The sequence below is a fragment of the Anomaloglossus baeobatrachus genome (assembly GCF_048569485.1).
Source record: "Anomaloglossus baeobatrachus isolate aAnoBae1 chromosome 5 unlocalized genomic scaffold, aAnoBae1.hap1 SUPER_5_unloc_20, whole genome shotgun sequence".
NCBI lineage: Eukaryota > Metazoa > Chordata > Amphibia > Anura > Aromobatidae > Anomaloglossus > Anomaloglossus baeobatrachus.
Genome location: NW_027441796.1, coordinates 233,514 through 366,153, shown reverse-complemented (window position 1 = coordinate 366,153; position 132,640 = coordinate 233,514). Strand labels below are relative to the sequence as shown.

At 47.1% G+C, this 132,640-nt stretch overlaps 2 protein-coding genes across 2 annotated transcripts; both read left to right on the top strand.

Annotated features, from left to right (window-relative positions):
* The first annotated feature begins 26,810 nt into the window (after positions 1-26,810).
* LOC142258983 (uncharacterized) lies at positions 26,811-55,904 on the top strand. Its single transcript, XM_075331524.1, is given in 8 exon segments — positions 26,811-26,956; positions 27,086-27,265; positions 27,348-27,471; positions 41,932-41,999; positions 46,187-46,310; positions 46,394-46,507; positions 50,672-51,744; positions 51,746-55,904. Coding segments are annotated over 8 exon segments (1,902 nt in total). The 5' UTR covers positions 26,811-26,884; the 3' UTR covers positions 51,893-55,904.
* LOC142258974 (gastrula zinc finger protein XlCGF66.1-like) lies at positions 50,704-106,939 on the top strand. The gene is made up of 6 exons (XM_075331516.1): positions 50,704-50,779; positions 95,400-95,511; positions 104,227-104,367; positions 104,497-104,676; positions 104,758-104,881; positions 104,965-106,939. Exons 3-6 carry the CDS (start codon positions 104,290-104,292, stop codon positions 105,111-105,113), a joined length of 531 nt encoding a protein of 176 aa, XP_075187631.1. The 5' UTR covers positions 50,704-50,779; positions 95,400-95,511; positions 104,227-104,289; the 3' UTR covers positions 105,114-106,939.
* Positions 106,940-132,640: the final 25,701 nt, after the last annotated feature.

The following is a 132,640-nucleotide window of genomic DNA, read 5'->3' as shown; positions in this document are numbered from 1 at the left end:
ACAGGCTTAGAGTGCTCGGTTATACGCGCTCTTTTGACAAATCCAGCATTTAGACCATCCAAGGCCCGATCATTATGATGCCCCGCACTGTCTTTATAGAACAATCCAGAGGTAAACTGAGTCGATAGTGTTTGCGAGCTGTAATTTAAGAGTTTCAATGTACGCTCTATAGCTGTAGAGGTTATCTGACTGCGAGATGAGGCGGTCCCCCAGAGTGCTATCAACCTGATTAAACAATGTTGTCAGGGGGTAATTTATAAATGCAACACGCACACCATCACCGATAGCCGTATTATCTTGTTTCACGATACGGCAATTTATATATAGTAGGGTATTGTTCAGATCATAATAATATTCACCACTTCCCGATATGAAAAATTCCAGGGGGGCATTGTCTGACAGAGCCGCAACAGGTTACATAGTTACATAGTTACTTAGGTTGAAAAAAGACCTAGGTCCATCTAGTTCAACCTTCCTCCACCAGTTCTACTTTTAGTCACTAAGTCATTTATAACCAACAATGTTTTGTGTACTGAGGAAATCATCCAGCCCTTTTTTAAAAGCTGTTATAGTATCTGCCATTACTACCTCTTGTGGTAGAGCATTCCACAGTCTGACTGCTCTAACTGTAAAGAACCCTTTCCTATTTAGCTGTCGGAATCGCTTTTCTTCCACTCGCAGTGAGTGCCCCCTGGTCCTTAGTACTGTCTTTGGAAGAAATAAGTCATGTGCCAGTCCTTTATATTGACCACACATGTATTTATACATATAAATGAGATCTCCTCTGAGAAGTCTTTTTTCTAAGCTAAACATATCTAACTTTTTCAACCTGTCATCATATGGGAGGCCTTCCATTCCTTGTAATAGTCTAGTTGCCCGCCTTTGAACTGACTCTAACTTCTGAATGTCCTTTTTAAAATGTGGAGCCCAAAACTGGATCCCGTATACCAGATGTGGCCTTACAAGTGATTTATAGAGGGGTAACAATATGTTGGGATCACGGGATCTAATCTCTCTTTTTATACACCCTAAAATCTTGTTTGCTTTAGCAGCTGCTGCTGGTTGTACTTCTACAAAAAGCGATTTGTCGATACTTGTTTGCGTAGGGGGAATGACAAAAATATCCAGTTCAGATTTTGTGCACTCTACAGAAGCATCATGTACGAAAGCCATTATAGTTGATTAGAAGATGTTGTCCACAGAGCGTCTTAAGCGGGCTTTACACGCTACGATATTTCTAGCAATTGCTAGCGATATCGTATGCAAAAGCACCCGCCGCCGTCGTGCATGCGATATTGTGTGATCGCTGCCGCAGCGAACATTCTCGCTACGGCAGCGTCACACGCACTTACCTGGTCGGCGGCGTCACTAAGCGGCCGGCCAATCAAAGCGGAGGGGCGGAGATGAGCGGGACGAACATCCCGCCCACCTCTTTCCTTCCTCATTGTGGGCGGGACGCAGGTAAGGTAAGGTTCCTCGCTCCTGCGGTGTCACACACAGCGATGTGTGCTGCCGCAGGAACGAGGAACAACATCTATAAACAACCATTAACAATTTTTGGTTTTAGGACGACCTCTCCATGGTGAACGATTTTCACCACTTTGGAGGATGTTTAAGGTCGCTGGTAAGTGTTACACGCTGCAATACCGGTAATGACGCCAGATGTGCGTCACTAACGACGTGACCCCGACGATAAAACATTAACGATATCGTAGCGTGTAAAGCCCCCTTTTATTCTTTTCTGACAGTTTTGTCTCTTGCTGGGTTTTTTATTCATTAGCATTGGGGGCTGTGAATAGCGCACACATCTTTTTCTTTTTTGTTGTTTTTTAGCAACATAAACTATGCTGGAGCCCTCCTGTGGGTGTGTGTTTATTCGATTCAGTACAGCTGATGAGAGGGATGTGACCACATCTTTAGCAATGATTTTGACAGCCGTCTTCACATGAGGCTTTACTATTTCCAGTCCTCTCCTGAATAATGGTACGGCTCTTCTAAAAAGGCCTCTTAAAATTCTGTCAAGACTGGCACCATACATGTACTCATCACCTCGAAAAACCTGTAATCCATGACCCGATTGCACTATGTAATATCTGGCATAGATGGTGGGGTCACCATATACCCTCTGAGACACCATTTTTCTGTGTCAACACCTCCGCGGTCTGAGATGCAATCGAACAATACTTTTTCCGTACTTGAATTTAACAGGGGTGCCCTGATCTGATAATATAGAGATTGTCACAGAATCAAAATGTTGTTTTCAAAGGGGTACATAATCGGGTCTTGTGTACTGAATGGTAACAATTTCACTGCTCTTACCAGCTACCGGAACAGTTCTCAGAAGTTGCACGTAGCTGTCACCTACAAGCTGATGTTGAATTATATCTGTGTACACATATAATGTATAAAATCCGTCTTTTATATCTGCATACGACTTCTTCTGTTCCAGACGTGTGTAATCTACAGAGTCCTCAATAAAGGGTTGTAGGCCTAAAATACGTGATAGTTTCGTGCCTGGAGCAAATTGTATCGTTGCTGAGTCTGACATGGCAACACATCTCTTTACCTCATCGTATCAAAGTTTAAAACCATCGGGTGCCACCTTCAAAACATCAATACACTCATTAATGGCTCTTATGAGATCAGTAATGTTTGAATAAAATCCTGATTTCAAATAAAATTCTTTAGATATATCACCGCGGCATGCTATAAAGAAATTTCCGTCATTCTGCTCAAACGTATACCATGTATGCGGATATTGAATCTCGGTGAGCGCAACTTCAAAGGGACCAGAAAGCTGTACAGGTTTTGCCAATTTGATGGTATAATTTGATATCGTGTTTTCTGGGTACATTTTAGAAGAAGCATTACACGGTAGTGTTTATATAAAATGAGCCCTCCTCCATGATTTATACGTCCGTCAGCTGGTCTTCTGTAATCCAACTGTTAAATGTTGTTGTTAGGCCAGCCATTTCACTAGAAAATACGTTGACCTGCTAATATGTTTTTTTCTTAAAATCTTTTCAATTTTGTAGATGCGATGCTCATCCAAAAGTATTTTTTTATTTCTTCTTTATAAAATGAACCACTGATTTCTTCTCCGTTTAAATCAGCAATTTTATAGAGGGTTTTTTTAAATTTGGTGTTGATGGCCGTAATAACAAATATTTCATCCGTGTACGTTTGTTCATACCCCTTAATGAAGATACCTTTATATCATGACACTTTCACATGACCACCGATTTTTAAAGACGGTTTAATAGGCTTAGCACTGACACTAGAAGCGTAAATATTTTTCCAGATTTGTAGTGAGTTACGCTTTGTCACATCAACAGGTCTACATCGAATTGTAGTATGATAGCTATGATTATAGCTATACACCAGATCAGGTAAAATTTCAATATACCGAAGGCCCGATTCACACGTCAGTGAAAAACACTGATGTGCTTCACTGACGTGTAAAACACGCACATGTTCCTCCATGTTCCGTGATTCACGGCACACGTGGGTTGTCCATGTGCAATCCGTGATTGCATATGGACATTACTCAACTGCCTTCGCTCCTGCTGTCCATGGTGCTGAACTCATCGGCTCTCCAGCGTCCGCCCACCGCTCTCATTAGCTACTTCCTGGTCAGCTATTCCTGCTCATGAATATTCATGAGCCAGGCAGGAGCTGCCGAGAGCGGAGGCTGCACAGCGAATCACAGGCAAGGTAAGTTGAAAATATTTAATATTTAATATGTCCATGATTTTCTGGTACGTGTTTCATGGATCACACACGGATCACACCATAGTGTGGTTCATGGGTCATCAGTGATGCCAGAAAAAAACGGACTTGTCTCCGTGCAGAATCACGGCTACGGGTGTACACTGCACGGAGACACATTCAGTGAAAAATCACTGATGTGTGAGCAGACCCATTGATTATAATGGGTCTGCGTATGTCAGTGATTCTGGTACGTATAAAAAAAAGCACATACGTACCAGAATCACTGACGTGTGAAGGGGGCCTAAAGGTGTTATGTTTCGTGAGATAGTGCCACATTTGTGTTTTTAATGTACGATTAAATCGCTCTACCAAGGCTGCTTTTACAATATTGCTTGTAAAAAATTAATGAATTCTATATAATTTACATACACGTTTCAGGGCGTTATTCATAAATTCTTTGCCACGGTCCATCTGTAATTTCTTTGGTATGCGTTGATCATTTTCAACTATTATTTCGAGTGATCTTGCAACAGTTGTTCCGTTCTTGTTTAGTAAGGCCACGCAAATTTTGATAAGATATCTATAACTGTAAGAATATATCTTATACCATCATTTTCACGGGAATAATCAATCATGCTGACAAAGTCAGCCTGCCACTGTGTATCAATATCTCACACAATAACCTTATTTGTTAAAAATCTTTTTCTCACTGGTTTGTGTAAAGTATATGCATCTTGATTATTCAGCCAATTAAGCACCTCTGTCTTTTTAATACGTTGATTGTTTGCTACACGGAATAGATTTTCAGCACCGCCACAGGAACCAACATTTTTAGGGTCGAAATACTGTTTTTGTACTATTTTTTCACAACGCCGAGACCCCATGACTGAATAAATAAAAGTTATGTGATGCGAATCAAGACCCGAATGTCTCTATCAGAAATTCAGCAGTATAAATGATATTAAAAGTGTGTTCTAATATAAATATTCCTTGAAAAATATATTTTCTTTTATTGACTTTAATATTTTATTAACTTTGATATCTCATTATTGCTCTTTGTTAGCATTTCATTACCATTTTATATCTTTTTATAGACTAGCAATATCTTTTTATTAAGTTTGGATAGTGTGAGCTAGCGTAATTGGGCGTTACAGAGGTGGCATGGGCTGTTCGTATGGGCTTATACAGAGGTGTGTGCTCTGTATAACATAAGGAACCACAGATGAAAGTTATAGGCAACAACTCAATGGATAACTACATTCAAGGGTGGAGGAGTCTTTACATTTACCAAAGTATGAAAAATACCCAGATAACACCATAGTACAAATGTATAAACATTTTTATTTTAATCAATGCATAGGGTATACATAACAATGATTTAAGAAAAAACCGGAGTGAGTAAGTGAAGGAGGGGGGAAAGAACCCCACGTGACCCAGGCAAGGATCTCAGATCTCACATAGAATCTGCAAAAAGGTTTGAAATATGCCCACAGGTAACCTCATGCAAGTGCAAAAATAGGTGCTGACACAATAGAAACCAAGGTCTCCTGTATAGCCAGTCAAATGAGGGGCTTACCTAGCAAGCAGATCAGCAGTTAGTCCTGGTGTACACGTGGGGACCGACGTCCCAACACGTGTTTCGTCTAGTGCTTCGTCGGGGGACAATGATTAAAAGTGCTTGGTATGGGGTTTAAAAAGGAACCTAATTGTCGTAGTCACGCCTCCACACCCGCGCGTCATGGTGTGACTCACCACTACGGGCCGCGCTGTGGCTCAGTATCGGCAGCGAAGAACCGGCGGAAGACAAACTTCCGGTGACGTCACCAGTACTTCCGGTTCTTCGCCGCAACGAGCGTCGCCACAGACGCGGACAGAGGGGCGGATATCGCACCAGCAACATGTCAAACTGCCCCTCCCATCAAAGAGATGGTAGGTCCAGCTCCGTAATTCAAGTCAGACACAATATGGCTATTAAAATATGAATGTACCATCGGCACTTGTATATAATTTAGAACATTGGATGTCCGCTTTTGCCAATTGTTATGAATAAGGATAGGAAGGAATAAGATTGAAGAAGACATTTAGAGGAAAGAGGAGCAGACGTCTGCAAGAGTATATAAAAGACATGTAGATGTAAATAAGGGGGGGGGAGCGGTGTTTTTCTGACAAAAAGAGGATCCCCTTTAGACTAAACAAAGTAAAAAGACACACTGTTAAAAGAGTCATACTAGGATAACCAAAAACATGTACAGCATGAACATAGATGCTATTGTATAAAAAAGGCAGCACAATATCTTTCATTTTAGATTTTCATAGTGGATCAACTACTATCAAGACCAACAGATCATGGATGGATTAAAATCCATTCAGAAAGAATTCCCAAGTGGAATTCCCCAAAAAACACAACATGTTAAAAAAGGGTTAAAAAATGGGAATTAGAGAATCACAGGAACGGGGCAAAGGAGAGCCATTCATTAAGCCCATATGGAGCCTGAGTGCCTAAGACAAAAATCCAGCGACACTCCACCTGTGTCAAACGTTTTTAAGGTCACCCCCACGAATTCCAAGATGTACCCTATCGATACCCCGAACCTGCAAGGATATAGGGTCACAGTTGTGAACCTCCCTGAAGTGTCGGGGTATCGTTTTTAGGGATTCGGGGTTGGTGACCTCTTTGGCTGCCATAATATCCCGCACGTGCTCCCTCGTGCGGATTCGGAGCTCACGGAGGTCAGCCCAACATATATCTTGTTACAGCCACACGTGGCGTAATAAATTACGCCAGATGTGCTGCAGGAGATATATTCACGGATGGAAAACTCCCTCTTTCCATCCGCAGAGCAAAAAGTCGTGGCCCGAAAAATATTCTGGCAACCACGACAGCTACCACAAGGGTAGCAACCAACACGTTGGGGACCACATCCAAAGAGGGGGGTTCTCTTAACGACATAATGGCTGTGTACCAATGCATCTCTGAGACTCCTACCCCTCCTTGCTGTCATCAGAGGACGTTCCGGCAAATATCCACGAAGGGAGGGCTCAGTTTGGAGGATGGCCCAATGTTTGCTCAATACGCCTCTAATTTGCTCCCACTGGCGACAATAGGTGGAAATAAACCTAGCCACAGGGCTAGATGTCGACTTCAACGTAACATTCCCAGACAGGAGCTGATCCCGCTGGGAATGTTTGGCACGCTGGTATCCCTTTTTGATGGACCTCCTACTGTAACCCCTATTAAAGAACCTCTCCCTCATATCTCCCGATTCGGATTCAAAAGTGCTGTCCGAAGAGCACAGTCTGCGTAGTCGCAAAAACTGGCCAGTCGGGATGGCGTTCACAGTCGACCTGGGATGTCCTGAAGTGGCGTGGAGGAGGGAATTAACCGCAGTAGTTTTCCGAAAGATGGTGGTGGATACTGCCCCGTTAGGTTCCATAGAGATTCGAATATCTAAAAAATCGATGGTCCTTGGTCCAATCTGATGGGTCAAATAGATGTTATAGCTGTTGGAGTTGAGTCGACGCACAAAGTCTTCTAGCTCAGAACCGGTTCCACCCCAGACGACCAGGATGTCGTCAATGTAGCGGAGCCAGCACTGCGCAAGGGAGCTCGCCGGCACGCCGTCCCCGAAAACCTCCCTCTCCCAAAAACCGAGAAAGAGGTTTGCGTAAGACGGCGCGCAGGCCGCCCCCATCGCAGTGCCGCGCCGCTGGAGGAAGAACCGGTCCCGAAACACAAAGAAGTTGTGCGTCAACACAAACTCCAACAACTCCATAATAAGACCGGCCAAGGACCCATCGAGATTACTCGAATCTAAATAGAATTGTGCGGCGGCAAGACCATCTCGGTGACAAATACTGGAATACAAGGCCTCAACATCCATCGTTACCAAAATAACCTCCTCCTCCAAGATTAAACCCTCCAATCTCCTCAAGACGTCAGAGGTGTCTCTGACATGGGAGGGCAACGTCTCCACTAAGGGGTGCAAGTAATGTTCAATGAATTTACATGTGACGTCACATAGCCCTCCCATGCCAGAGACAATGGGACGCCCGGGAGGTATCTTAGGGTTTTTGTGAATCTTGGGGAGGAGGTAAAAAGTTGGAACTACTGGTGTTTTTACTAAGAGGCCTTCATAGATTTTTTTGGGAATAATCCCCTCCTCAAATGCCCTCAATAGTATCATCTCCAGGTCATTAGTGAAACTGCGTACTGGGTTATGGTGGAGAGGTTCATAGGCCTCACGATCCCTCAGTTGGCGCCATGCCTCCCTCTCATATAACTCCACTGGCCATATCACCACGTTTCCACCTTTATCGGCGGGTTTGATCACTACCCCATCAAGAGATTCAATTTCCCGCAGTGCCACCTGTTGTTGTCTGGTAAGATTATTTTTACCCCCCCTCTGTGGGAGTTGCTGAATATCTCTCGACACCAATTCACCAAAAATCTGAATCGGGGGGCATAATGATAAAGGTGGAAACGTGGTAGATTTTGGCATGGTATGGCGTGGAAAATTACCTGATGGGTGGTGGGTAGACTCCTCCTCCAGCTCTTCGAGCGCAGCAATAGCCTCCTGTTCACGGATGGAAGTACTAGGTTCTCCTGTAGTTTTTTTAGAGAGTAATTTATGTAGTACCAGCTTCCGCAAAAACAAATGGAGGTCTTTGATCACTGAAAAGAGATTGAAGTTAGTTTGGGGCACAAAGGACAACCCCAACTTCAACACCTCAGTCTGCATAGGGGTGAGGACATGTTTGGATAAATTAATTACCTCCATAAGTCCTTCGCCCCCTTTCCTCTGGGCTGGAGGAGGAGCCGCCCGTGCACCACCCGCCACCGAGATCTGTTTATTTCGAGCGTTATTTGCTCTTGTGTTGGGTCTTACATTCCTGGTGTTATCAGATGTAATCTCTTCATCTAGTGAAGACATGGATGAGGCGGAAATTGACATAGATGAGGCCTGATGTTTCTTCTTATAGGTAGGGGTACCCCGCCAACGGAAAACCTGGCCATTTTTGTAGTCTGTGACGTCTCGCTGGTATTTTTTAGTCTTAGTGTTCAAAATCTCTTTTTCCCATTTAGAGAACTCCTTGTCAAGTGAGTCATTATATTTAGACAATTCATCAGGGGTAAGTTCCGAGTTAAGATGGACCTGAGCGTCCGCAATTTCAATCTCCAGATCACTAATGGATTTTTCATTCAGCTCAATCAAGAGCTGCATGAAAATCCTGGAGCAATTAGACGCGGCCTCCTCCCACTTTGTTTTAACCGTCTCACCCGAGACAACAAAGGAGGGAAAAACCCTGACCCTTAATCCCCTGGGGATCAATCCCCTGTCTAAGTATCTTTTCATGAAAGCTACGTTCCACCATAATCTTGTCTTTCTATTAAGCATGGTTTTTAGGCTGTTCATGCGGTCTAAGGTAGACCTAGAACTCAATGTAGGTAACTCATCCCCTCCTACTTCAAAAACTCGGTCCAGTTGGGTTTCCCACGTTTTTTCGCAGGCTTTGTGATCCATGGGATCCTGAAAAAGACCTGTGATAAACCACAGAAAAACTGTAATGTATAACATAAGGAACCACAGATGAAAGTTATAGGCAACAACTCAATGGATAACTACATTCAAGGGTGGAGGAGTCTTTACATTTACCAAAGTATGAAAAATACCCAGATAACACCATAGTACAAATGTATAAACATTTTTATTTTAATCAATGCATAGGGTATACATAACAATGATTTAAGAAAAAACTGGAGTGAGTAAGTGAAGGAGGGGGGAAAGAAGGGGGGAGTGTCGCTGGATTTTTGTCTTAGGCACTCAGGCTCCATATGGGCTTAATGAACGGCTCTCCTTTGCCCCGTTCCTGTGATTCTCTAATTCCCATTTTTTAACCCTTTTTTAACATGTTGTGTTTTTTGGGGAATTCCACTTGGGAATTCTTTCTGAATGGATTTTAATCCATCCATGATCTGTTGGTCTTGATAGTGGTTGATCCACTATGAAAATCTAAAATGAAAGATATTACGCTGCCTTTTTTTATACAATAGTATCTATGTTCATGCTGTACATGTTTTTGGTTATCCTAGTATGACTCTTTTAACAGTGTGTCTTTTTACTTTGTTTAGTCTAAAGGGGATCCTCTTTTTGTCAGAAAAACACCGCTCCCCCCCGCCCCCCCCCCCCATGATACCCCTGGTTCAGCTGGATCTGGAAGGAATGGAGGCTTATTAATGAGTTCTAAAGGCTCTGGATTTATGGAGGAAACAGACGTCGATTGTCTACAGTTATACTTATGTCAATATTGTTATATGCTTTATTTACATCTACATGTCTTTTATATACTCTTGCAGACGTCTGCTCCTCTTTCCTCTAAATGTCTTCTTCAATCTTATTCCTTCCTATCCTTATTCATAACAATTGGCAAAAGCGGACATCCAATGTTCTAAATTATATACAAGTGCCGATGGTACATTCATATTTTAATAGCCATATTGTGTCTGACTTGAATTACGGAGCTGGACCTACCATCTCTTTGATGTGAGGGGCATTTTGACATGTTGCTGGTGCGATATTCGCCCCTCTGTCCGCGTCTGTGGCGACGCTCGTTGCGGCGAACAACCGGAAGTACTGGTGACGTCACCGGAAGTTTGTCTTCCGCCGGTTCTTCGCTGCCGATACTGAGCCACAGCGCAGCCCGTAGTGGTGAGTCACACCATGACGCGCGGGTGTGGAGGCGTGACTACGACAATTAGGTTCCTTTTTAAACCCCATACCAAGCACTTTTAATCATTGTCCCCCGACGAAGCACTAGACGAAACACGTGTTGGGACGTCGGTCCCCACGTGTACACCAGGACTAACTGCTGATCTGCTTGCTAGGTAAGCCCCTCATTTGACTGGCTATACAGGAGACCTTGGTTTCTATTGTGTCAGCACCTATTTTTGCACTTGCATGAGGTTACCTGTGGGCATATTTCAAACCTTTTTGCAGATTCTATGTGAGATCTGAGATCCTTGCCTGGGTCACGTGGGGTTCTTTCCCCCCTCCTTCACTTACTCACTCCGGTTTTTTCTTAAATCATTGTTATGTATACCCTATGCATTGATTAAAATAAAAATGTTTATACATTTGTACTATGGTGTTATCTGGGTATTTTTCATACTTTGGTAAATGTAAAGACTCCTCCACCCTTGAATGTAGAGGTGTGTGCTCTGCTGGAAGGTGTATATACAATATATATACAGCCTTAGGCTATGTGCCCACGAGGGAAAGTGTCCTGTGGTTATATCCGCAGGAGATTCCGCAGGAGCTCCCAGAAAACCGCAGCACAACTTTGTCTGTTTCAATGCAGCGGTTTATTTGCGGAATGTCCTGCGGATATCCTGCGGGCATTCTGCATTGAGGATACAGTACCATGACTTCAGCACTGCATCCTCAATGCAGAACAAGTGCTGCAGTGATCGGGGGAGTTCATACTTACCTCCATCACACAGCACTTCTCTCCGGCATCTGTCAGCGTCTCTACACTGTGCAGGAGAAGGTGGGTGGGCCTGAACTAGCTCTGGCTGTCACATGACCGGAGCTCGTGCAGGCCCCGCCCACCTCCTCCTTCCTGCTCATGGATCCACCGCGCTCCAGCCTCCTGTGCACCGAGGGAAAGCCGGGTGTCTGCTATCAAGGCATGTAAGTATGGGACCATCTGCAGGTAAATCCGCAGGAATAATTGACATGCTGTTATGTGCGGCTGCGGGATATCCGCGACATATTCCGCAGTCGCACATTCCGCAACGTGGACACAGACACTCCCCATGTCCCACAGGATAACATGGAGAGTGTCTGTACATGCTAAAACCTGCGGATTTATCTGGAAAATCCAGATAAAGCCGCAGGTTTTCCGCGGCAAAATCTGCAGAAGCAAGCTCCCGTGGGCACATGGCCTTAAAGTAGCACTAGCCAAACTACCTTGCAGAAGAACACTAGCTGACAAGACAAAGGTGAAACCATCAGGCCTAAAACGTGAGTATTAACTTATTTAACTTTTAGCACCTAATATTGTAACCATTTGTCCTTATTAAGTCTATATAGTTGCGACATTAATTCCAGCGATGTTTAATGTAACAGTATTTATATTTACAACAGTAGTAGTTGTAATTCGTAGCACGTAAAATGTAGTTTATTTATAATTTAGTCATATATTCAATATATTAGTTAATAATTGTTCTCATTTAATTTGCACAATTGTTTATACTGTCTGAGGGTGTTTGTGTTCTCCTACATTATTTAATTATCATCCCATAGTATGGTTTCTAGTGATTTGATGTTTGGTGTGTTTAACATTACACTAGTTATGTAATTGGTAATAATTTAGATGATGTAGAACAACATTTGGATCTATTTAATCTATCCAACTGTCTAATATATTGTATAGGTACAACGTCAACATTATAGATATATGAATGTTTATTATATAGCATATCAAGTCTATTTGTCCTTTGGTATAGATTTGCATCAAATACTATGGAAAATTCACACAGGCTTAATATTTTAGATGGAAGTTCAATATTTTATGGATCAATTTGATGATAGCCTTCCCAATGCCCAACAATTTGGTATGTATTATTCTGAATATAACTGTAAATGTTACATCATCCTGGTTGAAAAATTGCAGAGTATACTACTTTTATATGTATCTTTCTTGTTTAAGATGACACTTTATGGCAGGGGTGGGGAACCTTTTTACTGCCGGGGGCCATTTGGAATTTCCTACTAACCTTTGGGGGCCGCACAACATTATCAACCTGAAAAATAACCCTGCTATATTTGGTCAAACGATTAATTAACTCACCCCTATTGTGGTGGCCGGAGCTGCTTCTCTTTGGTGCGATTGTAATGTTCGGTTTGATCATCTTGTTTCTCACAGCTGCTTTTCCAGGTTTGTCTCTGTCTGGAGATGCTGGGGGCATACACATCACAGGAGGGGCCAGGGCGCATAAATTACAGGAGACACTGGGAGTACACATCACAGGAGGGGCTGGGGCATATACATCACAGGAGGGGCTGGGGCATATACATCACAGGAGGGGCTGGGGCATATACATCACAGGAGGGGCTGGGGCATATACATCACAGGAGGGGCTGAGGCATATACATCACAGAAGGGGCTGGGGCATATACATCACAGGAGGGGCTGGGGCATATACATCACAGGAGGGGCTGGGGCATATACATCACAGGAGGGGCTGGGGCATATACATCACAGGAGGGGCTGGGGCATATACATCAGTAGGGGGCATGGACAGCCCTGGCGGTGGCACAGACATGACTGGGGACACGCACAGCACTGGGTTGCAGCACGCACTGCACTGGGTGGCAGCACGGACTGCACTGGGTGGCAGCACGCACTGCACTGGGTGGCAGCACGGACTGCACTGGGTGGCAGCACGGACTGCACTGGGTGGCAGCATTAGGGAGACAGACAGGTCTGGGGGAACATAGACATCAATAGGAGAGCACGGATTGGGGAGCATAGAAAGCAGTGGGAGGGTACAGACAGCAGTAGCGAGTTAAGAGCACTGAGGGGTGGCACACAGCACTGGGGAGCATGGACAGCATAAGGGGGGCAGAGGCAGCACTCACCGTGGCATGGACAGCACTGGTGGCAGCATGGACAGCATTAGGTGGTGCGGACAGCACTGGTGGGGGGGCATAGACATCACCCAGGGGGTACAGACAGCACTAGGGGGGGCACGGACAGCAGTGAGGGGTTACACCGCGCTGAGGGGGTACACAGCACTGGGGTGTACACAGCATTAGGGGGGACACACAGCACTAGGGAGTACACACAGCACCTGGGGGTACACAGCACTGGGGGGTACACACTGTACTAGGAGGTACACAGCATGAGGGGGTACACACAGCACGAGGGGGTACACACAGCACGAGGGGGTACACACAGCACGAGGGGGTACACAGCACTAGGGGGTACACAGCACGAGGGGGTACACACAGCATTAAGGGGTACACACAGCATTAGGGGGTACACACAGCATTAGGGGGTACTCACTGCACTAGGGGGTACACAGCACAAGGGGGTACACACAGCATTAAGGGGTACACACAGCATTAGGGGGTACACACAGCATTAGGGGGTACTCACTGCACTAGGGGGTACACAGCACGAGGGGGTACACACAGCATTAAGGGGTACACACAGCATTAGGGGGTACACACAGCATTAGGGGGTACACACAGCATTAGGGGGTACTCGCTGTACTAGGGGGTACTCGCTGCACTAGGGGGTACACACTGCACTAGGGGGTACATAGCACGAGGGGGTACACACAGCATTGGGGGGTACATACAGCACTGGGGGGTACACACTGTACTAGGAGGTACACAGCATGAGGGGGTACACACAGCATGAGGGGGTACACACAGCACGAGGGGGTACACACAGCACGAGGGGGTACACAGCACGAGGGGGTACACAGCACGAGGGGGTACACAGCACGAGGGGGTACACACAGCATTAAGGGGTACACACAGCATTAAGGGGTACACACAGCATTAGGGGGTACTCACTGTACTAGGGGGTACTCACTGTACTAGGGGGTACACACTGCAATAGGGGGTACATACAGCACAAGGGGGTACACACAGCATTGGGGGGTACATACAGCACGAGGGGGTACACAGCACGAGGGGGTACACACAGCATTGGGGGGTACACACAGTACGAGGGGGTACACAGCACTGAGCGGGGGGGGCAGCGATGGGTTGAGTACTCGCAGTGAGGGGGAGGGAGAGTCACACACACACAGCACAGTTTCGGGAGGCTGGTAAACCTGCTGCAGCTCTTCTGTGTGACTTTATCGCAGCGTGCTGCTTACCCGCCCACCAGAGCACACAGGCCGGGGATAAGCCTAGAATGTATGGGCTGCAGTCAGGTCCTGGAAGTCAGAATCTGGAGAGAGCCCGTACATTCTAGCATCTACCCACAGGGCATCAGGCAGTGGGATTTAAAGGGCCGGCAGCCGGGAAAAGCGCGGCTGCCACCAAAGCACAATGGTCCCCGGGAATGTGCCCGGGGGCCGCATAAAAAGTCGTCACGGGCCGTATAGGGCCAGCGGGCCGGAGGTTCCCCACCCCTGCTTTATGGACTGCAGTGTTTCCGATGTATTTTTACGTGCTATGAGTGATGATGTTGGTGCTGATGTGGGTGCAGCGGTGGTAACTGATGCTAATACTAGTCTGTGAGCAAGCGGGACTAATTTACAGCAGACTATGTGCGGTAAGCTGCATATATAGCTATATATTTATATATGTGTGGTGGAGTAAATACTAATTCATTATGAATCTGTCGGGTTTGCTTTGAATATTATTTTTATATTATTTCTTCCTTTCTTAAGATGACTTTATGGATTTTGATCTTGACCCTCTGTTATTAAGCGCTATGGAGTGTGATGCTAGCAACATGACTGTGGCAGGGGCACGGACTGGTGCTAATTCTAGTGCTGCTACAAGCAATATTAATTTACTACAGGCTATCGCCGGTCAGTTGTGTATGTATATGTGTGTATATATGTATGTGTATATATGTATGTGTATATATATACATACATACATACATACATACATACATACTAAATTTTATACAGATGTTTTGCATCTGGACTACGGGACTGGCACCCATCAGACTCCTACACCAGCTAAAAAACGTGGCACGCCATTACACCTGATCCCGGCGAATAGAAAATGTAATGAGTACTCAGTAATGGTCGTGGGCAAAAGAAATGAATTTTTGCCACAGACTAATGGTTATACATTTTATACATAGACCATAAACTGATGTGGAAGAAAAGCTTATTTTCAAAAGAAAATGCACCCACCTCCCCTAGGAAAGCAAGTATTCCCACAACAGCAGCCGCTGCTGCAGCAACTAATATGGTGACAACTATCACTTCACCGCCTCACAGCTGTAAGTATGTATTTAGATATTTGTATACAGTCTTTATACATGCAATCTTCACATTGTTTCACGTTTCTGACACAACTATAACTCTTTTCTTTTAGCTACACACGCTGTCCAGATAAAAACAGCTAGTGCGGTTCTACAACCACTAGCGGAGCATGATGCTAACAGTACTACAGTGCGAGTCGAAGTACACGCGACTAACAGGAGTGTATGAACACATCCTCTATCACCGCTTTGTGTGGAAGGACAAGAAGGAAGCGCTGTGCCAGCCAAACATCGTGAAAAGACATGTCCAATACCGATGCCCCGTAAATTCGAGCAACGCTTAATCAAGACCACAACAACACCATTACCCAAAATAACACAGAGCACATCCACGATTGACCTGATACAAGCAGAATGTGTTGCGCCAACAACACAGAGCATACCAACAACTCACAAGACTCAAGCGGATCGGGAAGCACTCGATAGAGAAATCGACCAGTTAGCTGATGGTAAGACTGTGCGTCATGATTTTAATATTGTGAAGCCCTTGAAGAGGCGACGTTCAGGACATAGTAAAAGTAAAAAACAAAAACTTAACGCAGCGGAAACATGCATAGGTTCCCGTTGGTTGGTACGGAGAAGAAATTAAAATGTTTCACAAAATGGCGGTAAAGTACGTTGAATACAGAAACGTACGTTGCCAGATTTTTTTCTGTGATACCTATGATAGGTTATTATCAGCACCCCCAACACGTGAAAATGTTGCCGAGCTACATGCTTTCACAAAGCAGTATGGAGATGTACCATCTGATGAATCAAATAAATCGATGTGACTAAAAATTGTTGGATATGGAATGCATAAATTGCCTAAAATTACGGTTACATAGGTCTAATAGGTCTAGAGTTATGAAACGAGCTGTAAAGCTATTAATGAATGCTAGACACTCACTAGCGGTGAGAAGGTGCAAAGAGGCCACAATAGCTACACAAGATCCACAGGCCCCGATAAACCACCCGAACAAGTCTTTACCATCCCAAAATATAGCTGTAGATGACAGCAACATTGCGTTTCCAAGTTCACAAAGCGACTCACATATTGAAACACATGCTGAAAGTGTACATGACCATGTTGGCGCTGGTGATGTTGCTGATAATGCTGAAGGTAATAATGTACAGGGCGTTAATGCTAGTAGCTACAATGTATGGGTCACTGGTAATCCTGTCGTTTTACACTATTTTTATCACCATGAAAGACAGCTCCGCAATTTCAACACACACATGCATAGCGGTCATTTTAAATTTGTAAATTTAGAGCGAAATACATTCATTTGTAGAGGCCCTGAATGTTGTCCATGATTCCATTCAATCATTACTGGACAGAATCATCAGAGACATTGAGCCTGGTGACTTTGTTCAGTTAAGACTTGAAGGACACCTTAGACCATGGGTCCCCAATTCCAGTCCTCAAGGGCCGCCAACAGTGCATGTTTTCAGGATTTCCTTAGTATTGCACAGGTGATCATTTAATCACCTGCACAGTTGATGATTCCAACACCCATGCAATGCTAAGGAAATCCTGAAAACATGCACTGTTGGCGGCCCTCGAGGACTGGAGTTGGGGAACCCTGCCTTAGACTCTATTTTCACTACAAAACAAACACGGGAGGATTTTAGTTCTGAATCATTTTTAAATTCTGTTGCTCGTGCTCTGCAAAGTAATGCAGAATGCATAGCATCCAATTCCCTGAAATTACTCGTGACAATTATTAAAAACAGACGCGGGGGTGTGAAAAGATGGTTGAAATCTATTGCGAGCAGCTAGATCATTAAACAAAAGAGACGCTGGCTGTACGACTTTAACAACTACAGCACAAATCTGTGTGTTGCTGTTAGCGTGTGTGCACTGATGGCTGACACACTCAGTGACGTCGTTTTATTGAGCCGCGCTAAAAGCATACACACAGCCCTGAGCATCCCCGAGAGTCAGCTAGTAAGCTTTAGCGATATTGCAGTTTTTGAGAATCATCTGGACGTCACAATTAAAGTGCTGTACTACAGTAAGGGTGATTGGCGTTACTTTCAAACAGGTAATATGTGACGCCCTGGCAAAACCAGGTAGCCACAGATGACTGTACCCCCCCACCAAGGGGTACAGGAATCTCCTCCTCCTTGGGAATTAACACCACACATCACACACACAGGGGAACATCAGCCACAAATCCTAGTCGCCCCCCCATGACACACTGGACTAACCAGTGGGCGGGACCAGGCGGATGGGAACGCCCACCTAGGGGTCTTGAGGTGACAGGGGGTGGGAACAGTCAGTCAGTGGAGTCTGGAAGCTCAGTCGGTGAAGTGTGGAGGTTGGAGTTGAGTGGAAGTCGGAGTGCAGTGGGGTCAGGGTTGGAGCCCTGGGATCACGGTAGGACCGACTAGGTGGCAGACGGCTCTGTAGGGCCATAGAAGACCGCGACTTGGTCGCAAAAAAACCCGAAGTGGACCGGGGCAGGGTCGTAGCTCGCCAGTACCGACGGAGGGAATCCGGTCCAGAGACCGTGCACGGGCGGGGTACCTGGACCCTAGGACAAGGCAAGCTTCAAGTCCCTTTTTAATTGACCAGCAGGACAAGGTACCAGGCCTTGTTCCCGAGGAGAAAAGCCCAGATGGGCTGCCGGTCTGCTCTAACACGGGAGACAGGGTGTCCGCCAAGAACCCACTGAAGTCCCACGGGTCAGCGTCTGCGGGCAACGGCTCCCTCTGAGTCCAAAGATGCAGGGGAGCGGATTTTTCCCGTTCCAAGTGGGGTTAATCCACACACCAAAAGACACAAGTGCAGGAGGAAGGGCCCCTACATTGTCAACCCCTGTTTTCGGGACCAGCACACCCCTCCAGAGGCAACCGGCATCCGGCCTTGGTTTACAGTACGTACTCTGTGTGGATCATTCATAATTGTGAGTACACCGGTGTCACCCGGTCCAACCTGCCGACAAACTCCCCAGCCCTGCTTCTTACCCACACCTGGCCCCGGGACTACAGACAACCTCTACCCGTGGAGGGGGAACCACCTTGCTGCCCCCCTACATGACCGGCCCCGGACGGCGGCCCTGAGAGACAGCGGCGGTGCCACCATCCCATCACCGCAACCCTCGGGTGGTGTCACCGACAATCTCCCCTGTAAATACCCCCTCTTTCACTATGTGTGTGGATGGGCGGTTGCGCGAGCCCCGGGTCCGGTCACCACTCGAGCCCCAGACACGATCCCGGACCCAAGCGCCACTCGAGCAGCCCCGGTTGCCGCAGCAGAGGCGGCACCTGTCCGCGACAACACAAAACCTGGCGTCACGAACAGGGTTCTTACCCGATCAGTAGATGCCGTGTGCCTTGCTTTGAAATCCGTGAAACGTTCCAAAATTTTGGACTGCCACCATCTTGCCCGCCATCTTTGGCGCCAAAACAACAATAGCATCATCTTCCCCAAAAAAGGCGCGAAGCTGATGCTCCGCCCCCTTAGAACGCGGGCGGAAGCTGGTGACTCCCAAGACAGGAAGCGCAAAAGACAGTGGGTCCCGCGAGACTGCTGTTGAAAACCAAGGGGGAAAGAACGGAAAGATGTCGGCGCCCAATAGTGATGGTGGAGCCGCGGCTCCCGCTGCCGTACAGGATGACGGAGACGCAGCAGGACCCGCTCCGGTCGCAAGAGCGGCGGACCCCGCAATCCCGGCAGTCACGCAAGTCATGCCGATTACTTTTGCCTTATGTGCCCGGTGCCGACTGGATGCCCCAGTATGATGGCCGACCTGACGCCCTGCAGGTCTTCCAAAAAAAAATATGTACTGTCCTCGACATGTATGCAATGACCGGCAGGCAGCATGCGTCCGTGGTGCTCGGACAGCTGACAGGCGCAGCCGAGCAGGAGGTTGAGAAATGGACTGATGAGGATTGGGCCTCTGTACCCACCATATTTGATAAGCTACAAGTTGCCTTCGAAACCCGTACGGAGGCGGAGCTACGAATGAACTTTTTTAACTGCAAGCAGTGTCGCCAGGACAGCATCTGAGACTACGCTCTGAGACTAAAAACCGCTCTGCGTACCCTAAGACTCGTTGATTCGATCAACGAGCCGGAGAGCAACAAAATGCTGGTAGAACAGTTCTTGCAGGGGCTAGGGTCGGTAGAGGACTGCAAACAGCTGCGGCTGTGGGCCCTGGAACATCCAGACATAGACTTTGCAGTTGTAAAGGAAAGAGCCATAAAGGCTCTGCAGGCCCCTGAAACCAGTGACCCTACATCATCATCCTGGCCGGCAGGCACCTCCCACTTGCTGGTGAAGCCCCCTCTCCTGGCTTTACCAGCGCCTGCAGTCCCCACAGACCCACCAGGAATTCCCAGTGATCTGACTTCCCAAGTTCAGCAGCTGAGCCAAGGACGTCGCCAGGATCCTCGAGGCCATGCAGCTAAAGCCAAAGCCCAAGCCACCGGAGAAGATCCAGCTCACCGACAGCCCTGAAGACGTCCCCTGAATGCAAAGACGAAACAACAACCGGTATGGACAAACCGTTGGTTACAGGTGCAACCAGACTGGCCATTATCCCTTCGGTGCCCTTTGAACGGGCCACCCCTGAGACCAAGGGCTAATCCTTAGGAATGGACCAACAAGGCCCAGCTGATTGGTGGGAGCGGTATGTCAGAGGCTGCCCCATCATCTCCCTTACCGTGGATGGGATCCCGACGTTCCCGCTCCTGGACACCGGCTCACAGGTAACGACTACCTCAAGTACTGTACAAGTGCTACTGGTCTGATGCTGACCTTACCCCACCAGATTCTGGCCTGACTATCATTGCAGCCAATGGACTCCTTATGACCCAAGTGGGGTTCAAGGAAGTGACTCTTAAGGTGGGAAGGTTGGAGTTAGAACACCAAGGACTCATAGTGGTGCAGAAGGACCCAAGTGACCGTAACCCGAAAATGGTCGTAGGGACCAATGTAATTGAGAATTGCATGGGGGAAGCAGCTTCAGCAGCTGTCTGCAACCGCAGGAGTGGGCCGGCAGAGGGCTTTGCAACGTGAGATCTGGGCCCCTTCTGCAGTGGCAACAGGTGAACCTGTCTGGTGGAGAGACAGTGTGCGAGTGATGGATGCATCACCTCTTGTTGTGCCTCTGCGGAGTGAGATGATGATTTGGTGTAGGGCAGCTGTAGGTACCCAAGGACAGGATTATCAGGCAGTGGTGGAGCCCCTGCCTTCAGAACACTGGCCCACAGTTTTGGCAGCCAGAGGGGTGACTGATGTCCGGAAGGGGAGAATGCCCGTGAGAGTGATGAATTGCGGAGAGGAGGAGGTTAGGCTACCTAGATATGCCACTATTTCCAAGCTGTTCACAGTAGACACACATGCCATCCAAGCAGCAGCCCCCACTAAGCCTACACCCCTACCACAGTCAGTGAAGACTCACCAAGCCAGTCAGAGGAGTGGTGTGAGGAATTACATGTAGGCACTGACTCCATACCTCCACACCACAAGCAGGGGATCTACAGGGTAGTGCAAGAGTACGAACAGGTCTTCAGAAAACACCCATTCGATTTTGGGAGGATCAAAGGGGTCCAGCATCACATTCCCACAGGTGCACATCCACCCATCGAGGAGAGGTATAGGCCAATACCACCTGCAAATTACCAGTGCGCCAAAGACATGTTGAGGAACATGAAGGAGGCAGGGGTAATCCGAGATAGCTGTAGCCCTGTAGCTGTAACTATAAATTGTATATGATTGATGCTAATGGTTCATGTTTCTAATTGAGGGAAGGGGTGCGTGATTATGGGGTCCTGTGTGTGGTTATGCCGGCATTGTCCTTCGTACTAGTCATGCGGGAGGGCTTCTCGTTTGAAGCTTGTGAAATTTCCGTAATCTGCACAGACGCAGTAAGGTAATTACCACAGTCTGGACTATTTTAACCCCCACGCATGCGCGGTGTGGTTCTCTCCCACGGACCTGAACTCCTGTTACCCCTCACGCATGCGCACTCCTGCTTTGCTCTGGCACTCGCTTTCTGAACCTTCACAGCTAGAATCACTATACTAAGGAATACAAATATATGGTGCACATCAACACTCCCCACCAATAACTAATATTATTTAATTCAATTAAAATTCATTATTTCAACATTCCTTTTTGTTTTTAAAACTGAAGAAATGTTCATTAATTACTTTCCTCCATGGATTTTTCTTCATTGCTTCCTGAGCAGCTTCATCTGTATTTGCACAAAATGAAAACCCGCAGGCGGACCGCCACCTCCATGGCTTCTAACTGGGTCTGTTTAAGGCCCTTATACAAAAAGAAATTTTTTAAATTTTCACACATATTGCTTTTTTTGCTTACATGAACTCCTTCTAGTACGTTACCCTCATATGTACGATTGCCGCACGAGGTCTCTGCACACACACTGTATATTATGTCTGCACTACTATATGAAACCTCTCAACACTTCTTAACCATAAGGGCTTTCCTGCTCGTGGTCTCTGAACATTCGCACTGCATATCAATTTTTGCACAACCTGTCACTATACACACGCAATTTTTTATTTTTCTTCAGTTTTCGCCTTTTCCCTTTTGAGAAATAATACACGATTGTGAGATTCAAAATTTTTAATTATTTTTCTTCTTTTTTTTTTCTATCTCTGTAATATCATCATCAATTTAGTTTTTCAACACAAACTCTCCCATTTTTTAACACAATAAATACCATAACCTTTCTTCTCTTCCCATTGTTTATCATGATCCCCTATAAAGGGCTGTGGATAGTGCCTCCAGCCAGTGTATTACTACGATCCCCAGTAAATTCCACAGTTCTAGACTCTCAGCATTCTGTTATATTTCCAAGAAATATTTTTGTATTATTCTTTTTCTCTTTTTTCTTTTTGCTTTTTGTTTTGTAATTTCTATATTGTTGCGATATTTGTTACGTCCAGGACTTTTAAGTTGTCTTTTAATACATTATGTTTTAAATCTTGTTGCCGTTATATGATAAGTCGATTGTTGTAAAATAATGAGTTATGATTATTTATTCCATAATATCTCTACATACATTCTTATAATGTATGTATAGTAATCATAGGCCTTAGCTTGTATGAAGTGTGTTTGTGAGGTTGGAGAACTTCTAGCTAGCATCTGACATGATTAAATCAAACCTGGCTGACAACTCAGTGCTATTTTTCTATGTGGTTTCTTAGCGATGGACTGGAATTAGCATTGAAGCCCTTCTAAGCATTACTTTAGGTCAAAGGTCAACTAGCCTCAAAGCCTTCTATACATTCTTTAGGTGAAAGGTCAACTAGCTGGTTTTGGAAAACCTGTTCTGCGCAGGACACTACGTGTGCAGATTTAGGACCACGTGACAATGACTTAATGCATGGGCTAAAACTGAGAATGAGTTATATTAGGTTTTTGAAGACATGTTTAAAGCCATGTAAAGACACAAGTGAGGAAAGGAGGGTGTGTTGAAATGTATTTTAGCTTGACCACATTTCATAGAGTTTGGAATGCGGACCATTCTCAACCAGATGGAAGACTGCCTGCATAACATCACAGCTATGTAAGATAATGGACTCTTTCTCTATCTTTTTCTCTCTTAACTCAATTCTAACTAAAGCCAAGCATTATTTTCCTGTAATGATTTTTTAACCTTTATTGAATAAACCCACATATGGTTTGCACCTATATTTCTCTTCAATCATTATATACTGGCTAAGCATAATATACGTCAAATCCTATTTTTAACAATTGTCCCGCCAGTATTTGACATACAGCGGCCGATCCTCTGACGTATCTGTATGTATATATGTATATATATATATATATATATATATAAAATATATATATATATATATATATATATATATATGTGTATATATATATATATATATATATGTATATAGGTTCTTTCCTCTGTAGTAGACTGTTGATTTTACCTTGATGTCCTGATGAAGGAGACTGAGTTCTCTGAAACGTGTCGACCTGAATAACAGCATAAGAAGATGAAATAATCAACATCTGATTTTCTGGTGATAGCGCGGCATACACCCGATCTTTCCCCCGTTACGTCTGAATTCGCTTTCGCTGCCACCATCCTTTATGTGCATTTAGGAGTTGTGACTGGCACAACCCTTATAGGTTAATGAAATTACCAGGTAAGGTAACAGATAAGCCAAGGTAAGACCCTGTCCTGCGCTTCTATCCACAGTATTTCCTACGTACACTGTGATGTTTAGGCAGAGACTGAGTGAGTTGCGTGATGAGCGGTGAAGTCTGAAGTCACCTGAGGTCAAATTACCTGCTGTCACAAGTGGGGGACCGTGGGAACCTCCAGCTGTGGCCACGGCTAACCTGAGTGACGTCACCACTGATCGCTGCTCAGTTTCTGCCTGAACCTCACAGCGGGTGGTCATGTACTGTGACTACATGTAGCAGAGCTTGAATCGTTGTGTAACCTCGTGTGGATTATGTTGGACTTGCACAGGTGTTTTGGGGATTAATAAAGTGGTAAAAGCGGGTATCCGCTACATACACTGTGTACACATGGCTCCGCTACATATACATTGTGCACCCCCGGCTCCGCTACATACACAGCTCCACTACTACACATAGTATATGATAAGTCGATTGTTGTAAAATAATGAGTTATGAATATTTATTCCATAATATCTCTACATACATTCTTATAATGTATGTATAGTAATCACAGGCCTTAGCTTGTATGAAGTGTGTTTGTGAGGTTGGAGAACTTCTAGCTAGCATCTGACATGATTAAATCAAACCTGGCTGACAACTCAGTGCTATTTTTCTATGTTGTTTCTTAGCGATGGACTGGAATTAGCATTGAAGCCCTTCTAAGCATTACTTTAGGTCAAAGGTCAACTAGCCTCAAAGCCTTCTATACATTCTTTAGGTGAAAGGTCAACTAGCTGGTTTTGGAAAATCTGTTCTGCGCAGGACACTACGTGTGCAGATTTAGGACCATGTGACAATGACTTAACGCATGGGCTAAAACTGAAAATGAGTTATATTAGGTTTTTGAAGACATGTTTAAAGCCATGTAAAGACACAAGTGAGGAAAGGAGGGTGTGTTGAAATGTATTTTAGCTTGACCACATTTCATAGAGTTTGGAATGCGGACCATTCTCAACCAGATGGAAGACTGCCTGCATAACATCACAGCTATGTAAGATAATGGACTCTCTCTCTATCTTTTTCTCTCTTAACTCAATTCTAACTAAAGCCAAGCATTATTTTCCTGTAATGATTTTTTAACCTTTATTGAATAAACCCACATATGGTTTGCACCTATATTTCTCTTCAATCATCATATACTGGCTAAGCATAATATACGTCAAATCCTATTTTTAACAATTGTCCCGCCAGTATTTGACATACAGCGGCCGATCCTCTGATGTATCTGTATATATATATATATATATAATATATATATATAGGTTGTTTCCTCTGTAGTAGACTGTTGATTTTACCTTGATGTCCTGATGAAGGAGACTGAGTTCTCTGAAACGTGTCGACCTGAATAACAGCATAAGAAGATGAAATAATCAACATCTGATTTTCTGGTGATAGCGCGGCATACACCCGATCTTTCCCCCGTTACGTCTGAATTCGCTTTCGCTGCCACCATCCTTTATGTGCATTTAGGAGTTGTGACTGGCACAGCCCTTATAGGTTAATGAAATTACCAGGTAAGGTAACAGATAAGCCAAGGTAAGACCCTGTCCTGCGCTTCTATCCACAGTATTTCCTACGTACACTGTGATGTTTAGGCAGAGACTGAGTGAGTTGCGTGATGAGCGGTGAAGTCTGAAGTCACCTGAGGTCAAGTTACCTGCTGTCACAAGTGGGGGACCGTGGGAACCTCCAGCTGTGGCCACGGCTAACCTGAGTGACGTCACCACTGATCGCTGCTCAGTTTCTGCCTGAACCTCACAGCGGGTGGTCATGTGCCATGATCACGTGCTGTGACTACATGTAGCAGAGCTTGAATCGTTGTGTAACCTCGTGTGGATTATGTTGGACCTGCACAGGTGTTTTGGGGATTAATAAAGTGGTAAAAGCGGGTATCCGCTACATACACTGTGTACACATGGCTCCGCTACATATACATTGTGCACCCCCGGCTCCGCTACATACACAGCTCCACTACTACACATAGCACTGTTCAATACACATCGTACACATGCGGCTCTGCTCCATATACGTCGTACACACATTTTCAGCGAATTGTGATCAAGACCGATCAGGTCCAAATGTTTTTCTTCTAAAGTCGCTCAATAAATCTTCTCCTCACCTGAACTCATCAATAAAGAATTCAATTTAGCAAAGATTGAAATGAATTTGAAGGGGTCACAAACATACGCAACAGGGGTCACATACATACGCAACAGTGGTTTTCTATAACCGTCCACTGACACCGCACCTCATCCAGTGTGTGCATGCCAATATAGGAGTATACTGAGGAGCTGATCATGTGACCCCTGACTCCTCCCCTCCATGTGACATCATCACAGGTCCTGGAAGCACAGAGCAGCCATATATCTAGTGTGCGGCTCTGCAGGTGGAGGTGTGTGGAGATTCCCCATTACTGGGGCAGGCGGCATTAACCCCTTCAGCTCTGAGACTTTCTTGTAGTTTTTCTCTCTCTGATTTCTATGAATCGTGAGGTTTTTATTCTTTTTCCTCTGATAGATACAAACGCCCCAACTATGAGAGGCCGGAAGTGAGGAAACCTGTCTGCCCTCAGTCCTCGCCCCTTTCTGCCCTCGGACCCTTTCCGCCCTCAGTCCTCGGCCCCTTTCCACCCTCGGTCCTCGGCCCCTTTCTGCCTTCAGTCCTCGGCCCCTTCCCGCCTTCAGTCCTCGGCCCCTTTCTGCCCTCAGTCCCTTTCTGTCCTCGGCCCCTTTCTGTCCCCGGTCTTCGGCCCCTTTCTGCCCTCGGTCCTCGGCTCCTTTCTGCCCTCACACAGTATAATGTTCCCCCAGAATGTTCTCATTATATGTTTCCTCTTATTCTCTCCAGTAATTGTATTATTACAGCGGATTCTTTATGATGTTACATCGTCATCTTCTCCCCATTCAGGTCCCTACAATATCGGATCCTCTCAGTGGAGATCTTCTATAGAAGAGAATTCTCCTGATTGCCCCGTGAAGGAGGGATATGGACAGGGACAAGATGGCGGAGAGGATATTACACCTCACCCTAGAGATCCTCTTCCGGCTTACTGGAGAGGTGAGAGATTCTGATGACGTCACATTACATCATTCTTATCTATGGGAATAACAGATGGACAGAACTGGAGAGGTGAGGACTCTGGAAATGTCTGGAGTGAGATTTATTACTGTGTGTCTCCATAACCAGGATTACACAGTAGTGAAGAAGACCTCTAGTGAGCGCTGTCAGGCCCCTGTGTCTGAGGGATGGGGAAGACCCCTGAGCCCAATCACGGGGCCTCCACCTCACCTCCCGATACATGAGGACATCAATGACCAGAAGATCCTAGAACTCACCTACAAGATGATTGAGCTGCTGACTGGAGAGGTGACACTGCTGGGAATGCTGGGACATTATACAGTAACGCTATGAAGGGATCGGGGGGTGACGGTATCATTGTATGTGTCAGGTTCCTATAAGGTGTCAGGACGTTACCGTCTATTTCTCCATGGAGGAGTGGGAGTATTTAGAAGGACACAAAGATCTGTACAAGGACGTCATGATGGAGGTTCCCCAGCCCCTCACATCACCAGGTAATAGACAGGACTAAATACACACGGCCTATAATTATCTGTATGTAAGGAATGAATTCAGTCCCTGTATGTGTCTCCTCCAGCTCTATCCAGTAAGAGGACAACACCAGAGAGATGTCCCCGTCCTCTTCTCCCACAGGACTGTAAACAAGAAGACCCCGATGCTCCTCAGGATCATCAGGTAGATGGAGAGAAGGTGCCATGAAATCTCCTATGATGTGTAGACGGCTGTGAAGGTCTTGTGCTCAGTCTTATTTTATCCTCCAGTATTATATGGTTTATACTTGTGTAATGAGAGCCAGGGTTGGTCTGGCCCACCAGGGTAGCGGGGAATCGCTGTACAGGGCCGCGGGGCCGCCTGTGTCTCAGAGCCGGCGTTTATTGGTGGGCAGACTCAGCAGCTCATCCAGGGCCCCCACGCTCTAAGGGGCCCCCAGCCTTTCAATCATTAACTTCAGTGATCGTACATATTCTGTACGATCACTAATGTTTCTGCAGTTGCATGACTTTTAGTGACATCACATGTGTCATGTGACTCACCAAAGGTCCTAGCGGTGCACTGCGGGAGTCCCCAGGCCTGCACCGATGAGGTGTGCAGGCCTGGAGACTGCGCCGGTATTCAAATGTATGCGCGTCTTTCAGGCGCGCGTACATTTGTACAGTGCGGCAAGTGACAGGAGGCAGAGCAGCGCTGCACAGCCCGCACCGCATCCGGACGTCATCACCAGAGGAGGAGGATGCGACAGGACTGAGGCAAAGGAGCGCGCCTCAGTCCTGCACTGACATCATCATCACCGGGCCGCAGCTGCAGGGATGAAGAGGAGGACGTGCAGGCACAGGTGAGCGCTCCAGAGGAGCCGAAGATGTACAATAATTTTACATGAGGGGCTGCGGGTGGGGGAGGGACGGTGTTATTTTACAAGGGGCATAAAGAAGCGGTTGGGGACTTTATGGATCATATTATGGGTCAGTGGGGGACATTATAGGGCAGTGGGGGACATTATAGGGCAGTGGGGGACATTATAGGGCAGTGGGATACAGTATAAGGCAGTGTGGAACATTATAGGGCAGTGAGGGACAGTATAGGGTAATGGAGGACATTATGAAGCAAATTGGCGCATTATAGGTCAGTGGGGGATGTTATGAAAGAAATTGGGACATTATAGGGCAATGGGGGACATAATAGGGCAGTGGGGGACATAGTAGGGCAGTGGGGGACATAATAGGGCAGTGGGGGACATAATAGGGCAGTGGGGGACATAATAGGGCAGTGGGGGACATAATAGGGCAGTGGGGGACATAATAGGGCAGTGGGGGACATAATAGGGCAGTGGGGGACATAATAGGGCAGTGGGGGACATAATAGGGCAGTGGGGGACATAATAGGGCAGTGGGGGACATTATAGAGCAGTGTGGAACATTATAGGGCAGTGGGGGACATTATAGGGTAATGGAGGACATTATGAAGCAAATTGGGACATTATAGGGCAATGGGGGACATTATGAGGCATCAAGGATTGTGGAAGGCAGCGTAGTATAATGAGGAGTGGGGGGGATTTATACAGGGATGTAGTTGGGGGGAGATATTATAGAAAGAGCAAATTTTTGGGGGACATTTTGGAAAGGGGCTCTTTGTGGGGCTATTTTGGAGAGGAGCAGTGTGGGGGGATATCTTGTGCAGGAAGCAATTAACATCCCCTTCTGATTCCACTTGTTTCCCCAGACATTAAATAAAAGGGGCCAGAATGAGAAACATACATTATTAGTTTATGGTGGCACGTGGGGCATCATTACTGTAGGGGCAAATAAGGGGACATTATTACTGGTGATGTGAAGCCCCACAAGTGCAGTGTCGGTGCATTACCTTCAGGGACTCCACGCAGCTGGATCCTGTCACAGGTAGGAGATCTTCTTTTAGGATTGTCGTGACGCCACTCTCAGAATTGCGGTCAGTGGGACCGCCACTGCAGGTTAAGGGATGCCTGGGGCTGATGGTGGGTGCAGCCAGTTGTAATAGCCTCCTGAGAGTGAGGCAAGCCCCAGGGCCCTGTGTAGGTGTGTAGAACCACAAGGCGCAGAATAACTCCACACAAGCAGAATGTCTTTCAGGGGTTTTACTCACAGTTGATGGCAGGGTGAGTAACCCGGGCGTAGCTGGGATGAACCAGGCTGGAACCAGGTATCCTTCAGGCTGACTGATGAGGGTGGCTACCGACTCGCCTTCCTTAGCCCTTCTGTGGTTTGTGGTAACCCCGACTTTTAGTCCCTATGGGGGTCACCCAGGGAAGTAGCTGCTCCCCTCTTTTGTTTGCCGTTTGCTTGTCGCCTGGACCAGATCACTCCAGCTGCTTGCCTCCTGTGAACTATGGGCCCTAACTGTGGCTACGTGGCTGCGGCTTTTGTGGTGTTGTGGCGTGGGCTTTAAGGGCCCCACACCGGCAGGTTTAGCAAGGAAAGGTGGATCTATCCCCGCTTCGGGATCTGCCGCCCGTTTGGACCTGGTACTCCCTAGCAGTCTCCTTACTTCCCACTCTGTGCTCTCTCTTTAGCTGGAGATGGGTTTCGGGTAGCACTCCTAGGTGACCGTTCTCCCCCGTCGGTAGCCACTGCGCGGACGCTGTCAGACTACAGCAGCCCAGGGGAAGGGGTCAGCTCTCCTCGGAGCTCCCTGGACTCTGCTCTGAACCGGCTCACATCTGGGACCTTCACTGCTGCTCCTCCTGTCAGAGCTTCACTTTCCTGCTCCTCACTCCTCCACACTCTGCTGCAGACTCTAGACTGTTTACTCCTCCTTCTCTTTTCCCTTTTGTGCCTGCCTACGCCACCTAGCAACCAGGCTCTCTACCACACCCCTTGAGTGGAGATGGAGGCTTCGCCCCCTCCACTCCTCAAGTGGAGGTGAAGGCTTTGCCCCCTCCTGGGATCCCCAGGGGTCCTCTCAAAGGTACATGTGTGAGACCTGATCACTATGCGCCTGTGTAGTCACACCTCGGTCAGCCTTCTGGATTACCTGTATTGTACTGTCCCCAGCATGGGTGCAGTACTCAGTGGTGCCTGACCAGGTCAGGGGCGCCACATTCCCCCTTAGTTATCACCAGCACGTCCTCGGGCTGCAAGACAACATTTTAAAATGCATAAAACATTAAAACATGGTAAAACTTTTAAAACCACCAGGTACCATACATCACCACCCTCCACCCACAAGTCCATTATCCCACCCTAAACCCTCTCACGTTGGCCGCGCCTTCAGCCACTTCTGGCAGGATGTAGAGGCGGCTTTCATGGGCTGGTGGTTTTCAGGGCATACCTGGCCTGGTGGATCCGCGCCTTCAGCCTCTTCTGGCAGGATGTAGAGGCGGCCTCCACAGTTGGTGCTGACCAGGTACCCTCTTTGTGGTGGAGAGCCAGGCCCCATAAACAGGCGTGCTCCCTGGTTGCAGGCGAGCCAAGGCCCCATAAACGGACGTGCTCCCTGGTTGCAGGCGAGCCAAGCCCCTAAACAGGCTGGCTCTGGTGGTGGTACCTCTGGGGTAACTATGTACACTGCGAGAGTTTGTGGCTATAGCCAGTTCATAGCCTTAAGGTTTATGGGTTTCTCACATTAGTTCATGTGGGCACATTCTTGAACTTTAAAACGTTGCAAAACAAACTTTCCAAACTGGTCAAAACTTGCTGTACTTTACTTAAACTTAGGCGGATTCCTCTTCACCAGGGCTTGGGCCTGTAGGGCTGCGGCACCTGTTGCTTTCTTGACCTTTTTCTTCATCTGTAGTTGTCTCTTCAGTAGGTTCTTTGTCTTTTCTTTCCTTATGGCTGTCTTTCCTTTCTTCTTTGGGACATGGCACTACATCTAGCGCGTACCACCCTCTTTCTCCTTGGTGCATGGTAAACTGTACGGAGTCTCCCATTTTTAAGTTTCTGCCAGGGTGTCCTCTGGGCAGATGAGCTCTCACATCTCTTCTATTGACGAAGATACCTTCTTTGATACCAGGTGCAACAATGAACCCGTATCCTGACTTTAGGCTGAAGTCCTCCACTACTCCTTTACAAAGGGGTCCTCTGACCTGGGCTTTGGCTCTTCTCAGGAACCGTTTTTCTTGTAGGTCTCTGGCCGTGACTTCTCTCTGCTCTGGGGATGGCGGTGCAGGGAAAGACTGGGTTCTACTGCGGCGCTGTATCTTGCGGGTTGGATTCTGCGAGGTGCAGCTTACCAGCTCCCAGGTGAGGCTTTGGGGCAGATCTTCCTCAGCAGAAGGTGTCAGGTCTTCCTCGTCCCAGCGGGAATATGGCAGCATCTCCGGCTCTGGGACTAGCACTGCTGCTGGCTCCGGGGGCAACTCCTCAGCTTCTTGCCCTCCTCTCCCCCTTAGTTCTTCGCTGCACTCTGGTCGTGGCAGCGCTGGGGATGAGTGTTCCTCAGCTGGCCCAGGCGGTGGACTCTTCGGCGTGGTTGCCGCAGGGGTTGCCTTAGGGGTGTGCGGAGAGAGCATGTACTGGTCCACCATCTCCTGTGGGAACTTGGCCTCCAGGTCAGCCTTCAGCTGCCAGTATGCGGAGTCTTCACCTATCAGGGATTTCCTAGTAGGGACTTCCTTAGGCTGGGGAGCGGTGTCTGCTCTGGCCTTGCAGGCCGGGGTAAATGGTGATGCAATCTCTTGGCGGGCCGCGCCCTGTATGGCGGCGGCCTGGTCTTGGCGGGCCGCGCTCGGCATGGCGGCGGCCTGGTCTTGGCGGGCCGCGCCCTGTATGGCGGCGGCCTGGTCTTGGCGGGCCGCGCCCTGTATGGCGGCGGCCTGGATCGGCGTCGTAGCTGCGATGGGATCTGTGCAGGCTGGGCTGGGCGTCGCTGCAGGGACCGGGTCTTGGTGGGCCGAGCAGGGCATCGCTGCGGCGGCCGGGGCTTGGCGGGCCGAGCAGGGCATCGCTGCGGCGGCCGGGGCTTGGCGGGCCGAGCAGGGCATCGCTGCGGCGGCCGGGGCTTGGCGGGCCGCACCTGGCATGGCTGCGGCCTGGCTCAGCGTCGCCGCGCCGGGCGCCTCTTCTGGGACCGCGGTCGTAGCAGCAGGGGTTGGAGCACTTGCGCTGGCCGGGGCAACTCTGGACTCACCCATCAGTGGCACCATCGGGATCTGAGTCGTCGCCGCTCGATCTGGCAGGCGTCGCGCGGCTCCCTCCTCGTAGGTCCGAACCGCCGCAGCCATCTCCAGAAGCTCCGTGCGTCCCTCACTGAGCTGTCGCATAATCCTGGCCTCCAGCTGATCGCAGAAGATAGCGAGCTCCCGGCACCACCAGGCAGCAGAGCCTGGTTCTGGGTATCCACGTCCGGACTCCATCTCTTCTCTCTGCAGCAGCAGGCTTGTGGCTCTCTTTCCTTCCCGCCGTCTCTGGACGCTTCCGCTCTCTTCACAAGCGAGGTCAGAACTCTGCAGGGGATCTCTGGGTAGCCACACCTCTTCGTGGGCGGTAACTTCTCCCAGCGCGGGCTGCTGTTGTTTTTCAGCGCGCTTTTCATGGTGGCAATATGGCGGCGCTTCCAATTTTCCAAGCGGACCGCCCAGGCACATGGTCACCTGTCTGAACAGGTCTAGTCCTTATCCTGTTCGTGACGCCAGATGTGAAGCCCCACAAGTGCAGTGTCGGTGCATTACCTTCAGGGACTCCACGCAGCTGGATCCTGTCACAGGTAGGAGATCTTCTTTTAGGATTGTCGTGACGCCACTCTCAGAATTGCGGTCAGTGGGACCGCCACTGCAGGTTAAGGGATGCCTGGGGCTGATGGTGGGTGCAGCCAGTTGTAATAGCCTCCTGAGAGTGAGGCAAGCCCCAGGGCCCTGTGTAGGTGTGTAGAACCACAAGGCGCAGAATAACTCCACACAAGCAGAATGTCTTTCAGGGGTTTTACTCACAGTTGATGGCAGGGTGAGTAACCCGGGCGTAGCTGGGATGAACCAGGCTGGAACCAGGTATCCTTCAGGCTGACTGATGAGGGTGGCTACCGACTCGCCTTCCTTAGCCCTTCTGTGGTTTGTGGTAACCCCGACTTTTAGTCCCTATGGGGGTCACCCAGGGAAGTAGCTGCTCCCCTCTTTTGTTTGCCGTTTGCTTGTCGCCTGGACCAGATCACTCCAGCTGCTTGCCTCCTGTGAACTATGGGCCCTAACTGTGGCTACGTGGCTGCGGCTTTTGTGGTGTTGTGGCGTGGGCTTTAAGGGCCCCACACCGGCAGGTTTAGCAAGGAAAGGTGGATCTATCCCCGCTTCGGGATCTGCCGCCCGTTTGGACCTGGTACTCCCTAGCAGTCTCCTTACTTCCCACTCTGTGCTCTCTCTTTAGCTGGAGATGGGTTTCGGGTAGCACTCCTAGGTGACCGTTCTCCCCCGTCGGTAGCCACTGCGCGGACGCTGTCAGACTACAGCAGCCCAGGGGAAGGGGTCAGCTCTCCTCGGAGCTCCCTGGACTCTGCTCTGAACCGGCTCACATCTGGGACCTTCACTGCTGCTCCTCCTGTCAGAGCTTCACTTTCCTGCTCCTCACTCCTCCACACTCTGCTGCAGACTCTAGACTGTTTACTCCTCCTTCTCTTTTCCCTTTTGTGCCTGCCTACGCCACCTAGCAACCAGGCTCTCTACCACACCCCTTGAGTGGAGATGGAGGCTTCGCCCCCTCCACTCCTCAAGTGGAGGTGAAGGCTTTGCCCCCTCCTGGGATCCCCAGGGGTCCTCTCAAAGGTACATGTGTGAGACCTGATCACTATGCGCCTGTGTAGTCACACCTCGGTCAGCCTTCTGGATTACCTGTATTGTACTGTCCCCAGCATGGGTGCAGTACTCAGTGGTGCCTGACCAGGTCAGGGGCGCCACAGTGACATATAGGTTAATTTTGAGGATACTGTCTTCCATGGGGGGAACAAGAGTCTGACGTGGTGTAGAAATTGGGGAAATAGTGAGGCATGTGCTCTGGGAGTGATCGGCTATAGGTGACTGTTATTTTCTGCAGAGTCGCGTCATGGCAGGAAGAAGTGATGACGGTCAGCTCCGGATGAAGAGAAAATGTGAAGATGAATAAAGTCAGCTGGAGACGTCAGTGGTAAGTCAGTGTGTTACATGAACACACACACACACACACACACACACACACACTATAATTAACACTATTTACAGAGCTCCTGTGTATAATGTCACTGGTGAGCACTGTATTACCTATACACAATATACAGAGCTCCTGTGTATAATGTCACTGGTGAGCACTGTATTACCTATTCACTATATACAGAATTCCTGTGCATTATGGCACTGATGATAATATTAGTGTTATTAGCATTGTAGTTTTTATTCCTGATCATTATTGTAGTATTATATGTCCTTGTGTGGTAGTAATATGTTCTGTGGTCATGTTGTACTGATATTTGTCTCATGTGCGGTATTATTTGGTCAATATGTGGTGTGGTTAAAGTGTTGTGGTATTTCTCCCTTGTATGTGGTAATATTCGGTTACTATGTAGTCTAATTATGGTGTAGTAGTATTACTCTCTGGTATGTGGTTGCTTTTGATCACTATGTGTTGGTAGTATGTTATCTGGTCATAGTGTCGCGGTATTTCTCCCTTGTATGTGGTATTAGTCAGTCACTTTGCGGTCTGGTCACAGTGTGGTGGTATTTCTCCCTTGTATGTGACTGTATTTGGTCACTGTTTGGTGGTAATATACGGTCTGGTCACGGTGTGGCGGTATTTCTCCCTTGTATGTGGAATTATTGGTTGTGTTGTGTATGGAGGTCACTTTTTCTCTCTATAAGGGGGAGATTATTTCCAATAGAAATTAAATACTTAAACATTTAACCCCTCCCTGTCCTGTGACTATTACACTGCAGCACATATGCAGAGGTACTCCAGTGAAAGCAAGTAATCACCTTTACTAAGGCCATGTGCACACACTGAGTATTCAGTGCGTTTTTTACCCCAGTTTTTTAAGCCAAAACCAGGAGCGGTAAAATCAGAGGAAAAGTGTAATAGAAATACAGGCACCACTTCTGTATTTATTACCCACTGCTGGTTTTGGCTACAAATACTGATGTAAGATACTGACCAAACACTGAACGTGGCCTAAGGATAAGTGATAACTTATTCATCAGTGGGGTCTGATTGCTGGGACCTGCTCCGATCGTGCAACTTTTATCCCCCATTACACTGGAGCTCGTGTCCGACTCGACCCCTGATCCGTTCATTCCCTCAGTGGCTGCGAGCGCTGGGCTTGTTATTATCTGGCTGCTCCACAGAGGATGAATGGAGCTGCGGTCACACACCCCACCCCACAGAGGATGAATGGAGCTGCGGTCACACATCCCACCCCACAGAGGATGAATGGAGCTGCGGTCACACACCCCACCTGCCGCTGCAAAAAGTTCCCCAATCTTCCGATCGGTGCGGTTTCCACTGGTCTGGTTCCACCGATCAATAAGTTATCACCAACCGAACCTGTAGATCAGTGATAACTTATTTTCACCAAAGACCCCATTACTGCAAACTACTGTAATTGTACATCCCAGTTATGGTGCACAATAGAGATGTGCAGAATCCGCCTGTGTATGTGCCGCCCCCACGCCTGTAGCAGCCTGGCTGCTCAGATCCGGACCCGCTACGTCGCTCGAGGAATCCTCCGGACCCAGGGGTCACGCGGACACGCCAAATAAAAGAGGGACGTAGTTGTACAGGCTTGGCCGTACTCGGTTCATGACACCACCCATGGTGTGTGGTGAAGTGGGACACCACTGCTGCTGTTGTGGGGCACCTGGGGGAGATGTAGTGGCAGCTGGATGTTAACCCCTCCGTGGGTAGGGATGGTTGCCCCGGGGCCCAGTGTCTCTGTGCAGGGTATGGCGATGACAGGGGGCTGCGCGCCCGAACGTATCAGGGGACAGTTTGTTACTCACAGTCACTGAACCACATGAGTATTTTAGTAAACCAAGGGTGCCGGTGGCCGCGGCCGGTTGTACTCTGGTCCCCCACCCGGGCTGGTGGTCGCCGTCTTTCGCCTCTGCACTGTGTTTCCGTAGATTTGGACTTCCCGGTCTGGAACACGGGAGTTCGCTCCCGGTTGGCTGTGTAGCTGAGGAGCCGTGCCCGCTGACGCTGACCCGTGGGATTCAATGGCCCTGGCGGTGGCCCTTTCCCTTTTTGTGGGTGGTTGTCTGATTTTGGGACTTTGGCTGGGACAGTACCTGTAATTCTGCCCTCAATCAGTTAATTATTTATGCCATCAGTTCCGGTCCTGGCTTCAGGGTACGAGTACCACCTCTGTGCACGGTTTCGGGGTCGGGTCTCTCTGGTGTCTACACCGGCGGGCTTCAACCCTTCTCCGGTCCACTTCGGATCTCCGGCTGCCGTCTTCACGTCTCCTGCGGACGGAGACCGTCTGCCACCTAGCCAACGTACCAGGGCTCCAACCCTAGCTCCTGTCAACTTAAACTGCTCACTTGACTCCTCACTGACTGACACCTTCTGTGTCCCGGCTTAAAACTAACTGTTTTTCCCACCCCGAGCTGTCTAGACCCCTTGGTGGGCGTGCCCTAACCGCCTGGTCCCGCCCACTGGTGTGTCTGTCTGGCCCTAAGGGGGGGTGACTAGGAGTTTAATTGACTTCGTTGTAACCCTGTGAGGGATGGTGTTATGTGGGGGCCTAATCTGTGACTCCTGGTTTTGCCAGGGCATCACATGTATACAGTCAGCGCTCCACTATAGCAGGGATAACACTAATGGGTGTTTATATTTAGCTGTAGGGTGAGCCCCTAGAGTCAATTCCCCTGTTAGGCCCCAGACACCACAATCCGACTCTGATGAGAGCGGTGGAGATGGCAGGATTAGGAGAGATAAGAGCTTTGTTTCCTTTTAGTCCTCGTTCACACTACTGTACTTTCAGTGCTGTCCATAAAATAACACAACGTCTCGTCCTCAGACCATTGTTATTGGATGTGGCGGTGCAGATGGGGATTTTCTTTCTCACTGACTGAATCTGTGTGTAAGAATAATCCCAGCATCCTCTACTGTCTTCTGTAAATCGGAGGAGACTCGTCCATTCAGGTCTGTGTCTGCACAAACCATCAGATTCCCACCAGCTCCACCATACAGCAGACATTGTGTTACGGGTATGTGGCGCCCCTGAGGCTTCCGTCGCCACAGGTCATTGCACCCCATCAGCGGTGTGATGCCCCATTCTGGGAGAGGAAGAGAGTGAACTCCGGTCCCCTGGTAAATCCACACTACACCCATTGCTAGGGACACACAGGACCAGGGAAAGTGGCAGGCAACCCTCCCATGCTGCATGCTGAGAGGGGCTGTAAGACCCATCCCTGCTCCCATAGGGTGGTAGCTTAGCAACTGGGGAGGTGGGAGGAGCCACCAGAGAGCAGATAGAGAAAGGAAGGTCAAGTTAGTTTCAGTTTACCTCAGGGAGTGAGAGAAGCAGCATGTAGTTGGAGAAGGAGAACGAGAGAAAGGAGGGAGGAGGAGGCCTGCTGAGGCAGGCAAGGAGGAGAAAGAAGAGAAGGAAAGAAAGGGTCGCAGGGCCGCGGGTAGTCCTGTAGGTACCACGAGCTGTCCTTGTTGGGTACCGAAGCCGAGGGCCCAGAGGCGCTACGAGTAGCTGCAGGCTGCGGTGGCCTGGTCCACAGTGACATCGGTGGAGTGATTAGCTGCGACAGGGGACGGTCCCTAGAAACTGGAGGAGTGAAAAGACAATCTCCAGACAGTAAAAACCGAGGCCCAGGGAATTGCAAGCTCCCAGGGCCAGAACCCAGAACAGACCTTCAGAAAAGGGGTAATCAGCCGACAGGTGACCCCCCAGCCTGGAGGCTGTAATGGAGGCCAAGCCAAGTCCATCTAACTAAGGCAAGGCTAGTGAAGACAGCAGAGAAAGAGACACTAAGAGAGAAGGGTACCGGATTTCACACTCTGAATCAACCAGAAGACGGAGGTCCCTGACAGCGGTCCCAGCAGTCCAAGGGCTCTGCCTGCCCTGACAAGAACTGTGAGTAAAAGAACTTGAACTGCACCTCTGAAGTCGCCTCAGTTATTTCCTCTGCATAGACATTCACAAGCACCAACTGTGCCCGGGCATTGCTCCACCTGTGGGGAGCAGTACCACCATAGCTGCCATCACACCATCCCGGTGGCCTCACACAGCAGCGGCGGCTTATTAGCCGCATACCACAGGTGGCGTCACGAACACAAACTTTAACTTAAGCCACATATTCTACTGACACCCACCAGGGCCACGGAGCCGGGCCCAGCCACCACTGACTACCACCGGACTAGTCCGGCCCGGCACCGGGTGTCCCATAGCCCTGGGGTGGGCGACTCAACTTTTGGCGTCACGAACAGGATTTTGTGCCCGGTCTAACCGGGTACTGTGCGCCTGAAGAACCGTGTGACAGACTGTGTACTTTACTGAGAAACCGCCGCCATTAGCGCAGCTGAGAGCGGGAAGAAGGGGGGCGTGCAAGAAGAAAGGGCGCGAAGAGAAGCCCCGCCCCCTTGTCCAAGAAAAGCGCGCGAAGCGGTGCCCGCCATAGAAAGCGGAAGAAGAAGCTAAAAGGATGGACGCCGAGCAACGAGCGGCCAGAGGAGGAGTGGCCGAGCCGGGACACGCACCTCAGAACCGGGTTGTGTCCTGCGTCCTGGAGAGCGGAGAAGATCCAGCCGCCGCTGCAGAACCGGGTAAAGAGAGTGACACCCCCAGCCGGCGGAGCCCGGATTGCCCGGTGGGGTTCCTGCCCGGTCCTCCTGCAGGCGCGCGTGCCACGACTGCAGCTCCGATACCAGCACCCTGCAGCAAGACAGCGACCACCAGAACACCGGAGATGCAACTGAGGGGTGAGTCATTTAATGCCCCTGCCGGCGCGAGAGCCCCAACCCCCGCTGCCATGCCCGCGGTCCCTGGAGAGATGCCCGACACGGCGACGCCGATCCGGGCCGCAGCTACGCCAGGTGCGGCCCGCCAAGATCTCACCGCAGCAGCGACTCCAACCCAGGCCGCCGCCATGCCAGGCGCGGCCCGCCAAGACAAGAAGGCAGCCTCAGAAGAACCGGAGTGGCGCCGCACCATGCCAGTGTGCAGCGTCTCTCCTGTCAGCAGCAGCCGCAGCACTACCTCAAGGCAGACCCAGGTCACAGAACTGAGCAGAGGTCCTGCGACAGCCACGCAAGAAACGCAGACCAGGATCTCCATGGCCTACATGCTGCCCAGGGCCCTGCCAAAGAAGGACCCCTGCAATGAAGAGTAAAGATGAAGAGCTGCTGAACTGTAAATAGCCCCTGTTAGCCCCTTATTCTTTTCGAAGATGACACCCTTTCCTACTGTACTGCCCCTGATTCTTTTTGAAGACGTCACCCCCCCCATGTTATGTGCTACCGGGCCACTGAACTGGAATGTGGGCCCCGGTGGAAGTGTATGTGGCATGTCATACCAGGCCACTGGACTTAGTGGCTGGTATGTTGTTTATGTGTCCTATGTAACCAGGCCATTGGACTTAATGGCTGGTTGATTATGTCATTTTGTTTGATTGAAAGAAACGAACTGCCGGGCTACTGGACTTGTAGTAGCCAAAAAGGTAATTAGTTGCACCCGTTGTGCCCCCTACCAGAATTATGGGGGATTTGCCAAACCGTGCAATGGACTGGAAGTGCACACTTAGAGTTTTCTTTATAAGAAGTTCGCAACGTTCACTGATATGTGCCTCCCATAAAGGGAAGAAATGTTTTATTGTTTTATGTTTTGCATAACAAAAATTTTGCAGTTTCTCCACATGTTTTTGTTGTTTTTCAGCCCGAGGACGTGCTGGGATTTGCTGTGGGGGAGTGTGGCGCCCCTGAGGCTTCCGTCGCCACAGGTCATTGCACCCCATCAGCGGTGTGATGCCCCATTCTGGGAGAGGAAGAGAGTGAACTCCGGTCCCCTGGTAAATCCACACTACACCCATTGCTAGGGACACACAGGACCAGGGAAAGTGGCAGGCAACCCTCCCATGCTGCATGCTGAGAGGGGCTGTAAGACCCATCCCTGCTCCCATAGGGTGGTAGCTTAGCAACTGGGGAGGTGGGAGGAGCCACCAGAGAGCAGATAGAGAAAGGAAGGTCAAGTTAGTTTCAGTTTACCTCAGGGAGTGAGAGAAGCAGCATGTAGTTGGAGAAGGAGAACGAGAGAAAGGAGGGAGGAGGAGGCCTGCTGAGGCAGGCAAGGAGGAGAAAGAAGAGAAGGAAAGAAAGGGTCGCAGGGCCGCGGGTAGTCCTGTAGGTACCACGAGCTGTCCTTGTTGGGTACCGAAGCCGAGGGCCCAGAGGCGCTACGAGTAGCTGCAGGCTGCGGTGGCCTGGTCCACAGTGACATCGGTGGAGTGATTAGCTGCGACAGGGGACGGTCCCTAGAAACTGGAGGAGTGAAAAGACAATCTCCAGACAGTAAAAACCGAGGCCCAGGGAATTGCAAGCTCCCAGGGCCAGAACCCAGAACAGACCTTCAGAAAAGGGGTAATCAGCCGACAGGTGACCCCCCAGCCTGGAGGCTGTAATGGAGGCCAAGCCAAGTCCATCTAACTAAGGCAAGGCTAGTGAAGACAGCAGAGAAAGAGACACTAAGAGAGAAGGGTACCGGATTTCACACTCTGAATCAACCAGAAGACGGAGGTCCCTGACAGCGGTCCCAGCAGTCCAAGGGCTCTGCCTGCCCTGACAAGAACTGTGAGTAAAAGAACTTGAACTGCACCTCTGAAGTCGCCTCAGTTATTTCCTCTGCATAGACATTCACAAGCACCAACTGTGCCCGGGCATTGCTCCACCTGTGGGGAGCAGTACCACCATAGCTGCCATCACACCATCCCGGTGGCCTCACACAGCAGCGGCGGCTTATTAGCCGCATACCACAGGTGGCGTCACGAACACAAACTTTAACTTAAGCCACATATTCTACTGACACCCACCAGGGCCACGGAGCCGGGCCCAGCCACCACTGACTACCACCGGACTAGTCCGGCCCGGCACCGGGTGTCCCATAGCCCTGGGGTGGGCGACTCAGGTACATTGCAGTTCTGTAATGGAGGAAGCTGTAAATGGTCTTGTAAATTATTAATAGCGGCTGTAAATACCGGATTGTATATGGACGACAAATAAGAAAAGACTTGTCCTAGTTTTCTGGATGAAGCTGTGATGATTCTTTATCCGGCCGTGTGATCCCGGCATTAGAGGCCGTTACATCCCGGGAAGAGAGGATTTATCTACAAAGTGTAAAATCTTTCCCTTCCCTGAATATTTCTGCCTCCGGTCACATCCCGTCTGCCGGTATAACGGGCTCCGCACCACAAAACCTACGTCCAACTCATCAATTGTTGTGTTTTGTTTTTTTTTTTGTTTTTTTTCTATGCTGCTTTTTTTGTCTTCTCGTATCATTTTATGTTTTTTTTCCAAATTGTTCAGAATGTTGCAAGTGGATCATGAATTTTGCGCACAATAGAAACGCTTTGTATTTTTTTCCTATGACCTTTGTTTGTGACTTTTTAGTCCAAAAAGTCTTGTCTTCCTAAATGGCGGCAAGTTTGCACCAAAATATTTCTGACAAAATGTCATAATTTTTTAGGTTGAAGGTAAACATACCTTTCCTTGAAAAACTATTCACACTCGGTGAACTTTTCCATGTTTTTTTTACATTACAGCCACAAACAAGTGGATTTTATTGGAGTTTTATGTGATAACAACACAAAGTAGCAAACATTTGTTAAGTATAAAGGAAATTATAAACGGATTTTTAAACATTTTAAGAAATATAACTCTGAAAATTGTGATGTGCATTAGTATTCAGCCCCCTGAGGGAATATGTCGCGGGCGGAGGAGGGGACGCTGCACTCTCCCACTGCTCGGGTCCGGCCACTGCTGCTGCTGCGGCTGCTGCTGCTCGGTGGTGGCTCGAGCGATGGGCCGGATCCCGGGGTCTCGAGCGGCGCTCCTCGCCCGTGAGTGAAAAGGGTAGGGATTGGATTGTGGGGATTTGGTTATTGTCCGTGACGCCACCCACGGTTGTGGTGATATTGGTGACACCACCGCTGCTCTAGACGGGGATCCCGGGAGCGGTGACAGGGAGCAGCTTGGTTGTTAGTTCTCCCCTCCGTGGGTAGGGGGTTGGTTGTCCCGGGGCCCGGTGAGGGGGTAGGGATGGATGGCAGGCGGGTTACGTGGCCTGGCGAGGTGCAGGGTCGCGGGGGCAGCGCTGTGCCGCACGGCACGGTGGTACTCACTCGGCCAATGATGAGGGCACAGTTCTCGGTAAAACACACGGCTGGATTGACGGGTCCCACAGACGGCTGTGGTGTTGTTTCTCCCGGCAGGTTGATGGTGACTGCCTTTCCCTGCACCTGTGTACTGTAAACGGTTCCAATGGGTTCCCACCGGTAACCCGCTCCCCAGCTTGGATATGGGCTGGAGGAGCCCCTTTTGCCCGCAGACTCCGGCCCTGGGAACTTTAGCCTTGGCGGTGACTGTGTTTCCCTCTCTCGGTTGGACTGTTGCCTTCTGTTGGGACTTGGCTGCTGGGAAACCCAGGAGGTTCCCTTCGCTAACGGATTTGGCGAATTCGCGGCGATTCCTAGCCTTGCCGGGGTCCGCAAGCCCCTGCCAGATGGTGCTGGCTTCTCTTTGCGTACCGGTCCGGTACCGCCGGGCCACCGCCCGTCCACGGTCTTTACGGTAAGCTCCAATAGGCCACTCCTGCTCCTGCAGACGGTCACCACCGTCTGCCAACCTTGCTGATCCGTCCGGGCCACACACCTGGACCAACTTCAGGCTGCTTAACTGACACTTTCCTCCTTCCACTTTCTCCTCCAAAAACTAATCTGCTTGCTTTTCCCGCCTCCAGGACTGTGAACTCCTCGGTGGGCAGGGCCAACCGCCTGGCCCACCCCCTGGTGTGGACATCAGCCCCTGGAGGAAGGCAACAAAGGTTTTCGTCTGACTTTGGTGTGCCTGACCGGGAGTGTGGGGTGTGTAGGTGTTGTTCTCTGTGGCCCCTGGCTTGTCCAGGGTGCCACAAATACTTTGCAGGACAAACCTTTCACTGCAAGTACTGCTGCCAGTCTCTTGGGGGATGCGCAAAGCTGGTAAACACATCTACAGGTCACATTTTTGCCCCTGCTACTTTATAAAACAGCTCTATCTCAGGTAAATTGGATGAAGGCGTCTGTGAAGAAATTTTCAATTCTTATTCTTTTGCTTTTAAAAATATCCATTATTCTATAAAGACCAAATTTGTAAAGTTTATGACTTATAGTTGTCCTGTGGACAGATTCTCCCCCTGAGCTCTGGATCTCTCCTGCTTTTCCTCTGACCATAGGCCTCTTGGCTGCTTCTCTATAATTAGTGCTCAGGACCAGACCAGGACTTGTCTTCTCCTTCATGTCATACATGATAGCGTTATTTCAGCGGCCAGTGATCGGATATAAAGTCTCCAGTAATTATGCTACTATACAGGATTCTTTCTGATGTCACATTGTCATCTTCTCCCCATTCAGGTCCCTACAATATCGGATCCACTCAGTGGAGATCTTCTATATAAGAGAATTCTCCTGATTGACCTATCAAGGATGGATATGGACAGGGACAAGATGGCGGAGAGGATATTACACCTCACCCTAGAGATCCTCTTCCGGCTTACTGGAGAGGTGAGAGATTCTGATGACGTCACATTACATCATTCTTATCTATGGGAATAACAGATGGACAGAACTGGAGAGGTGAGAACTCTGGAAATGTCTGGAGTGAGATTTATTACTGTGTCTCTCCATAACCAGGATTACACAGTAGTGAAGAAGACCTCTAGTGAGCGCTGTCAGGCCCCTGTGTCTGAGGGATGGGGAAGACCCCTGAGCCCAATCATGGGGCCTCCACCTCACCCCCCGATACATGAGGACATCAATGAGCAGAAGATCCTAGAACTCACCTACAAGATGATTGAGCAGCTGACTGGAGAGGTGAATAAGAGAATAGGACCTAGCATCACCAATTGTAACAGGTGCTCTGGGAAAAACCGTAGACAAGAAAAATATGAACCCCGGCACACTGTATGGTTTCCCACGAGAAAAACGGACACAAGTTCAATGTTCTTGATCTATTTTTTCTTTTATTGTGAGCAAAAATTCACATAGTAGAAAGTCCACCTCAAGACAACGTTTCGGCTTCAAGCCTTCATCTGGTCGGACAATCTGACCATCTACGCCTGCATCCAGTTAGACAAAGATGGTGAAACTTTGAAAAAGGGTGTTGGCCTGCAAAGAACAGAATCTAATGTGAATAACCCGCTGGGAAGGTTATGAAATATATAAGGTGATCCTGCAGACAGGGTTGTGACTAGAGACCTAATAACGGGTATGAGGACCCAGTGGTCACTGTGTCTGACTTTGACTGTAGTGGACTCAGGCGGAGTAGTATGTTGATGTAAATGCAGGTAGTATAATATAATAGTGCTTCGGGTATTATCACTGTGGATCAAATGTTTGCTACAAACGTAGTAACGGGTATAGGAACCCCCTGGTGAGATATGTCAAACTTAAGTAATTTTAGAATCATTAAGTAACGTCACCAGGTGTAGCAGTCAGTTAATGTCAGCACAGATAATGCAATAATGCTTCAGGTGTTATCACTCAATGCGAGTTGTACTATAATGAGGGGTTAATATGTGTTCCTGATAATGACAGGGCCAGGCTCAGTCATAATACGTGGAAGACTGGGTTGAGTTTCAGGATCTAGATGTAGGAACCTCGGATGTAGAGAGGTATCTGAGCAGGGTGGCCCTCCTTGTGTGGGTGATCGTGCAATCTGAGACGCACAGATTGCACGATCACCCACACAAGGAGGGCCACCCTGCTCAGATACCTCTCTACATCCGAGGTTCCTACATCTAGATCCTGAAACTCAACCCAGTCTTCCACGTATTATGACTGAGCCTGGCCCTGTCATTATCAGGAACACATATTAACCCCTCATTATAGTACAACTCGCATTGAGTGATAACACCTGAAGCATTATTGCATTATCTGTGCTGACATTAACTGACTGCTACACCTGGTGACGTTACTTAATGATTCTAAAATTACTTAAGTTTGACATATCTCACCAGGGGGTTCCTATACCCGTTACTATGTTTGTAGCAAACATTTGATCCACAGGGATAATACCCGAAGCACTATTATATTATACTACCTGCATTTACATCAACATACTACTCCGCCTGAGTCCACTACAGTCAAAGTCAGACACAGTGACCACTGGGTCCTCATACCCGTTATTAGGTCTCTAGTCACAACCCTGTCTGCAGGATCACCTTATATATTTCATAACCTTCCCAGCGGGTTATTCACATTAGATTCTGTTCTTTGCAGGCCAACACCCTTTTTCAAAGTTTCACCATCTTTGTCTAACTGGATGCAGGCGTAGATGGTCAGATTGTCCGACCAGATGAAGGCTTGAAGCCGAAACGTTGTCTTGAGGTGGACTTTCTACTATGTGAATTTTTGCTCACAATAAAAGAAAAAATAGATCAAGAACATTGAACTTGTGTCCGTTTTTCTCGTGGGAAACCATACAGTGTGCCGGACTGGAGAGGTGACACTGCTGGGAATGCTGGGACATTATACAGTAACACTATGAAGGGATCGGGGGGTGACGGTATCATTGTATGTGTCAGGTTCCTATAAGGTGTCAGGACGTCACCGTCTATTTCTCCATGGAGGAGTGGGAGTATTTAGAAGGACACAAAGATCTGTACACAGATGTCATGATGGAGGTTCCCCAGCCCCTCACATCACCAGGTAATAGACAGGACTAAATACACACGGCCTATAATTATCTGTATGTAAGGAATGAATTCAGTCCCTGTCTGTGTCTCCTCCAGTTCTATCCAGTAAGAGGACAACACCAGAGAGATGTCCCCGTCCTCTTCTCCCACAGGACTGTAAACAAGAAGATCCCGATGTTCCTCAGGATGTGTTTCCTCCAGCTCTATCCTGTAAGAGATATCTACTCATGTACTTTCTGCACTAATTTTGTTTACATTTTTAGACTTTCTGCTTAGTTTTTTTTTCAGCTGTATTTTCTTTGCTTCTGCTTCTTCTGCTGTTTCTAGTGCCTTCTCTATGTTGTTATGAAGGCAACTCAAAGACCTGCAGATGGTTCATGAATGCCCTGTTTCCCTGAAAATAAGACCTAGTTACAGTCAGGGCCAGCGTCAAGAGGAGTCAAACTGCGCTATGTCTTAGAAACCCCAGTCTCTTAGGGACCCCATCAGTTGTAATCTAAGGTTGATTGCTTAAGGACCTTTGATGCTGTTGCGGGCGGGGAATTGACCTTCAGCAGGAGGGGGGGCACTCGAGACGCTCGGATCCGGGCGGTTGATGTGGCTCTAGTGGCAGCCGGACCCGGGCGCAGCCGTCCGTCACCCGCAAGTGAAAAGGGGGTAGTTATTATACAGGGGAGGTTTGTCAGTGACGCCACCCGTGGGTTGCGGTGATTGTTGGTGACACCGCCGCTGCCTTGGTATGGGGGTGCTCGGGGCTGATGGAGCGGGGCAGCAGGATGTTATCCCCTCCACGGGTATGGGAGGTGTTGTCCCGGGGCCCAGGTGTTGGTGGGATGGAGTGATGGGGCACAGTCTGCGAGGTTGGACCGGATGATACCAGTGTACTCACTGTTTGAATAAAGTCACACAGAGTCCAGATAGTAAACCAACTGACGATAACCGGTAGCCTCCGGAGGGGTGTGCTTGGGTCCCGCACACCGGTTGACAGAACAGGGGCCCTTCCTTCTGCACTTTTGGTTTGTGTCTTGTGTGTTGACTAGTCCGCATGAAACGGGGAAGTCTACTCCCGGTGTCTTTTCTGTGGGAGCTGTGGCCCGCGAGAACTGAACCGTGGGATCTTAACAGGAACTTGCAGGCGCCCTATCCCCCTCGTTGGGCTTCCGTCTCGCATCTGGGCTGTCGGTGGGACAAGACTTAGAATCTTGTCCCCTGCTGGTTAATTAGAAAGATGCTTGAAGCTGTCCTCGCTCCAGGGTTCAGGGACCCCGACTGTGCACAGCCTCCGGACCGGACTCCCGCTGTCGGCACCGGCGGGCTACAACCCTGCCCCGGTCCACTTAAGGTCTCCCTCGACCGGATCTCCATCGCCTGTGGCCCAGCTCTGCCGTTTGCCACCTAACCTAGTCAGGTTAAGTAGTCCGGAGCTTCAACCCCTGAGCACCACTTCACAATCCTCTCACTTCAACTGTCTAGCACTGTTCTGTGTGTTTCCCTCCCCTGACACCTCAGAACCCCTAGGTGGGTGTCACCATCTGCCTGGCCCCACCCACTGGTGTGTCCCTATTGTCTTGGGGGGGGGTGACTAGGGTTTGATGGCTGGTGTTGGATACCTGTGTGTGGGGTTTTGTGTTGGAAGGCCAAGGAGGAGGGAGTCCTGCACCTGGAAGATGGATGCAGTCCTCTGTGACAACCTGATTTTGTCAGGGCGTCACAATGACTTCAAAGTCATGTGGCATGATGTAACCAAAGGTCTTTTAATTGCAGGAGTCTAAATGAACTGAACAGGACACAGGCTGGCATTCAGGACTGGCATTAGGGGAAAGGGAGAGTAAACTGGGCAATTTCGGAGGGCTCCCATTTTCCTAGTGGCCTTAGTGTTTATATGCCAATTATAGGACTGTTTAAGGACCTTATTGACATCACGCCATGTGACCAAATGTCTCAATTGCAGGAGTTTCAAGCAGAAGAGGAGACAGGCTGGTGTGTGTGTGTGTGTGTGTGTGTGTGTGTGTGTGTGTGTAAAATGTCAAAATGGGCAGAGCTTGGCCAGAACAAGGGTGTGATGCCACCGGTTCTCTAATTCGTAACAATTGCGGCGTTCCGTATGCCAGAAATCGTACTCCAGTCCCTAATGTCATTTTCAGTGTACATAGCCGGTCTTGATGAATTGGAGCCCAAATGTCTATCTGCACAGACAGCAAGACCCTGCTACATGCTTTCGTTATAAAGCCTAAGAATAGGCCATCAACGTTACAGTCCTGGACATCCCCGTTAAATTTTCACCATTTGTCTTTATTTTATTTTCGTCTTGGAAAAAAAATCTCTTTAAAATTGTTTATGTTGTGGATCAATGTCACAGATGTTTGCAGGTTATTCAACTGTCAAGGCGGTGTCAGGATCTGTGGAAACTACACTCTGGGTGCTAACGTCTCTTATGTCTGTGAGCAGCGCAGGGAGACACAGGCATCAAACCACAGATTTAGGCAGGCTAGCAAGAGTTAACCTCTGCTGGGTTGCTAGTTAGTGTATTTGACCAAATGCTGCGGGAAGCCAGTATCATTCTCTCCCCTCCTGTATAAGCTGGCTGGGCTATTCCATTAATGCCAGCTATAGGTTACCTATACTGTTAGCAAGAAATTGGCCATAACAAAGTATTAACTTATGGGACCACTCAGTAGTGTCCCATAAGGAATTGCCTACTCCATAAAGCATAAATGACTGGAGAAAAGAAGGAGATACGGCAAAGAACATGTGTGAAAAATTCCATTTTATTCATAAAAATATCATATATAATAAAATCACAACAATATGTGGTCAAAAGGACAAGGATCGGACAGGAGGTGGGGGAAGGTGGGTTGGGGAGGGGGGGGGTTGAGGATGTGGGAGCAACCTGCCTCTCAGAAGCAACCAGGGTGAAGAATTAAGTGACTGAGTTGCCATCAATTGTAGGACCAACCTATAGCAAGGAGCTGGTGGTGAATTGGGGCCAAGAGAGAAAATGAAGGATATGTGTCATGTGAACCACATGAGATATGCAACCAATCAGCAAGTGGGTATACATGCATGTAGTAAGCCCATCTGGAAAATGTGAAACCACAGTGGAAATAAGGCAAAGTGACTGCGCGGGGCCACAGGCGAGGACCAAGTGACTCCTCAATTTGCACATAAAGAAATGTATATATATATACACATGCACAGCAAGTCTGAGCCAGGTGCACCGCGCAATCAAGGGGCCTGAAGATATGGAAAGGTTTTCTCAATTATAATTGTGGCAAAGGAGCTGAACCAGAGGGGGGCTACTAAAGTGTACATGCAAAAATAATCACCGGCTGAGGCAGCACACCTGTAATCTCCCATTATGTACACCACAGACATGTAAGAGTTAATACTGGTGCTGCACAGAACCAAGGGAGAATTTAAGGCAATACAAGGCACAGGGTTACTGTGCGATTATTAGTCCCAATCCAATTCACCATGCAGCCAAGGGAAGGCGGAACAATGGAGGGGCAACATAAATAAGTATACCTGGTGGTTGGTTCCGAGGGGCAGGAAACAGCCTCCTGACAGCTGTTTCGCAGCGTTGCTTTTTCGAAGGAGGATTGCTCCCACATCCTCAAGCCTCCCCCCCCCCCCCAACCCACCTTCCCCCACCTCCTGTCTGATCCTTGTCCTTTTGACCACATATTGTTGTGATTTTATTATATATGATATTTTTATGAATAAAATGGAATTTTTCACACATGTTCTTTGCCGTATCTCCTTCTTTTCTCCAGTCATTTAGGTTACCTATACTGGTCTGGTGAGGTGTTGTGACTTACGATTGGTTGTTGTGCATTATTACTGTGAACTGTTGTGGTGTTAACCCTTGTTGTCTTTTTGTTGCTGCCTATTTATTTCTGTGAGTTTGCTATTTGTCTCGTCTGTCTTCATTTGTGTTTCCTGTCTGTTTTAATCTGTGTTTCCATCATACTCCTGCCAATCACACGCCAGGGTGTATGCTATGGACAAATATACGCTTCTGTCGTTGCCGGAATCGTTGGGAGGAATGCTGTGTGACGGTGTTCACACGACCTCCTTGGTCAAACAATATATTGCTGAACGATGTTGCGTCGTTTGTGAGATGGGTACGTGTGACCGCTACAAAACGACCTATGAGCGATCTCGGCAAATCGTAGCAGCGATCTGGGCGTGTCACATCGCTAACGAGATCGCTAGCAATATCGCTGTGTGTAAAGCGGCCTTTAGATGTCGAAATTGGACAACAGATTCAGAATACATTTTTTCCTAATTTAATTTCTGATGTTATGGTTTAAAAAAATAAATATACTTTCAAGATAATATTAAAAAAATAATAACATTGTTTTTTATTTTTAGCAGATGACTGTATTGGGAATTCAGATGGAAATCTAATATCTTCAGAATTTATAACACATGATGAAGGTATCACACGTGATACATATGACGAGCAAGTCCAACAGAATTGTAAGCAAAATAAAAGTTACAGAAGGGATGTGGAACACGAAACGGCTTCCACAGGAGAGAAGCCATTTTCATGTTCAGAGTGTGGGAAAAGTTTTATTCAGAAATCAAACTTTCTTAGACATCAGAAAATTCACACAGGAGAGAAGCCATTTTCATGTTCAGAGTGTGGGAAATGTTTTATTCAGAAAACAGCTCTTGTTAGGCATCAAAGATCTCATACAGGGGAGAAGCCATTTTCATGCATGGAATGTGGGAAATGTTTTATTCAGAAAACTGCTCTTGTTTTGCATCAAAGATCTTATACAGGGGACAAGCCATTTTCATGCCTGGAATGTGGGAAATGTTTTACTTGGAAATCAGAACTTGTTAGGCATCAAAGATCTCACACAGGGGAGAGGCCATTTTCATGCTTGGAATGTGGGAAATGTTTTATTCAGAAAACAGCTCTTGTTAGCCATCAAAGATCTCATACAGGGGAGAAGCCATTTTCATGCTTGGAATGTGGGAAATGTTTTATTCGGAAATCACATCTTGTTTTGCATCAAAGATCTCATACAGGGGAGAAGCCATTTTCATGCCTGGAATGTGGGAAATGTTTTATTCGGAAATCACATCTTGTTTTCCATCAAAGCTCTCATACAGGGGAGAAGCCATTTTCATGCCTGGAATGTGAGAAATGTTTTACTCAGAAATCAGAACTTGTTAGGCATCAAAGATCTCACACAGGGGAGAGGCCATTTTCATGCTTGGAATGTGGGAAATGTTTTATACAGAAATCAGATCTTGTTAATCATCAAAGATCTCATACAGGGGACAAGCCATTTTCATGTTCAGAATGTGGGAATTGTTTTACTCGGAAATCACATCTTGTTAGTCATCAAAGATATCATACAGAGGAGAAGCCATTTTTATGTTCAGAGTGTGGAAAATGTTATTTTACAAAATCAAATCTCGTTAAACATCTGAAGAAGCTGCACAGGGAAGGAACCTTTTTCATGTTGTGAACATTTGAAATGTTTATTTGGTAAAACAATTCTTGTTGACCATGAGAAAACCCACACAGTAGAGGAGACATTCTTGCATTCAGAATTTGGCAAATGTTTTTATCATTAATCAGGTCCTGTTGTCAGATGAGTCACATGGGAGAAGGATTCATGTTATACCGTGAGTCAAAGGGTTTTATCCTAAAATCAATTGCTCAAGTAAGAATTGGTCAGGGAAAACACCATTTTCTTTTTAAACTTACCGTATTATTATGACCATAAGACGCACCTATGTTTTAGAGGAGGAAGATAGAAAAAAAAATTGAAACAAAATATGTAGTCATGGCGCACTGTTGTGAGGGGGAACCTGCTGCTGACATGGTAAGGCTGCTTTCACACATCCGGTTTTAGCAGAGCCGGCCAATCCGGTTCTAAAACCTATGCAACGGATGCGGCGAAAAAAACGCATCCTTTGCATACGTTTTTACATGCGGTCCGTCTGGTTTTTGCCGGTTGCGGCTGGCTACTGAGCATGCGTAGTGCAAAAAAACGGATGTGATTTTTGCCGCAGGACGCTTTATCCAGCGTCCATAGGCATGCATTGGAAATCGCGACGCATCGGCCGGATGCGGCGCGATGCGGTTTTTTTCGCCGGACAAAAAAACGTGCCAGGCAACGTTCTATCCAGCCACCGCATCGGCTAAATATGCCGCATCCGTCAAAAACTGGACGGAACGCAAGGCCATGCGGCACAATACGGCGCTAATGTAAGTCTATGCGAAAAAACGCAACCGGCGGCAAAAAAAAACGGTTGCGTTTTTTCTGCAAAGCACCGGATTGTGCCGCACAGGAAAAACCGGATATGTGAAAGCAGCCTTATAGGGGTAATATCCCCCCCTGATTCTGTACTAATGTCCCACATTTAGGCCCCTTTCAGTAATGTTTCTCTCTTCCTGGTGTATATGTCCCTCATCCGGGCAGATATGTTCCCCATCTTTGTCCCATAATAGTATACATGATCCCCATCCTGGTATATATGGCTCTCATCTTGGTATGTTGGTGTTGGGGTGGTTTTCGTGACGCTACCCACGGGTTGTGGTGATGCTGGGCACCACCGCTGCGGTGAAGGTGGCGGGCTTCCGGGAGCGGTGTCGGGGCGCAGCTTTGGTGTTAACCCCTCCGTGGGTAGGGGCGGTCTGTCCCGGGGCCCGGTTGCGGGGAGATATGGTGCGGGGCACAGTGCTGCGGTACTCACGATTTAGTCACTCGGGGTCTCTGGTAAACCAAACAAGATGTAGAACGGGCGGCCCACAGCCGGCTGCAGCACTGGACGGTGTGACAGGGTCCCCTTTCTCCTGCACCTAACGTAAGTGGACCACGGTGCCTAAGCACGGGTGGTCCGCTCCCCGGCGGATGTGTCGTGGGAGCTCCTTTGCCCGCAGGCGCTAGCCCTTGGATTTATGGCCTCTGGCGGTGGCTGCTATCCAGTCGGGTTGGGCTGTTGCCTTCAATCAGGTCTTTGGTTGGGAAAGGACCCCGTGAGGTCCAGACCTCAATCAGTAAATTCGACTATATGGTAGCCTACGGCCTAGTCAGGGTCTGAGTACCCTTCCTGGTGCTCCGGTAGACTGCTGGCTCCCCGGTTCGGGTCCGGCGGGCTCCAACCCGGTTCCGGTCCTACGGTTCCACCGGTCGTGTTCCCGGTCTCCTGCAGGCGGCCCCTGCTGTCTGCCTGCCTGACTGTGTGAGGGTCCTAGGCTCCGAACCAGGCCCCTTGCAGCGCTGTGTGTCACACTCTGCTCTCCACTCAACTGTGCCAACTGTACTCCTCACTGTCCACAACTGGACTCTACTCCTTACTGTCCAACTCTGATCTTCACACTGCACTACTCAGACTACTGTCCACGACTGGACTGAGCTGCTTCCCTGCCTCAGGCCAGGAGACTTCTCGGTGGGTGTGTCTTCCGCCTGACTCCGCCCACCCGGTGTGCCTGTCTAACACTGAGGGAGGCAATCAGGTCTTGATTGACGGATGTTAACTTCCTAGTGTGGGTGTGTGTGTGTATGGTGTCTACTAACCTGTGACCCCTGGTTGTCCAGGGCGTCACATATATGTTTCTCATCACGCTGCAGACATAAAAAAACAACTGATTATACTCACCATCCCTCTGCTCCCCCAGTGTGCGGTGTAGTCTTTGATGCTGGCAAGTGACTTCAGTGTATAAGCGGCACATTGCATGACGTAACTGCCATGCACCTACAGGTACACGCGGACGTCGGCTGCCGGAATATTCACTGCTCCCCACACCTAGGATTATGGGCGTGTGGAGCAGTGAATATTCATTCTCTAATAAAAAACACGTGATCACCGAGCTGCAGCAATTAGCTGGTGGTTGAGTGATCATGTGTGCCTGCTATTAATGAATGAATATTCACTACTCCCCATGCTCATAATCCCGCTCATCTCTCGATGCCGGCTTCAGTGCGTTGAGGTAGACTGGATTATAAGTGAGGGGAGCAGTGAATATTCACTTTTGTTATTAGCGGGTACACTGTTAGCCCTGGTTTCTGCCTCCTGTGACCCACTCCTCCACCACCGCCCCTCCAGTCACCGTCACATCAGGACTATGACGCACCCCCCCTTTCCCTAAGACCCCCCCCCTTTTCTACACAATTTATTTTGGGGGGGAGGGTGTATCTTAAAGTCTGAAAAATATGGTAATTGGTTAACAAATAGTAAGAGTAAAAAATTACAATACAATCAAAATCGTATAACATAAAAGGGCACAATCATTGTGAATCTGTCTGACCGTTTCAGGCTCCACCCTCTTTCATTAAACTTCTCTTACATTTCAGACAAAAAATGTCAAAACTCACTAAATGTTTGAACAGTTAAGGTGTGTGATGCACAAAATGTGAGACTTTTACACAATAGTTCTTGCGCAGTGAGATAGATGAATTTCCCCTTAAATAGTGCTTATCACAAATCTGTGGCTGCCTTTATTATTTACTAATACAGTGGAGACCCGCGGATTAGTGAATGTTCTAAATATAATCCAGTACCAAAACTTTTGGAAGTGTCCCTAATGTCCCCAAAAGGAACTTCCAGGTTGTGAGATCCCACAACCCTCAGCGATAACTGATCGTGTAAGAGTGAGCTCTACGACCCCAGCTATGCGGCATCCTTCTTAAGCAGTTCAGTAAAATCTTAATGGGAAGGTGTCGTCCAACAAAAAAAAAAAAAAAGTAATAACTTTTGATATTTTCCACTCTGAAACACTAGAGGAAGCAGCTGCTGAAATCTGAAACTGTAGAAATAGCCTGGATTACAGCTGCAGTAAAGTGGGCGGAGTCTGCTCTCCTGTGTGTGATGTCACCTCCCCCTCCCAATCTGAGGGATTCCAAAGGATAACACAGAATGAAGTTTAGATCACAGTGCACAGCCATTTTGTTGGTCACAAGAAATGTCTAAAGTGTCACCAAGGACAGCAGGAGTATCACACAGGATAGGATTAGATACACGGCTCAGCAGACAGTTCCAAACAGGATAGGATTAGATACACGTCTCACCGAACACGTATCACTCAGGATAGGATTAGATACACAGCTCAGCAGACAGTATCACACTGGATAGGATTAGATACTCAGCTCGAGGCAATATCACACAGGAGAGGATTAGATACACAGCTCAGCAGACAGTATCACACAGGATAGGATTAGATACACACTCAGCAGACAGTATCACACAGGATTAGATACACAGCTCAGCAGACAGTATCACACAGGATAGGATTAGATACACACTCAGCAGACAGTATCACACAGGAAAGGATTAGATACACAGCTCAGCAGACAGTATCACACAGGATAGGATTAAATACACAGCTCAGCAGACTGTTCCACACAGCACAGGATTAGATACATAGCTCAGCAGATGGTACTACACAGGACAGGGTTAGATACACGGCTCACCAGACAGTATCACACGGGAGAGGATTAGATACACAGCTCAGCAGACAGTATCACACAGGATATGATTAGATACACAGCTAAGCAGACAGTATCACATAGGAGAGGATTAGATACACGGCTCACCAAACACGTATCACACAAGAAAGGATTAGCTACACGGCATGGGGGGGTAGCGAGGGGTGTCAATGGAGACGGTAGCAGCAGCTGCGGGGGAGGGGCAAGGAGAGTGGGGGGTATCATTGGAACATTGGAGACAGTAGCATCGGCGGTGGTGGGGGGAGGGGCGTAGGTACTCACATGCTCTGCATGCACACGCACACAAACACACACAGTTCTGCTGCATGCTTGCCGGCAGCCGTGGAGGGGGAGGAGAGCGGGGTTGGGTAGAGGGGGGGAAGGGGTGTCATTGGAATTGGTAACGGCGGGGGGAGGGGAGGCGGCCCGGCGCCCCGTACTCATACATCCCGGTGGTTGACAGGGGTAAAGTGGAGCAAACATCATACGCTGTGTGCGCCACAATGATGGTGCTGATCTCCTCCCTCTGCTGTTATCTGGATAGCCCAGGGGGCGCATGCATTTCACAGCAGATGCCTTCTCTAATGTTACTAAATGGGGTCGGAGCCCGACTATCAGAGTCTATGCACAGAGGGCTGCCATAAAGGAGGTGAGTATCTGTCCTTACAAACACCAAATCCAAGATGGCAGCGCCCAGTGCCTCCAGTAAAATTAGAATTAAATAAAAAATAAATAAGCAGTGATTTTAATTTTGTATTAAAAATACTTGTTTTCATAATCACTATTATTAATACAAAAATAAAAAACTGCGACACCTTTCCTTTAAACAAGTATATGACCGCGCTGGATTAGTTGAGAGAGCAATGTATCGTGCTTAGAGCAGCTGCAGAGATTTGTGGGATCCCGCTCTGCACACTGAGATCCCGCAAAATGGAAATTCAGGTTCCACTTTGCAAGTAAGTTGGGTATTTTGAGAGCCTTTAGGAACATTTGTGAAAGGTTTTGATACTGGATTATATTTAGATAATTCACTAATCTCAGGTTTCCCACTGCTTTATTTACTAAAAAGCGCAGCCCCAGATTGGAGATAGGAACTCTTAAGTATGTCACATTGTATATAATTGCATTTCAAAGCTTTTGTTTTGTTAATAAATGCTTAAAAATATATATTCTTCATGCCTGTCTTTCTCTATTGTCTAGATGTGATAATTTTGCCTCAGAACATCTGTAGACATTTCACACTAAAATAATGAGGGTAGAATTGAATCACACTGCATCCTAGATATGTGGAAGTTAATAAGATGCTCTGATCCCAATTTATCAAAGCTTTTATGCCAAAAAATTGTCACAAAATCTCTGAAAAGTCTCTCAAAAATTTGGATCAATTCAAAGTGGTGCCAAATTTTGGCGGCTTTTGGCATTTTCACTTTAAAATTGGCAAAGTTTGGGTGGGACGGGGGCGTGACAGCACAGCTCCTTTGTCATTTTACCTGTTTACCAAAACATTTTCAATATACAGCTATGTAATCGATATGCGTTTTTAAGTGCTGATTCTCAGCTTTAATTTGAGGGTATTAACATACTAATTGGAACCAGGGCTTAGGAATTACAGCCCATAAACATGTAGCGGTCTCTTTAAAAAGAGACCAAAAGTAACTGGACAATTATCTTAAAAGCTCTTTAATGGGCTGCGTAGGATATTCCCTCATGAATCCATTATAAATTAAGCAGATAAAAGGTCTGGAGCTGATTCCAGATGTGACATTTGCATTTGGAAGCTGTTGTTGTAAACCCACAACATGCGGTCAAAGGAGGAGAACATCATTAGGATAAAAATTGAGAGCTAGTAGTAATGTTAGGGGTGGCCAAATCAAAAATTTGGTATAACAAATGAACGCACTCGAGAGCATGGGAACTCAAAGAGGTCTGGATGTCCAAGGAAGACAATAGTGATGGGTGATCACAGAATCCTTTCCTTAGTGAAGGACAAGTCCTACACAACATCCACCCAAGTGAAAAAACATTCTCAAGAAAGTAGACGTTTCAGTATCTAAGTGTGGCACCTGCTTTGGGAGCGATGTATAGAATTCCACCCACATTCACCTCTACAGATGTTGCTTCTTTGGTTGAACTGCAGAATACTACAACTCCCAAGATGCCATGCAAATCTGGGGGAGGAGGAAACAGGACGGGGGGGGGGGGTTGTGGAAGGAAGTTGAGCCATCTTGGAGGGGTGAAGCTGCCACTCTGTATGATGAGAGACTGAGTTCTGAAGCTAGAGGATGCACTATTAGTAGGAGCTGCTGTCCTCCAGGTTTATCATGCCGAAGAAGGATTTTGCCTGCTGTACCCAGTACTCTCTGCAAGCCATTGAATCCAGAAGCTCCAGTGTGGAATAGTCTGAGAAAACAGACCTGCTGCAGACAGAAGTGAGTAGGACATTGCTGTGACTTGTAGTTCTACAGTTTGAGAAGTGTGAACAAAAGAGACATACGAGTATATATGCAAATTCAAGAATTTTATTAATGGAGATAACACGCAAGACAGCACAAAATCACACTTAAAATTGCTACCAGAAAATCAAAACATCACAAGGGGTACAAGGTTTATATTCAGTTGGTTAATGTAAAAGTTTCCTGTCTGTCTGAAGTAACCGTGGAAGAGGTGGGAAAGTCTAAATGACGGGACTAAATATAATGTAAGCAAGACACTTAATGACATGGACCAGACTCCATTGCATGATTTAATAGAATTACTAACAACTATGACGTTGGGAATAGAAGGTCCTACAATGAGGTGACAGTAACAGGGGAAACCACAATGTCACCAGGTATGAATAAAACATAACCCATTCACTCATGCATAAGATTTGGTTAGAGGATTCTGACCCTCGAGTTCGAGAATCAGAATCATGGGAGGATAATCATCATGCAAGGAGAGTTTAGCCCCAGTCATCAGTAGACACCAATTAAATACAAGGATGCATGGAACAAATCAGGGGCCCAAGTACAGAGTACTAGTGTAGATGTTAACCTAGATTAACCTGAAGTATACCACGTGATAACAGGGTAAACCTGGATGAGATCATGACATTAAAATAGTAAAGTGCGTGTGCACATAGCCATCCAGGAATCGTGGTAAGTATGTATACAAATACAGGTTAAAATAATTACCTAGAAAAACTGTGGTTCAGGTAATAAAACAGGGGACCCTGAGGCATAGTAACACCTATGTACACATACCCAGAAGAGTTAGGATCACCACCGACGCGTGTTTCACACAGGTATTGTTGCTTTCTCAAGGAGGAAGACCCTAATGGCCGTATAAACCCAGTAGGTATAAATAGCCTCTGTTAATTATCATTGCCGTCAGGTGTAACAATCCCTCAGCCGAGGGATATGTGATGGCGAGAACAATAACGCCCATCAAGCAGGTGATAGGGCATCACCTAGATAGTGGGCGGAAACCTAAGACGGGTCACATGATGATCACTGAAAAAGGCGGATTATACGAAGATCACAAAGATTGTTAATAGTAATCGCAATCTGACGTGGCAGCACTGGTAGCAGGGTACGCTACTGATAATGAAAAACAAATGTACAAGAGACGTGAAACACCTAGTGTAAGGTGAACCGGGGAGTATCTCACATTACCCAGATGTCCCGCCCTCCAGCCAAGTCAGGAAGGAACACGTGGTGCCGAAGACGCGTAACCCCGGCAATCACGCGATCCAACCTGGCATTAGACATAACAGGGCAACACAACACATGGTGGATATACTTCCAGGAGTCACGCCTCCAACCAGTCACAAAGCAGACACATAAAACGTGAGAGGTACGTCTCCACAGTGACCACCCAGCCAATCCCAGATTGAGGACAAGTTTATAGAAAACATATATTAGTTAGTATAGATCAGCATGTTCTTCTGTCAACATATCATAACAAAACATAAATCTATCACATCCGATTCACGTCCCCACCGGGGCAGGTACATAAGATCATAAGTCACTTAGTGATCGCTTATAGGACACAGATTATAAAAAAGCACACACCTTGCTAACCGTAATCACAGCAAGGCATAATAATACTAGTAGCACAGTACACCGCTAAGGTAAGGGGACAGTTATATAAAACGGGAATAATTTAGCGCCAATGGTCTGGAAGTGTCCCACACTGCTGGAGTATCCAGCCCTCAGGCTCAGTCAGGAAGGCACACGGGCCGAGGACGCGTAACCCTGGCAACCACGTGAGCCAACCCAACATCAAGCATGTCAGGGCGTGAAACCACGCATAGTGGACGTAGTTCCAGAAATCCCGCCCCCAACCAATCACAGAGCAGGCGACTATAGAGCCGGAGACGCATCAACACAGCAACTTCCGGGCCTATCCCCGATTGAGACGGGCATGAAAAGGGGTGTGTAGTAAGTGATGTAAATTAATACATCCTATTATCAGCAAAACACATTGCAAGGCACAAATGCACCGCCCCAGGTGCACATTACGAGCGGGGCAAAACAATAGCCCCTGCGACGAACTGCCAGCAGACTAAGAACATTTGTATAAACATAGAGGTACAAAAATACCAAACATAGTAAACATTAACCCTTTCACGACCGGCCGATTTTTCGCATTCCGTTATTTTTTTTTGCCATTCTTTTTCTTAGAGACGTAACTTTTTTATTTTTCAGTCAATATGGTCATGTGAGGGCTCATTTTTTTGCGGAACGAGCTGTACTTTTAAATGAAACCATCAGTTTTACCATATTGTGTACTAGAAAATGGCAAAAAAATTCCAAATGCTGAAAAATTGCAAAAAAAGTGCGATAGCACTATGGTTTTTGAGATATTTTATTCACTGTGTTCACTATATGGTAAAACTGATGTGTGGGTGTGATGCCTCAGGTCAGTGCGAGTTCGTAGACACCAAACATGTATAGGTTTACTTTTATATAAGGAGTTAAAAAAAAATCGGAAGTTTGTCCGAAAAAAGTGGCGCACGTTTTACGCCATATTCCGTGACCCGTAGCGTTCTCATTTTTCGGGATCTTAGGCTCAATGACGGCTTATTTTTTGCGTCTCGAGCTGACGTTTTTAACGGTACCATTTTTGCGCAGATGCTACGTTTTGATCGCCTCTTATTGCATTTTGCGCAAAAGTTGTGGCGACAAAAAAACGTCGTTTTGGCGTTTGGAATTTTTTTGCCGCTACGCCGTTTACTGATCAGATTAATTGATTTTATATTTTGATAGATCGGGCGTTTCTGAACGCGGCGATACCAAATGTGTGTATATTTTTTATTTTTTTAACCCTTTAATTTTCAATGGGGCGAATGGGGGGTGATTTGAACTTTTAGGTTTTTTTGTTTTTTTTTAATTTTTTAAAACTTATTTTTTTACTTTTTTTTTTTATTTTACTAGTCCCCCTAGGGGGCTATTGCGATCAGCATTCCGATCGCTCTGCAGTATCTGCTGATCACAGCTGGAAGGCTGTAAACAGCAGATACGCTGTCTTTCTCTTTTGCTGTGCCCCGGGCACAGCGAAAGTGAAACCAATTCATGTGTAGTACAGGAGTCATCACATGACCCTGTACTACCATGACAACTATCGGGAGTCACGTGATCGCGTCACGTGACTTCCGGTTTCGGCGATAAGTAAAACTTTACCGCGATTGCGCTTATAATGGCGCTGTCATGTATTGACAGCGCCATATAAGGGGTTAATCGGCACGAGCAGATAACGATTCTGCTCGTGCCTAGCAGGCACACATCTCAGCTGTGAAAATCAGCTGAGATGTGTGCCGATCGCGGCATGCTGCCGCCGGAGGACCGCGGGCAGTAAGATTATGTCATTTAGGACGTAATTTTACGGCCCGCGGTCGTTAAGGGGTTAATGCTGCTTCAGCAGACTAAACTTGTAAAGTAGGGGGAATGAGATATATATTAAGGATAGAAAGAAGGCTTATAAAGAACATGCTGATCATTAGATCATATGTCACGTTAAAAGTATACCATTGGTCATAGAGTATAAATACTTCAAATATAAATATAGTAAAAGGCCAATAGAAAAATAGATCAATATATATATATATATATATATATATATATATATATATATATATATAATATATATATATATATATATATAATGTTTCCAAGATAATCGTTTGTTGTACCAAACACAATAATAATATGACAACAAATAAACACATATGTCAGGAGTATATCAATGTGTGGTATTAAGATCGTAGAATAGCAGGAACGTCCATTCAGAAGATATCATTGATGTTCAGTGATGCCGGCACAAACTTGTAGGGTGATAGGAAAACAGGATCTTATATGGTACGTCCAAAGATCAGAAAACAAATTTAGTATTGCATCAAAGACGGTTCTAATAAAAAGAAATAAACAAGAGAGGAATAAGTATACATAAAAGAAGACCACTGGGAAATACATTCGCCACAGATGAATTAATTGATAAGCGGTAGAGTAATAAAAACAAAATTAAAACAATTATGGTATATTAAAAAAGGCCAAGTGATATAATTAGAACATTATGCTTGGAAAAGCTCAGATAAACCCTATAAAAAGACACAAAACTGATGTTTTCGTTCAGGCCTCCAGGTGTTAAAGTCCCAAGGATGGTGATCCAACGAGCCTCGACTTGGGCTAAACGTTTCTTGAGGTCACCACCTCTGGAGCCTCCATGAACAACATCAATACCCCGTACCTTGAGGCCGGATTGATCACATCCATGAAATCTCCTGAAATGTCGAGGAAGTGTCTTCAGGAGAGTGACATCGATCACATCGGAGGCAGCACGGATATCCGGTACATGCTCTCTGGTACGCACCCGCAATTCGCGTGATGTGAGACCAACATATACCAGAGAATATGGACAGGTAGCATAGTAAATCACATGCGTGGTAGCACATGTGATATGATGTTGTATATTCATTGTCCGTGTGTCGTCCGATGATGAGAAAGTCGTGGCGCGGAGTATAATATGACATGCGACACACCGCCCACAGGGAAAACATCCCTGTGTCGGGCCGCGAGTGCCAAACTAATTGGAAAGCGGAGGAATATAATGACTCCTTACCAGGATGTCACGGAGATTCTTAGCACGGCGAGCTGTCACAAGGGAACCTGAAGGGAGTATGTCTGCCAAAATTGGATCTGTGCGTAGAACAGGCCAGTGTCTATCAAGGATGCCCCGCATCATCTGCCATTGGTTGTTAAAGGTTCCTATAAAGCGAATAGGAGGGTCAATATGTGGTTGTTGTTGTTTACAATTATATTGAAGGAATTGTGTGCGTGGAGTTCTTTTGGCACGTAAATACCCCTTCTTAATGCAGCGATTGCTGTATTCACGATCCTGGAAACGGCGTTTGAGTTCTGCAGCCTGTTTTTCAAATGACTGGTCAGAGGAGCAGATCCGCCTAATCCTTAAGAATTGGCCGGTCGGGATGGCGCGTATGGTGGCAAAGGTATGGGCTGAGGATGCATGCAGCAGGGCATTGACTGAGGTGGATTTCCGATACATACTAGTTTGTATGAATGACAAAGGATCCACCTCGATGTTGATGTCCAAAAAGTCAATGCACCTGCTGCTATTTTTATATGTCAGTTTTATATTAAGATTATTAGCATTCAATTGACCCATAAATGCATCAAGCTGCTCCACCGTGCCCTGCCAAAAAAATAATACATCATCAATATATCTGAGCCAGCACTGCACATGGGAGCTGGCACTGATGCCCCCATCGCCAAAAACCAACCTCTCCCACATGCCAAGGAAGAGGTTGGCATACGAAGGGGCACAGGCCGCCCCCATGGCAGTGCCATGCTGCTGCAGATAAAATTTATCTTTAAAAATAAAAAAATTGTGTGTAAGTGCAAAGTGGAGAAGCTCAAGGATGAAGAGGTTCAATTTGCCATCACGACTGCCCATCTCAAGAAAAAGGCGGACCGCCTTCAGACCATCAGAATGTGATATGCATGTGTAAAGGCTCTCCACATCAGCTGTTACAATCAACATATCCTGATCCATAAAGATGCCGTCAATCGTCCTGAGGATGTCCGTCGTGTCACGGACATAAGAGGGCAAGGTTTCTACTAGAGATTTTAGATGATAATCAATAATTTTACAAATTGGATCACACAAGCCGTCTATGCTGGACATAATAGGATGCCCCGGGGGATTAAGGGCATCTTTATGGATCTTAGGTAATAGGTAGAATGTAGGCACCTTTGGATATTTAGTGGAGAGCCCCTCCATCATTTTTTATCAATAATGCCGCTCTCACACGCCGCCTCCAGGATCCCCAGAAGGTCAATAGAAAACCGCTGCAAGGGGTTAGATGGCATGATGCCTCTCTGGACTATGGCAGCATTATCTTTCCAGCATTGTCTGTCTGGCTATGGATCCTGTTTGACTGGTGCCATGGATCTGCATATCTAATATCATACCTCTTTGGCCTCCTGATGAACCACATGTTTATTATGTGGGGAAACGCGTCGAGGGGGAGACTGTTGTAATTCTACCATGAATTTGATGGCTCACTCCTGCTATTATTAAAAAATAAGGGGACACTTGGAGAGCATCAGCATATACTTACCTGGACTTTCATGGACAGCAAACCTCAGCAGGCAGTATCACACAGGATATGATTAGATACACAGCTCAGCAGACGGTACCACAAAGGACAAGATTAGATACACGGCTCAGCAAACAGTATCACACAGGAGAGGATTAGATACACAGCTCAGCAGACAGTATCACATAGGAGAGGATTAGATACACGGCTCAGCAGACAGTATCACACAGAATAGGATTAGATACACAGCTCAGCAGACAGTATCACACAGGATATGATTAGATACACAGCTCAGCAGACTGTACCACACAGGACAAGATTAGATACACGGCTCAGCAGACAGTATCACATAGGAGAGGATTAGATATACAGCTCAGCAGACTGGTCCACACAGGATAGGATTAGATACACGGCTCAGCAGACAGTATCACACAGGATAGGATTAGATACCCAGCTCACCAGACAGTATCACACAGGACAGGATTAGATACATAGCTCAGCAGATGGTACCACACAGGACAGGGTTAGATACACAGCTCAGCAGACAGTATCACACAGGATAGGATTAAATACACAGCTCAGCAGACAGTTCCACACAGGACAGGATTAGATACACGTCTCACCGAACACGTATCACACAGGATAGGATTAGATACACACCTCAGCAGACAGTATCACACAGGAGTGGATTACATACTCAGCTCAGGAGGCAGTATCACACAGGAGAGGATTAGATACACAGCTCAGCAGACAGTATCACACAGGATAGGATTAGATACACACTCAGCAGACAGTATCACACAGGAAAGTATTAGATACACAGCTCGGCAGAAAGTATCACACCGGATTGGATTAAATACACAGCTCAGCAGACTGTTCCACACAGAACAGGATTAGATACATGCCTCACCGAACACTTATCACACAGGATAGGATTAGATACACAGCTCAGGAGACAGTATTACACAGGAGAGGATTAGATACACGGGTCAGCAGGCAGTATCACACAGGATATGATTAGATACACAGCTCAGCAGACGGTACCACAAAGGACAAGATTAGATACACGGCTCAGCAAACAGTATCACACAGGAGAGGATTAGATACACAGCTCAGCAGACAGTATCACACAGAATAGGATTAGATACACAGCTCAGCAGACAGTATCACACAGGACAGGATTAGATACATAGCTCAGCAGATGGTACCACACAGGACAGGGTTAGATTCACAGCTCACCAGACAGTATCACACTGGAGAGGATTAGATACACAGCTCAGCAGACTGGTCCACACAGGACAGGATTAGATACCCAGCTTACCAGACAGTATCACACAGGATAGGATTAGATACACAGCTCAGCAGACAGTACCACACAGGATAGGATTAGATACACAGCTCAGCAGACAGTATCACACAGGAGAGGATTAGATACACGGCTCACCAAACACGTATCACACAGGATAGGATTAGATACACAGCTCAGCAGACAGAATCACACAGGAGAGAATTAGATGCACAGCAGGCAGTATCACACAAGAGAGGATTAGATACACAGCATGGGGGGTAGTGAGGGGTGTCAATGAAGACGGTAGCAGCAGCTGCGGGGGAGGGGCAAGGAGAGTGGGGGGTATCATTGGAACATTGGAGACAGTAGCATCGGCGGTGGTGGGGGGAGGGGCGTAGGTACTCACATGCTCTGCATGCACACGCACACAAACACACACAGCTCTGCTGCATGCTTGCCGGCAGCGGCGGAGGGGGAGGAGAGCGGGGCTGGGTAGAGCAGGGGAGGGGGTGTCATTGGAATCGGTAACGGTGGGGGGAGGGGAGGCGGCCCGTGCTCATACATCCCGGTGGTTGACAGGGGTAAAGTGGAGCAAACATCATACGCTGTGTGCGCCACAATGATGGTGCTGATCTACTCCCTCTGCTGTGATCTGGATAGCCCAGGGGGCGCGTGCATTTCACAGCAGATGCCTTCTCTAATGTTACTAAATGGGGTCGGAGCCCGACTATCAGAGTCTATGCACAGAGGGCTGCCATAAAGGTGAGTATCTGTCGTTACAAACACCAAATCCAAGATGGCAGCGCCCAGTGCCTTCAGTAAAATTAGAATTAAATAAAAACTAAATAAGCAGTGATTTTAATTTTGTATTAAAAATACTTGTTTTCATAATCACTATTATTAATACAAAAATAAAAAACTGCGACACCTTTCCTTTAAACAAGTATATGACCGCGCTGGATTAGCAGAGAGAGCAATGTATCGTGCTTAGAGCAGCTGCAGAGATTTGTGGGATCCCGCTCTGCACACTGAGATCCCACAAAATGGAAATTGAGGTTCCACTTTGCAAGTAAGTTGGGTATTTTGAGAGCCTTTAGGAACATTTGTGAAAGGTTTTGATACTGGATTATATTTAGATAATTCACTAATCTCAGGTTGCCCACTGCTTTATTTACTAAAAAGCGCAGCCCCAGATTGGAGATAGGAACTCATAAGTATATCACATTGTATATAATTGCATTTCAAAGCTTGTTTTGTTAATAAATGCTTGTAAATATATATTCTTCATGCCTGTCTTTCTCTATTGTCTAGATGTGATGATTTTGCCTCAGAACATCTGTAGACATTTCACACTAAAATAATGAGGGTAGAATTGAATCACACTGCATCCTAGATATGTGGAAGTTGTTAAGATGCTCTGATCCCAATTTATCAGAGCTATTATGCCAAAAAATTGTCACAAAAACTCTGAAAAGTCTCTCAAAAATTTGGATCAATTCAAAGTGGTGCCAAATTTTGGCGGCTTTTGGCATTTTCACTTTAAAATTGGCAAAGTTTGGGTGGGACGGGGGCGTGACAGCACAGCTCCTTTGTCATTTTACCTGTTTACATAACTGTATATTGAAAATGTTTTGGTAATCGATATGCGTTTTTAAGTGCTGATTCTCAGCTTTAATTTGAGGGTATTAACATACTAATTGGAGCCAGGGCTTAGGAATTACAGCCCAAAAACATGTAGCGGTCTCTTTAACCCCTTCAGCCCCCGGGCACTTTCCGTTTTTGCGTTTTTGTTTTTTGCTCCCCTTCTTCCGAGAGGCGTAACTTTTGTATTTTTCCATCAATATTGCCATATGAGGGCTTGTTTTTTGCGGGACGAGTTGTACTTTTAAATGAAACCATAAGTGTTACCATATAGTGTACTGAAAAACGGCAAAAAAATTCCAAGTGCGGAAAAATTGCAAAAAAAGTGTGATCGTACAATAGTTTTTGGGATATTTTATTCACTGTGTTCACTCTATGGTAAAACTGAGATATCTATGTGATGCCTCAGGTCAGTGTGAGTTTGTAGACACATGTATAGGTTTACTTGTATCTAAGGGGTTAAAAAAAATTCACAAGCTTGTCCAAAAAACGTGGCGCACGTTTTGCGCCATTTTCCAAAACCCGTAGTGTTCTCATTTTTCAGGATCTGAGGCTCAGTGATGGCTTATTTTTTGCGTCTTGACCTGACGTTTTTAACGGTACCATTTTTGCGCAGATGCTACGTTTTGATCGCCTGTTATTGCATTTTGCACAAAATTTGCGGCGACCAAAAAACGTAATTTTGGCGTTTGGAATTTTTTTGACGCTACGCTGTTTACTGATCGGGCATTTCTGAACGTGGTGATACCAAATATGTGTGTATTTTGTATTATAAATTAAGCAGATAAAAGGTCTGGAGCTGATTCCAGATGTAACATTTGCATTTGGAAGCTGTTGTAAACCCACAACATGCGGTCAAAGGAGGAGAACATCATTAGGATAAAAAAATGAGAGCTAGTAGTAATGTTAGGGGTGGCCAAATCAGAAATTTGGTATATTATGGAAAACAAATGAACGCACTCGAGAGCATGGGAACTCAAAGAGGTCTGGATGTCCAAGGAAGACAATAGTGATGGGTGATCACAGAGTCCTTTCCTTAGTGAAGGAAAAGTCCTACACAACATCCACCCAAGTGAAAAAACATTCTCAAGAAAGTAGACGTTTCAGTATCTAAGTGTGGCACCTGCTTTGGGAGCGATCTATAGAATTCCACCCACATTCACCTCTACAGATGTTGCTTCTTTGGTTGAACTGCAGAATACTACAACTCCCAAGGTGCCATGTAAATCTGGGGGAGGAGGAAACAGGACGGGGGGGGGGTGGAAGGAAGTTGAGCCATCTTGCAGGGGTGAAGCTGCCACTCTGTGTGATGAGAGACTGAGTTCTGAAGCTAGAGGATGCACTATTAGTAGGAGCTGCTGTCCTCCAGGTTTACCACGCCGAAGAAGGATTTTTCCTGCTGTACCCAGTACTCTCTGCAAGCCATTGAATCCAGAAGCTCCAGTGTGGAATAGTCTGAGAAAACAGACCTGCTGCAGACAGAAGTGAGTAGGACATTGCTGTGACTTGTAGTTCTACAGTTTGAGAAGTGTGAACAAAAGAGAAATACGAGTATATATGCAAATACAAGAATTTTATTAATGGAGATAACACGCAAGACAGCACAAAATCACACTTAAAATTGCTACCAGAAAATCAAAACATCACAAGGGGTACAAAGTTTATATTCAATTGGTTAATGTAAAAGTTTCCTGTCTGAAGTAACCGTGGAAGAGGTGGGAAAGTCTAAATGACGGGACTAAATATAATGTAAGCAAGACACTTAATGACATGGACCAGACTCCATTGCATGATTTAATAGAATTACTAACAACTATGAGGTTGGGAGTAGAAGGTCCTACAATGAGGTGACAGTAACAGGGGAAACCACAATGTCACCAGGTATGTATAAAACATAACCCATTCACTCATGCATAAGATTTGGTTAGAGGATTCTGACCCTCGAGTTCGAGAATCAGAATCATGGGAGGATAATCATCATGCAAGGAGAGTTTAGCCCCAGTATCAATAGACACCAATTAAATACAAGGATGTATGGAACAAATCAGGGGCCCAAGTACAGAGTACTAGTGTAGATGTAAACCTAGATTAACCTGAAGTATACCACGTGATAACAGGGTAAACCTGGATGAGATCATGACATTAAAATAGTAAAGTGCGTGTGCACATAGCCATCCAGGAATCGTGGTAAGTATGTATACAAATACAGGTTAAAATAATTGCAAAAAAGAGGAGAACTAGAGCAAATTGCTGAAAACAGTTCAAAGTTTTATTGTACAAAAATTTCAAAAATACAAGTGTAGTACAATGAATCACATAAATAGTAATACAAAAAATGGAGGACAGATGGGAAGCAAATAGTAACAAGCAAAACAGTGGCCTGGTACGGACTCCAGGAAAAAAGTGTTCCAGAAGTAGAGTTAGAGAACCCTAAATCACTGGCATGTAAGCATCCAGAGACATATCCCTAAATCACTGGCATGTAAGCACAATGGGGCTGTTAAAAGGGAATCAAAATATCCCGGCTTGGGAAGACTGGGCAATGGTGACCCTGAGAGGGAACAGACTTAACCCGAGTCCACATTGGCCAGATGCAGACAACGGGGAAAGAAAGAATCCCACAGAAAGGTACAAATCCCAGTTTTGTGTGCAATGATAGTGACAAAAAAGTAGGAGTAAAGAAATTCCCAAGCAGGGGTGCAGATCCCAAATCACTGGCCAGTAAGCTTTCCCTCAAAAGAAGGTAAAAAGTAATAAATGGAGTTGGTAAATAGTTACAGACATGAAGGCATAAAGATGACAAGTAAAGGCCTGTATAATACAGTACCTGCCACAGTTAGTTCCGGTGTAGAGAAGCCATGGACAGCGGGCAGCCCCATAAATAACAATCATTACATGTAAAGAAAATGTTAAAAGTGTAGAAATGGGGCGCCCAGCAAAACACAATAACCAGGATTACATGGTGGCAGGACTGAGAATGATAGTATTAGCCTAAGGAGAGGTGCAGGCCAATGCCGGAAAACAAGTCAAAAAACCCCAGAATGGAAAAAAGGGGGGGGGGGGGAGGGAAAAAGGCTGGCGGTTAAAGCCCGGAGGGGGAACACAAATTACCTGAGTCCGGTGGTGGAGGAGGCCCGACGTACGTTTCGCGGCTTAGAAGCACGTCGCTTACCGCTTCGTCATGGGGGAAAGTAAGGAGTGATGATCAGCACTCCTTACTTTCCCCCATGACGAAGCGGTAAGCGACGTGCTTCTAAGCCGCGAAACGTACGTCGGGCCTCCTCCACCACCGGACTCAGGTAATTTGTGTTCCCCCTCCGGGCTTTAACCGCCAGCCTTTTTCCCTCCCCCCCCCCTTTTTTCCATTCTGGGGTTTTTTGACTTGTTTTCCGGCATTGGCCTGCACCTCTCCTTAGGCTAATACTATCATTCTCAGTCCTGCCACCATGTAATCCTGGTTATTGTGTTTTGCTGGGCGCCCCATTTCTAAACTTTTAACATTTTCTTTACATGTAATGGTTGTTATTTATGGGGCTGCCCGCTGTCCATGGCTTCTCTACACCGGAACTAACTGTGGCAGGTACTGTATTATACAGGCCTTTACTTGTCATCTTTATGCCTTCATGTCTGTAACTATTTACCAACTCCATTTATTACTTTTTACCTTCTTTTGAGGGAAAGCTTACTGGCCAGTGATTTGGGATCTGCACCCCTGCTTGGGAATTTCTTTACTCCTACTTTTTTGTCACTATCATTGCACACAAAACTGGGATTTGTACCTTTGTGTGGGATTCTTTCTTTCTTTCTTTGTCGCTCCATTGGGAGACCCAGACAATTGGGTGTATAGGCTATGCCTCCGGAGGCCGCACAAAGTATTACACTAAAAGTGTAAAGCCCCTCCCCTTCTGCCTATACACCCCCCGTGCTCCCATGGGCTCCCCAGTTTTATGCTTTGTGCGAAGGAGGCAGACATGCACGCACAGCTCCACAGATTGGTCAGCAGCAGCTGCTGACTATGTCGGATGGAAGAAAAGTGGGCCCATATAGGGCCCCCAGCATGCTCCCTTCTCACCCCACTCTTGTCGGCGGTGTTGTTAAGGTTGAGGTATCCATTGCGGGTACGGAGGCTGGAGCCCACATGCTGTTTTCCTTCCCCATCCCCCTCAGGGCTCTGGGTGAAGTGGGATCCTATCGGTCTCCAGGCACTGAGACCGTGCTTCATCCACAACTCCTGTGGAGCCTGCTGGATAGGAGCCGGGTACCGTTCAGGGACATGGCCCTGCTACGTGGAGGTACTCTGTATCCCTGTGGGGACCGCGCACAGCAACACTTCAGCTTTGCTGGGTGTGCTAGTGCACCGGGGACCGCGGCGCTGACCGGGTTAAAATGTGCCATTACACACTCAGCGTTGCTGAGTGTGTTTATGTATAGGGACTGCCGCGCTGACCGCCGCTGCCACGGAAACTCTGCGGCGCGGCTGGGACTTGTAGTGCGCCGGGGACTTCCGCGCTGGCCGCGCTTATACGGCGGCCACGCTTATTACTCGAGTCCCCGGCTTTTTGCGGCCTAGTCTCTTTTCCTCCCGCCCTCAGCCCTGACAGGCAGGGGAAGGGCGGGAAGCTGCACAGAACGAGCAGCACTGAGGGCTGGAGCATGCTTTGCATACTCCACCCCTCTCACTGTGCACAGTGCGGCTCCAGTTCCCGCACTTTCTGGGCCACGCCCATGACTCCCTCCTCTCCTCAGGACGCCGGCAGCCATTCCTGTCAGCTCCTCGGACGCAGCAGAGGGGGACAAAGTCTGGGAGACCCAGGCAGGGACTTGGGTGGCCTCACAACCGCTTTAAGCGGGTGGTAAGCAGCACCTGTGGTGCTAGCCCCATTGTGCAGTAGTGTAACTATACAGTATATGTTTATGGTATATACTTTACACTGTATGGTGCACAGTTGATTTCTGGCTATATACCCTATTGTGTTGCTCAGGGAAGATTATAGCATGGCGCCCACAAAAGGCAGGGGTGCCAAAACACAGGCTTATTATGCTGCCTACGCCGCATGTACGACCCCGCTACCGGCAGGTTCCACTGACCCTCATTGTGTACAGTGCTCGGGCCCTGGGACACTTGCTCAGCCAGAGCCTCTGCTAAGAGGGGCCCAGGGGGAGCCACCTGCTGACAATGTCCAGGTGACGGGGACAGAGTTTGCAAAACTCTCTGAGACTATGGCTAAGATACTAGAAGCCTTGCAGTCCAGGCCGATATCTCAGCACAGGGACTCTGTTGAATCTTTGTTCCCTGGCCCCCCTCAGTTGGACCAACAATGTCCTCCCGGGGTATCTCATAGATCCCAGGCTGAGGGTTCTGACACAGACCCCAGCCCCAGACCGACTAAGCGAGCTCGCTTAGATTTTCCCTCGACATCATCATATTGTTCAGGGTCTCAGCGAGGGGAATCTCGGGTTGATGAAGCGGAGACAGTTGATCAGGATTCTGATCCTGAGGGCGCTCTCAATCTTAATACTCCAGACGGGGACGCCATAGTGAACGATCTTATTGCGTCCATCAATCAAATGCTGGATATTTCTCCCTCAGCTCCTCCGGCAGAGGAGTCGGCTTCTCAGCAGGAGAAATTCCGTTTCAGGTTCCCCAAGCGTACACCGAGTATGTTTCTGGACCACTCTGATTTCAGAGAGGCAGTCCAGAATCACCATGCTTGTCCAGATAAGCGTTTTTCTAAGCGCCTTAAGGATACACGTTATCCCTTTCCCCCTGACGTGGTTAAAAGTTGGACTCAAGTGTCCCAAAGTGGATCCTCCAATCTCCAGACTGGCGGCTAGATCCATACTTGCAGTGGAAGATGGGGCTTCACTCAAAGATGCCACTGACAGGCAGATGGAGCTCTGGTTGAAATCCATCTATGAAGCTATCGGCGCTTCTTTTGCCCCAGCATTCGCAGCTGTATGGGCGCTACAAGCTATCTCAGCAGGTCAAGCGCAAATTGAAGCAGCCACATGCACGTCCGCGCCACAAGTGGCGTCCATTACCACTCAGACCTCGGCATTTGCGTCTTACGCTATTAATGCTGTCCTGGACTCTGCGAGCCGTACGGCGGTTGCAGCCGCCAATTCGGTGGTACTCCGCAGGGCCTTGTGGCTACGGGAATGGAAGGCAGATTCTGCTTCCAAAAAGCGCTTAACTAGTTTGCCAATTTCTGGCGACAGATTGTTTGGCGAGCGTTTGGATGAAATCATCAAACAATCCAAGGGAAAGGATACATCCTTACCCCAGCCCAAACCGAACATACCCCAACAGAGGAGAGGGCAGTCGAGGTTTCGGTCCTTTCGGGGCGCGGGCAGGTCCCAATTCTCCTCGTCCAAAAGGCCTCAGAAAGAGCAAAGGAACTCTGATGCATGGCGGTCTAAGTCACGTCCTAAAAAGACCACCGGAGGGGCAGCTAACAAAGCGGCTTCCTCATGACTTTCGACCTCCTCAATCCGCATCCTCAGTCGGTGGCAGGCTCTCCCGCTTTTGCGACACCTGGCTGCCACGAATAAAAGACCGCTGGGTGAGAGACATTCTGTCTCACGGTTACAAGATAGAGTTCACCTCTCGTCCCCCGACTCGATTCTTCAGGTCATCCCCGCCTCCCGAGCGAGCCGAGGCTCTTCTGCAGGCGCTGCGCACTCTGAAGGCAGAAGGAGTGGTGATCCCTGTTCCTCTTCAGCAACAGGGCCACGGTTTTTACTCCAACTTGTTTGTGGTCCCAAAGAAGGACGGGTCTTTCCGTCCTGTCCTGGACCTGAAACTGCTCAACAAACACGTAAAAACCAGGCGGTTCCGGATGGAATCCCTCCGCTCCGTCATCGCCTCAATGTCCCAAGGAGATTTCCTTGCATCGATCGATATCAAAGATGCTTATCTCCACGTACCGATTGCTCCGGAGCACCAGCGCTTCCTGCGCTTCGCCATAGGAAACGAACACCTGCAGTTCGTGGCACTGCCGTTCGGCCTGGCAACAGCCCCACGGGTTTTTACCAAGGTTATGGCTACTGTAGTAGCGGTCCTACACTCTCAGGGTCACTCGGTGATCCCGTACTTGGACGATCTGCTGATCAAGGCACCCTCTCAAGAGGCATGCCAACGCAGCCTCGACGCTACCCTGGAGACTCTCCAGAGTTTCGGGTGGATCATCAATTTTCCGAAGTCAAATCTGACACCGGCCCCATCGCTGACATATCTTGGCATGGAGTTTCATACCCTCTCAGCGATAGTGAAGCTTCCGCTGATCAAGCAGCAGTCACTACAGAAAGGGGTACAATCTCTCCTTCAAGGCCAGTCACACCCCTTGAGGCGCCTCATGCACTTCCTGGGGAAGATGGTGGCAGCAATGGAAGCAGTCCCTTTCGCGCAGTTCCACCTGCGTCCTCTTCAATGGGACATCCTACGCAAATGGGACAGGAAGCCGACGTCCCTCGACAGGACCGTCTCCCTCTCTCAGGCGACCAAAGCTTCCCTTCGGTGGTGGCTTCTTCCCACTTCATTATCGAAGGGGAAATCCTTCCTACCCCCATCCTGGGAGGTGGTCACGACGGACGCGAGTCTGTCAGGGTGGGGAGCGGTTTTTCTCCACCACAGGGCTCAGGGTACGTGGACCCAGCAAGAGTCGTCGCTTCAGATCAATGTTCTGGAAATACGGGCAGTGTACCTTGCCCTGAAAGCGTTCCAGCAGTGGCTGGAAGGCAAGCAGATCCGAATTCAGTCGGACAATTCCACAGCGGTGGCATACATCAACCACCAAGGCGGCACACGCAGTCGGCAAGCCTTCCAGGAAGTCCGGCGGATTTTGATGTGGGTGGAAGCCACGGCCTCCACCATCTCTGCAGTTCACATCCCAGGCGTGGAAAACTGGGAAGCAGATTATCTCAGTCGCCAGGGCATGGACGCAGGGGAATGGTCCCTTCACCCGGACGTGTTTCAGGAGATGTTGCCGCTGGGGGGTGCCGGACGTCGACCTCATGGCGTCCCGGCACAACAACAAGGTACCGATGTTCATGGCACGGTCTCAAGATCCCAGAGCTCTGGCGGCAGACGCCTTAGTTCAGGATTGGTCGCAGTTTCAGCTCCCTTATGTGTTTCCTCCGCTGGCACTGTTGCCCAGAGTGTTACGCAAGATCAGGGCCGACTGCCGCCGCGTCATCCTCGTCGCTCCAGACTGGCCGAGGAGGTCGTGGTACCCGGATCTGTGGCATCTCACGGTCGGCCAACCGTGGGCACTACCAGACCGACCAGACTTGCTATCTCAAGGGCCGTTTTTCCATCTGAATTCTGCGGCCCTCAACCTGACTGTGTGGCCATTGAGTCCTGGATCCTAGCGTCTTCAGGGTTATCTCAAGACGTCATTGCCACTATGAGACAGGCTAGGAAACCAACGTCCGCCAAGATCTACCACAGGACGTGGAAAATTTTCCTGTCGTGGTGCTCTGCTCAGGGTTTTTCTCCCTGGCCTTTTGCCTTGCCCACTTTTCTGTCCTTCCTTCAATCTGGACTGGAAAAGGGTTTGTCGCTCGGCTCCCTTAAGGGACAAGTCTCAGCGCTCTCTCTGTTTTTCCAGAAGCGCCTAGCCAGGCTTCCACAGGTACGCACGTTCCTGCAGGGGGTTTGTCACATCGTTCCTCCTTACAAGCGGCCTTTAGAACCCTGGGATCTGAACAGGGTGCTGATGGTTCTTCAGAAACCACCATTCGAGCCAATGAGAGATATTTCTCTCTCACGCCTTTCGCAGAAAGTGGTTTTTCTAGTAGCAGTCACTTCTCTTCGGAGAGTGTCTGAGCTAGCAGCGTTGTCATGCAAAGCCCCTTTCCTGGTGTTTCACCAGGACAAGGTGGTTCTACGTCCGGTTCCGGAATTTCTCCCTAAGGTGGTATCCCCCTTTCATCTCAATCAGGATATCTCCTTACCTTCTTTTTGTCCTCATCCAGTTCACCAATGTGAAAAGGATTTGCACTTGTTAGATCTGGTGAGAGCACTCAGACTCTACATTTCTCGTACGGCGCCACTGCGCCGCTCGGATGCACTCTTTGTCCTTGTCGCTGGCCAGCGTAAAGGGTCACAGGCTTCCAAATCAACCCTGGCTCGGTGGATCAAGGAACCAATTCTCGAAGCTTACCATTCTGCTGGGCTTCCGGTTCCCTCAGGGCTGAAGGCCCATTCTACCAGAGCCGTGGGTGCGTCCTGGGCTTTGAGGCACCAGGCTACGGCTCAGCAGGTGTGTCAGGCGGCTACCTGGTTGAGCCTGCACACTTTCACGAAACACTATCAGGTGCATACCTATGCTTCGGCGAATGCCAGCCTAGGTAGACGAGTCCTTCAGGCGGCGGTTGCCCACCTGTAGGAAGGGGCCGTTTTACGGCTCTATTACGAGGTGTTATTTTACCCACCCAGGGACTGCTTTTGGACGTCCCAATTGTCTGGGTCTCCCAATGGAGCGACAAAGAAGAAGGGAATTTTGTTTACTTACCGTAAATTCCTTTTCTTCTAGCTCCAATTGGGAGACCCAGCACTCGCCCCTGTTTTTTTGTGTACACATGTTGTTCATGTTGAATGGTTTCAGTTCTCCGATATTCCTTCGGATTGAATTTACTTTAAACCAGTTTATAATTTTTTCCTCCTTCTTGCTTTTGCACCAAAACTGAGGAGCCCGTTGGAGCACGGGGGGTGTATAGGCAGAAGGGGAGGGGCTTTACACTTTTAGTGTAATACTTTGTGCGGCCTCCGGAGGCATAGCCTATACACCCAATTGTCTGGGTCTCCCAATTGGAGCTAGAAGAAAAGGAATTTACGGTAAGTAAACAAAATTCCCTTCTTCCCCGTTGTCTGCATCTGGCCAATGTGGACTCGGGTTAAGTCTGTTCCCTATCAGGGTCACCATTGCCCAGTCTTCCCAAGCCGGGATATTTTGATTCCCTTTTAACAGCCCCATTGTGCTTACATGCCAGTGATTTAGGGATATGTCTCTGGATGCTTACATGCCAGTGATTTAGGGATATGTCTCTGGATGCTTACATGCCAGTGATTTAGGGTTCTCTAACTCTACTTCTGGAACACTTTTTTCCTGGAGTCCGTACCAGGCCACTGTTTTGCTTGTTACTATTTGCTTCCCATCTGTCCTCCATTTTTTGTATTACTATTTATGTGATTCATTGTACTACACTTGTATTTTTGAAATTTTTGTACAATAAAACTTTGAACTGTTTTCAGCAATTTGCTCTAGTTCTCCTCTTTTTTGCAATGTTTTTTGAGTTGCTGTGAGCCTCTGGTGGTTTCCCACCAGGTTCTCAATCTGTTTTGAATTTATGCTTTCCATGGAATGTTTCAGTTTTAAGGTTAAAATAATTACCTAGAAAAACTGTGGTTCAGGTAATAAAACAGGGGACCCTGATGCATAGTAACACCTATGTACACATACCCAGAAGAGTTAGGATCACCACCGACGCGTGTTTCACAGAGGTATTGTTGCTTTCTCAAGGAGGAAGACCCTAATGGCAGTATAAACCCAGTAGGTATAAATAGCCTCTGTTAATTATCATTGCTGTCAGGTGTAACAATCCCTCAGCCGAGGGATATGTGATGGAGAGAACAATAACGCCCATCAAGCAGGTGATAGGTCATCACCTAGATAGTGGGCGGAAACCTAAGACGGGTCACATGATGATCACTGAAAAAGGCGGATTATACGAAGATCACAAAGATTGTTAATAGTAATCGCAATCTGACGTGGCAGCACTGGTAGCAGGGTACGCTACTGATAATGAAAAACAAATGTACAAGAGACGTGAAACAGCTAGTGTAAGGTGAACCGGGGAGTATCTCACATTACCCAGATGTCCCGCCCTCCAGCCAAGTCAGGAAGGAACACGTGGTGCCGAAGACGTGTAACCCCGGCAATCACGCGATCCAACCCGGCATTAGACATAACAGGGCGTAACACAACACATGGTGGATATACTTCCAGGAGTCACGCCTCCAACCAGTCACAAAGCAGACACGTAAAACGTGAGAGGTACGTCTCCACAGTGACCACCCAGCCAATCCCAGATTGAGGACAAGTTTATAGAAAACATATATTAGTTAGTATAGATCAGCATGTTCTTCTGCCAACATATCATAACAAAACATAAATCTATCACATCCGATTCACGTCCCCACCGGGGCAGGTACATAAGACCATAAGTCACTTAGTGATCGCTTATAGGACACAGATTATAAAAAAGCACACACCTTGCTAACCGCAATCACAGCAAGGCATAATAATACTAGTAGCACAGTGCACCGCTAAGGTAAGGGGACAGTTATATAAAATGGGAATAATTTAGCGAAAATGGTCTGGAAGTGTCCCACACTGCTGGAGTATCCAGCCCTCAGGCTTAGTCAGGAAGGCACACGTGCCGAGGACGCGTAACCCCGGCAACCACGTGAGCTAACCCAACATCAAGCAGGTCAGGGCGTGAAACCACGCATAGTGGACGTAGTTCCAGAAATCCCGCCCCCAACCAATCACAGAGCAGGCGACTATAGCGCCGGAGACGCATCAACACAGCAACTTCCGGGCCTATCTCCGATTGAGACGGGCATGAAAAGGTGTGTAGTAAGTGATGTAAATTAATACATCCTATTATCAGCAAAACACATTGCAAGACACAAATGCACCGCCCCAGGTGCACATTACGAGCGGGGCAAAACAATAGCCCCTGCGACGAACTGCCAGCAGACTAAGAACATTTGTATAAACATAGAGGTACAAAAATACCAAACATAGTAAACATTAATGCTGCTTCAGCAGACTAAACTTGTAAAGTAGGGGGAATGAGATATATATTAAGGATAGAAAGAAGGCTTATAAAGAACATGCTGATCATTAGATCATATGTCACGTTAAAAGTATACCATTGGTCATAGAGTATAAATACTTCAAATATAAATATAGTAAAAGGCCAATAGAAAAATAGATATATATATATATGTTTCCAAGATAATCGTTTGTTGCACCAAACACAATAATAATATGACAACAAATAAACACATATGTCAGGAGTATATCAATGTGTGGTATTAAGATCGTAGAATAGCAGGAACGTCCATTCAGAAGATATCATTGATGTTCAGTGATGCCGGCACAAACTTGTAGGGTGATAGGAAAACAGGATCTTATATGGTACGTCCAAAGATCAGAAAACAAATTTAGTATTGCATCAAAGACGGTTCTAATAAAAAGAAATAAACAAAAGAGGAATAAGTATACATAAAAGAAGACCACTGGGAAATACATTCGCCACAGACGAATTAATTGATAAGCGGTAGAGTAATAAAAACAAAATTAAAGCAATTATGGTATATTAAAAAAGGCCAAGTGATATAAGAAGAGCATTATGCTTGGAAAAGCTCAGATAAACCCTATAAAAAGACACAAAACTGATGTTTTCGTTCAGGCCTCCAGGTGTTAAAGTCCCAAGGATGGTGATCCAACGAGCCTCGACTTGGGCTAAACGTTTCTTGAGGTCACCACCCCTGGAGCCTCCATGAACAACATCAATACCCCGTACCTTGAGGCCGGATTGATCACATCCATGAAATCTCCTGAAATGTCGAGGAAGTGTCTTCAGGAGAGTGACATCGATCACATCGGAGGCAGCACGGATATCCCGTACATGCTCTCTGGTACGCACCCGCAATTCGCGTGATGTGAGACCAACATATACCAGAGAATATGGACAGGTAGCATAGTAAATCACATGCGTGGTAGCACATGTGATATGATGTTGTATATTCATTGTCCATGTGTCGTCCGATGATGAGAAAGTCGTGGCGCGGAGGATATTAGGACATGCGACACACCGCCCACAGGGAAAACATCCCTGTGTCAGGCTGTGAGTGCCAAACTAATTGGAAAGCGGAGGAATATAATGACTCCTTACCAGGATGTCACGGAGATTCTTAGCACGGCGAGCTGTCATAAGGGAACCTGAAGGGAGTATGTCTGCCAAAATTGGATCTGTGCGTAGAACAGGCCAGTGTTTATCAAGGATGCCCCGCATCGTCTGCCATTGGTTGTTAAAGGTTCCTATAAAGCGAATAGGAGGGTCAATATGTGGTTGTTGTTGTTTACAATTGTATTGAAGGAATTGTGTGCGTGGAGTTCTTTTGGCACGTAAATACCCCTTCTTAATGCAGCGATTGCTGTATCCACGATCCTGGAAACGGCGTTTGAGTTCTGCGGCCTGTTTTTCAAATGACTGGTCAGAGGAGCAGATCCGCCTAATCCTTAAGAATTGGCCGGTCGGGATGGCGCGTATGGTGGCAAAGGTATGGGCTGAGGATGCATGCAGCAGGGCATTGACTGAGGTGGATTTCCGATACATACTAGTTTGTATGAATGACAAAGGATCCACCTCGATGTTGATGTCCAAAAAGTCAATGCACCTGCTGCTATTTTTATATGTCAGTTTTATATTAAGATTATTAGCATTCAATTGACCCATAAATGCATCAAGCTGCTCCACCGTGCCCTGCCAAAAAAATAATACATCATCAATATATCTGAGCCAGCACTGTACATGGGAGCTGGCACTGATGCCCCCATCGCCAAAAACCAACCTCTCCCAGATGCCAAGGAAGAGGTTGGCATACGAAGGGGCGCAGGCCGCCCCCATGGCAGTGCCATGCTGCTGCAGATAAAATAGATCTTTAAAAATAAAAAAATTGTGCGTAAGTGCAAAGTGGAGAAGCTCAAGGATGAAGAGGTTCAATTTGCCATCACGACTGCCCATCTCAAGAAAAAGGCGGACCGCCTTCAGACCATCAGAATGTGATATGCATGTGTAAAGGCTCTCCACATCAGCTGTTACAATCAACATATCCTGATCCATAAAGATGCCGTCAATCCTCCTGAGGATGTCCGTCGTGTCACGGACATAAGAGGGCAAGGTTTCTACTAGAGATTTTAGATGATAATCAATAATTTTACAAATTGGATCACACAAGCTGTCTATGCTGGACATAATAGGATGCCCCGGGGGATTAAGGGCATCTTTAAGGATCTTAGGTAATAGGTAGAATGTAGGCACCTTTGGATATTTAGTGGAGAGCCCCTCCATCATTTTTTATCAATAATGCCGCTCTCACACGCCACCTCCAGGATCCCCAGAAGGTCAATAGAAAACCGCTGCAAGGGGTTAGATGGCATGACGCCTCTCTGGACTATGGCAGCATTATCTTTCCAGCATTGTCTGTCTGGCTATGGATCCTGTTTGACTGGCGCCATGGATCTGCATATCTAATATCATACCTCTTTGGCCTCCTGATGAACCACATGTTTATTATGTGGGGAAACGCGTCGAGGTGGAGACTGTTGTAATTCTACCATGAATTTGATGGCTCACTCCTGCTATTATTAAAAAATAAGGGGACACTTGTAGAGCATCAGCATATACTTACCTGGACTTTCATGGACAGCAAACCTCCTACATTCCCTTACTATGTGGCGCTGCCTGAATAAACCGAAATATGGTTTCAAAGTTAAGTCCTGAGCTCCGATTTGATCCCTTATATGTGAACCTTATCCCTGTTGAATATCTATGCCTATCCTTCAAATGATATTGTACTATGTATATATGTGACCTGACGGTCAAATTTCTTGTATTATACACTACTGGTGTGATTTTTATATCTTAATATTGTTATTTGGGAATAACGTATATATTTTACAAGGGGTTAGATGGCAGCCTCATGTTGGTGTCCTTATCACGAAACTTCTGTAAAGCTTCTTTCTCGTAATTCTCCACTGCCCAGATCACTATATTGCCCCCCTTGTCAGCTGGTTTAATAACAATGTCATTATAATTGCTCAGTTCAGAAAGAGCAGATCTTTGTTTATGAGTTAGGTTATCACCTTGTCTCTTAACCGTGATTTGTTTAAACTTATCCACCACTAATCTAGTGAAAACCTCAACGGCAGGACAAAGGGACAAGGGGGGAAATCTAGTAGATCTGGGCAATAGCGATTTTGGGAACACACCTGTAGAGACACTGGACTGTTCAAGCAGAAGATCCTCAAGGGTCTGTAACGCCTCCCTCTCGGCCGGGCTATCCAAACCACTATTGTCTCGTTTATGATGAAGTTTTTTCAAAACTATCTTGCGTGCGAATAAATGTACACCTTTAATGCTGAAAAAAGTCGAAATGATTAGTTTGTGAAAATGTTAGGCCCCTGGACAGCATGTCCAACTGGGCATCAGAGAGGGTGCGTGGAAAGGTTAATCACCTGTAGTTTGTTTTTTGCCGTGTTTGTCATTCGATTTAGCTGATGTTTGCTTATTCCGGATAGACTTAACACGGGCCCCCACGCTTTGTTCAGACTCACATACTCCACTTGACATCCCAGAGGACGAACCGCCAACAGAAACCAATGAAGACATAGAAGCTGATTGGCCATGAGACAAAGTCTTGGCTCGATAGCCCAGACGTGATCTAGAGTGCCACCTGTAGACCGTCGTATTGGTGTAATCTGACAGGTCCCTATTATATTTCTTTAATTTTAGGCTACTAATTTCCTTTTCTAACTTAGAAAGGAAGGCCTTGCTCAATCTCCGTTTCCATCCTGGTAATCCGCTCAACTGAGCAGTTATTTTTAATAGATTTTTTCCAACTCCTCCAATTCTGTCTCTATCATGGTTAAAGAGGCACTGTTGTGTTTGAGAACTGTGCTGGAGCAAATTACAAGGCCTTGCTAAAGAGGACTTTTGATTGCACTAACTGGGAGTTTGCATAGGACCAGCCCTGGGGAAATACTACCTTCATTACTTTAAGTGCACCAACGTACAGCAAGTGCGCCAACAACCGCTGCAACTGGGGCTCCAATTTGGGACTGTCATTTGTGAGGCTGCAGCTGTTAGTTGGTAGATAGTAATTAGTAGAGTTGAGCGCGGTTCGCGGTTCTCCAGTTCGCGGTTCAAGTGATTTTGGGGCTGTTCTAGATCGAACTAGAACTCGAGCTTTTTTGCTAAAATTCAATAGTTTTAGCAGGGCTTTTTACAGCTACAGTGTGCAGGAGCCATCGCTGGCAACCTGCCACAAGCTGGTAACCAAGATAAACATCGGGTATCCAACCAAAGCGCTTTGGTTAGTAACCCGATGTTTATCCTAGTTACGTGCAGGATACAGCTTGCTCCGCCCCCTCCTGCCCGCGGCATGTACACACGTACACACACACACACACACACACACACACTCTGCACACACACTCTGCACACATGGTCCCGCTCGGCTTACCTGCGGTGATGAAGTCCCGCCATCCCGACCTCAGCGCTGTCACTGTCCTCCATGGCCGCTGCTTGTCACATCACCTTCTCTCGCTTCTGACCCGAGACTGACTAGCGGTGACGTCACGGGCCTCTCGCGATACTTGGCTGTGAAGGCGGCGGTCATTGAACTCAGTGACAGGTGCTGTCAGTGTGCTGGAGATCAGCGCAGGTAATGTACCTCGCTGACAGCAGCACTTGTCATGCCCTGCAGTGACCTGGGCTGACCCATTGATGTTAGCTCAGGTCACTGCATTGCTCTCCCAGCCAATGGGGAACATTCTGCTCTTTATTGACTGGGACAGTGTGGATCGTCATGGCAACCCCTTGGATTACACCAGACCTGGATTTGTTTTTCTTTCTACTAAATTGGTTAAAGAGGGAATGTTTTGAGGAGTGTTTTTTCAAATAAAAATGTGTTTGTCGTCTATTTTTTTTTATTACTGACTGGGTTGGTGATGTCGGGTATCTGATAGACGCCTGACCTCACCAACCCCAGGGCTTGATGCCAGGTGACATTACACATCTGGTATTAACCCCATATATTACCCCGTTTGCCACCGCACCAGGGCCAGGGATGAGCTGGGGCGAAGCACCAGGATTGGCACATCTAATGGATGCGCCACTTCTGGGGCGGCTGCGGCCTGCTATTTTTAGGCTGGGGAGAGTCCAATAACCATGGACCTCCCTAGTCTGAGAATATCAGACCCCAGCTGTCTGCTTTACCTTGGCTGGTGATCCAATTTTGGGGGGACCCCTACGTGTTATTTTTTTTTAATTATTTATTTAATTTAAAATAACAGCGTGGGGTGCCCTCAGTTTTGGATTACCAGCCAAGGTGAGGTTGCCAGCTGTGGTCTGCAGGCTGCAGCCGTCTGCTTTACCCTAGCTGGCTACAAAACTAGGGGGAACCCTACGTCATTTTTTTTTTTTCATTTTTTTGGCTAAATACAAAGCTAAGCACCCCTTAGTGCCACATGAAAGGCACCAAAGGGTGCAAAATTACAAAATGCAGGAGAGTGGGACATTATGTGTCTTTCTGCCATTATAATGACAGAAAAGACTGATATGAAGTGCACAAGAACAAGAAAATCACCAGAGCGCTCTACGCTGTGAAAAGCAGTAGAAAATGGCACTGGAGTGAACATGTGACCGCCTCATGTAGGATGAAGCTATGGATCCTGGGTAAATTTATGCATTTACCCTCCTTCAGTTTTTTTGCAGTACACAAAAAAACGGAAGGCACACGGATGACAAACAGATGACATACGGACCGTATACGGAACGGAAACGGATGCCACACGGATGCACCCGTGAAAAAAAACGGACTGTTTTTTGCAGACCGCAAAAATGGATTGGTCGTGTTAATGTAGCCTTATTCTGATCTGCCGTTTATAAACAGCAGGCAGAAATAAGTGAATAGCGCCCCCAGCATCAGAAAATCTCCGGGGTTTCAGGGCTAGCTGAGACCCTGGAGATCATGATTCAGGACAGTTTTTCCGGTCCCCGCTCACGTGATCACAGGTATACACCGTACACCGATGATCACGTTACAGTAAATGACAGCGCCGGTAAAAAATTATTTATCTCCCATCTGGCATGAACAAACATGATAAATCTCCTCCCCGGCCCCCTCCGGTCCCCCGATGTCGCCAAAGTGCCCCCCCTGATGCCCTCCCAGAAATCCAAGATGGCCGCGCGCACAGCAGCGCGCCGGCCGCATTCACCCTACTCCTCTGATTTCTGTCGCATGTGCCATGACACATGCGACAGAAAACTCCTCCCCAGGCCCTGCCAGGTCACCCGCTATAACCCCACCGGTGTTCCCCGGTGTCCCACGGTACCTGTGCAGCGTTGATCACCCGCGGCCCTCTCCTTCACAATAGACGCTGCCGCATGCACAGAGCGGCTGTCAGCTCAGCTTCCTGTGTTCAGACACAGTGAGTGGTGGTTATGCATCTGTAATCTAAATGGGCGGCACAGTGGCTCAGTGGTTAGCACTGCAGTCTTGCAGCACTGAGGTCCTGGGTTCAATTCTCACCAAGGACACCATCTGCAAGGAGTTTGTATGTTCTCCCCGTGTTTGCGTGGGTTTCCTCCGGGTACTCCGGTTTCCTCCCACACTCCAAAGACATACAGCGCTATGGAATTAATAACGCTATATAAATGAATAAATTATAATTATTACTGCAATGCCCTGCTCATGAGGTAAGGAACATAATTGATCAGGAGAGCTATACTACATTTCCAAATGGAGGGATTTGCTTTTATAGTTGCCCTGCTGAATGACTACCAAACATGAGAGTCCGTTATACGCCACAAGAAAACACATCTAAATAGCGAGCTCTGTTGTTAAGTATTCATTCAGCTGGATAACTGGACTTAAAGGGGTATTCCATCTCCAAGATCCTATCCCCAATATATAGTAGGTGGAATAGCAATAATATCAGCAAATACCAATATTTGGAAATGTAGAATAGTTCTCCTGATTAGGCATGCCCTTACCTCATGAGCAGGGCATTGCAGCTTTGGTAGCAACCATTACGACATGGACTCTGCTGCTGTGGACCCGGGGAGAGTGAGTGCAGATTCATTGGACCCACACTCCTCACATGAAGGGTCTGCACTTGTTAGGACCAGGATGACGGGTAGGCCCAGGAGGTGGATCCACTGGACTGAGCACCCCACCGAGGGCAAGGTGCCCGGTAGCCGAAGCACTACGGGTAGCAGGACAGTCTGTTCAGAGGAGTGGGTGTAGAAGTCCCTGGGACCACGGAGTCTCTAAAGGTAGTCCGGGTGACGGAGCGCAGGTTCGGAGGCCGAGATGATGTCAGGCAGGGTCCGAAACCAGCGGAACGGGGAGGTCGGTCACCACACGGATCCAGGGATCTGAGACGGTAGGAACTGAGAAGATGGCGGACAGTCCATTCGGGGTTCTGGAACCGTCAGGACCGGTTGGCGAGACAGGAGCGGCTCTACAAGAGAGATAGGTAAGTACGAGATAATGGCACAGGGAGACCTGACTCCTAGCTTAGCAAACACGAAGAACAGGCCCCGCCCACTTGGAAAGGAACCCCCTGTATACCCTGCACCTGAATCTTCAATATCCTGTTGGAGGACGCTAGCCCTTTAAGAGAGGGTCAATGACCGCGCGCGCGCCCTAATGCGCATGCGCGAGACCCGGGTGCCAGAAGCCAGAGCAGGGAGCGGTGCACAGGAGGCAGGAGCGCTCAGCATCGCAGATGGGCGCCGGGACCGGGGACCGGGTTGCCTGGAGGACGCAGGTGAGGGAGCATGGAGGCCGTGGAGCGGGGGACGCCTGGCAAAGGAGCTGGGGAGCGTGGCAGGGGAGCCGGGGAGCGTGACAGCACTCCTAGAAAATGGGGGATACGTTCCCTGAGTGTCTCCCCCTCATATTCTAGACGGTCCAGAGTCGTCGTGGGACCCCTTTATTTTTTTTCTTACAATAAATTGGTGAAAGAGGGAATGTTTTGGGGACTGTTTTTTCAAATAAATTTCTTTTGTCGATTTTTTTTTTGTTAGTACTGACAGTTTATGATGTTGGGTATCTAGTAGACGCCATGATATCACAAACTGCTGGGCTTGATGTCACTTGACCTTACAGCTAGTATCAACCCGATTTATTACCCCGTTTGCCACTGCACCAGGGCACGGGATGAGCTGGGGTGAAGCGCCAGGATTGGCGCATCTAGTGGATGCGCCACATCTGGGGTGGCTGCGGCCTGCTATTTTTAGGCTGTGAAGGCCCAATAACTATGGACCTTCCCACCCTGAGAATACCAGACCACAGCTGTCCGCTTTACCTTGGCTGGTGATCCAATTTGGGGGGGGACCCTACTTTTTTTGTGTAATTATTAATATTTATAAAATAATTATAAAAAAGAGCCTGGGGGGACCTCCACATTGGATCCCCAACCACGGTAAAGCTGCCAGCTGTGGTTTTCAGGCTATAGCCGTCTGCTTTACCCTAGCTGGCTATCAAAAATGGGGGGACCCAACGTCCATTTTTTTTTTAACTATTTTTTAAATAGAAAAAATTAATGGGCTTTCCTGTATTTTGATTGCCAACCAAGGTAACGGCAGGCAGATGGGGGTGGCAACCCATAGCTGTCTGCTTTATCTGCGCTGAGAATCAAAAATACCGCGGAGCGCTACGTCATTTTTTTTTAAAGATTTATTTTTACAGCACTGTGATGTCCAGCAATCAAAATACAAGGAAGCCCATTTTGTTTTTAGTTATTTAAATAAATAATTAAAAAAAATATATATGGGCTCCCGCTGCATTTTTTGTATTGCTAGCTAAGGGTAATCCAAGCAGCTACTGGCTGCTAACCCCCACTGCTTGGTGTTACCTTCACTGGCAATGGAAAATCCAGGGACGCATTTTTTATTTTTTTTGCCAAAAAACTACAAAAAAGGATGTGAGCTTCGCCATATTTTTGTATGCTAGCCAGGTATAGCAGGCAGGTGCTGGAAGAGTTGGATACAGCGCCAGAAGATGGCGCTTCTATGAAAGTGCCATTTTCTGAGGCGGTTGCAGACTGCAATTCGCAGCAGTGGAGCCCAGAAAGTTCAGGCCAACCTGTGCTGCGGATTCCAATCCCCAGCTGCCTAGTTGTACCTGGCTGGACACAAAAATGGGGCGAAGCCTACGTCATTTGTTTTCTAATTATTTCATGAAATTCATGAAATAATAAAAAAAGGGCTTCCCTTTATTTTTGGTTCCCAGCCGGGTACAAATAGGCAACTGGGGGTTGGGGGCAGCCGTACCTGCCTGCTGTACCTGGCTAGCATACAAAAATATGGCGAAGCCCACATAATTTTTTCAGGGGGCAAAAAACTTCTGCATACAGTCCTGGATGGAGTATGCTGAGCCTTGTAGTTCTGCAGCTGCTGTCTGTCTGTATGGAGAAGAGTAGACAGCAGCTTCAGAACTATAAGGCTCAGCATACTCCATCCAGGACTGTATGCAGAAGTTTTTTGCCCACCAAAAAAAACGACGTAAGCTTCGCTCCATTTTTGTGTCCAGCCGGGTACAACTAGGCAGCTGGGGATTGGAATCCGCAGCACAGGTTATCCCGAGGTTTCTGGGCGCCTCTGCTGCGAATTGCAGTCCGCAGCCGCCCCAGAAAATGGCGCTTTCATAGAAGCGCCATCATCTGGCGCTGTATCCAACTCTTCCAACAGCCCTGAAGCCGGGTGGCTTGTTGGGTAATCAAGAGTTAATACTGGCTTTGTTTTATTAGCTAGTATTAAGCCAGAGATTCTTAATGTCAGGCACGTTTGACCCAGCCATTAAGAATCTCCAATAAAGGGTTAAAAAAAGACACCAAACAAAGAAAAAATACTTTAATAGAAATAAATACACAGACACATTAGAGATTCCATCTTTATTACCCCCTGTCAGCCCTCCACGATCCATGGTCTTCTGTCTTTCTCGTTCAACAAATGCAGCTCTGCTCCATCACTGCTGAATGGGGGAAGACGCTGCTTCCCGTGCAGAAATCACTCCGTGATGGCTGCACGGAAAGCACCTTGCAGCCTTCATGGAGTGAGAGATCAGTGCTGGTGGCTGCTGGCGGTGACAGACGCGTTACCATAGCAACAGGGCTCCGATCATGTGATTCCCGGAGCCGCGGTTAGCAGTGACGTCACTGCTAACTGCGTTGCTATGGCAACGGTGATCTCCGTTAATGACCGGCTGTGTCAGCCGGTCCCTAACGGAACGGGGAGTCGACCGTGTGCTACAGCATGTCGCTGGTACACGGCGATACACAAATGTGCACCGTGTACCGGAGAGATGCACTCGCAGGTCCTACATGACGCGTCATAGTCATGTGACCAGTCTGTAGCCAATGAGATAATAGCCACGTGACTGGTCACATGGCTATTTTGACGTCACGATAGGTCCTGCATCACTGCTGGCAGTGCCGGTCACCGGGAGGATTCAGCGATCATCGGATGCAATAGCGGCAGGAGACAGAGTGCAGGAGGGATCGCGGGGACCGGTAAGTGTTATGGCAATGTTTATTAACTGTATGTGTACATTTATAATGCATTTTTATGTGTTTGTGATTGCCTCCCATTATAGCTTATTGGTTCGAGTTCGGTTCGTCGAACGTTCGACGAACCGAACTCGAACGGGACCTCCGTTCGGCGAACCGAGCTCGAGCCGAAGCGCGACCGGTTCGCTCATCTCTAGTAATTAGTCAGCAGAGTGTGTGGTGTAGGTTAAAGAGGAAGCATTACCCCTAACCTTCAGGTCTATTGCAAAGAGCCCTTCCTTAGTTTTTGTAGAATACTGTATAACATTACCTGTTGTTCACTTTTATTTGCTTTTCCCCTGCAATTGCCAGTTTTCATCGTCCTGCAAATAAACCTGTTAAGATTTCTAACATCTGTTATTGTTAGTGTGTACGGAGCGTGGGCAGAGGTTTCCCGAGTCGACCCCTAGCAGAAGACAAAGACCTTTCTGCATTTCCCTAGAGTTCCTAGCAAGATTCGGGTGGAGGCACTGCGTCATATCAAGGTGAGAACTACCGAACACCCTGCCGCAGCAGCAGATTAAGGCTGGGGCCACACGGGGATCTACTGCGATCCTCTCTCATGACACTCTGCTCGCGCTGGCAGCACAGCAAAGCCGAGTGTCATGCGTGCGTCCTGCGACTGAGGTCTGACCGTGTGAGCGGACCTCAGCTGCAGGGCTCTGCCAAACGCTGAGGAGGGGCGGGCAGGAGCTGCAGAGGGGAGGGAGGGATTTCTCTCCCTCTCTCCTCCTCTGTAGCCGGCTATTGCGATTTTTGCTCTGCACTTGTGGTACACCTGAATGGGTGCGTGAGAAAAGAGCCTCGCATTACAATCGCAGCATGCTGCGATTGTTTTCTCAGACCGATTAGGGCTGAGAAAATAATCGCTCATGTGCGCTGACACACAGGCTAAAATTGGTCCGAGTGGAATGCGATGTTTTATCGCACTCCACTCGCACCGCTTTTCTCGCCGTGTGGCTTAGGCCTAAAGGGGTGTTACATAAGAGTACCATAAAGAGAAGACGTCATGAGTGCAAATACAAAGGGTTCACTAAAGGGAGCAAACCATTAATCAGCCTTAAAAATAAAAAGGCCAGCTTGGACTTTTTCAAAAAGCATCTAAAGAAGCCGCCTCAGTTCTGGAATAGTTCTATGGACAGATGAGACTAAGATCAATCTGTACCAGAATGATGGGAAGAAGCAAGTATGGAGGAGGCTTGGAACGGCTCATGATCCAAAGCACACCACATCCACTGTAACACATGGTGGAGTCAGTGTGATGGCCGGGCATGCAGGGCTAACAATGGCCCTGGGTCACTAGTGTTTATTGATGATGTGACTGAAGACAGAAGGAGGCGGATGAATTCTGAAGTGCACAGGGCGAGTCTGAGGCTTTCTGCTCAGGTTCAACCATTTGCAGCAAAGTTGATCGGATGGCGATTCACAGAACAGATGGACAATGACCCAAATATACTGCAAAAGCAACACAGGAGGTTTTTAAGGCAAAGAAGTGGAATATTCTGCAATGGCCGAGTCAATCACCTGATGTGAACCCCCTTGAGCTGCATTGCACATGCTTAATACAAAACGTAAGGTAGAAAGAAACACAAACAAGCAACAACTGAAGTCACTACAGTAAATGCGGCAAAATATCACAAAGGAGTGACTGTCTGAGGTCTCCAGTATCTCAGCTACTTGTCCCCGATCTTCTCAGACCTCTGCTACGTGTCTGTTTGTGGATTTCTGTGCCGCACTTTATGAGCCCTTGACATAAACTTCCCCTCATCCAGCACCATGACACCCAGCACAGCAGAGTCCTGCATACACTGAGGAGCTGATCATGTGACCCCTGACTCCTCCCCTCCATGTGACATCATCACAGGTCCTGTAAGCACAGAGCAGCCATATATCTAGTGTGCGGCTCTGCAGGTGGAGGTAGGTGCAGGGTATTATATATCTAGTGTGCGGCTCTGCAGGTGGAGGTAGGTGCAGGGTATTATATATCTAGTGTGCGGCTCTGCAGGTGGAGGTAGGTGCAGGGTATTATATATCTAGTGTGCGGCTCTGCAGGTGGAGGTAGGTGCAGGGTATTATATATCTAGTGTGCGGCTCTGCAGGTGGAGGTAGGTGCAGGGTATTATATATCTAGTGTGCGGCTCTGCAGGTGGAGGTAGGTGCAGGGTATTATATATCTAGTGTGCGGCTCTGCAGGTGGAGGTAGGTGCAGGGTATTATATATCTAGTGTGCGGCTCTGCAGGTGGAGGTAGGTGCAGGGTATTATATATCTAGTGTGCGGCTCTGCAGGTGGAGGTAGGTGCAGGGTATTATATATCTAGTGTGCGGCTCTGCAGGTGGAGGTAGGTGCAGGGTATTATATATCTAGTGTGCGGCTCTGCAGGTGGAGGTAGGTGCAGGGTATTATATATCTAGTGTGCGGCTCTGCAGGTGGAGGTAGGTGCAGGGTATTATATATCTAGTGTGCGGCTCTGCAGGTGGAGGTAGGTGCAGGGTATTATATATCTAGTGTGCGGCTCTGCAGGTGGAGGTAGGTGCAGGGTATTATATATCTAGTGTGCGGCTCTGCAGGTGGAGGTAGGTGCAGGTTATTATATATCTAGTGTGCGGCTCTGCAGGTGGAGGTAGGTGCAGGGTATTATATATCTAGTGTGCGGCTCTGCAGGTGGAGGTAGGTGCAGGGTATTATATATCTAGTGTGCGGCTCTGCAGGTGGAGGTAGGTGCAGGGTATTATATATCTAGTGTGCGGCTCTGCAGGTGGAGGTAGGTGCAGGGTATTATATATCTAGTGTGCGGCTCTGCAGGTGGAGGTAGGTGCAGGGTATTATATATCTAGTGTGCGGCTCTGCAGGTGGAGGTAGGTGCAGGGTATTATATATCTAGTGTGCGGCTCTGCAGGTGGAGGTAGGTGCAGGGTATTATATATCTAGTGTGCGGCTCTGCAGGTGGAGGTAGGTGCAGGGTATTATATATCTAGTGTGCGGCTCTGCAGGTGGAGGTAGGTGCAGGGTATTATATATCTAGTGTGCGGCTCTGCAGGTGGAGGTAGGTGCAGGGTATTATATATCTAGTGTGCGGCTCTGCAGGTGGAGGTAGGTGCAGGTTATTATATATCTAGTGTGCGGCTCTGCAGGTGGAGGTAGGTGCAGGTTATTATATATCTAGTGTGCGGCTCTGCAGGTGGAGGTAGGTGCAGGGTATTATATATCTAGTGTGCGGCTCTGCAGGTGGAGGTAGGTGCAGGGTATTATATATCTAGTGTGCGGCTCTGCAGGTGGAGGTAGGTGCAGGGTATTATATATCTAGTGTGCGGCTCTGCAGGTGGAGGTAGGTGCAGGGTATTATATATCTAGTGTGCGGCTCTGCAGGTGGAGGTAGGTGCAGGGTATTATATATCTAGTGTGCGGCTCTGCAGGTGGAGGTAGGTGCAGGGTATTATATATCTAGTGTGCGGCTCTGCAGGTGGAGGTAGGTGCAGGGTATTATATATCTAGTGTGCGGCTCTGCAGGTGGAGGTAGGGGCAGGGTATTATATATCTAGTGTGCGGCTCTGCAGGTGGAGGTAGGTGCAGGGTATTATATATCTAGTGTGCGGCTCTGCAGGTGGAGGCAGGTGCAGGGTATTATATATCTAGTGTGCGGCTCTGCAGGTGGAGGTAGGTGCAGGGTATTATATATCTAGTGTGCGGCTCTGCAGGTGGAGGTAGGTGCAGGGTATTATATATCTAGTGCGCGGCTCTGCAGGTGGAGATAGGTGCAGGGTATTATATATCTAGTGTGCGGCTCTGCAGGTGGAGGCAGGTGCAGGGTATTATATATCTAGTGTGCGGCTCTGCAGGTGGAGGTAGGTGCAGGGTATTATATATCTAGTGTGCGGCTCTGCAGGTGGAGGTAGGTGCATTGTATTATATATCTAGTGTGCGGCTCTGCAGGTGGAGGTAGGTGCAGGGTATTATATATCTAGTGTGCGGCTCTGCAGGAGGAGGTAGGTGCAGGGTATTATATATCTAGTGTGCGGCTCTGCAGGTGGAGGTAGGTGCAGGGTATTATATATCTAGTGTGCGGCTCTGCAGGTGGAGGTAGGTGCAGGGTATTATATATCTAGTGTGCGGCTCTGCAGGTGGAGGTAGGTGCAGGGTATTATATATCTAGTGTGCGGCTCTGCAGGTGGAGGTAGGTGCAGGGTATTATATATCTAGTGTGCGGCTCTGCAGGTGGAGGTAGGTGCAGGGTATTATATATCTAGTGTGCGGCTCTGCAGGTGGAGGTAGGTGCAGGGTATTATATATCTAGTGTGCGGCTCTGCAGGTGGAGGTAGGTGCAGGGTATTATATATCTAGTGTGCGGCTCTGCAGGTGGAGGTGGGTGCAGGGTATTATATATCTAGTGTGCGGCTCTGCAGGTGGAGGTAGGTGCAGGGTATTATATATCTAGTGTGCGGCTCTGCAGGTGGAGGTAGGTGCAGGGTATTATATATCTAGTGTGCGGCTCTGCAGGTGGAGGTAGGTGCAAAGTATTATATATCTAGTGTGCGGCTCTGCAGGTGGAGGTAGGTGCAGGGTATTATATATCTAGTGTGCGGCTCTGCAGGTGGAGGTAGGTGCAGGGTATTATATATCTAGTGTGCGGCTCTGCAGGTGGAGGTAGGTGCAGGGTATTATATATCTAGTGTGCGGCTCTGCAGGTGGAGGTAGGTGCAGGGTATTATATATCTAGTGTGCGGCTCTGCAGGTGGAGGTAGGTGCAGGGTATTATATATCTAGTGTGCGGCTCTGCAGGGGGAGGTAGGTGCAGGGTATTATATATCTAGTGTGCGGCTCTGCAGGGGGAGGTAGGTGCAGGGTATTATATATCTAGTGTGCGGCTCTGCAGGTGGAGGTAGGTGCAGGGTATTATATATCTAGTGTGCGGCTCTGCAGGTGGAGGTAGGTGCAAAGTATTATATATCTAGTGTGGGGCTCTGCAGGTGGAGGTAGGTGCAGGGTATTATATATCTAGTGTGCGGCTCTGCAGGTGGAGGTAGGTGCAGGGTATTATATATCTAGTGTGCGGCTCTGCAGGTGGAGGTAGGTGCAGGGTATTATATATCTAGTGTGCGGCTCTGCAGGTGGAGGTAGGTGCAGGGTATTATATATCTAGTGTGCGGCTCTGCAGGTGGAGGTAGGTGCAGGGTATTATATATCTAGTGTGCGGCTCTGCAGGTGGAGGTAGGTGCAGGGTATTATATATCTAGTGTGCGGCTCTGCAGGTGGAGGTAGGTGCAGGGTATTATATATCTAGTTTGCGGCTCTGCAGGTGGAGGTAGGTGCAGGGTATTATATATCTAGTGTGCGGCTCTGCAGGTGGAGGTAGGTGCAGGGTATTATATATCTAGTGTGCGGCTCTGCAGGTGGAGGTAGGTGCAGGGTATTATATATCTAGTGTGCGGCTCTGCAGGTGGAGGTAGGTGCAGGGTATTATATATCTAGTGTGCGGCTCTGCAGGTGGAGGTAGGTGCAGGGTATTATATATCTAGTGTGCGGCTCTGCAGGTGGAGGTAGGTGCAAAGTATTATATATCTAGTGTGCGGCTCTGCAGGTGGAGGTAGGTGCAGGGTCTCTATTATTTTCTTTCCTTCCTGTTCCTGTCGTAGTCTTTATTGTTTTTTTGCTTTTATGACGAGGCTGAAGTCGGTTTCTTATTCGGGTTTTTCCTGGGGTTTTGTTTACAGGTTTTTATCAACAAAAATAAAAAATCCCAACAATAAAATCCAGTGCAGTGCGGAGCCCGGATGTGAATAACTTACAGGGAAGGGAATAAGTATTGGATCCCTCGCTGATTGTGTAAGTTTCCCACTGATAAAGACATGAACAGTTGATAATTTTAAGGGTTACTTAATTTTGTCAGTGAGTCATAGAAAATGCAAAATAAAATCCAGAAAATCACATTGTATAAATTCTATACATTTATTTGCATTTTGCAGAGAAAAATAATTATTTGATTTCTCTGGCAAACCAGACTTCATACTTTGTGGCCGTCCCCTTGTTGGCAGCGCAGCAGTCAGATGTTCTTTGCAGTTGATGATGAGGTTTGATGTCATGAGGAATTTTGCTCCACTTTTCTTTGCAGATCATCTCTAAATCAATTAAGATTTTAAGTCTGTTGCTTGGCAACTTGGAGCTTCATGTCCTCCATGGGTTTTCTATGGGATTAAGGTCTGGAGTCTGACTGGGCCACTCCATGACCGTAACCCCTTAACGACCCATGACGTACTCAGTACGTCATGGCGAAATCGCGGTCCCGGAGCACCGGGGAGTGAAATTTGTTTACTTAAACGGTAGATTCGGGAAGGAGGGGACCTCTGCCTGACCTCAGGAGGGGTGGTGCCTCCTCCCCGAACCTACAGAGGCTCTGATTGGCTGACGAATGCCGCTCAGCCAATTACAGCCACTGTAATGTTCCAGCCATTGAAAATGGCTGGAACATTGAAATCCAGCCCTGATCAGTGCTGCTGTAGCACTGGCCATTGGCTGGAGCTGGGTGATCGATGCTTCACCCGCCCCCAGCTCTGATTGGAGAGACCGGTCTTGTGACCGCTCTCTCCAATCAATGTGGATCTGCGGCCTGTGACCGTCCCTGGAAGCCGAGGAGAGCGGTAAGTTGCTGTCCCCGATCGCCCCGCCGCTGCTCCCGCTCCACCGCTGTCCCCGTCGCTGTCTCCGCTCGCCCCGCCGCTGCTCCCGCTCCACCGCTGTCCCCACCGCTGTCTCCGATCGCCCCGGCGCCATGCTCCCGCTCCGCCGCTGTCCCCGCTGCAGTCTCCGATCGCCCCGGCGCCATGCTCCCGCTCCACCGCTGTCCCCGCCGCTGTCTCCGATCGCCCCGGCGCCATGCTCCCGCTCCACCGCTGTCCCCGCCGCTGTCTCCGATCGCCCCGGCGCCATGCTCCCGCTCCACCGCTGTCCCCGCCGCTGTCTCCGATCGCCCCGGCGCCATGCTCCCGCTCCACCGCTGTCCCCGCCGCTGCTCCCGCTCCACCGCTGTCCCCGACGCTGCTCCCGCTCCACCGCTGTCCCCGCCGCCGCTCCCGATCCACCGCTGTCCCCGGCGCCATGCTCCCGCTCCACCGCTGTCCTCGCCGCCGCTCCCGATCCACCGCTGTCCCCGCCGCTGTCTCCGATCGCCCTGCCGCCGCTCCCGATCCACCGCTGTCCCCGACGCCATGCTCCCGCTCCACCGCTGTCCCCGCCGCCGCTCCCGATCCACCGCTGTCCCCGCCGCCATGCTCGCCACTGTCCCCGCCGCCGTCGCACCCACCTTTTTCAGCCGCTGCTGCCCCCGAATCGGCCCCCACTGTTCCCGATCGGCGGCCGCCGCCGCCTCCTTCATCGGCTGCCCCTTCTCCATCGCCACACCTCCTATCCCTCCATGTGCTGCAAGCCACCCTCCTCCCACGTGGGGGGAGGGTGGCTTGCAGCACATGTGGGGGGAGGGTGGCTGGCTTGCAGCACATGTGGGGGGAGGGTGGCTGGCTTGCAGCACATGTGGGGGAGGGTGGCTGGCTTGCAGCACATGTGGGGGGGGGGGGTGGCTGGCTTGCAGCACATGTGGGGGAGGGTGGCTGGCTTGCAGCACATGTGGGGGGGGGGTGGCTGGCTTGCAGCACATGTGCTGCAAGCCACCCTCCCCCCACATGTGCTGCAAGCCACCCTCCCCCCACATGTGCTGCAAGCCACCCTTCCCCCACATGTGCTGCAAGCCACCCTTCCCCCACATGTGCTGCAAGCCACCCTTCCCCCACATGTGCTGCAAGCCACCCTCCCCCTACATGTGCTGCAAGCCACCCTCCCCCCGGGGCCCCCCCTCCTCCATGTGCCATCTCTCTCTCCCATCAGACTCTGCCCCACTCCCCGATCTGCTGCCTGCTCTCTCCCATTTTCTATCTACTGCCCCCTCTCACCCTCCTCGATCTGTTGCCTCCTTCATCTGTTGCCTCTTCTGTCTGCTGTGATCCTGCTGCCTAGATCCATCCTGTAAGGTAGGTATCCCCATCTCACCTCCCCCCCCCCCATCCTCTGCCGCTCCTCCATCCGCTGCGCCATTTCCCATCCATCCGCTGCGCCATTTCCCATCATCCATCCTCTGCGCCCTTTCCCATCCTCTGCCGCTCCTCCACCCGCTGCGCCCTTTCCCATCTTCCATCCGCTGCGCCCTTTCTCATCTGCCGCCCCGCCCTCTCGCATCGCATTATCCAGCGCAGTTGCTCGCTTCCAGACTGCAGTGGATGATGCGATGCGAGACTCGTGCATTGCTCTCACGTTTGGCACTGGTCTTAGTAGCAGGCGCTCATTTTTTTTTTTTTTTTTTTACTGATGTCTGTATTTTTTATTTCGCCAAACTAATTTTTTTTGTATGGGCGGGGTCTAGTTTCCAAAATGGGATCACATGTGGGGGAGCTCCATTGTTTAGGCACCTCAGGGGGTCTCCAAATGAAACATGGCGTCTGCTAATAATTCCAATCAATTTTACTGTGAAATGGCGCTCCTTCTCTTCTGAGCCCCGCCGTACGCCCAAACAATTGATTTCCACCACATATGAGGTATCGTCGTACTCAGGAGAAATTGCACAATACATTTTATAGTGCATTTTTTCCTGATACCCTTGTGGAAAAAAAAGCTACCTGTTTGAAAAAACAATTTTGTGGTAAAAAAAAGAATAAAATATTTTCACGGCTGAACATTACAAACGTTTGTGAAGCCTCCAGGGGTTCAAAGTGCTCACTAAACAGCTAGATAAATTCCATGAGGGGTCTAGTTTCCAAAATGGGGTCAATTGTGGGGGAGCTCCATTGTTTAGGCACTTCAGGGGGGTCTCCAAACGCAACATGGCGTCCGCTTATAATTCCAACCAATTTTGCTGTGAAATGGCGCTCCTTGCCTTCCGAGTCCTGCCGTGCGCCCAAACATTTGATTTCCACCACATATGGGGTATCTGCGTACTCAGGAGAAAATGCACAATACATTTTATGGTGCATTTTTTCCTGATACCCTTGTGATAAAAAAAGCTACCTGGTTGAAGCAACAGTTTTGTGGTAAAAAAAAATTTTTTTCTTTTCACGGCTCAACGTTATAAACTTCTGTGAAGCCCCCAGGGGTTCAAAGTGCACATCAAACATCTAGAAAAAATATTTGAGGGCTCTAGTTTCCAAAATGGGGTCACTTATGGGGGAGCTCCATTGTTTAGGCACCTCGGGGAGTCTTCAAACCCGACATAGCGTCCGCTAATGAGTGCAGCTAATTTTGCACTCAAAAATTCAAATGACGCTCCTTGCCTTCCGAGTCCTGCTGTGTGCCCAAACATTTGATTACCACCACATATGGGGTATCTGCGTACTCAGGAGAAAATGCACGATACATTTTATGATGCATTTTTCCTGATACCCTTGTGAAAATACTAATTTTTATGGCTAAAGTAACATTTTTGTGTTAAAAAAGTAAAATTTTCATTTTTTCGTCTACATTGCTTTGGTTGCTGTGAAGCTCCTAAAGGGTTAATAAACTTCTTGGATGTGGTTTTGAGCAGAGTGAGGGGTGCAGATTTTAGAATTGGGTCACTTTTGGGTATTTTCTGTCGCCTAGGTTTCTCAAATCACTCCAAATGTGATGTGGTACCTAAAAAAATTTTTGTAAATTTTGTTGGAAAAATGAGAAATTGGTGATGAACTTTGAACCCTTCTAACTTCCTAACGGAAATTTTTTTTTTTTCAAAAATTACGCTGGTGTAAAGTAGACATGTGGGAAATGTTATTTAGTAACTTTTTTGTGTGACATATCTCTCAGATTTATGGGCATAAAATTTAAAATTTTGAAAATTGCAAAATTTTCAAAATTTTCGCCAAATTTCCGAAATTTTCACAAATAAACGCAAAACATATCGGCCTAAATTTACAACTGACATGAAGTACAATATGTCACGAAAAAACAATCTCAGAATCGCCAGGATCCGTTGAACTGTTCCAGAGTTATAACCTGTCAAAGTGACACTGGTCAAAATTGCAAAAAATGGCCGGGTCTTTAAGGTGAAAACAGGCTGGGGGCTGAAGGGGTTAATGTGCTTCTATTTATGCTTGGATTTTCCATTCAAAAACAAAATCACCTAAGGTTTGAATCTGAGGCACGATGTTATGTTTCATTATTAGAATTTGTTTATGCTGTTATACATTTTTATGTATTTTTATATTTGTATATACATACAATTTTTTAATTGTTGATTTTTTTTAATCAACATATGTTGATTGTATGTTTTACTTTTTATTTTTTTCCCTTTGTTTGTATTGATAAATAAAGCAAATTTAAGAGGCATAAAATGTAACTTTTAATCTAGTTATATTAAAAGTTTTTATCCAAGCTAGTAACCCAAAACTCACTGGACTGCTGGTACAACCAGCTTAAAGTGTAATGTCCAGGGAGCCTATGACATATAACAAAATAATCAAAAAAACAAAACATACATAAAGAAAATATTGAGCATGATAATCTCACTCAAGGAAGAGATAATGGTCCCAATAATGAGTGCCAAAAATTTTTTCAAAATTAACTCAATATAAAAAACCATATAGCGTGAAGTGGTCCTCAAAGGAGGAATCCACCAATATTAAGGCTTATTTACAGAATGAGTTGTAAACGATCTCACCCATTCATCACAGCTTGGGGTAAACGAATCTTCCTCTATGGGTCCTCACAGCATCCAGCTGGCCCTATAATATACCTGAGGAAAACTAATAGTATCTGTTGCCCCCATGACTCAGTGTGCTATGTGAGCTTGGGCTTAGGACCTCTGACCTCCTATGTGTTTCCAGAGTCCCCTGATGATTCTAGAAAGATGAAACGCGTCGGGACGAGGGCCAGGAACATTGTAGGGGCACTAAGAGAGGGTTAGATGTGGTCTGCCCTTGTGAGGGCGGAAGTCATTGGGGCAACAGATACTATTAGTTTCCCTCAGGGATATTATAGGGCCAGCTGGATGCTGTGAGGACCCATAGAGGAAGATTCGTTTACCCCAAGCTGCGATGAATGGGTGAGATCGTTTACAACTCATTCTGTAAATAAGCCTTAATATTGGTGGATTCCTCCTTTGAGGACCACTTCACGCTATATGGTTTTTTATATTGAGTTAATTTTGATAATTTTTTTGGCACTCATTATTGGGACCACTGTCTCTTCCTTGAGTGAGATTATCATGCTCAATATTTTCTTTATGTATGTTTTGTTTTTGTTGATTATTTTGTTATATGTCATAGGCTCCCTGGACATTACACTTTAAGCTGGTTGTACCAGCAGTCCAGTGAGTTTTGGGTTACTAGCTTGGTTAAAAACTTTTAATATAACTAGATTAAAAGTTACATTTTATGCCTCTTAAATTTGCTTTATTTATCTATTTCTAAGTGGTATCCCTCTTTGGAAGATTGCTGTGATCCTTTGTTTGTATAACATGTGTATTGTGTGTTTCTACTGATTAAGTCCACTCCATGCCTGATTGGCTGGAGTGGACTTATTATATAACTTAGGGTAAATTTTCCCATTGGGGTTGACAAAGAACACAGACCATGTTTGAAACGTGTTGCTGTTTCCATGTCTTTCTGGCCCCATTTCATTATATCTTGGTGTATGTCCATGTCCATTTTTTTCTGTATTTTAAATGAATAAAGAATTGCTAAGTTTTTTAAAGACAATTCGGAAGCTGGATCTCTTCTTCTCAGGCCCCAAAGAAAATGGACACCCTCAAAAGAAAGCAGAACCCCCCCAGACCAGACCCCAAACAATTACAATTGGCACATACCGATGGTGGATGGGCTCTTACACACAGATCTGCGTCACTGTTAGATCCCTCACCGTTACAGCTGCATTGCACCGCACAGCTGTGTATACAGTGACAGAAGGCAGAGGCAGTAATAAACCATCTCTGCCTTATGTAGAGATGGACGGATTTATTCTCCGTTGCTACATGTTTGCGTATAGATGCACTGCTATGTAATGACATTGTAGAACATCACTGCAAAGTAGGAGTCAGATGATGTAAGCTCCAGGGAGGACTGGTAGGCCCAGGAGGTGAATCCACCGGACCGTGCACCCCACCGGAGGCCTAGGTACACGGTAGCCGGAGCACTAGCGTGGCCGGGACGGGGACAGCGTCCCACAGGGGAGGGGTGGAACAAAGTCACTGGGGTCACGGAGTTCCTTAGGACAATACGGAATACTGGTACAGGTGCCGGGTAGTAATGGCAAGCAGTAGTACAGGTAACGGAACAAGGCCAAGGGGACCTGGGCACCTAGCTTTCAAGACTAAGCTTCAAGACACGTTGATCAGGCCCCGCCCACATGGAAAGGCCAGTCTTGTATACCCAGCACAGCCCTATGTCATATCCTGCTTCAGGTGTGCTGGGCCTATAAGACCAGGAGAGTGGGCGCGGCCCGGTCCTAAACAGAAACATGTGGCTAAGACTCAGTGTCAGGCTATTTGCGCACGTTGCATACAGTTCACTGCAGAAATTTCTGCAGCGATCTGAAGAGCACATGTGCGCTTTAAATCGCTGCAGAAATGTCCATTGTGAAGCCGATTCCATGCGCTCTGCCTGCAGCTCCTGCCATAGACAGAGCAGGAGCTTCCGGCAAAGCACACGGAAGAAGTGACATGTCACTTCTTAGAACGCAGCGCTTCGGCAATAGCCGAAGCGCTGCGCTCTAAAACGCCACGTGCATATGGCCCGTGCACATGGCCCCTGCACAATCTCCGTAGACTGTGCAGGGGACGCAGGACGCATGCAGTTACGCTGCGCTACAAAGCGCAGCGTAACTGCATGTATTTGCGCAACGTGCGCACATAGCCTCAGACTCATAAGACCAGGAGCAGGATACAGGAGAGCACGAGCGGGAGCGGCAGCCATGACCGGTGGACACGTGGACTGGATCAGTGGTTAAGGAGCGGTGCCGGGTTGGTGTGACCGGATCAGTGGGTAAGGAGTGGTGCTGGGACACCGGGAGCGTGACAGATGACCCGGATGTTTAAAGTCTACGAGCTCCGAAACCAGTTAAGACTATCTAAACTTTTTTATTTACATAATTTTTCTAGTTTAAAAGGGAAATATAATGTGGGCACATTTTTCAATTGTGTTAATTTTCACTATTTTGCTGCCTTCATACAAGAAATGGGAGGTAAATTGTGTGTGTCACCCAGTGCACAGATCTGTACACCATCTGTGAGCTCTGTGACCCTCGTATAAGAGGGACCCCACTACGGCCACACTTGTCTCCGTGATCTGATTTCCATACAAGCGCTCTCACTGTGCCGTATCACTAGTCTTGAGATGGGGAAAATGATTTGCAGGACCCCGATGCAGAGGCCAGGTCAGTAGTCCACGGGGGCTGAACAGGAGCCATGTGAGCATTTTCTTTTCTTCTTAAAATAAATAACAGAAAGAAATCGCACAGGCCGCATATGAATCAACGCCGGGCCCCTCTGCGTCCGTTAGAAACAAGAATACATCAAATCCTAATTCCATTGCCCTGTTCTTAACTGAAAAACTCAGAAATGTTTAGTTTTTGCTCTTTCGTATTTTCCTTCTCTTATTCCGGGAGCAATTGTCCTTTTATTTTTCAATCCACATTGCTGTATGAAATTTTTTTTTTGAAGATGACTCATAGTTTTTCATTTTACCATAAAATGTACTGGAAATTAAGTAAAAATTCAAAGTACGGTGAAATGGTGAAAAAAAAAAATAATTCCACCATTGTTTTTACTACATTCATTGTGTGCTGAAAGTGAGCGGTCAGCGTGATTCTCCAGGTCAGTGTGATTACAGCAATATCAGATTTTATTATTTAGCGGTGACTAGAGATGAGTGGACCCGTGGACGTTCGGCTTCTCCTGATCCAGCTGAGCTTTTGTAAAGATCGGTTCTGGACTTAGACTTAACCTGAACTTTATTTGAAGTCATTAATTGGGCAGGTCATGTCTCCACCCACATGCAGCCATAATCACATCACTTCCGGCGGATAGTGGATTTTTTCTATTTATTTTTTTGTTTGTGCACACTACATCCAATCACGTTGTTGTTACTCCCAGTGTGAGCCGATCAAACGCTGCAAGCGGCTCATACTGGGCTGAGCACCGAGCGTACCCAAGCACCGCGATCCTCGCGAGAGTGGTTTATATACGTAAAGCATCCGAACTCCGAACATGACTATTGTTTTCTGGGGTTCTGATTTTGTATCGCAACTTCAGGTTCGCTCATCTCCAGTGGTGAATAAAAATCACTTTTGTAAACTTGTAACTTGTTTTTTTTCTTGATGAGCCGACATTTTCATTGATACCATTCTGGATGCAATATGGGTAACTGATCACCTTTCATTGTATTTATATTGCTATAAAAATAATGTGCTACTTTTATCGGTTGGTTTCATTACTTACATAGCACGTTTCATATTGAAATTTTTTTTTCTACCCAAATGATATCTTACCTCCATTAATTTTACATATGGGTTCATCTCCTTCCCATTCAGGTCCTTATAATATCGGATCCTCTCAGTGATTTTATTCTGTTTTAAGAAAATTTTCTATCAAGGATGGATATGGACAGGGACAAGATGGCGGAGAGGATATTACACCTCACCCTAGAGATCCTCTTCCGGCTTACTGGAGAGGTGAGAGATTCTGATGACGTCACATTACATCATTCTTATCTATGGGAATAACAGATGGACAGAACTGGAGAGGTGAGGACTCTGGAAATGTCTGGAGTGAGATTTATTACTGTGTCTCTCCATAACCAGGATTACACAGTAGTGAAGAAGACCTCTAGTGAGCGCTGTCAGGCCCCTGTGTCTGAGGGATGGGGAAGACCCCTGAGCCCAATCACGGGGCCTCCACCTCACCCCCCGATACATGAGGACATCAATGGCCAGAAGATCCTAGAACTCACCTACAAGATGATTGAGCTGCTGACTGGAGAGGTGACACTGCTGGGAATGCTGGGACATTATACAGTAACGCTATGAAGGGATCGGGGGTGACGGTATCATTGTATGTGTCAGGTTCCTATAAGGTGTCAGGATGTCACCGTCTATTTCTACATGGAGGAGTGGGAGTATTTAGAAGGACACAAAGATCTGTACAAGGACGTCATGATGGAGGTTCCCCAGCCCCTCACATCACCAGGTAATAGACAGGACTAAATACACACGGCCTATAATTATCTGTATGTAAGGAATGAATTCAGTCCGTGTATGTGTCTCCTCCAGTTCTATCCAGTAAGAGGACAACACCAGAGAGATGTCCCCGTCCTCTTCTCCCACAGGACTGTAAACAAGAAGATCCCGATGTTCCTCAGGATGTGTTTCCTCCAGCTCTATCCAGTAAAAGATATCTATTCATGTACTTTCTGCACTAATTTTGTGTTTACATTTTTAGACTTTTTGCTCTGGTTTTTCAGCTGTATTTTCTTTGCTTCTGCTTCTTCTGCCGTTTGTTTCCAGTGCCATCTCTATGTCATTATGAAGGCAACTCAAAGATCTGCAGAGGGTTCATGAATACCCTGTTTCCCTGAAGATATAATCTACCCCCAAAATAAGCCATAGCACGATTTTATGGGATTTGTGGAGAATACTTGAAATATAAGCCCTACTCCAAAAATAAGGCCTAGTTACAGTCAGGGCCAGTATTGGGAGGAGTCAAATTCACAATTTCTCAGGAACCCAACTCTCTTAGGGTCCCCATCAGTTGTATTCTAAGGTTGATTGTTTAAAGACCTTTGATGATTGCAAAGTAATTTGACATGATGGAACCAAAGGCCTCTTAATTACAGAAGTCTAAATGAACTGAACAGACAACAGGCTGGCATACAGGACTGGCATTAAGGGAAAGGAAGTGGAAACTGAGTAGTTTCACAGGGCCCCCATTCTCCTTTTATTTGTATGCCAATCATAGGACTGCTTAAGGACATGTTTGACAATGTCTTTCATCACATGCTGTAGAGGAGAAAGTATCATTTGCTCCCATTCTGTATATGCTGGCTGGACTATTTCATTAATGCCAGTTATAGGTTACCTATACTGATCTGGTGAGATTTTGTGATCCAGACTTACAGGTGGTTGTTGTGCATTATTGCTGTGAACTGTTGTGGTGTCAACTCTTGTTGTCTTTTTGTTGCTACCTTCCTCCTCTTGCTTTTGTCCTTAGTCTGTCACTGTTTATTTCTATGAGTTTGCAATTTGTCCCATCTGTCTTAATCTGTGTTTCCATCATACTCCTGTCCCTTTCTTCCCAAGGGGATCACAGAATAAATCTGATCAGGAAGACAGTAATGCACGGGACTCCGGCATCTCCATCTTCAGGGGTAATCCAGAGGTTAGGAATACCTTAGGGTCCCCTAGTGTGAGGGACAGTATAGGAGCCCCCTGTCCCTCATTATCCTGCAATCACATTGTGACAATCCATCAGATTATTTACTGTAACACATTCCAGAGAACTGGTGCTAGGAATGGGAGATCCGAAGTAACGAAGATGTAATTCTTAGATGTCAAAATTAGATAGCAGATTCAGAATACATTTTTTTCCTAATTTAATTTCTTATATTATGGTTTAAAAAAAATAAATGTATTTTCAAGATATCATTATAAAATAATAACATTGTGTTTATTTTTAGCAGATGACTCTATTGGGCGTTCGGATATAAATCTGATATCTTCAGAATTTAAAACAGATGATCAAAGTATAACACATGATACATATGAAGAGCATGCTGTTGTCCCAGATATACCTCCAGTCCTTTCTCGGAAAGCTTTAACAACTGATCTTTTCAAACCAGTCCAAAATTCCGATTTTTCACAGAATTGTAAGCAAAATGAAAGTTACAGAAGGGATGTGGAACATGAAACAGCTCCCACAAGGGAGAAGCCATTTTCATGTTCAGAGTGTGGGAAATGTTTTATTCGGAAATCTGAATTTGTTGAGCATCAAAGATCTCACACAGGGGAGAAGCCATATTCATGTTCAGAGTGTGGGAAATGTTTTATTCGGAAATCAAATCTTGTTTGGCATCAAAGATTTCACACAAGGGAAAAGCCATTTTCATATTCAGAGTGTGAAAAAACCATATACAATAGGACCAATTGAGTTCAATATACGAAAAACAAAAAACCTCAATTTCAATTAATATTAAACTTTTATTGATATATTTTAAAATTTAGACACCCATTAATAGTGAACACACAAAGGGCGTAGATGATGAAGGGGAGGAGCTAAATATATGGGGTCCCTATAGCACCCTATGGGACCTTGCTCCTACCTACCAACGGAGGGTATGACGCCGTAACTGTTTTGGGCGCCCCCGTTCCACGTCGGCTCACCCTCTAGTTGCCCTAGATAGTTAGTGAATTAAAATAATAATTACACTACGGATGGCCATACAATAGTACTAGAATGTATTAAGTACAAAGTGCTCATGTAATCACACTGTCTGATAGATAACAGCTTCCTATCAGGAAAACCAAGAAAAAAGAAAAAAAAAACAAAAAAAAAAAAAAAAAAAACAAAACACAAATATTAAGGCCCAGTATAGGCAGGCTTCTGCAGAAAAATTAGTCCATGGTACATGATCCAGTACAAATTAGTACATAGTACATAATACACAATCTACATTAACATAAGGGAGGAGCACATTAACATAATGGAAAATTCAGTTCCATCTGTCAGTTTTTCCTCCCATGTCCCAGTGTGATATAGTATGGCAATCACACATGGATAAACTTTTACACAATCATAATTGCACAGATCTGCACTGCATAAACCAATGCTGATACATGTAATGCAATGCCTGAGGGCAATCATGCAGATGATTCTTATAGAGCAGAAAATAGGGGTATAGATAACCCCACAGGGAAGAAAAAAATGGTTACTTCCCTTTTAGCAGCATGCTCTGTATCGCCTCTACGCGTTTCCCCTTTCCATGATATAAGGATCTTCAGGAGGCTGGAGGATTGCAGTTATCAGATGTGAATGTAGGAGTAATCCATGGCTGTGTGCACAGATCACAGGATGTCAGGGTTTAAATCCAGCGTCAGCCAAGGTCACATGGACCATGCGGCCAATCACAATCATAGGCTACTGTGTCTTTTATGTTTTACTGCGCATGTCATGACAATCCTGGACACTAGAGGTCCTCGGAGCATGACTGCGCATGTGTGCACACTTTGCAGTAAAAGGGTTGAAGGAAATAATGAACGTGCCTGCGTGCACATGAGGGGGCGGCATCAAAACAACAAACTGCAATGGCACCACCCACTAATGCCCCCATCGTCATAGAGACGCTTGGGAACACTGCAGCAATATGCATGCCTGTGAATATAAGTGGAAGTGCTTAGGACAAACTTGAATCACACAAAACGTCCCTGAATGTGTCAGGTGATATTTAACACTGACATTTTTGCCATACACATTGAGTGTGCCTGTATGTAATGCCAATGCACACATGCCTAAATAGCAACCATATAAATGTCCCCATGATGTAAGGACATAACTAAGTGCCCCCATATATTGGTTTCAGCACATGTGCTATCAGGCTACATAATTTATATGTCATAGTGGGCAGCAGTATAATTGTTGTTTATAAGTAAATGCCTTTTTCAAAGATTAACCCCCGACTGACCAAACAACTTTTTTTTTTTTTTTTTTTTTTTGCCGCTATTAATGGTCAGAAAAACGTGAAACACAGAGAGACACAGTATAATTACCTTGAAACAACAACCTAAAAATAAAGGTATTTTTTATCCGTAAATCCCAAATCACAGGGCAATGACGGAGGGGTTTCCAATCCAGATAGATAGTATGAGTTATTAAATTACTATTCCATGACAAGCGGAACAAAAAGAAATTCATCTTATTAAGAGCATAAAGATAGCAGTGTCTAAAGAAATGGGGAATATGTCAGTCTGTCATTTAGACCCAATGGGGTGTGTGTTTTCAGGTAATAGATCCACCGGCACTCTCTCTGTAAAATCCTTTTATCCAGGTCACCCCCCCTAGGGTCGGGTTTGATGACTTCAAGGATAACAAAAGAGACTGATCTGTGTTCACTATTAATGGGTGTCTAAATTTTAAAATATATCAATAAAAGTTTAATATTCAGAGTGTGGGAAATGTTCTATTCAGAAATCAGACCTTGTTAGACATCAGAAAATTCACACAGGGGAGAAGCCATATTCATGTTCAGAGTGTGGGAAATGTTTTATTCGGAAATCAAATCTTGTTGGACATCAAAGATCTCACACTGGGGAGAAGCAATTTTTTTGCCTGGAAGGTGGTAAATGTTTTACTAGGAAATCAACTCTTGTTGACCATGGAGAACTTCACACAGGGGATAAACCATTTTTATGTTCTGAATGTGGAAAATGTTATTCTCAGAAATCAGAACTCGTTAAACATCTGGAGAAGCCGCACAGGGAAGTAACTTTTTTCATGTTGTGAATATTTGAAATGTTTAACTGGTAAATCAAGTCTTGTCGACCATGAGAAAACACACACAGTAGAGGAGCCATTCTTGCCTTTGAAATGTGGCAAATGTTTTTATCATTAATCAGGTCCTCTTGTCAGATGAGTCACATGGGAGAAGCCATCATGATGTATCGTGAGTCAAAGGTTTTTATCCAAAAATTAATTGCTCAAGTAAGAATTGGTCATGGAAAGCACCATTTTCTTTCTTTTTAAACTTACTGTATTATTATGACCATAAGAGACACCTAGGTTTTAGAGAAGGAAAATAGGAAAAAGATTTGAAGCAAAAAATGTAGTCATGATACACTGTTATGTGGGGGGGGGGGATCTGCTGCTGTCACTTTTATAGTGATAATATCCCCCAATTCTGTACTAATGTCCCCCATCCTGGGCCCTTTCCAGTTATATGTGTCGATCATGCTGGTGTATATGTCTTTCATCCTGGTATATATATTCCCCATCTTTGTCCCATCATGGTAAATATAGCTTGCATCCTGGTATATATGGCCCTCATCCTTGGCTCATCCTAGTATATATGGTCCTCATCCTGGTATATATAACCCTCATCCTGGTATATATGGCTCTCATCCTGGTACACAATCTTCATCCTGGGCCCTTTCTGGAATATATAGCCCTTATCCTGGTATATATGGAATATATAATCCCCATCTTGGTATTTACAGGTGAAAATGGGCCCCCTTACCTCTTGGGCCGCATGTTCCACCAATGATATGTCTTTCCCTGCCATTATCCTGGTATATATGTCCCTCATCATACTGCAGACATAAAAAATGGTTATACACACCATCCCTCTGCTCCCCCAGTGTGTGGTGTTGTCTTTGATCCTGGCAAGTGAATTCAGTGTGTAAGTGACGCATTGCATGACGTCACTGCCATGCACCTGCAGTTACATGCGGACATCAGCTGCCGGAATATTCACTGCTCCCATACACCCGAGATTATGGGCTTGTGAAGCAGTGACTATTCATTCTCTATTAGAGATCATCCAGCCGCAGCAGTAAGTTGGCAGCTGGGTGATCATGTGTGCCCATCATTAAAGAGAAGGAATAGTCACTGCTCCCCACACCCATAATTTCTCCCACTCCTCAATGGCAGCTTCAGTGCCTAGAGGTAGATGGCATTATGAGAGTGAGCAGCAGTGAATATTCACTTTCGTTATAAGTGGGCACAGTGTTAGCCCTGACTCTGGTTCCTGCCTCCTGTGACCCACTTGTCCACTGCCACCCCTCCAGCAGGAGCACTCGAACTATGAGACAACCCCCCCCTTTTCCTACACATTTTTTTTTGGGGGGGAAGGGGGAGAATGTGCCTTACAGTCTGAAAAATACTATAATTGGTTAATAGTAAAAGTAAAAAAGTACAATAGTCAAAATCACATATCATAAAAGGGCACAAATTGTTGTGAATCTGTCTGACCGTTTCAGGCACCACCCTCTTTCACTAAACTCTTCTGACAATTTTTAGACGTGTCCCTAATGTCCCCCGAAAGAAACTTCCAGGTTGTGAGATCCCAGAGCCCTCAGCAATCACTCTCACAGTAAAAGAGTGAGCTCTACGACCCCAGCTCTGCGGCATCCTTCTTAAGCAGTTCAGTAAAATCTTAAAGTATGTGACCGCGCTGGATTAGTTGAGAGCAATGTCTCGTGCTTAGAGCAGCCGCAGAGATTTGTGGGATCCCGCTCTGCACACCGAGATCCCACAAAATGGAAATTCAGGCTTAACTCTGCTAGTAAGTTGTTCATTTCGAGAGCCTTTAGGAACATTTGTGAAAGGTTTTGATACTGGATTATATTTAGATTATTCACTAATCTCTAATGCCCACTGCTTTATTTACTAAAAAGCGCAGCCCCAGATTGGAGATAGGAACTCTGAAGTATATCACATTGTATATAATTGCATTTCAAAACTTGTTTTGTTAATAAATGCTTGTAAATATATATTTTTCATGCCTACCTAGAAGGTCGACAGCAGCTGGGGAGCAGGATGTCTCCAAACTTTTTGTAAATCTCTGTGGGGATCCCATCTGAACCCGGTGACTTATAATTGGGCATGGAGGACACTGCTAAATGCAACACTTCCAGTGTGAGTGGACTGTTTAGGTATACCCTGTCCCCATCTGAAAATGAGGGCAAGGGGATGTCTTTCAGGTAAGAAGCTATCTGTTCCCTATCATATTGCAGTTTAGTACTGTAAAGTTGTTCGTAGAATTCAGAGAAGGTAGCCAAAATTTGGTCAGGTTGATTGACTATGGTCCGCCCCCACAAATGTGTTCCCCCTTTGTGCTTTAGCAATCACCGCTAATAAATAACCCGCTTTTTCGCTCTTTTCAAAGAATCTCTGTTATGAAAAAAGTCTTTTGTTAGTGGCCCGTTCCTTAATGTGAGAGTCATATGCTTCTTGTGCCCCCTACATTCCAGTAAGTCCCGTATCCCCTGACAGAATGTACTTCTGTTCTGTCGTCTGGACCCGTTCTTTAAGAAAAATTTCAAATTGTGCCGACTTAATTTTAGATCTACTGACCCCCTGTATCAGTGATCCCCTCAAACAGGCCTTCATGGCATCCCAAACAGTGTTAAGCGACATCTCCCCAGTACAGTTGTCCTGAAAATAGTATTCAAGGGCTAGTTCAACCGGGCCCACATCTATAATCTGTAGCCAAAAAGGATTAAAGGACCACAAGCTACTGGTATGATCAAGCTTGGGTAAAATATTAAGTCGTGTCAACAGTGGGGAATGGTCTGATAAACCTCTAGGAAGGTATTCTGTGTTTTCCACCTTTGGTAGTATACCCTCCGAGCCCAAGATCAGGTCTATTCTGGACAGACTGTTGTGTGTTTTGGAATAGCATGAGAATCGCTTGATCGGTTTCTGATTCGCCACAGATCTGAAAGTGCCAGTTCAGCCACCGTCTCCCCAAATTTGGAGTTAGGATAGTGTTCTGAGTACCCGCATTGTGTTTGTCCCAATATGGGTGAATGATGTTGTTGAAATCCCTCGTGCACACCACCTGTACATTGGGGGTCTTGCTAATCATTTCCGCAATTTTGTTCATAACAGTATTATTATATGGAGGCGGTATATAAACTGTCATCAGAAGGAGCTCCTTGTTAAATATTTTACAGTGCATGCAAATGAATCTACCTTCCTGATCTACTGTGGATGAAATGAGCTCAAATGGGATTGCTCTGTGGACTAAGATACTGACACCTCTGGAATGAGCTGTGTAGGTTGAGTGGAAACAATGGCCCACCCATGAGCGATTCATGTATGCTATTTTGTCGCCCTGCAAATGTGTTTCCTGTAGGCAGATGATTGCTGGAAAGTGGGATTTGACCTGTTCCATTACTGCTACCCTTTTTGTGGTGTCCCCCAAGCCACAGACATTCCAAGAAAGAATGTTAATCCTACCCGCCATCCTGGTGGTATGCGTATGTAATGGAAGCAGTCACACCCGGCAAAGAGTTCCAACCCTCCTCCACCTTCCTGAACCACATGAGAACCATTAACAGACATAAATATAAAAGCATCATTAAAGCTGCAGAAACATTCCCCCCCTCCATCCTACCCCCCCTTCCCCCACATCTATCAGTTGTCCCACAACATAAACATTGAAACTGAGGCACCAGTCCATCCTGCAGCCGAAACAAGAGGGACAATAAAATTCCCGCTACCCAAAATGGTTTAAGGCAAGAAAAAAAAAAGCCTGAGAACAATGAAAAATGCAGGGAAGTGAGAAAACCAAAAACCGTCTCTGGAAGTGAAAAAGGGAAAGAAAAAGGAAATCCAAACTCCTCTTCCAGGGAGTTCTGATGGAACCAATCAATGGGTATCATAATAATTTTATCCACTGGGCCAATCCTATGGAATCACAGCAGACAGTCGAGTATTCATCACCCATAAAGTCCTTAAAGGGTTACATATCAACGTTGTGGACTTTGCCTGAGCCATTGCTCATTGATGTCGAGCCATCTGAGAGCATCTTTAGGATTTTCAAAAAAGAATGTCTCTTGAAGTGCAGCTACCGGAGCTTCGCTGGGTACAGCATGGAGTATGAGACTTGTGCATTTCTCAGGCGTCGTTTGACATTTGTGAATTGAGCTCTTCTTTTTGAAATTTCAACGGAATAATCAGGACAGAGGGATATTTTATGGCCGTCCACCGTTATGGACCCTTTGTTTCTAGCCGCTCTTAAGATTGCATCCTGGTCTCTATAATGTAGTAGTTTCACCAGGACAGGTCTTGGAGGAGCTCCCGGAGGCAGGGGTCTGGTGGGCACTCTGTGGGCTCTCTCCACAGCATACAGGGGGGATAGGACCTCTGCACCAAATACTTTTTGTAGCCTTCTCTCAAAGAATTCTGACGGATTTGTGCCTTACGTTTTTTCTGGAACCCCTATCAGCCGCACATTGTTTCTCCTCAGTCTATTTTCTAAATCATCTGTCTTGTTAAGTAGAAATGCCAGTTGCTGATCATGCCTGCGGGAGTCACTGGTAACCTGGGGAATTTTGTCCTCTAAGTCACTGATTCTCCCCTCTGACGCCGTCATGCAGTCATTCACTTTTTGGAGGCTCTGTTTCACACCTGATAACTCCTTCATGATTTGGCCCATCTGGAAGCTGAGGGATGTCATCATGGAGCCATTTTGAGCTATAGCAGCAAGCACGTCTTTCAGAGTGGGCTCAGCACCCTGCAAAGTTGTGGCAGGCTCAGGGGGACATTTATTATGCATGGATGCAGGGGGCTCCAGCTTGTTTTGCAAACCTTGCTGTAATAATAATGAGTCTGCACTAGTTCCTCCTTCCTCCTCCACTGTATTGTGAGGGCTGTGCTGCCTGGAGCTCCCCAGTTCAGCTCCTTCATCCCTGTGTACCGTGGGAGCCCTGCGTTCTGTGCCCTTGGCGTACTCAGACAGTTTTTCAGCAGCGTGCATGGCTGCAGCTCTCCCTGCTTTGGAGGCTGGTGTCTGTGTCCCACCACCATTTTGTGCAGTACCTTCCATTCCTGCCGCCACCTCCTTCTGCCTCCTGCTCGTCCCCCTGGCCATGTAACCACCGACCAGGCTGTGCAGTAAGTGCAGGGTGGTCTCTGGTTTCTGTACGGATGATTTTTGTCCTCTCCACGGCCCAGTGGAAGTCAGGATAATCGGCAGTTCCAGGAGCTCTCCCTCTTAGTTCCTCTCACATCTCCAGCCAGGCCACACCCCACACCCCCCACTATTAACCTGTAAGTGAAAGTAAATAAACACATACACCCAAAAAAATCCTTTATTTGGAATAAAAGACAATAAACACCCTCTTTTACCACTTTATTAATCCCCCAAATAGGGTGAGGTATTCCTGCTCGGCGACAGGTGTAGAACCCATATAGGGTTGGTGAGGGACAGTGAGGGTGAGCTGTATTGTCACTTCCCTCTTTCCCTAGTGATAGGGCATTCTTTTCCCCTTCCCTTTGTATTGTACTGTACGGCTGGTATAGCTTCTATCCCCAGCTGTGACAGGGGAGAAGTGAATCGCATTCTGCATCCTAAATATGTGGAAGTTGTTAAGATGCTCTGGTCCCATTTTATCAAAGCTTTTATGCCAAAAAAATGGCACAAAAGCTTTGAAAAGTCACAAAAATTTGTATCAATTCATAGTTGTGCCAAATTTTGGTGGCTTTTGCCATTTTCACTCTAATATTGGCAGGGTTTGAGTGGGACGGGGACGTGACACCACAGCTCCTTAAATTCATGACTAGCCGTGGTGTTCCCTATGCCAGAAATTTCACTCCTGAAGGGAGTAATATTTCTAGCATGACACTAGGAGGCACATGCCTCTCATCAAACGCTCCAGATTCCAGACGATGCATGCACCACTTCATGAATCGGGAGTGGCCCCCGCATAAATTGGGCCCTTTATACTATAAAAACGATCCCTTTTACAAAAGATAATTGTTGTAATAAAAAAATTGAAGGATTTTATCTGTCTGATATCCAAAGGGATTGGTTTTTTTTTGTGGGGCTAACCACAAATAGAGAAAAGCGGACCCGTGGAAGTTCGGGTTTGGCTTTTTCAGTCGGACCTTAAATAAAGTTCAGTTTGGGAACTGGACTGGTCCTAAACCCCATTGGAAGTCACTGATTGGGCAGTTCGGATCTCCGCCCACATGCATCCAGCCATTAACAGAGTATTTATTACAGGGGAAGGGAGGGCAGGTTTTTTCCTTGTACACAATACATCCTATAACAATGTTTTTACCTCCCCGTGAAAGCCATTCACACACTGCTAGCGGCTCGCACTGGGCCGAACACTGAGTGTACCCGACCACAGCAATGCTAGATCGAGTGGTTAGGATACATAAAGCACAAAAACTCCGAACTCTAAGGCTATGTGCACATGTGGCGTACTGTCACTGCAGAAATTTCTGCAGCGATCTGAACAGCACATGTGCGTTTCAAATCGCTGCAGAAAATGTCCGTAGTGAAAAAAAAAAAAAAGCCGATTCCATGCGCTCTGCCTGCAGCTCCTGCCATAGACAGAGCAGGAGCTGCCGGCAAAGCGCACGAAAGAAGTGACATGTCACTTCTTAGAACGCGCGCTTCGGGCAGCAGCCGAATCGCTGCGCTCTAAGACGCCACGTGCGCACGGCTCCTGGATAATCTTCATAGATTATGCAGGGGACGCAGGACGCATGCAGTTACGCTGCGCTACATAGCTCAGCGTAACTGCATGTAATTACGCAACGTGCGCACATAGCCTAACACTGATTTTTTTTACAAATCTGTATTTGGTACAAACACCTAACTTTACTATTCAGGTTCACTCATCTCTGTCCACAAACCTTTATTACAGTTTAGATTATGGGTGTAGAAGAGACCAGAACTGAAAGGGGCCTATCTCTTGATGAAGAGCAAGTAACATTTATGATACCTATGCTGGGATTTTGTGAATTTAATGGGATTCGGTCACTAACTGTTTACTACTTAATTAAAAATCAGAATAAAGGACACACAGAGATAACAAACAAGGCAAACAACAAACAACTTATTTCTAGACGACTCAGTAAAAAGTTCAGTAAAGAGCAACAACGATCCTACTGATGCGTGCAAGCCACCTGCTTGCATCTGGACCTTGTGAAGGAACTGAATATCACCAGCACAAGTCCAGGGAACATGACAGTATTTAAACCCAAGGGAAAATACAGATTATTAGCAACTGAAGGGAATAAGAGTTCCCTTAGGTCCTAATGGGAAAAGGATGAAAACCCAACATAGGAGATACCTAGTACAATGAATACTGATAGCAGGAAAAATAGAAAGTCAGGGAGCATTTTACGCATCCAAACGCTGTGACAGAGGGGGACTCTGAAGTCTCATTTACTGGGCTGATTTCTGTAGTTTTAATAAAATCACTGTATTATCACTGGGGGATTATCACTAGAGAACTAGTAAACTTCTACCATGTATCGTCAATCTCCTTTAGCTCTGTATACCCCTGCCTCACCCATGATTGGCAGCTTTCTGTCTTTGCTTATTGTACACAGCAGCCAATCAATGGTGTGGGTGGGTTTATGCACAGCAGCATTTTGAGAACTGGTAGATCTTAAGCAGATAAAACTGATGTTTATCAGAACTTCAGCAAGCAGCCAAGGAAGTGACACATCGCTGGAATCAGGGTCTCTGCCCCTACATCATGCTGTTCTGAGATGAAATAGCAAAACCCAGTGACAAATTCCATTTAAATGATTGCCAGATAAACATCTATTTAGCTAAACTAAGGAAAAAAATGTATGTCAACTAAATGACAATAATAATCGTGCTAATTTTTTATTTATTTTCCTGTTAACTTTCAGAAATGTAGTCTATTGTGCTGTGTAAAATACTCTTGATTTGTGCCACAAATACCGTAGATAAATACTCCTTATTCATGGACCTTCACACAATCCTATGTAAATTAGTCCTTAAATTTCACAATGTATAACGATAAACCCCCAAACAGAAAAACGTTTGATACAAGATGTCACAAAAGAGCACGCTGCTGCCCCCAATTGTCAGGATAATTATGCAACTAAACAACGCTTAACGGAAGAGGCCATGACTGTTGCCGCTACTAGGCCGATTATTGGGGAGCTCACAGTGAGAGTAGAGTATATATACAACCTTTTCTATCTCATGGAATATATCTACATCTTGATACAGTCACTGCCAACTCTACAATAACAAAAGGAACTACTGCTAGCTGCCACCACCAATCACTTATACAGGCCAATTGGACATACGTTACCAGTAGCATCTGGCTTCGGGATGCAATATCTAGAGTAAGAGGAATGAAGCTATTAAATTTTAGATAATTAATCTGAAAAGTAGGTGTACCGCCCCGTGCTCAGCGACCGCCGAGCCTGCTCGGATACGGACTCGCTGGGCGGTGGCTCGAGCGTCTCTGGACCCGGGGGGGGGCCCGTGGTCCACTTCGACCTGAAAGGGGGGCTGGCATTTTTAGGGGGACGTAGGTGTGCGGCCGGAGCCACGTGTGAGTTCGTGACGCCACCCATGGGTTGTGGAGAAGGTGGACACCACCGCTGTAGTTACTGGGCACCCGGGGGAGATGTTGCGCAGCAAGATGTTAACCCCTCCGTGGGTAGGGATGGTGGCCCCGGGACCCGTTGGGGTTTGTTAGGCGGTGCAGGGAGGTGTGCGGCCAGAGGGCACGGTTGTACTCACGATTAGTAACACACACAAGTCTCTGGTAAACCAAGGTGATGGTGGTCGGTGCCCGCAGTCAGCTGCAGTCTGGTCCCCCACCCGGTTTGGTGGTCTCTGCCTTTCTCCTGCACCGTGTTGTATTGGTGGGCTGCCTGCGCTTCAGCGTCAGGAGTCCGCTCCCCGGCTTTGTGGATGTCGGGAAAGCCCTTTGCCCGCAGACGCTGGCCCATGGGATATCCTGCCTGTGAGGTGGCTTTCTATCCCCCTCGTTGGGCTGTTGTCTTCAGTCGGGACTTTAGGTGGGAAAGGACCTATAGTCCTAGCCGCAATCAGTTAATTAACTCAGTCCAGTAGTTTCTGGACCTCGTTTCAGGGTCTGAGTACCCCCCTGTTATGATCCGGAACCATGGAAGACCACCATAAATCATTGGTAAAAGGTGACAAGAGCATTGGCAACTAATCTGGCCGCCATCCCCTTACTAACCATCACAACTAGAAGTAGCCGAGGGGTGAACTAACATCCTGTGCACCACGAACCCAGCCGGAGAACTAGCTATCCTAAAGGAAGGAAAGATGAATAACTTTCTACCTCAGAAAATAGATAAAGAATAGCAAGCCCCCCACATTCAAAGACTGCGGTGATATAGGAAAACACAATACACAGATAGATGATAGGATTAGCAAAGGTGAGGCCCCCACTGACTAAAATAGGAAAGTACAGGAAAGGGGCTGATGGTGGCCAGAGAAAAACCCTACAAAATTCCAAATTCCTGATAGTACAAAAAAGCCCTCAGATCGCACAATCTGCACTCCGTCCTATACCAGGCGCTCTTGTCATACCAATGAACAGAAAACAGGAATCATTACAAATTCAAAAAAGCCACAAACACATGGACTTATAGGAGCAATACTCCAAAAATAACTGCAGGGAGTTCCCAGCTAAGCAACTGAGAGGGAAGATCCCTGCATGCAAATAAAGTGAAAACAACCACAGCAAATGATAAACTCAGATAAGAGCAAGAAGCACAAAGCAACAAATAAAGAACAAAGCAACTTATCTGAGGTAAATGTGGTCTGAAGCAGGCTGGTGAACAAAGAACAACTGACATCCGGCATAGCCTGCTATCAGACCAGGATTTAAATAAGCAGAGAGTTAGCAATGGAAACACCCATTGCTCAACACACCTGGTCTCTGTCCAAACCATTCCTAGCCACAAGAGGGAGCCTCCCAGCAGCCAAAGCATAACTGACATTCACAACACCCCCCTTTGTGCTCCGGTTTACGAGTCGGTTCCCCGGGTCGGTACCGGAGGGCCACTACCCTGTCCCGGTCCACCACGGTTCCACCGAGCCGTCTTCCCGGCTCATGCAGGCAGAAGCCTAGGTATACCTCCTTGCCAAAGGTGCCCGGACTCCTACCCTGGCATCTGTCACTACGTTGCAGACCTGTTACACAGACCTGCTTCCACTAACAGACTGCTCTCCACTCCACTGCTCTCACTAGACTAGACTGCACTGACTTTTCCCACCTCAGGCTCTCTGAACTCCTTTATGGGCATGGCCAACCGCCTGACTCCGCCCCCTAGTGTATCCATCAAGCACTGAGCAAAGTGGTGTAGGGTTTTATTGGTTGGCTGATGACACCTTATTAGGGGACAGGTGTTGTGCGGGGCACTAACTGTGACTACCTGGCTGGTCCAGGGCATCACATAGGCAGTGTTCATAAAATATACAAAAGATATTACAAATGGGAACAAAACAATACAGTATATACAATTACATAAAATAAAAGGGAATAACAAAAGAAAATTATTGAACCTGGGTCACAAAAATTGGCTTTAGATTTATGGAGGGAAGGACTCCAATGGAAGCAATCCTACATGGCAATATTCCTTTCATTGAACGAGGATCATAATTGGCATTAGCTTTTTATTAACACAAGTTACACTCACATACTGGTGACTCATAACAGGGCTGGACTTCAGATAACTATAGGATGTATCTAAGTCTTAGAAAATTATGAGGGTCCCAACTTTCTGATATCTTTGCCCCTGGAGGTCCCAGACGGGAGATATTACAATCATCTTTCCTATCACGATTATATCTATTCATAGATAGATAAAAATATCTATGCAATGTCTCCTATCTGGCCGATGTCCAATTGGCAGGACCCCGGCCATCGCCCATAGATGCAGAACGATGCTTTGTGTTCGCCACTATATCACAAATTTACAAATATCCCTTTCCTATCTATTATATTGATGCAGTTCATAAAACCTCAATTCATATTTTCTATAGGGAGAAACAAAGGATTTTAATTTCTTTGCTATTTTTCTGTTCACCTGCTGCTCTTATCTCTACTGGTCATAAATCTGTCCTTTTCTACATTCTTGTGCATTCAAGATGAGATTGGCCTTACATCTGCTAGAGGATTCTTTTTAGTTACCTGTTTAAAAGGAGTGGGTCAGCTGCATAGGGGTCTTGTTGAGTCTTTATGGATTTTATAATTTCTATATGACTCTGGACTACATATTGATGTTTTTCCAAAATCAAGCTTTTACCCCTTGAAAGCTAATGTCATTTTTTGGACACTTTCCTCGACTTGGTGCTTGAAGAGTTCAATAAAATTGGAAAAATTTCTATCATGATTCACATATGACTTGTGGAAAGCAATTATGTGTGTTTGTTTTCCTGCTGTCTTTATTCTCCAGGGTTTGGTCTGATGGGAGGAGCCTATTCTGTTGTGCCTCATTCCAGGGGTCATTCTTCCTTATCTTGGAACTGTTTTCCTTGGTACGCTTAGGGTAAGTTCACACAGTGCGTTTTTCAAGGCATTTTTGCGCAGTTTTCGGGTGCGTTTTTGCTCAGAAAACTGCATGACTTTGCTTCCCCAGCAAAGTCTATGAGTTTTCATTTTTGCTGTCTGCACACAGCGTTTTTTTTCAGCTGCGTTTTTGTGGTGCCACAAAAACGCAGCATGTCAATTATTCCTGCGTTTTTCACTGCGGTTTTCATCCATTGAGTGCAATGGGATGTTGAAAGACGCAATGAGAAACGCAAATAGCTGCGTTTTGGTGCGTTTCTAAGACCAAAAACGCAGCTATAAACGCAGGAGGTGGGTAGTAAAGTGACATGTACAGGAAGAGGATTCCTTCTGTCAGTAAACACAGAAGCGTGAATCCTTCCGGTACCGTCACCACCGGTTCCACCTCGAGTCCTGTGCATGTCAGCTGCCGTGTGGCGCCATGTTTGGGCAGGAGGTGGAAGCGGCTGCGAAAACAAAAGTGAACAGTAGAAAAAAAAATGTCATACTCACCTGTCTGCAGACTCCCGGTGCCATGTCTGCTCCCAGCTCCTCTCCCGGTACCGTCGCTCCGGGTGTGTGCAGTCTCCCCGGGCACGTACGATGGATGCAGGACCTGGCGATGGATCACCTGATGCGTCAGCTGATCGTAAGTCTCGGGGTGACGCTGGCGCCCGGCCGGCTTCACCTATCAGCGGATGCCGTCAGGAGACTTCATCAGCTGATTACCGGCAGCTCCTGCAGTGATCGGACGGGATCAGACTCCGCTCCAGGAGCTGCCGGTAATCAGCACATAAGTGAGTATTTTTTTTGGACTTATGTTTTTTGGACCGGCGTTTATACAATCAGCTGCTGTGTCATGCGATTCACATCCTTTAACCTGCCACATCATCTGATCGCTTTGCCTTCCAGCAAACCGATCAGATGATATTGGATCCGGATTGGACGGCGCGGGACCCTTGACCCAGGATTACTGTGGAGGGGGGGGCTCTTTATTTCAATAAAGATGGAGTCGCTAATTGTGTTGTGTTTTATTTCGAATAAAAAATATTTTTCTATGTGTTGTGGGTTTTTTTTTATCTTTACTAGAAATTCATGGTGGCCATGCCTAATATTGGCGTGCCACCATGAATTTCAGGCTTAGGGCCAGCTGATAATATACAGCTAGCCCTAACCCCATTATTACCCAGCGAGCTACCGTCACCAGGGCAGCTGGAAGAGTTGGATAAAGCGCCAGAAGATGGCGCTTCTACGAAAGCGCCATTTTCTGGGGTGGCTGCGGACTGCAATTTACAGCGGGGGTCCCCAGAAAGCATTGGCACCCTGCACTGTGGATTCCAATCCACAGCTGCTTAGTTGTACCCGGCTGGACTCAAAAATTGGGCGAAGCCCACGTCATTTTTTTTTTAAATTATTTCATGAAATTCATGAAATATAAAAAAAGGGGCTTCCCTATATTTTTGGTTCCCAGCCGGGTACAAATAGGCAGCTGGGGTTGGGGGCAGCCGTACCTGCCTGCTGTACCTGGCTAGCATACAAAAATATGGCGAAGCCCACGTCATTTTTTTGGGGGGCAAAAAACTCCTGCATACACTCCTGGATGGAGGATGCTGAGCCTTGTAGTTCTGCAGCTGCTGTCTGCTCTCCTGCATACACTATTGGATGGAGTATGCTGAGCCTTGTAGTTCTGCTCCCCCTGCCTCTCCCTCCAGCATACAGTCCTGTATGGAGCATGCTGAGCCTTGTAGTTCTGCAGCTGTCTGCTCTCCTGCATACTCTAGTGGAGAATGAAGAACATATTGAAGAAGGAAATTACATCAGACCTTTTTTTTTTAACAATCTTTAATGGCAATGGTCACTGATAAAAAAAAACGCAGAAAAACGCAGTGAGAAAAAAAACGCAGCAAAACGCAGCCAAAAACGCACCAAAACGCGGTAAAAAAGCATGTGTTTTTAAAGACGCTGCGTTTCTGTGCGTTTTTAGCGCTAAAAAACGCACAAACGCAGCGTCAAAAAAACGCAGTGTGTGCACATAGGCTTACAGTGATAGTTCCTGCTCTGCAGTGTGCGCCTTTGGTTCCTGTGAGTCTGTTCTGATCCTGCCCACTACCTAGTACTTCTTTCCCTGACCTTTGTCCTTCCCATCTTGTCTTACCTACCTGTCTCCCTAACCCGCTCTCTGCTTTGTTATCCCGTCTCCACTCCCTCTATACTATTTTGTCTTGCTATCTGACTATGGCTCTGCTCCTCTCCAGCTCCTGACGATACCTCCTGGCTTCCCAACCCTCGGCTTTCACTTGACTCCAGCTCCGCTTATCCCTCTGTACCTATGTGACTTTCTGGCACTGACTTTCGGCTTGATCGACCATTCTATTGCATCATTCTGCAGATTCTAGTGACCTCTAGGGGGCTTGCGCCTAACTACACTTAGAAGCACTACATTCTGCCTCAGTACTGGCTCCCCATGGTGGTAGAATCACATTTACACTCCCATATACCCAAAATAGCCTAAATAAAAAAACAAAAAGATGCCCTAAAATCATTATGAAATGATTCAGATATAGTAACTATTAGCAGACAAGAGGGATGGAATAGTCATGCAAAACAGGGATGACTTTAAGGAAGCTCAGATTAATCTCTCTGACCCCATACACTAAGGCGGGCTTTGCACATTGCGACATCGCAAGCCGATGCTGCGATGTCGCACGCGATAGTCCCCGCTCCTGTCGCAGGTACGATATCTTGTGATAGCTGGCGTAGCGATAATTATCGCTACGCCAGCTTCACATGCACTCACCTGCCCTGCGACCGTCGCTCTGGCCGGCGACCCGCCTCCTTCCTAAGGGGGCGGGTCGTGCGGCGTCACAGCGACGTCACACGGCAGGCGGCCAATGGCGGCGGAGGGGCGGAGATGAGCAGGATGTAAACATCCCGCCCACCTCCTTCCTTCCGTATAGACGCTGGCGGCAGGTAAGGAGATGTTCCTCGTTCCTGCGGCTTCACACACAGCGATGTGTGCTGCCGCAGGAACAAGGAACTACATCGTACCTGTCGCGGCACCGGCATTATGGAAATGCCGGAGCCTGCACCGATGATACGATAACGACGCTTTTGCGCTCGTTCATCGTATCATCTAGGATTTACACACTACGACATTGCAAGTGACGCTGGATGTGCGTCACTTTCGATTTGACCCCACCGACATTGCACCTGCGATGTCGTAGTGTGCAAAGCCGCCCTAAGGGATTACAACTATGGATCCTTTTTCAGCATTTAAAACAAAATATGCTTTCCTCATAACAAGAGGTTTTGAGAAAGGAATCTTAGAGAGAACCAACCACCAGGATTTTGCTATATGTGTTTAAAATATTTGTATAGGATAATTTGAACATAAGGGTATATACAATACAATACAGTACAATACAGTACATTACCATAAAAAAAAACAATTAAAAGCTTCCAATAACTTAGCTACTTACTCATATTGGACATAAACATTTAACAAATAGGAATCTGAAACATAAGGGAGGTGAGGAAGGGAAAGAGAAAGGTAGGGAAGGAAATCTTTATTAGGGAAGAGGTAAAGAGCACGAAGGAGAGGGAAATCCCTTAAAAAGGGAAAGATGACAAGCATCTAAACATCTACAATTACATTATAATTCAGTTCTTGGCTAAATATTAATGCATAGAGTAAGTAGCGGAGGATTATGTAAAGTCTTGAATATAACTTTCTAAGGCTATGTGCGCACGTTGCGTAAATACATGCAGTTACGCTGCGCTTTGTAGCGCAGTGTAACTGCATGCGTCCTGCGTCCCCTGCACAGTCTATGGAGATTATGCAGGGGCCGTGCGCACGTGGCGTCTTAGAGCGCAGCGCTTCGGCTGCTGCCCGAAGTGCTGCGTTTTAAGAAGTGACATGTCACTTCTTCCGTGCGCTTTGCCGGCAGCTCCTGCTCTGTCTATGGCAGGAGCTGCAGGCAGAGCGCATGGAATCGGCTTTTTTTTTTTTTCTCTATGGACATTTTCTGCAGCGATTTGAAGCGCACGTGTGCTCTTCAGATCGCTGCAGAAATTTCTGCAGGGCTAGTATGCAACGTGCGCACATAGCCTTAAGGTAGAGTACGGTATAGTATATTCCTTGGAGAAAGGTCAACAGCTAGAAGGGGATAAAAAGTCAGGTTAGTAATACATATCAAGCAATATTTAGCTCACAATGTTTATTACGCTTGCCGAGGTCGAGATTAAACCTCAACTCTGGGGGAAGAGAGTCCGGCCTTTAGGTAAAACGAACAGTTCCTGAATTAAGGTTCTTCGTCCACCATTAAATGAAGAAGTACTAAAGGATATTCCAAGAAAGAGTAGTAGTTCCAAAGTATAAAGTTAGTGGTGGAGTATCCATTGTAATCCTACAGTAGCCTTATAACTGGTAGATCCAGTAGGGTTGAAAGATTTAGTATTCTTTTCAGTAAAAACTCCTAAGATCAAGTTCCATATTTTCAGACTACAACTGATCAGAGACCATGTAAAAAGAATTCTTAATCAAGTGGAGCAGATATGATGGCCATTCTGATCAATGTTTATGTTAAAGCGTTGAAGTAACTGAAATCCTTCCTCCGGTGATGAAACAAAGAAGGACTTGTTGTTTAAACATAGTTTGATAGTTGCGGACTGTGACCATTTATATTTTATTCCACTGTTAATAAGTTCTTTTGTGAAGCCCTAAGGCTATGTGCGCACAGTGCATTTTTCGCGGCATTTTTGCGCGTTTTTCGGGTGTGTTTTGGGCTCAAAACTGCATGACTTTGCTTCCCCAGCAAAGCCTATGAGTTTTCATTTATGCTGTCCACACACAACTTTTTTTTTAAGCTGTGTTTTTGAGCTTAAAAAAAATGGACATGTCAATTCTTTCCAGCATTTTTCTGCGTTTTCCCCCCATGAAATGCATTAGAAAAACACAGCAAAACGCAGAGATCAAAAACGCAGCAAAACGCAGCCAAAAACGCAGCAAAACGCGATAAAAACGCATGCATTTTACCGTCGCATTTAATGCACGTTTTTGCAGCGGGTGTGTTATTGTGCATTTTTGGCGGCTTAAAATGCAGCGTCAAAAAAAACGCAGCGTGCGCACATAGCCTTAGAAGTTTCCTAGCTTCTAAAATTGACTTACAAAGGTCTTTGAATAATGAAATCGAGTCGAAAGGTCTTGGGAGCTTCATTGAGTTTCTTGTTAGTGACAGCAATTTTTTCCTTGCGAAGAGAGAGGAGAAGGTGACGATTATATCCCTTGGGGTCTCTTTGGGGAGGTAAGAAGGTTTTGGAATTCTATAGGCATCAGACACAAGTTCGTTATTTGAAAGATCTGGTATCAGTGTGCTTGTCATTGTCTTAAGGTAATATTTTAAGTCCGTTGGGATTACCGATTCTGGAACGCCTCTTATTTTCAGATTTTTTCTTCTAACATAATCCTCAGAATTTGCCTTTTGCATTTTTAAAGTTGAAATGTCTTTACGTATTAAATTGATGAAATTATTTAAATCTTCTTTTTCTTGTTGTATAACCAGAATTGCATTATCCATATTTTCAGTTTTCTTTTTGATACTATTGATTTCCTTAGATAAACCTGTAATCTGTAGGACACATATTTGTTTGATAGAGGCCAGCATTTCATTGAATATTTTCTTAGCAGATAATTCTGTGATGTGGGTGTCTGAGCAGTCGGCATCATCACAGTCCAGTATTATTGAATCCATAGTACAATCGCTTGGAGGGTAATTACCATCCTCAGCAGAGAATCCTGATACATAAATGTCCGGAGAGTTGACATTGTCTTTTGTACAATTGCTTGAGATTTCATTATGATTTTCAGCAGACAGTTCTAAAACGTGCGTCTGTGCAGTAGGTATCATGACAATCCAATATTTTAGAGTCTTTTGCACTATTGCTTGAAGGGGAATTAAAATCCTTACCAGACAATTCAGAAATATGGGAATCTGGACTGTAGGCGTCATCACAATCTAGTATTTTAGAGTCATCCGTACTGGAGTCTTTGTCTGGGTTGATGGTACGCTTAATTGTATCGCGCATGTTTTTGAGGTGTTTATCTATATTGTTCTGAAAGGCTTTACATAACTATTAAATATGATCTGGTGATTGGAGAGTTAAGGCCGCTTTACACGCTACAATATATTTAACGATATGTCGTCGGGGTCACGTCGTTAGTGCGCACATCCGGCTTCGTTTGATATATCGTAGCTTGTAACACAAATGAGCGTCTGTGAATGAGCAAAAATACTCACCTTATTGTTGCTCATTTTCAAAAAATCGAACGTCTTTCTGTGCTCCGGTTGTTCATCATTCCCGAGGCAGCACAAGTCGCTCCATGTGACACCCCGGAAACGATGAACTGCAGCTTACCTGCGGCCGCCGGCAATGCGGAAGGAGGGAGGTGGGCCCCTCCGCTGCTATATCTCTGCCCCTCCGCTTCTATTGGCCGGCCGCTGTGTGACATTGCTGTGACGCCGAACGTCCCTCCTCCTTCAGGAAGAGGATGCTCGCCGCCCACAGCGAGGTCGTTCAGGAGGTAAGTACGTGTGACGGCGGTTACCGAGTTTGTGCGACACGGGCAACAAATTGCCCGTATCACACAAACGATGGGGGCGGGTGCGATCGCACATGCGAACGCACGATAAATTGATACGTGTAAAGCGGCTTTAGAAGCAGGGATATTACTTAATGATAGAGTCTTTTTCCCATAAGAAACTTTTGAACTCATAAAGCTGTCTCCTGTGAATTGAAGCTTCTCAGAGCTGTTAGATGCAGTTGCATTTCCTTCAGATTCATCAACTGGTGAAGGGGTGGAAATTTCCCCATTAGTCTTGGGTTCCTCTATGTTAGCTGCATCAGATATATTAGTGTGGTAAACTAGTTTTGTATATTTGTCGTCTTCTTCTGAAGTTACCCTTGCAGGAAGAAAAGGAGCTATCTCCTGTAGATGACAGCCCATCCAGTGGTCCTCTCCTTGTATTTGAACACTATCATTATTTTCCTCATGGGAGGGTGAAGCTATTTTTTGATCTCCGCAGCTTTTATAAATGTAGCCGCTGACTTGTGTTTTTGTATATCTATTTCCTGAGGCAGGGGTGTTGTAGGCTTTGATGGAGATAGTACTGAGCCTCTTTGTGGATTTTGTCTCCAGGGTATCGTATAATACTGGTTTTGGGTAAGTACAGCAGGTTTTTCTGTTTTGCGTTGACTGCACTTCTGTTCCAATGTTATCGATTAAGTATCTGTGTCACATGCTGTGGACGTGGACCAAGACTTCCTTACAGGCATTAGATGAGAGCCCAATTTTTGCAAGTGCAGGAGGGTCCGAATGGTTATGCCCTAAAAATTTAGATGCTTGTAAGAGGTACTTTAAATGCTGCGATATCGGTACCGATATCGCTAGAGAGCGTACCCGCCCCCGTCGGTTGTGTGTCACGGGCAAATCGCTGCCCATGGCATACAACATCGCTAACACCCGTCACACGCACTTACCTGCCTAACGACGTCGCTGTTGTCTGTGAACCGCCTCCTTTCTAAGGGGGTGGTTTGTGCGCCGTCACAGCGACGTCACACGGCAGCCGTTTAATAGCAGAGGAGGGGCGGAGATGAGTGGCTGGAACATGCCACCCACCTCCTTTCTTCATCATTGCCGGTGGACGGAGGTAAGGAGATGTTCGTCGCTCCTGCGGTGTCACACATAGCGATATGTGATGCCGCAGGAACGACGAACAACATCGCTACTCACCAGACAATGATATTTATTGTTTGGACGACCTCTCCAACACCAACGATTTTTACCACTTTTGCGATCGTTGAAGGTCATTCGTGCGTGTCACATACTGCGATGCCGCTAACGACGCCGGACACCGTAACCCCGACGATAAATCGTTAGCGATGTCGTGTGTAAAGTACCCCTAACTGCGTGCTTTTGTCATTTTGATGAGGCACAAGAAGGGTATTTGTTTTATGTGTAGTGTTTCTTCTATTTAAGGTGGTTTTATTATTTTTCCAAACCCCAGGCATTTTCTTTAATTTGTTCAGTACCACATATGTTAATGTAGTACTCTTTAGTTATCTATATAACTTATTTGGGGGTAGAGCAGGCTTTCAGAAGATACAGGTCTGCTCCGGTTCCTCACAGGTAAGGAGCCTCCTGTAGATGAGAGGATTTCTTCAGTTGTCTCAATCAGAACAGCCTCCACTGAGGATCCTATAAGTACGGCACCACAGATCCACTGCCATGTTACAGCAGCAGGTATAGTGTGTGAGGAGTAACCATGGCAACCTCAGCACAGCAGCCCGGCCTCTTCCTCACACCCTGGATGCTGTTAAGTCACAAATTCCTTAATGACAATGTATTAGGAGCTTCTTATTCTTTTGGTGTGAAATTAATAAAACTTTTATGTGCTTGAGCTTGGTGACCGAGTGATTTATTTGGTGTTACAGCCCTCACATACTCTGTGATGACAGGAGTCCAGGGATATCAGCGGTGCTGCAGCTTCCCTCACTGCCTGGAAAGATGATTGATATCTAATCTATTCCTTATCAGAAACAGTTGGTTTTAGGGTCTTCAGATGCCCCAACAGTGAATCATAGATTAGCAGTAGTGAATTTCTTCTATAAACTCCCTGAGGTCCAATTCATTGGGGGAATCACTATTCTTCAGTGCTTTCACTTTCAGGGGACTCCCAGGCCTAGAATTGTGTCACAGACCTGCCGGGAATAACTCCCTATATCTTTTTTATCTACCTCAGGAAATTGATGAGGCTAGTCTCTAAATGATCACAGGATATTCCTATGTCTGATGAAAAAGGATTTGATCAGTGTTTTCTTCTTTGGGTAGATTTATTTATCACTTGAACTTACTGACTCATAAAGCTCGGTCACCTAGCGTCCATCTTGAACGGCCGCAGGCCACGCCCCATTCAGGATTTTGCTATATGAAGTAAAGGCAGTGCCATACTGGCACTAGGATGCTGTATCCCAAGCAATGCCCAGGGTTCATTAACCAATGCACTCTGCATTTTAAGCTGTTGGGTCAATCGTTTTCTTCAGACCAGTCCAAAGTGGTGTTTCTGATTTCGCACCTCGGTGGAGAAACTGTCTCCTGGGTCTGTACCTTGTGGGGAAAAAATGAGCCAATTACTACTGACCTCATAGAATTTCTGGAGCGTTTTTGAGGAACTGACGCAGGTCATCTCATCTGCACCCTTTTGAATTAAGACGGAATGATCAGGCACTGGCGGACACCTTTTGGGAAGGTTTTATCTAAGAGAACCAATGATGTACTGGCTGGTCTTGATATACCTACTACCCTGGATGATCTTATCTCCTTTGCCATACGTTCCAGGAATGTTCCAAGGAAGTCTTCTGTGTGAAGAAAGCTATCCACCTGGCTCCATCCTTCCAAAGGCCATTTGATTCTCAGGTTCCTGTTTCTGCTCCTGTTCCTGAGCCTACAAAAGTAATCAGTATCAAAACATCTGATCTACATTGTGAAAATCTCCAAATCGTGCTACTGTGTTTAGGAGCAGAGCACCTTGTCCAAACCTGTTCTTTGAAACCTATTACCTGGAATTGGAAGGAGGGATTACCCTCTGCAAAAGCAAGCCTTTTTCCTATTCCTCGTTCCATTCCATGTCTGTGTTTCGCCCGGGGACCAGGGGTACTCAGATCCGGGCCACAGAATCACTTCTGTGGGTACCACGGTGGCGTGACCCGGTCTGTGATCCCAGGCTCCACAGTAAAAGGGGTTTTGTTAGGGGAGATTGTCCGTGACGCCACCCACGGTTGTGGTGAAGTTGGAACACCACTGCTGCTTTGGACGGGGATCCCGGGAGTGATGATATGGAGCAGCTAGATGTTATTTCTCTCCTCCGTGGGTAGGGGGTTGGTTGTCCCGGGGCCCGGTGATGGGGTAAGCAGGGAGCAGGGCGCAGTGCTGCAGTGCGGTGCCCGAGGGCACGGGTGTACTCACAAGAAAGTCACACGGAGTCACTGGTGAACTAAGAATTGCCGGTGTCCGCGGCCTCCGGTACGGGGGTGTTAGTGTCCCACACACGGTGCAGCAGCCCTTGTTGTTCCTTCCCTGCAGCCAAGTGCCTTTTTCTCCTCTCTCTTCCTCTTTCTCCTCAGCCGGGAACGGGGAATTTACTCCCCTGTAGTGATCCGGGTACCCAGGTACCGAGGGGCCACCGCCCGGCTCCGGCTACCTGTTCTGGCCCCTTCCTCACTACGGCCTGTCCCGGCCCTTTTGGAGCACGCTTCACTCCCAGCCTGGGAGCTCAACTCCAGACCTCTGTACTGTCTGCCCTCCACACACTCTCTGCACCAGCCCCTCCCCTCTGCTTTTCCCTTACACTGGGGGCTGTGCTTTGTCTGGCTGCACCGGTGTGAGATCAGATTACCAAGGAGGATTAACTCTTTCTGTGACGACCTGGCTGTGCCAGGGCGTCACACACCCCCTTGGTAAAACACGGCCCGTCCTCGGGCCGTCGAGGCACCAACATTTATTAAAACTGGAAAAAGGATAAAACATTTTAAACATTTTCAATCTTCCCACAGCGGGATGCACATTGCTTCAACGTTGCAACAACAAATAACACTTTTAATAATAACTGTGTAACGGGTCCTTCAGTCACCCACCCAAACAACCTAGCCTTGGTGCTGCCCCTAAAGCCCAGGCAGCACCCCTTGACCCCAGTCCAGAAACGGCTCCAGATTGGTCAACGGGACCGGTACTTCGCTGCCGTTGCGGCCGGGCGGACTGCCGGAGCCGTCGTCATCTCCGTCGCGGCCGGGCGGACTGCCGGGGCCGGTGGCAGGGCGGTGACAAAGGTGAGGCCTGGGGACCCCAGGTCTGGGTCCTCCCCAACAGGCGCTGCGGGCTCCGCTACCGGTAACAGGGGTAACGGGTCGGTGCATCGCTGCGGCAGCCTCTCCAGGAACCAAAAGCTGGCAGAGTCCTGGCGTCCCTGCCTTTACAGTCCTGGTCACATGAACTGCAGTTCCTTCCTACTGCTCCCCCTTGGTACTCGGGAGCAGTCCTTCCAGCAACTTTTTAAAGTTTCCTTTTCGCTTCCGGTCCTCCGGAGCTTCACTTCCGCCCGCGTTCTCAGGGGGCGGAGCCTCTTTTTCGCGCCCGCCGCTCGGAGAAGAAGGCGCCAAGTTGTTGTTTTTGGCGCCTAAAATGGCGGCTAAAATGGCGGACTTCGGGATTTTTCCTCAGCGGGACGCCGCTGACGGACGGGGCAAGGCGCACTTCCTCCAGGTAACTGGATGGGTTCGATCCTGTTCGTGACGCCAAATGTTTCGCCCGGGGACCAGGGGTACTCAGATCCGGGCCACAGAGTCACTTCAGTGGGTACCACGGTGGCGTGACCCGGTCTGTGATCCCAGGCTCCACAGTAAAAGGGGTTTTGTTAGGGGAGATTGTCCGTGACGCCACCCACGGTTGTGGTGAAGTTGGAACACCACCGCTGCTTTGGACGGGGATCCCGGGAGTGATGATATGGAGCAGCTAGATGTTATTTCTCCCCTCCGTGGGTAGGGGGTTGGTTGTCCCGGGGCCCGGTGATGGGGTAAGCAGGGAGCAGGGCGCAGTGCGGTGCCCGAGGGCACGGGTGTACTCACAAGAAAGTCACACGGAGTCACTGGTGAACTAAGAATTGCCGGTGTCCGCGGCCTCCGGTACGGGGGTGTTAGTGTCCCACACACGGTGCAGCAGCCCTTGTTGTTCCTTCCCTGCAGCCAAGTGCCTTTTTCTCCTCTCTCTTCCTCTTTCTCCTCAGCCGGGAACGGGGAATTTACTCCCCTGTAGTGATCCGGGTACCCAGGTACCGAGGGGCCACCGCCCGGCTCCGGCTACCTGTTCTGGCCC

What these genes read in the sequence shown, in the direction of transcription:
- LOC142258974 (XM_075331516.1), top strand. Translation starts at nt 104,290, where the DNA reads ATGGATATGGACAGGGACAAGATGGCGGAGAGGATATTACACCTCACC. An exon ending in TCTTCCGGCTTACTGGAGAG is followed by an intron (nt 104,368 to 104,496) that starts GTGAGAGATTCT and finishes CTCCATAACCAG; the next exon opens with GATTACACAGTAGTGAAGAA. An exon ending in TTGAGCTGCTGACTGGAGAG is followed by an intron (nt 104,677 to 104,757) that starts GTGACACTGCTG and finishes TGTATGTGTCAG; the next exon opens with GTTCCTATAAGGTGTCAGGA.